Genomic DNA, 144,179 nt, shown 5'->3' with positions numbered 1-144,179 from the left:
GCATACTATAATAGGCTTGCCCGTACTATAATAGTCTTTTTATGAATAAATTTGAAATTTGTTGCATAATTTGGATAATTTTACAATGATCCTATATTCCCAGCGTAAGCTCCTCGCTTATCGAGCAATTCGCTTAACAACGTAGTCGTCGAAATGGAACTCGGTTGTAAAGTGAGGAGTACCTGTACAGCTCTCTGGCAATGTGAATATATTCATTTAAATTATGAAAGCTATTTTCTGAAAGTAGAGTATGTTGTGAGGGATGCAACACAAAATTTTGGTATGAAATAGCCTTTTAGATGAATATCTTTTTGATAGAAAATAAACACTTTGATAAATTTATCAAAGAAATTTCTTTAGATACTAATTAAAAAGCATTTTTTGTACTTCAAATTTCATTAATAGTAAAAATACAAGGTCAGAATCACTGGAGTCAAAAGAATTTTACAGATTCCAAGTTTGCTCTAAAACATCCAATTCCACAACACAACACCCAATTAGACCAAAAATATCCATGAAATCAATATGAACAACTTTGAAATAATATATTGCTTTTAGTCCTTAATACTATTTAATAATTATTCTAAATCAACAAGACATATATATATGTGTGTGTCTTGTTGATTTAGAATAATAATTAAATGAAAACTTACTATTTTTAATAAGAAAGTTCTTCATTATTTAATATTGGGATATTTAGTTTTCTACTTGGTTTTATTTTAATTTAATGCTATGATCTGAGAATTTGTGCAAATCATAATTTGATGAACAGACTCTTTCATTCTACATCCAATATCTATTCATTTCATGAATCCATAATGATACATAATATAAACAAAGGTTATAATAATGCACTGTGACATCAGTTAAAATACATTATTATTCATTCTATGCTTGTTTTTTAAGCTTTAAAATATCTAATGATTGTATATGAATTTAATTCAGCAACAAACTCCAGTCTTAATCATTCTGAATAATAACTAAACTAGCATATTAAAAGTTCTTTTGATTTTTCAAATTTATCTTTAGTAAAATATATTTACAATTGACTTTTAAATTTACTCTAGAATCGCACAGAAAAAGAGTGGATATTAACACTACTGAGTGAAGGACTTCGTACAAGTCTGGACTTTCATATATGTGAAAAGAGATACATACTTCCCATATTATTAACTTTTTATAATTCACCTGTTTGTAGTCAGGATAACAAGGTAAGTATTAACATTATCAATGAAAAAATTGTATAGTTAGAAACTAATAAAATTCAATAGGCTTTCTTAGCAGAATAATTTTATATCTTGAAAACAGTTAGGTTGATAGATAAAGATTTGTGATGATGATAACGTACAGTACTTAATGGAAGAGAATTATTCAAATTATTATAGTTAGAGATGGAAATTGCTTGTTTCTTTGGAACAAGGAGGAAGACTTATTCTTTGGCAAATTCCAATATCAGCCCACTAATTATGGCCTCTTGCAACAACTGGAGATGGAAATTGCTTACTGCATGCTGCTTCACTTGATAATTTTAATAATGAAGAATGAAAACTATATTGTCTGAACTATAGCTTAACCTGGATTAGCAAGATATCTTTTAGAAGATCATAAGTGGGATTTACAAACAGCATTATCTGCTTATTATGTTTTAAAAGGAATCATACCATCACCACCACATTCATTAAATTATAATAATGTATTTCCTTCATCTTCTGAATCTTACATCTTAATAATTATTTTATGTTAATTAAGCTATACAGCAAAACAAAAATAGAAACTTTGCTCTTTGTTTTATCTACCATCATAGCTTTGGATAACACAGAAAAATACTGAGTTCAGAGAACTGCAAGCATAAATTTGACATTATCAGAACACATCATAAAAGCCACTTTAGTATTAAAGCTCCTTTAAGAAAGCTTATTAAATTTTGTTTCTATTAATACATTTTCATATTTTTAAATTTTTTTCAGAAATATTTACAGTATGATAATATATTGTTTCAATTTTAGCTTTTAATTCTCGACATTTTAATAAGAGCAGTAAAAATTCCATCAGTATCAAAAACTTTATATAAACAATATGGCCTTTTGACATGGATTACTAATATATTGTATAACAGGTGAGGTGCTATTTGTTTATTTTATTTATTTAAGCAATTAAAATTCCAATAAAAATATATTCTTTATAGAAAACCAATAAAAGAAGAAATAACAAAATTTAAAATATTGACAAATATTATGCAAGAGAGTACAAGAGAGAAAAATGTAGAAAATAACTCCATTGAATGTGCACATAAATAAAATTCTGTAGATATGTAAATAAATTAAATCAGAAATAATTTTAATAAAAGTTGTGAATTTTTCTTAAATATGTAATATTCAATGGGATTAGAAATAAGAGAATAATACAAGTTTTCTTCATTCATAATTGCTCAATTAGCTGTTAATTTTGGATGTGACAAATCCTTATTGTTGAAAATTTCTTTTAATTTCTCAGACATATTGACAGTGTTATTGTGAGATTTGTTTATAATTTAGCATAGTTTTAAATTAGTTCAAATTACAATTGTAAATCCATAATGAAAACATTAAATAGTAGACATATTTCTTAATGGTAGAGTGATAGGATTGTTTTTATGACTAGTTATCAGAGAGCTGATTTCATAATCAATTACATTCAAAATGTAAAATGCTCACATAGAAGACAACTTTAGTATTTATTTTGGTGTATCAATTATGAATTGACCTGTGACTTTTTTTATTGAGATTTAATGTCCTACAAAAATAATCATACATTAAGGCATTATGAAAAACTACCATTCAGATATTAAACTAATAATTCTACTTTAAATGATGTCAGTTAAAAGTTATAATTAAGAAATCATTTTGAGATTTTATGAATTTTCAAAATAAAATACTACTATAAGAATTACATAAAAGAATTTATATAGAATTTGTACATACTGTGTAATATTTTGAAATAATATAATTCCTGGTAATGCTGTTGATGCAAAAAGAATTCACTATAAAACGAGCAATTATTATGACATCGTCACACTGCTGGGCTATAATTTTTAATCATTTATTCAATTTAAAATATATGCTCTCCACCTCAAATTAGTACTGTAGTTTCTTGCTCCTGTACATCATACTTTTCCATTAGATAGACGAGTTAGCAATAGAGTTGTACTAGTCCAGGGGTGGCAAACCTGTGGCACGTAAGAGAAATCATCTGGCACATAATGTATCATATGATTTCTGTCCTTTTCAATCATCCTTTCTGTTTATCACCTGATCATCCTTTTTTCAGTCAGATTTCTTACATTTATTCAAATTAAAGTGTATTCGTTTAATTTCTTTAAATATCATTATTCGAAGTCTAAGACTTTGGCACGCATTAACATCTTTAAAGCTAAGTATGCTTACAATATGGCATGTGGACTCAAAAAGGTTCGCCATCCCTGTACTAGTCCTTTCAGGGGAAATTTTTGAATTGAAATAATGTGACTTCCAGTTGGCATTGAAAGTTCATATACAGTAAATCAGGATATGCCCCTAAGCTTGTCTTGAATTTCATTTATCTAACACCATTCTCAAGATTAAGGAAAGACAGACAGAAGGACTACAGTGGGAATTTATAGGTTTAAATTTTTTCAAATTGCACTCCAATTACTTCATGAGAATAAAACATATTTATAACACTTACTAATAGCATCTTTTTAAATGCATTCGCTAATTTTAGGAACAATTACTGTTGTTTAAATTATAATTGTAATTATATTTTACTTAAGATTAATCTGCACCTTTATTAGGAAAATTATCAAATATAATAATTTAGATTAATCAAAACCTCACAAAGCTGTGAGAATCAAGAATCAAATATAAATTTTTAAAATGAAATCATAAGTGGGGGATATTTCATCTGAAATTTAACATCAGTAATCTATTCCTGAAAATCAGATATTCTGTAAGAAAACATTAACTACGAGCCAATTTTCCACTGTTTTAATTAAGAAAAATTATAATACAATATAACGTCAACTCAAAACTATCAACTAATTTCTGAAAAACATAACACCTATACATAGGATGTAAAATACTTAATATATCTCTCTCTGATCACCAGACAGTTAATATTAGTTGTTAACTAATAGTTTGATTGTATGTAATCATGTATACATGTAGTGTTTACATTAATGCAAGAAAATTGTACATTTACGACGTGGCATGCCAAACAAAACAATAAAGAGATTAGAAACATTTCAGATAAATTTACAATAAAAACATGGAATAAATTACAACACATTCTTAACAAATCCTGGTGATGATTGTACCAGCAATGTTTGTGTCAATAGTCTACAGTCGTGTATATTGTTCTACAGTATTACATTCTTTAGTTTAGTTATTTGGTCAATTCTTAATGCGAGTTATTTCAAAATTAAACTTATTACATTTTCAGTTGTAACATGCATTAATGTAAATGGTTTTGTGAAATTATAGAATTTTCATCATCAGCTATTCCCATTTTTCACATTGGTATGTAGATCAATGAGTCTAAAATTTTATTTCATAAATTCATTCACATGTAAGAAAAATTCTTAAAACAATTTTCAAGTGCCAATATTTTTTTAATTTGGAAATAAAGCAAATTTTAAAAAATTTAATACATTATATAAACTGTATAATTTGTATGTAAAGTTTTTAAGGAAAAACTAAAAAAAATATCAAATTTTAAAACACTACACATATGCCACCTTATAAAATGCAGCTGTGTTTATTCAGTACGAACGTTTTCGGTCATGTTAAACGACCTTCTTCAGGAAAATATCCAAAAAAGAAAAAGAAAAAAGAAAAAATCGAACACATCAAAAATTTGCAAAAGCGAACAAACTTTCGGCTTGCACCATAGTTTATGTTTGTACTTTACTTTTAATGTCTCCAAGGAGCATATTATTTTTCATTGTCTGTTATTTATCTTTATTTTTATTTTTATCTTATTCTCATGTAATGTGTTATTTAATACGCATCAATGTAGAGATGGCGCATGCAATTCTCTTTAGAATATTTTTAAAAACGTTCCAAAGTTTGTTCGCTTTTGCAAATTTTCGATGTGTTCGATTTTTTCTTTTTTCTTTTTTGGATATTTTCCTGAAGAAGGTCGTTTAACATGACCGAAAACGTTTGTACCGAATAAACACGGCTGCATTTTATAAGGTGGCATATGTGTAGTGTTTTAATACGATATGTAGTCTACGACGAGTTATATCAAATTTTAGTTTAGTTTAAATATTTTTGTACTTTTACATGTTTACAAAATGTTATATTGGACAAATTTATAAGTAAAAAGATCTTTGTGAAGATTAAGATCGTATTCCACATTGTTTGACATTAATGATACAACAGTATAGGGTAAAATGCTGAAATAATGTTATAAAAAAAAAATTCTTTACCACGAAAAATTCTTTAATTCATACTGTAACTAAATAATGACAAAGTTTTGCAAATTATATCTTTTCTTTTTATATAGGCAGAAAATTCTTGTGAAGGTGTATAATTTATTATATTAAATAAGACCAAAACATAAATACAAATAAATTAATAAAACAGCAGTATATTTTGCCATTAAATTATAAAAGAACAAATGCATCATAGCCAAATATTTCACAAACATTTCACAGTTTTTGACATAAAACAATGATTTCACTATGCAAATCAACAATTAGTTTCAAAACAGTTACCTAATATTATCTAAATTAAATAAAATTCATCTTAGTTTATCACTTTTCCTGTTGTACAGCACAATTTTTTTTTTATCACAAAATTTTTTCCGACAATTCATTTTGTAACATAGCATAACAAATGGGAAAAATCCCATCCTGGTAACACATTAATATTGGATTGATATGACTACATTATAATACAATTATAGTTATTTTCTTACCTCTCACATGCAAAAGTGCTTATAACTATCACAATATACTAAGATTAGCACCTACAAATTAACAAATATCTTAGGAATATATAAACATTCCTTAAGTTACTAGTACATTATATAGTGCGCAGATAAAATTATAAATAATTTATGATTATATTTAAAAAATTAAATTCTTATTAGAAAACAAATTTCTTTCGAATATAATTCAAAAAATATTATAATACTTTATCTAACAGCTCTTCATTTTGATTTAAAAGATTAGTCTATCAACCTTTTCAAGCACATTACAGCTTTACAATCTAATTACTACTTTAACATGTTTATATATATAATTTTTTTCACTTTATAAATATTTTGCTGCAAATATTCTTCGTTAAATGAAAATGTTTACTTCATTTCAAGAATCGAAAAATAAAATTGCAAATTTGATTTTTTGATATTTTAATTTTGATTAAAAGTATCCCAATTTATATGTATACGATTATCGTCGTTCGACAAATAGACATATTATGGTAAATCTTAAAATCAGGATAGCAAAAGTATATTTTGCAAGTGTTAAAATTAGACTATAAATTAATTATAATTAAAAAAAATTGGAAACTGTCTGTAAACTCTTACCTTAATCTGATTCACAACTAAACAACAACCATATTAACTTTTATACATGTTTTTTAAATGAAAGAAAAATTTTCGATAAAGCATTAGCTTGAAATAATTCAATTATACAATAGCATCCCAACTTGAAAACTGATTTAATTTGAAAATTATAATTTCTTATGAATTATGTTAGAACATTGTCTTCAATGCTAGAAAGTAATAGCATTGTGTATCGAATTTGTAAAATGGCACTATCTTTAATGTTATCAGTAACAAAAATCATCTTTCTGGGTCATCCAGTCCATAAAATGATTTCTGTTACCAATAGCTTTATATTGAATTTTCAGAACAATGGAGAACCTTTTTCAAAAAGCTAAAAACTTACATCTCAAAAACACTGGTGTAAAAATCAAAACTTCAATGATTAAACTAGCATTTGTAAATTTATACTTAGACCGGATGGCTATTGCCTCTATTACCTTGGCTGCTGGGTACCCGGACAGCCAAATTCAAGTTCGGACACTGTCCCCAATATATTGAGTCTCGTCTCTGCCACTCAGCTGCCCTCGTGGGTTTGGCTGAACTCATGATGAATATGATTGAAAAAGGGCCTTTATTGTGTTCCAGGATGGAGAATAAAAAATGAAAAAACAATCAAATTTAAAAAAAAACTACATCTTTATCACAATAGAATTCTATTCTTTAGAATGTAGATAAATGCAAGTTTAAATCACTGTTAACGGAATGACATGTTTCAATGTAAAAAATTTCGTGTTTGTTAAAACTGCTTGCCATTGATTTTCAAATGTTTTCCACAATTTAAGATATTTTCAATCTTTCCACTCTGTGGACACTAAGAATGTTTTTTTAATCATATCTATTACTGCTTCAACAGGCTTACAATGGTAACAGAATGACAAGGGACAAGGTCTGACATATTTGAGACAGATGACCCACGAAAAATTCTTGGGGAGTTGCTCACTCAGATTCGATCCAGGTACTCCAGAGTGATAGGCTGATATTAACTCATTTGGTCATCCAGTCACCTATATTTTTAACCCATGAAAAGCATTAAGAATCATTAAAAAATAAATCATAATTTATTTTTCATTTAAATTTTAAATTTCTCTTAAGTTAAATGATTTCATTGAATATCTAAATCAAAAACAAAGCATTTTCATCTGATTTTGCTACATTTTAACAGAAGTTCAATTGATAAACAATGGATTTACATATTTTCCAAACGACTCTAATATCAAGTGAATTTTTGCTGGGATGCTACTGAACTGAATATTATAAATCATAAAATCAATAACAAGCATCAAGATTTTTATATTATTAACAAATATTTTCTTAAATGTAATTGAAAAGAATATAAAATTCCCATTAATAATTAATGATATAATTAGATATTTTTCTAAAAGTACTTAAATAAATTCAATTTTTATAGAATTTGTCATTGCATTTATTATTTTTACATTAATTTATAATAATAATAATCGCATTTCAAATTATTTTTTAATACATATTTTTAATGATATGTAATATTTCAAATTTCATTTAGAATGAATTTTCAATAATTACAGACTTTTTAGTGTACATATTATCTCAGATTTAGTCTCTCTCTTTAAATTAATACAGTATCATAAAAACCAAAAACTATATGTAATCAAAATTTCTATAAATATAAGTTATACTTCAGTTTAAAACTGCTTATCTCAGATTCTGAATTAGCAATTTTAAGTTAAAATTATGTAAGTTGCAGTGCATAAGTAGACTTTTTAAGCATGAAAAATCTCTGATGTATGATCGATAGAAATACTACATATCTCATCCTCATTTTAATTCGAGCCTATCATATGAGTACCTTGCCTGTTTAATACAGCTGGATTAATAAGCAAATAACAACCCATTTCATTTGAAACAGGCTATTGGCTTATTTATCCAGCTACATTAAAGATGCATCACCAGGTAACGTATGCTAAGTTTTAGGTCAACCTTTAGGACAAGAATTTGAGCTAAAAATTGAGATAAACTTATATGCTAAGCCGTCTTATACACTGAAATTTACAGTAATTTGAAGAATATTTCAAACTCTTAAACATATTTAAACAAACTTATCGAATTTCTTCAATTCTAAGATGCATAATTTTAACTTATTTTAATGTCTGAAATCAAGACGTATCTCAAATTCAACATCGGAACAAATTTTCTAGCTCGACAACTAAAAAGGTAAAGTTGTAGTGTTTGTAATTAATTACCTGCACACAAGAGAACTTAGTCATATCTATTCATCCTGTTTTCACTTACGTGCATTGGTAACATTACATTGTGCAAATTCAACTAAAATTTATATTACTTACCAGTTAAAATGTCTTAATTGTGTAATTTCAGTTTAAAACCAATGGTGCATCTAAGAATGAAGAAATACAGCATATAAAAAAATATCAATCACTTATTTATATACTTAATCTCAAATGTCGTGCAAATATTTATCACATATATATTAAAATTACCAATTAACTAATCTAATTGTCAATTAAGACAATATAAAATGTATCGATTTGAATTCTAATTTGATTATCACAACAATTACAGATAGAAAAAATCTAATATGACAAAAACTATTCTTAAAAATTCATATCGTTTTAATGAAAAGGTATTGTTAAAATGATCATTTTTCACATTTAACATTAATACAATAATTCAATAATTGGCACAAATGATGACGACAAAGAGCATTCCTAAGATAAAGAAATCATTATTTAGCACACGAGTTTTCTTTTGACGTGGAATTTTTTTTTATCACTATCAAAATGTCTCACTTTCTCCTTTAAATGAACAAGATTGAACTTGAAATTTGTAATTATTTCTGGCAGATTATTGGAATTTAGTCTTTTGTTTAAGAAATTATTTAAATTTATATATTTAAAAAAATAATAATAATAATTTACCATCAACTCTTAAAATTCAAAATGTACTGCTCAAAATATTAGGAAATATTGCAATATTGGATTTATTTTGTAGTGAAATCGCTGCCTATCTGATTTCAAATGTTTTATGATCTATGCCAGTAATTCTCAACATTTTTGAGCAAGTGTTGCATCAAAGATGTTTTTATATGCATAAATGTAAAGTGGCATTTAAGATCTGCATTTTTTATATTAAAAAAATATATAATTATTATTAAAAAGTAGAGAAACAATTAACATTTATTATTATTTTTTGAAATTTTGTGACATATCTATAAGTTTGTAGCACACTAATTTCTATGACAGCAAATTGAGAACCACTGATCTACGCTATCTACATGTGAAGTTATTTATAAATAATTTCTACACAATGTTTTCCCATATTAAATGCACTATTATAAAATGCTCCATAAGCCAATTTGTCATTAGATCACATGTCTAAATTTAATAAACTGCTTATAGTACATTTAATATTGTTTATTTTTCTTAATCATTTCTTCTGATAATTAGTTATACTTACAGTAAATCACCAATTATGCTACAATAATATGCATATATTGGAATATTTCTTAATTATTTTGAGTAAGCAAAGCAGTAAATATATAACTATGTTCATAAATTTAAATTTTACCATCAGATCATTAAATAATTTTGGGAAAAGAAGGGAGTGAAATAAGTATTAATATAATGACAGTGAATGTTAAGACAGTGCTTTCAGTTTGTGGTTTCAAGCATAGATTATTTGCTTGTGTTTGTCAAATTTTAATGGGAGTTGTTGGTTGAGTGTTCTATAGTTTATGAAATTGCACTTAGTCAAAATTAAAATTAAACTAAAACTAAACTTCTTGTAAACATGAATAGTTTTCTAATAAATTTAAGGAAGATTATACAAAGGTTCCTCAAGTTATGCAAATGGTCATTCCATAATCACTACATATGTCAGATTTCCCACTCTTAACCTAATTTAGCCTATCTTAGAGCATCCTTATATAGAGCTTAATGTCTGTTGTGAATACAAATAATGTTGAACTGAAAAGATGCAGCAGCCTATGTTGTCTGGCTACACAAACATGAACATAATTTACCTTGCTTGCTTTAGGAAGTGCTTTCCATAAATTCTGTGTATGCTGAAGATCTTTACATAAGTGCAGATTTATGCAAGTCATATTTACATAAGTAGGCCTGTCCATATAATGTTTTAATAAAAATTTTCGGAAATGTAATTATTTAGATGATTGGATAGAGAAATAAAAGCAGCTCTCTAATAAATCATGATCAAATTTATATATTATTGCTTAATTGTTTCTTATTCCAAATATAATGAAGATTAATGTTATTTCCACATGCAGTCTTTCAAATCTTATAAAGAAGCAACTTGTGAGTGGACCTAGGTGAACTACTTGCATATCACTTGTTTATGAAAATCCTATCAATGTGCAGTAATACTTTCAGGGAATCTGAATACCAAATGTGGACATTGCATGTGCAATAGAAGTTTAAGAAGTGCATTAAGACGTTGAAAAAGTAGAGAGAGATTATTTTGAATTGCTCTCTTATGCAATGGAAACCACACTATCAACTTTATTCATTTTCTTGATAAAATTATTTGAAAATGTGTCTACTCTTTCTCAAACACCATATATAAAATTTCACAATACAATATACATTCAAATTTAGGAATATAATTTTAGAATTATAAAATAGATGAGCTATAAAAGGAAATATAATTTTTGTAGCTTATCAGTTTTACCTATGACATTTCTTGAAATATAAAAGAGGTTAAACTTGAATGCTAGCTATAGGTATGCATCGCTTAACATTGTTTGACTTAATGATAGACTGCATATACAATAAAGATCCAATAAGCTTATAATGGAGCTGAAAAATTTGTAGCTTGCCTTTAACCTTTTTTCTGTTTAGATACATAAATACTTGTCATTGTGTTACACATAGCATAGATTAATTTGTATTTGGAAATTTATATTAACAAAACAATAATAGTAAAATTAAAAATGTTTATAAAATCAAAAAAACATTTTCAAAATAATTTTACGTAACTTATTATTATAACATAACATTATTATTACTAATTTGACACAAATTAATATATAATGAACAATAACTAATCCATTACTCATATATAACTTAAAATATTGCATGATTTAAGTTTTTTAAGAGAAAAAGTTAAAGCTTTATTATAAATGTAAGTAGATTTTCAACCATATTTTATCATGTATAATTGTGTACTTCAATATTTTAGAAAGTAAGCAGATCGAGGTTGGATTTGGGCTTGTTGCTCCCAAGCTATAATATATAATTTCCTCTACTAATAATAAATTTAAAAGCATGAGGTTTTAAACTAAAGGTGTTATGACAACCTAAGCTTGTTTAAATTGTGTGTAAATCCTGTCTTACTGCAAGTGTCTTTGTTTAATCTAAAAGTGTAACTGTAGAACTTTACAAGTTAAACAATGTTAAAAATTTATTTATGCAAGACGTAACAATAATTAACTTATGCTTAACATTTATTAATTTACCTAAAAATATAAATTATTATTTAGAAATGTGCTAACCCATACTTTAATTAGAAAAATCTGAGTGGAATGGAACCAACTTATACATAGCCATGTAAAGATATTGCCAGTTTTCGGAACTTAACACCATTTTTCAATAATGTTAGTGCAGGATACAGAAGAGAAATTTTCAAGTTTGTGTGTGAATCTTGTGATTTTATGGGAAAAAATACTTATTGTTAATTATATTTATCATTAAAAATAAATTAATTGTTTAAATGATGTTATTTTTATGTCCAAATATTTAGCTTTAATTCCATCTCCACAAGAATTTCAAAATTTAAACTAACTAACTAACTGTATTTTTGGAGACATCTATTAATAATTCTATCTCTTTATTGTCCAAGTACTTTCAAGCCTATTAAGCTCATTTTCAAGTGCCTTTTTCCTCACCTTAACTTTTATTTTTTGAACATGTATTCAAGGAATTCTAATGTAAGCATTTTCTGATTTCTTTTCTGTTCTATCATCCATTTTTTTTAAAAATTGGTCAGATAAAGTAAGTCTCTTTGCATTATGTGGATTATAGAGCCCAAGTTTTTACAGATCTTTGGGGAAAGCAACTGGAATGATCACACTTAAAAGAAATTCCATCCAGTTTGATGTCCTCCGGAATGAAAAGGAAAGGCAAAATGTGATGTAGATGTCAGGAGCATATATAATACCAACGGCAGAAATAAGCATATTTTACTGGAGGACCAAAGGGAGGACTCCAAGAACACCAGGACTGTTCAAAGGGTAGAATGACAACAGCATCAGTAGAAACAACTGCAGATAAAGAAAAAGAAGTTATTTGAAAGGAGGTGCAATTATTGGATGAAATAAGGGAAAGGATGAACACTGCAACAGCTGCAGACAGTTCTCCTTCCAAATAATTTCTTTAGTGTAATTATGGATTTAAGAAAAGTCAGGGTTTGGAGGTGATGACCATAACACTACTGATTTATGAGAATTTTTAAAGCATTTTAAATGTATATTGGCAATAAAGAGACTGAATTATATTTACCAATTTTTTAAAGTATTTTTAAATCCAGAAAATGGATTAATTAGAAAAATTTGATATTATTCTTAATAATAATAATCTTCTATAATAAATTATTAATCTTAATAATTTATCATAGAAATATATACAAATTTGTTTAGACTTAAAAATAAAAACACTGACTGAAACAGTAATTCTAATTTTTTTAAAGATATTTTGAGAAATATATCTGGATATTTGCTATTTAAAAGCAGATTAAAGTCAAGTAAATATATGTTTTCTGAAGTATATATAATAATCTAATATAGTTTAGTATTTAATAATAATGATGCATCTATTGTGGAACTGAATTTGAATGTATAAAAGAATGTTATCTAAGAACAATCAGCCGTAAACCAAATAGAGTCAATGATTTTGTAAGATCAAGAGTGAGAGATAACAATAGTTGCTTGCAATAGATAAGAATGAATCATGTAAGACCATAAAATAGTCTAAAAATATATGCACAATGAAGTATTGAAATAATTGATGTTATACAATAAATGAATGTTAACATCTAAATGTGTACCAAATTATTTATCTTTTATATTGAGAATCAACGCTATGTATGGTACAATAGATTTCAATTAGTTACATTGCCATTTCTAGAAAAAGAATAATAAAAGTACACTGAGCATTCCGCATTTGGAAAAGATCATTATCAAATATAAAATCAACAAAAAACGTTACTAAAAATAACTAATTTCAGCCTAAACAGTAAATTATATTATTAAAATAAATATACAGTAAAAAAATATGAAACTACTCAGCTAAACCCCAAAATTAATCTGAGAGAAGAATTTCATTGTTAATAAATCAAAGACAGGCATTCATATTGTTGCTATCAATTTTCATATTAAAACTTCAATGACTTCAATGACCTTTGTAAATTAATTCATACAAATTATGTACAATCATAAATATTTCAATTAGTAAATACAAGATCACTTAACATAATCCAAACAAATACATATATTCCTTCATTTTTAAATATTAGTTTTAAGAATCTTTATGAATGGAAACCATATTTAATAATTCTTCCTTAACCATTAACAAAACAATCTTAACATCAATACTAGAGTAAAAAAGTCAATGCAATAAAAATTTGAACATAGTCATTGTCCAGAGAAACTTTAAAGTGCATTATCTATCGGAAAAGAATCAGTTGCCGTAACCAAGTAGTCTAAAAGTATAAGGATTTGTATTTTGGTTACCAAAATACAAATCCTTATACTTTTAGACTTCACTTGTCAAGAATCAACAACAACAGAATACTTTTTATTCTGTTCCATCATAATATGACAAGAATTGATGTTTCATTAAAGTTTATATTCATTGCACTGTTAGAAAATTGCTAGAGGTATTCATGATATAAAACTGATTATTATTAGACAACTGACTAATAATGCCACCATCAGCAATTTAATATGGAATCTATGAATCAGTGGATTTATTATCATAATAATGAGAACAGATTTTATGTTGATACTTATAGGTGCTTAAGATGTAGTGAATTCAGTAAAACTGCAGTGAATGATGACAAATATATTTCTAATAGATAAATGACCAAAAAGTTAAAATTAACGTGGATGAATGAAATGGACAAAAAATCAAAATATTCAGATAATGGTATATGTGATTAAAACTTTGCAACAATTACTATCATGATTATTATTAATAATGGATAAATTTAAAAAGTTATATTACATCCTATATATTCTAATACAGTATACCATCTAGAATATTTTTCCTTAGCATTTTCATTTTAATATATTCCAATTACAAAAAACTTAAACAAACACCTTATTCCAATTATTAATTTCTTCTGTAAACCCAAAATAACTATACTTAATGTTTCTGTTGTCAAACAGAAGCATTAAGTACATTTACATTTTAATTACATTTATCAATTTGAAGTATTCACAACTGATTGACTGAAAGCATTATTTGTTAGCAAAGATATTTATCAGTGGCGTGTTATGAATAGCCTAAGTTATTCATAACATAGAAGATAATTTCAAACTCTGGAAACAGTGTACTAACCTTATTGAAAATTATTCAAGAAATAAAAATGTATATGACAGTTATTTTTGAATAATTCTTATATTTAAAAAATGCTGTAAGAAATAAAAGAATTAATATGATAATCAAGAAAAAGTTAGAAATAATTCATTATTAAAGAAAGAGTTAAGAATTGAATGTTTCATCTACTTAAAAGCTATGGTTTGTTTTACTTAACATATGTAGTTTTCTTCACTGTTAATAGTAAATATAAAGTTTTTCTGTGAATTCAGAAATATAGAATAAATATATCAATCATATCTTTCACATAAAATAAACATTAAATTCTTTACTCCATTACATTTTTGTGCCTTTATAAAAATACTGTTGATGATTATTTCATTAATAATTTATTTATTACATTATAAAAAGTATAAAACATTAATTTTTTTGTTTAGTTTAACTCCAGTATAAAACTAATGTAAATTAAATTTTAATTATTTAGATCCTACAGAAAAAAACTGAACAATTCCAAAATAACAAATTTGGATACAAATTTTAAATAAAGAAGTTCAATTAATCAAAATCATACATGAAAATCATGTATCATTTTTACTAATAAAGATAAAAGTAAATTAAACATAACAATGAAACAATCAATTATTAGAGTAAAAGTAGTATACACAGAGTGATTCAAAAGGTCTTAGACAAACTTTAAAGGTAGCAGGAATACAAAAACAAACCATTTTTATTTAGGAACATTTAACTGAAAACACAAGCTGCATGTTCTAATAAACATGTTGTATACTTTAAATGTATTCCTTTCTGCATGATTCTTCCTGTACTTCTAGCAACTCTGGGGTGGCACTTGCTGCTATATTTTTCTATGTAAAAATTGTTTGTTTTTGTATTCCTGACCTACTTTTAAAGTTTTTCTATCTTTGAATTATCCTGTATACCAATACATTCATACAATGAATACACACATTAATAAAAAATTAAAGTGATAAAGTTTCTAACAATTCACTATCTATGGCAGTGAGGAAGTTAGATTCATTTCTGCATCTATAAATCTGGCCAAGTCTGCATGATTAGTGTTTCATTTGTTCTTGATTTTTTTATAACAGCAGCTTATTTCAAATGGATCTCTATATTATCTAAATGCAGAAAGAACATTAATGTCATTGCATACTGTTTTTAACCTAACACTGCTTTTAAGTTTTTCACTTCTAAATATAATCAAGTATTATATATAGTCAATTTATATAAGTGTAAATCTTCATTCTGCATTGGAGTTTTATATCACAAATTGCAAATTTAAATGCCAAACCTTTATCAGTTATAATTAAAGAATAAAATTGTTGTATATAAACATATTTCTGTTTCATTTTCTTATTTTATTGATTATGGGATGACTAGACAATATTTCTTATACTTCATTCACTCTTTAATATTCCTATTTATTTTATTAATAAACCTTTCTTTCTTTAAATATTTAAAGCTAATGATAAAGATTCGGCATGTAAATTTGTTTATAAATTATTCAATTCTTTACCATAAAATATGAAGACAGATATATAACATTAGTTTGTATTTAAACAGAATTTCACTTCTTGAAATTTCATTCTAAATTATTATAACATTAAAGATAATTAAATAAATCATATTGTAAGTACTGGCATATTTAAAATTAATAAATTTAATTACCATTATTGACAATTTTCATTCATAAACATAAGAATTTAATTTAGAAATAAAGATTTTAATTTTTTTCTAAATTAACTTTTCTCATGAAAATACTCTACTATATCCTGCTTTTTAACATTAATTATTAGTACTTTCATTAAATTCTGTTCAAGTTACATCATAAAATTAATTTGTCACTTAATCATATATCTATTAAACACACAACTTTTAAATTAATTACATTAGTTTAAACAGAAAATTAATACTACTGGTTCATAGTCATATGCTGGATAATGTACGGTACCTAATATAAAATATCTTGAATCTTTAAATTAATATAGGAAAATTCCAAATAAAATTTTATAATATAATTCACTAAAATATAACCCCCCACACAATTTTAAAACAAATTATAATATTCTTTTTAACAGGAAAAAAATTTGAAAGACTATTTCAATTAAATTAGTATTGATGATAAATAAAAACAATCTAATCTTACAATTTAATTTTATACATATAAAATGTATAAGTAATTTAACAAAGAAACAATAATTAATTTTTAATTAAGTTCAATTATTCTATGCTTCATTATGGAGCAAAAAATTAAACATAGACAGTTAAAGTTTCTCCCCATTATTTAGTAAAATCTAATGTATGAAAGTTCCAATTATCTTAAGATATAATGTGCAGAAAAATAAATATATTTTACAAAATAAAAACAATCTTTTGAAATTAATTATTATGTAACTTTTTAAAATTTCATGAATTCATATCTTAAATTTAAATATAAAAAATATTAAAAAATTTAAAAAGGCAAATTATGTAAAACTTATGAATATTCATGGTAGATCCAGTCTGGATTCCATCTTGAATTTTCCTATTAATCTATAATTTTTTTGTTCAATTAAATCATATTTATTCATATTTACAATATAGATGAAAAATGTAATTGCACACGATTTTTATGATATTACATTTTTTTATGGTGTAATAAAGCTATAGCTCTGTTATAAGAAGTTCATGTATATATTAGATATTTATATTAATTTGATGATAATCATAGCAAAAATATATCTAGCATAAACAAAAACATGATCTTCTTCTCTAATCTAATTCAGGAAATGACATAAAATCTTTGATATTCTTTTTTCTTTTACTTATTTAATTTCATGCCTTTTGTGAAGCTGAATTTTCAATAACAATTTTTTAAATTTTAAATTACATATTAATATTATATATTTAATACAATTTCCTGTAACAAAGCTATAATTTTATTACACAATAAAAAAATTTGACATGTACTATATTAATTCAATAATTTTTACCAATTGTTGTGGTAAAGTATGAATATTTTTGAAATGCTAATGTCATAAATATAGAATGTACTCTGCTTTTCAAGCATTAAAATATAACAAAGTATATCAGATAACAAAAAAAAAAAAACCTGAAAAATAGAGTGCATTTGTTGTTTAATAAATTTATGTGAAGAAGAAAAATTTTCTTCATAACTCTGAATGTCATAATAAAATGTTTATATAAATCAAATAAACTTTGTCTTCTTTACATATATATATTATAATTTTATATCGATTTATTTTAGCATTTGTTTTTTTAAATATACATAAATTAAATAAATGAATTATTATGATGAAAATTTTAAAAACTTAACTTCAAAACATATAAACAAACAATGCAAAACAAAATAAAAACAGTTGAAAATTATATAATGAAATAATAAATTAAACTTAAATTACTTATCAATAATATAAAAATTTCAAATTGATTAAAAGACTAGTTATGACAGGGATATTTTTATAAACCATTGTAATACATTCAGTGGCTTTATCTTGAATTTGCAATAAATACTATTAAAATATTCACAGAATATTTTGAAAGCAACAATTATGCATAAAAATTGCATAATAAAAACAGTTTGCACATTTAACAAAAATATTTACAATCAATTAAAAACAATTTCTAAAATGTACAATATTTTCTAAAAATTTTACTTTGGTTTTTTACATAATTATCATAGAATAAATAATTTAATGTATTAAATTTGACTTCAATTTATGGTCATTTCAAAAATTAGAAAAATTTAAATTTTATACTTTTTAATTACTTGTCATATTTTTTTTTATCCTTCAGATGAAGAAAACTTATGTTTGTCATAACTTGTGACTACTTCATAATATATTTTGGTAACAAGATCGTAAAAATTGTATATATGCATATATAACACACTTTTAATAATTTCAATTAACAATTATTAAGTCTTGGTTTTTTCTCGGTCAAAAAGGAGAAATTCGGTAAGTTTTTATGCCAAAATAGCCCAACAATAAATATTCAATATATATTACAATTTCATAAATTAAAATATATCAAATTTTTGTTACCAATTTAAACATATAACATTTTGAAAAAATTACTATGATTTATAAATACAAGAAAATCAAATCAGCTTGCACTAGTCTTTGAGTTAACGGTAATATTTTTATCAATGCCATAGTTTAATTCCAATCTTTTTTCTGATTCTCTAGAAAAAGAAAATAATATTTAAGTATAACAATTATTAAAAATTTTTTTAAATTATTTTGTATCTATCAATTAATATCTTTAAATTCTAAAATAAAAAAAAAATAAAGATGTTAATCTTCAATTAAAACAATAACATCATTCATTTAGATTAAGTTACAATTCTGTTTTTCTTATAACTTATTACAGTAATTCAAATGTTCTAGTAAATAATATATATATATATCATCATCATTATACAAAAAATAAATAATATATAAAAATTACAAGCATTACATTATAGAAATGTCTTACAGAATAACATTAGTTAAAAAAAATATTACGACTCTCTTAATAAAATAAGTTTTGTATAAAAATATTCAGTTCAAGCAGAAAATAATAAATTAACTAACTTTTTATAACTTATTTTTTCTCAATAATGTAAAGTTTTTTTTATTTGGGATATAAAAGCACTCTCTCTTGTTTTCAAAGAGCATCAAGAACTAAGAGAAAGAAAAATTATAGACTTAAGCTCATAACTGTTGTCTTTTCTAAAATTAGAGATATTCACAATGAAAAGCTTTTCTCATTTTTAGAGGAATGCAGTTATACAAAAACTGAGAACCATGAACACTTACAATGATTTCAAGTAAGAAAGTACCAATACCTATGACAAAAATGAAAATGTTAATAACTAAATGATTACATAAACATATTGCAAAAGTAAAAGAAAATTTATCTTATCTTTACTAGAATTAAATATAGCACTAAAGTTGATGAACAATTGATGTTTATATAGTCATTTGCAAATTAATAATGAAAATTTAATCTTAAATGATGATGTAAAATATATTAGATATTTAGATTAAAAAAATACATGTATGTATATCCAACATTTGTATTTAGAAATATGTGAAAACAAGTCTTAAACTTTTCAAGACTGTCAACAAAAAACATTGCAATTCCCACCCATCTCATCTTTATTGGATCATTTTATTAGTTGAAATTTTTCTTTTTGGAAAATTTCTTTGCACTATTTCTTTAAATTACAAATATGATACAAGTTGCTTTGTTGATTTTGACAATTGGAAAGTATTCAATGACTTAATGGAAAAGCTTTTCACCCTTGTCACAGAACCTACACTAACAAAAAACACCATCAAGAAAAGCATCATCTTTTACAAATTCTAAGCAGTAAAAGCCAATACAATAAGAATAGTTGCTCATCTTGATATACTTATTATTAATTGGAAAATATGAGAGAAAAAAGTTAATTTCCTTTTTTAAATATAAAAGACAGTAAGCAAAAACCACATAGTAATTCATAACATAAAATAGTAGTTGAAGACAAGTGTATATATATAATTATAGTATGTGCTATATGCATTGTATGACCTGACCTATAAAAATGTTTTTTTATACTTTGTTCAATGAAAAATATGCCTCTTTATATGCTGTATCTTATAGATTATCCTAATCTATAACATCAAACATTCTAGTCCAACTATTCAAATAGAATGGCAAGATTCTGTTTTTTTTTTCCAGCCAATTACTATTCAGAAAATACTATGCAAAAATTTTACTATTGTCTTCTAACTTGAAAATTATTTTCAATATTTTAAATTGTATATGAATGTTACTTTAATTAATAAAGAATTGATTTTTACACTAGAGAGTTTAAAAATTAAAGCTAATAAATGAAAATATTAAGAATTATAGTAACAGTAGTCATACTTTGTTCCTATTTGGAAGAAAAATGTGAAAAATAATGATGCTGTGTGTTAAATCATAGCATAAATATTAATCAATCAATCAGCAAAACTATTTTATCATTTGTTATTAAAAATGTAAAAAAAAATCAATGCATTTATAACCTTTTAGCATGACATGTTTTTTAGATTACATGTCTTAATTGTCAACTAGACTGAGTAACCATTCATCAAATCCATTAAAAGCTCATTTCTTGTTAAACAAGATAAAAGTTGTTTTATTTTGGAAGAAGTTATGAAAACCCAATGAAGAAAGTATCTTAATTTGCTACTAAACCACAATAAAAATGAACAATTTCCTATACTACACTTCAGTCTTCCTTATTCAACTAACACTTAAGATATGAATCATCCAGCAAAGAAATGAATCATCTCATCTATCTTTTTATTTCTCATCTATTATCTCTCTATTTTATTTGTGTCTTTAATCAAAGTTGAAATTTTTACAATAATAAACTTTAATTCTGTAAACATTAAAATAATACAACACTTGATTTTGATAATCAACTTATTTTATTATTGTTTTAAATAGTTTATAATTATTATTATATCACATTAGTTTTTTGAGAAAGTACACATGAAATTATAAATATTTATACTAATAATTTCATGAATACTTTAACAATGTAATAATTCATTTTAAAAAATTACTTACTTTGCTGATACAGAACAAAGTATTATATCTTGATGTGAAACTTGCATGTGACGAATAAGAGTTGCTTCTTTAGCAAATTTCTTTTGGCAGTGACCACAGGTAAGTGGTTTAATTAAAAAGTGGATTGATCTAAGATGACGATTAAGATCACCTAACAAAAGTAAAAATATTAACTTGTAAACTTAGTATGTACAGTACATGTAAACTTGTATATACTACTACTATAATTCTGTAAACTTTATTTTGAACTAAATCTTGCTTAGTTCTAATGTTTTCTTGAGCATGCCAGATTAGCTAGATTTATAAAAATTTGAATAAAAACACACTGATTGCATTAACAGTTTTTTTATTTTTGCTAGTGCTTTCAACAAACTTATGTTCATTATCTTCAGGTGAATGAAATTTTAAATAGAACTTGTTCTATTTTAAATTCATCTTTGTTTTATCAATGTGGAATTAAAGAGACTTGCTATTTTGTCCAAAAAAACAAAAATGCCTAAGGGAAAGCTAAGTGTCAAATTGGTCAGGTAAATTCTAGATCTAAAAGAATAACAAAAATCGAGATCTCTGAAAGCCATAAAGTCCAATTTGAGCATTGAGTAAGAATGGCTTTGTCAAGGGCTGCAGAGATAGCACCACAACACCAATCATCAAAACAATATTAAGGTATCTATTACTAAAGGAAAACAACAAGGACATGTTTTAAAAGACAATAATATGTTTATTCAGAATATAGTGTATAAAGAAATTTTATAAAGAAAGATTTTATTACTATTTTAATACAAAGGCCTAAATCTGTTTGTGTATGTGTGTGAATTCTCTATAACTCCTATTTTTGTCCAACCCAGGTGAAATTTTGTTTTGTTGCTCTTTGTTACAAAATATAGTATAAACTACATAATTTGTACAAATATTAGCAACTACAGTAGAGCATCGATTATCCGACTTAATTGGAGACTGAGGTTGGTCAGATAACTGAAAAGTTGGATAACCGAAAAGTATGGAAAAATACATTATTAGTATAGTATATTAGGCCTGGTTTAAATACTAGCCTCCCTTTCATGGTCGAGCCAGTGCTGCCAGCTAAAACATGCAAAAATTTAACAAAAATAATATTAAAGTAACCAAGACATAACCAAATATTGTAGCGCCACATCACTAGCGGACATTTGAATTTGCCGACTAGAACGTGGTCGGTTAATTGGGGGTCGGATAATCAATGCTCTACTGTATTCTTGAATTTCTTGAAATCTCTATCTTCTCAATTCTTCAATCTCTACTTTCTCATAAAAAATATTCTGTCATGCTTGACAGGAAAATTTCTAGTAATGGCTATAATAATTAAATTTTAACTTCAAAACCTTTGGGAACAACATGTATCCCATATTTGTATCAAACCTTACTACAAGCTAAGTTGATCCAAATAAAGATCCAAAAACTGAAGCATACTGGAACAGTTCTATATGCTGCCTCTCTAAACAACAAAATGTGATCAACACACAATGTGAAATATCTATTGTATGTGTAAATATGGTTGATCAAGTCTATAGACTTTTCTTGCTGTAGCAAAATACTTGGATGCTTCCCCATACCTTAAATGTAACTTATATTTTTCTATGCCGAGCTGTCAATGGCTGCTAGCTTGATTATATTTTATTATTTTCAAATTTTACTAATTTTTACATATATTATTATGCTTAAATTTTATTTTAATTTATTTATTTGTTTTATTAATTACATCTATCATAATTTATTTATCATATGTAAATATACACAAATTTTAAATGTTCAAAATCTTCAGGAACACCATGTGTATCCTGCATTTGTTTCAAACATTACTACTAGCTAAATTTGATCCAAAAACATTTCTCTGTTAATTATTGTTTGGCTTATTTAAATAGCTATTTTTATTCTCTTAACTATCAAAACAGTACCAAGCCTTACAGGAATTTGAATTATAAAGAAACATATTTTCAAATATTAAAATTTCAGGAAAGAACATTAATAAAAAAACACATATCCTAATTATTATTTATTTTTAATTATTGATATGTTTTAACAATTATAAAACCCAAAGTTTAACTAAATGAAAAAAATTTTGCAGAAAGTTATCAGTTAAATATTTAATCTAAATTTACCTTTTTGACAAAATCCCTTTGTACAATAAGGACAAGAAAATGGCTTTTCTTTATTATGAAAACGCTGATGAGTAATTAAATCACTATGACGTAAATAGCCTTTTCCACACAATGAGCAACGATGAGGTTCTGTTCCACTATGAATATGCATATGTCTTGTTAAATCACATCGCTGAATAAAATTCTTACCGCAAACTTCACAGTTAAACCTTTGGTCATCCTAAATTATTTCAAATATAAATCATAAAAGTTATTTTTTATGTAAACAAAATACTAATGTTGTAATAATTATTTTGTTGGTTTACATAACAATTATATTCATAATATTATAAAGCACTCAGCAAATCATTATAGATATACGTACTTAACACCTTACTCTTGCCGAGAAAAAATATATTTATTTGCAACAAACAAACAAACGTTTTCAGCCTGCTTCACAGGCCATCTTCAGGCTTGGAATACATTTGAAATTAAAATTCCATCCATGGAATACAAAAATTCAAATTCAAAATTAAATAAGGTACAATCAAAATAAAATATTGAATAACTAACATAAAGCAAAAAATAACAAAAAATATATAAAAATGTAACAAATGAATACGTAAGCATTAATAAATGCAAATTTCTAAGACATACAATAAAACCATTATATTGATTGGTTAGAGCCCTTATTAAACTTCTTAACCATAAACTTCCATGCAGAGGGAAGACTTTCTGCATCCCTCGCATTAAGACAGCCTTCTTGTAATCTACTTCTAAAAATCTGCAACTTTTCCGCTGTCAAGGAAAAGTTGCAGATTTTTAGAAGTAGATTACAAGAAGGCTGTCTTAATGCGAGGGACGCAGAAAGTCTTCCCTCTGCATGGAAGTTTATGGTTAAGAAGTTTAATAAGGGCTCTAACCAATCAATATAATGGTTTTATTGTATGTCTTAGAAATTTGCATTTATTAATGCTTACGTATTCATTTGTTACATTTTTATATATTTTTTGTTATTTTTTGCTTTATGTTAGTTATTCAATATTTTATTTTGATTGTACCTTATTTAATTTTGAATTTGAATTTTTGTATTCCATGGATGGAATTTTAATTTCAAATGTATTCCAAGCCTGAAGATGGCCTGTGAAGCAGGCTGAAAACGTTTGTTTGTTTGTTGCAAATAAATATATTTTTTCTCGGCAAGAGTAAGGTGTTAAGTACGTATATCAACAATTATATTCAATGGAATTTCTTAGTTTAAGCTGCGCGATAACGTAAAAATTTATGATGAAGAATAAAGATCAAATATGTTCCAGATTCTCATTATTTAATATAGATAATTCACATATGCAAAAATCAATCATTTTTTTACCAGTATATTAGTAAAAAATACATTAAAACAGTGAAAGTAGTTTAAATTTCAATGTTCTTGATCTCTTTAATAGCTCATTTTTAGGAAAACAAAAAGAATAATATTAAATAAATGTTGAAATCATTAATCATAAATGGAACAAGAAAAATAAAAATGTAAACACAAATATGATAATTATACTAATAAAATGCAAAATAAAATATATAAATTAAAAATTAAATATAAATAAATAAAATGTAACCCCACAATATACCAGCTGTTAAGGGAGAATAAAAATAAGATTGCACAAATAAAGAACAGCAGTCTATTTAGTACCCACTAAGAATAATTTTACAAAAGTGAATACCACTTCTGTAAAACTTGTTCCTTTCCAGCAGTGGCAAATATGTGTACTCATAATTCCTTAAATTACAGACATGAGTGTATTTTCTATAAAGAATCAACAATTAAAATCAAGAATTGTTTAACTTAATTACATTACATTGCTTTGTTTTTAATGATTTTATTGATAAAACCAGTAAAAATAGCTAATATCTAAATTGTATCAATAAAACAATTTAAAAAGCTATCAAATTTTCACAATAACTATAGAATCAATTTTAATTGAAAGTTCCATTTTTGTGTAAAAATTTTTATCATATTTTAAGATTAAATTTTTTAACCATAATACTAGTGATCTAAAAACAAAACCTAAAATTATAAGACTTTCAATATTTGTGCAACCACATGACATATCTTTTGTATCTTATACTTTTTTGGTTTTTTTATCACATTAAAATGCATCATCTGATATATCATAATTGATAATTTTTTAAAAAAATAACCCAACATATCATCTATGCCACACTTGCTACATCCATTAAATGTGAATAATTTATGGAAATAAATTGTTTTATTAGAGTAAATAAAAATAAAGCAGAACTTTTTATCCAATTTGTTAAGATGTTTGAGCGTTTTTTCTTTTCTTAGGGAATTTTCTGTTTTGTCTGAAAAATCCAGAAATGTCTTAAAATCACTCATTTCTATTTTATTACAGAAAACATTACAAGGCTTAAAAATTACAAAAAAATTAAATTGTGCCATAAAAATAGCATTTTATAGAATCAAAAAAACATTTATTTAATTAAAATATTTTTGTCTTTTCATTCTCAATTAACAAACATATAGTCAATTAATCCTAAAAATCATCTTATAAAAACAAAATTAAATCTTCAGAATCAAGTTAAGAGATTTAAGAAACACATATTGTACATCTAATTTATAAGAACAGCTTCATAATTATATTTCTAATGATTGAGTTTTCATAACAGCATACACTGAATCATTTCATCTATATATACAGTGGAAACTAGATTACCTGAACTTGATGGAATCAGGAGTCATTTGGATAAATCAAATTTCAGATAATCTAGAATATGATACCCTGGGATGCTACAGTTTGTTTTTTAGGTACTTTTTTTGTTTTTTGGGTACATCATGAACTGTGCATTCAAAGTTTCGTGAACTGCAAATAATGTAATGCATTTACTGTATTTAAAAGTAAATTAATTTACTCAAAATTAATAAATCAAAATCAGGGGATGCTACAGTTCAATTCAAAAACGTGATGGAAAACGTTAGAAAATAATAAATTTGGCTGCTCATTTACAAGGTGTTTGTTTTACAGTTCAATTCAACTTCCATTTCATCCTAATTTTATTTAAGAAGTTTCTTTCAACAAAATTTGTTTAGAATAGAAATTTCTACTATTGCTTTGAATGTACCTCCTACTTCTAGAAGCTTACAAAAGAAACGAAAAGCCTACAGAGAAAACAACAGGTAAAAAATAAAAAAATTATTTTTTTTGAATAAGAATTCCTCCTTTGCAAAAATTAGCACATCAGTATAATAGTCCTATTAATATGATAAGTCCTTAGTTGACAATAATATAATAAATAGTATAAGGACATAAAGGCAATTGAATTAATAGCCTATAAAAGAAAGTTTGGAAGTACAGTAGCTGAGTGAGTGAGTGAGTGAGTGTATGAAATGGTCTGTTTATTATGTAATGTAACTGTTTATTCAGACAGCTGCTTTTTATGGTATTTATTTTTTAAACATTTAATCAGTAACTTTACAAAAATATATAACTATTTAAGCAATTCTTATGTGTTGATATTAACTGATAGGAAACCATATTAAAAGATTACTTGATTTCTAAACCAGGAAATGCATTGTCCGTCTGAAGTGAATCTATAAATTTAATAAATATTCTGTATCTTACTTCTTTTACTTTCTAGATCTTTGCTTAATGCATTTCATTTATGATAAAATTAATTAAGTTATATAAAACTGACTTAATAAAATTAGTACAAATATATAATTAATCGTAAGATTAAAGATGATGATAATACATCAGAATTGCTCAAATAAGAAAGCATGATACCTTTGTAGGAACTGTATGGATTTTCTTATGACGTGTATAATTGCCAAGACGATTAAATGTAGCACTGCAAAGTTCACATTTAAATGGTCGAACATTTTCAATATTTGGTGAAACAACTTCTGCAAGCAAAGTTGTATTCTCAGAAGTACCAGATTCATCTGTATTACCTATACCAAATTTAGAATATGATTTCAAAATAATGAAAAATTTAATTTTATATAAAATTATTTCAAAATAATTTATTAAATTAAAGCATTCTTATTCCTTTTCAAATAAAAAATAACATTTACATAACAATAAAAAATAAAAATTGAGTTTTAGTTTCTACAATTACACAATTTTTATATAAAGAAATATGATGAATGCCAAGTTAATGTTTTCAATTGTTTATTATTATGTAAATATGATCATGATTATGTGATGGCAGTTCCAACATTAATCTTACAAGAAAAGCCTGTTAGAATTAAGGCTACTTCATCATTTTAGAAATTTTATTTGTCAATTTTTAGTTTAAAATTTACATAATTTTTATATAAAAAAATTATTAAACTATATTACAAATCAAATCAAACATTATAATTCTCTAAGAACCCTATTATTTGTGCACTCAAAGCTTCTTTTCCTAACAATTTTGTATTTCTTAAATCACACAATTTGATAAATTTAGGACTTATACAAGAATGTATCTAAAAGAGTACAGAAAAATTAGTCACATAGAATTGTCATTGCAGAATGCATTTTGGGTCAAGACCCCGCTTCAGCTGCTGACAATATTTTAAAAACACTGGTCATGAGTAAATTCACAAAGAAAATTATTAATTTTCCTTCTGACTTTCTCTTTTAGATACATTCCTGTATAATAAGTCTCAAATTTATAAAATTCTGTGATTTAAGAAGTACCTATTACTTATTATTATTATATAATTAAACTTTCTGCACTTTTTAAATTAAAATTTAAATATGTAATAATGAGAAAATGCCATAAAAATACATATTGTCAAGAATTTAAATTTCAAATACTTTTTCATAGCATCAAGAAAATATTAAATGTACTTTTGTACAGGCAGTCCCCAACTTTTGTATGTGATGTTTTCTTAAATATGTGTGCAAAAGTAGAATGTATGAAAGTCAAACAATAGAATGACATATTATAATGGCAATTCTGTTCCTAGAGAGCTCAAAATAAAAACTATAAAATCTCATATTAAAATAGAAAAGTTCACTTTTTTTATAGTAAATACATCACAATGAAGAAGATATTACTTAAAACATTAAAACTATAGTTTAAACAGAAATCAGACAAAAATTAATTTCTATAAATAATTTTGCTGTTACTGAAACTAAGCACCACCAAATGATAATACAAAATATTTGTTTGTCAGCTAAAAATATATAGAAGTCAGAACTTAACATAAAAAAGTGATTTCAAGATATGAAAGTATTATGTGCAAGTGTGAGTTGTCCAAAACTCAAACATCCAGAAGTCAAAGACTATTTATATCATGTAAATGTCAGAAAACATTTGTGATATAATGGCATTTAATAATCAAAACCTATTTATTATTTTCATTTTTATATTCAATGTATGTATATTAATTTTGTTACTCTTAATTACTTATTGTACTGTATTATTTTACGTTATTAACAAAAAAAAAAATACTATAATAATAATCTAATTTCAATAACAAATTAATCAATTATTATTATATTTTCTATTAGATTATACCAAGTTCTTAAAATTATTAATTTCTATTAAATCTAAAATTGAGTTTTGAAGAAAATCCAACAGTTACATTACACAGAAGAAGAATATAGAATTATACTTCCATTGCAAAAATATTTTTTGGAAAAAAACACACTTAAAGATATATTGTCTTCTGGTATTTGAATATAATAATTACTTATAATTTTATATATGTTTCGAATTTGTAATGTAATTGAACATGGTATCATATGTTAATTTCAAAATCATTCTGTAAAAATTGACTAGGTATTCTTAATATGAATATAGCCCAAAAAATAAACATTTGTCATCAAAACTAAAGAAATAAAAAGATTTTATTTTCTATATAATTATAACAACTACAGTAAAGAGTCGTAAATCGGCACCCTGGTAATCGGAATGGCCGGTAATCGGTACGATTTTCAGTCGGACTGTGTCGTGCTGAATCGAACGTTTTTGATACTAAATTTACTTCTAAAGTATAATTTTCATGTTTTTATATTCTTCAATATATTTATTTTGTTTGTACAAAATAAAGAAATAATTTTTAACGATACGATAGCCTCGATTATTATTATAAAAATTTTTGTTAGGCTTAAATTCGACGAAAATTCAACACGAAGCAACATGCAACGGAGAAAAATTCAACACAAAGCGACACGCAACGGAGAAAAGTTTGAACATCGGACAGGTTAATATATTTTTTCGTACATAGACTGTAATCAGAACAAATCCCTAATCTGAACAACCCCAGTCCCCAATTGATTCCGATTTTCGGTTCTCTACTGTAATATATTTAAATCATTTAAAACACAATAATTCACCATTTAATGTAACTCCTGCTTGAGATTCTTCTTGAAACACAGGATCAACACTAACACATTTCATACTTCCATCTTCTTGCAAAACCTAAATAAGAAAATTGACAAATATATATATATATATATATGTATATGTATATGTACATATTAAATTATTCAAATAAGATCTTTAAAAATTTATATTTTGAGATAATACAATTTTTCTTTCAAATTAAGAAGCTCATTTTCTGGATATAAACAATAGACTGACCAGTAATAAAGTGGAAATGGCAAATAAATGTACTGCCAACTCTATTCCAGTGGCATCCAATAATCTGTCTCCTTACAAATTGGCAGCATTTAGATCATTCATGCATTGCTCAAATATTATCAATACTAATAAAGAATTAGAATACATTAGAGATGTAGCCTGAATGCATGGATTTAGCAAAAAAACTTGTTCTGATTCTAATAAATAATGTCCAGATTATTATTCATATATAAATATCTAGCAGAGAAAAAAAGCTTATAGACAAACACATGAAAAAAAAAGTAAGTCAAAGTAGATTTTCTTCTGCTCTATTGTCTACATATAAACAGATAACAGGATACACTAAAACTAGATTAATATTTAGATGCAACCTACCATCTTTAGATTGCTATCAAACTTTAGTATTAGATAAATAAAGATCAATCTAATACCTGTCTTATAGGGGCACCAAGGATATATCCTTGGTGTCCCTATAAGACAGCAGATTTAATAGAAATCTCACATAGCTGGGTCTACCAATAGAGCTCAGTTGTGTAGGATCACTGAGCACAAGTATGACTTTTCTAACTACAAACTATCAACAGCACTAGCCCAATATGCAATGAGCCCAGGGTATCAGTAAACTGGGAGGAAGCAAAATTAATTAAATCAAGTTTTAACATGCAAAATCTCACAAAACTAGAAGCTTGGGAATCTTTAAGACCACAATCAAGGGAAATTATACAAACAGCAAGGATGCCAAAGCTATATCAACAGTTTGAAAATTGCTTGTGGATAACCCATTAAGCAACATTACATAAATGGAAAAAAATATATAAAAATGGCACATTTTACATTTAGCTATGCTGACTATTAGAACTATTTTAAAAATTTTTATAAATATTATTATAAAATTTTTTACCGTATTTATTTCATATGAATTTAATATATAAATTTTTGAGGAATTGATAACAAGAATCTTTGTAACCAATATTTTAATTTCAAAATATGAAGTAAGTTATAGTAATGATGTAAAAGAATATATTTAAAACATTCTGGAACATAAAATTTTCAGCTTGCTCTTTATTTTCTTTGATGTAAGCCTGAAGTGGGTCCTAAATGGAGCCAAAAACATTTGCTTAGGGTATAATTTGGTATACAAGAATAACTTTAACCGCACAACACCAGAATGGAAATAAAACTTACGACTCACGAACCAATTACCCAGTGTGAATAACAATTTAAGTGACAAACGTTTTTGTCACCCCTTCTGGGCACTCCTTCAGGTCAATTCTTATTTCAACTAAGCTGGCTGTTGATATTTGAAAATAAATCAAATGATACGGATTTCGAATATGGTATGTGCATGCATTCTCCATATTCGAAATCCATATCACTCGATTTATTTTTGAATATCAACAGCCAGCCTAGTTGAAATAAGAATTGACCTGAAGAAGTGCCCAGAAGGGGTAATGAAAACGTTCGTCACTTAAATTGTTATTCACACTGGGTAATTGGTTCGTGAGTCGTAAGTTTTATACAAGAATAACTGTCATACAGCTGGAAAAGTAAGGTTGTCTGTAAGTCATCTTGTTAATAATTCCAGCTTCAGTAGAACTTAGTGATACATAATAAAGTCCAAAACTTTTCAGCCTGACTTGTTTTGTGCATGCACAGAAAAACATGAATGGTGGTGATGCAAGTTTAATATTTGCATTTTTATATTCTTGTTTCCAAGTGTCAGATAAAGTGGCTAAACATTACCTGTATGCAGTATGTCAAGTTTTGAATATCATGCAGTGATAAAGTTCTTGACAAAAGATCAGATGCCATAAGAAATTCACAAATTGCTTCATAATATATACAGAGATGCCTTTCATCATATTTGATGGTAAAACAATGACCAAAACTTTTTAACTTGGAAGAGAATCTCTCAATGATGACCCATGCAGCGGATGCCTGGCCACAGAGATCACTGAAAAAAGCATCACACTTGTCAAGGATGAAGTGCTTTCCAATCAATGATTGAAGACAAAAAAATTTTTTGCAAGATTAAACTTGTTGAAAACAACAGTTCTTCCAATTTTTTATGAACATTTGTTAATGAATAAAATTGGTGTACATTGAGTGACAAAAATTCTTTCCACAATTCAGAAATAAAAGCAGATCAACTGTGCTCAACAGTTTTTGGAGCTCTGCAAAGAGAGCAATGAAGTTCCGCAGTCCATCATCACCAGGGATGAGACTGCAGTTCTATACTATGAACCTCCTCCAAAAGAGAATCGATAGAATGGTACCATGCATGGGAATCTCCTTCAAAGAAGCCAAAAGTGTTGCAGTCAACAAAGAAGGTTATGGAAACAATTTTCTGGGATCACAACAGCATTTTGTTGATCAAGTTTAAGGAGAGAAATTAAACAGTGAATGCTAAATATTATGCCAACCTGATGGTAAAACTCTGGGATGTCATAAAAGAGAAAAAGAGAGGTAAACTTTCAAAAGGTGTGCAGCTTCTGTATGACAATTTACCCATTCACACTGCATTTTGGATGAAAGCTGCCGTTAATGAATACAGCTTCATCAAACATTCTCATCCACCGTACAGTTCTAACCTGGCTCTGAGTGACTACTAATTGTTCTCAAAATTGAAAACTAATCATGGATGAAAATTTAACAGCCAATGAAGAGGTCAAAGCAGCCATTATGAACATTTTAAGGGCAAACACAAAATTACTTTTCTAATGGTATAAATTTGAAATTTATACAATTATGAAAAATGTATTGCAATAAAAGGAAGCTATATTGAAAAATAATATACATCGCTTATTTATTTGACATTTCTTTTTTACTCAGGCTGAGAACTTTTGGATCTTACAATGTATGTACATCTAATGCCATTTGTTCTGTCAAACCTACTGGTAATCTGTTGACCTCATTTTTCGTTTCTTAAAAATTTTTGCTTTCTTACTTCTTTTAGTTAATTAGTTAAGCTGTTAATCTAAGGATTAACAGCTTAACTACTAATTAACGTAAAGAAGTTAAGCATTGTGTTAAAAGTTATTTTTTGCTTTTTTTGTTGTTTAATGCCATATTAAATATTAAGAATTTTATATTTTAATTATCTTTACTGTGAAATATGTTTAACTTATTTTGTTGTTCTATATCAAAAATGTTGATTCTTAGGTTTTGAATAATCTTGTAATTAGAATGTTTAGAAATCATTTTTATTCAAACAGCAGCTGTTTTATGTTTTTTATGTTAGATTCTCAATGTTAGGATTTGTCAATGAAATATAACAGTCTCAAAAAAATTTTATCATGCAATCAAAAAATAAACAGACTCCACAAAAATGATCAATATTGTATCTTATTGATGACATAAAACGCAGTCACCTATTAATTTGATAATTCAACTTTAATGTTTTTGTTATTAACATTGTTTAAATATAAATTAAATAAAATTTACATAAAAGCATTGTTAATAACAAAAGCAGTAAAGTCGAATTATGAAATATGAAGTTAAATTTTTTTTGTTGAGTATTTGATAATGGAAGAATGTAACTATTTATAACTACCTGTTTATATTTTATTACTAGTGTGAGGACCGAATTAAGCCAGTCCGATTTTAAAATTTCATTGTTTCAAATCCCCTCGGGAGATAGCGATCAAGATTCAAAGGATGTGCAGTCTTCCGCCGGCAAACTCACTTCCCTCCTCCCCGGATCTAACCTCTGAGTCAAGGAACTCGACTCATCCCCTCCGTCGCGATTGGTGATCGCAGCGGATGAGACCGGGAGTATAAAAAAGGGGGAGAATGCCGAGAACGGGGTCGCTGAAGGTCCGCACAAGACACCCGACCCGTAGGATCCGTCCCGAGAAGCGAGGGCCGAGACACGAAGTCACCGAAGCCCGCTGCCGACGAGCCGCCGATCGATCCTCCTGCTTACCTCCACGACCGGAGAACTGAGAAGATTAATCCTACGATTACAGCTAATCCTACAACTAATCTTAGGACGAGGTATGATTAGGACGAGGTATCCCCCCTAAATTTGTAAACTCTCTCCCTCGCGGTTAGGAACGGAACGCGTTAGAGCTTTTGTATCTGTTTACCGTCTAAATAAATCGCTATTTGTTTTCCTCATGGTTCCGTTACTTCGAATATTGCCGTTTTCCTATCGACGACCCCACACACTTCCTCCACTCGACCTGACAATCAATTATCCGATCCCGACAAATCGGGATATCATACAAATTTAGCCATCCTTGACAGTGGGGTGGGTCTTACCGACCTGAACGCCGACAAGAAGGAGGTACGACACCGTCCTACCACCTGGCGTTCCCACACTAATGTTATTTTAGAATAGATCATTTTACTGGAAATTAAAGGTTTAGCAGTGATATTTACATGTACAAGTAATTAGTCTAGAAGTTTGTTTTGAATAGATAATTGTTTTATTCTAAACTCACATTTATGGAAGAAGATTAAATTAGAAATCTTTTTTCTTCCAATAAGAGACATAAGTTTTGTAGCAGACAATGCTACAAAACTTACACCTTTAAGAAACTGAATAATTTAACACACATTAAAACAAGCTTATATCTGAAAATATGATTAAAGCTAAAATGATTATTCTGAAAAAAATTTAATTTGTTAATATATGTGAATATATTAATAATTTTGATATATTATTCTATTATAAAGTTAAAACATATTTCTTTACCTGGAATTTTATGGATGGTGATGCTTGTGGTAAAAGGGTAATATTTCCTAAAACAACTGATTCTACTGGCATAATAGATATAACACCAACGTCAACAGCTGTCAATGGAATATTTGTTACATTTGAATCTTCTAAATTTGCTTTTGATTCATTCTTCTCTAAGTCTGCGGGTTTCTCTATCTCCGTAGCATAACTTGATGAAACAATAGGAATTGATGATATTGATGAATTAGAAATAGCATTAATAGCAGACTTTGTCACACTCTCTTCAGATGTAGAAGTGCATTCTGTTTTTCTTTCAATATTCATAAAATCATCAGTTGTACAACAATTTTTATTATTTTCATCATCACAATGTATATTATTATTTTCCAATACCACTTCACAGTTCTTTAATAATTTTACTGTTTTACCAGAATTTGGTTCTTGAAGCAAATTGTTACTTTTCCTGTGTGTATCTGAACATGTACTATTCTCTTCATTTTGGTTTTTTAAAGATGTTACAAATATGTCATCTACTATTTCTGAAGTTTCAGAGAATATTGAAACTTTAGGAACAATAACATCTAACAATATTCTATCTTGTAAATGACTTTCATTATCCAAACTGATTTCTTTTGCGTTATCAGATAATAATGGTGAATTACAAAATCCATCTAAATCAATATCAACATTATTTTTTTCTAAATTTAATTGTGAAAAGTTTATTTCTTTTTGAGACGACGAAATTTCATTTGTATTATAATCAGTAATATTCAGGAATTCAGTTGGACTGATATTTTTCAATATATGAGATGCAGATAACAACTGATCATTTTGTGATGGCATTTCTTCACTATCTAACACTGTCATCTGATCCACAATTAACGATTTTTGATTAATATAATTATCATTTGTTTCATTTTCACATTCAACTGGAGTTGTGGTTTTATCATTTATTTTAGCAGCGCTTTTATCATTTACTTTGTCTGTATTTTCAGAATTAATAGATTCATTACCATCATTAGATTGTGATGATACAATATACTGAATTCCATTCCTCAACTGAGGTAAAAATTCACTATGTAAATTATGAACAACAATAATGGGATGAAATGACAAGTTATTTGCTGAAACACAGATGTTTTTATTATCTGATTGGGTTGGCAATATAGGAGTTTGTGCTTCAATCATTAGCGTACAATCATTTTCTACATTTTTTTCGTACATATCCATTATTCTTTTTCGTTTATTTATTTACCTATTTAATAACAGCATACAAGCCATCGTCTTCCTCAAACTTACATTATTGGCATTGTATATAAATCTGAAAATAAAAATAATATCCTGAAAAAAAATCATAAAATTTTATTATATAACTATAATAGATTATAATAGTTCTATAAAATTTTCTGAATTAAATTATTAGATCAACAAGAATGAAATAAACTAAATGATAAAACAATTATAGAACTACAGATATATTTTAAGAATATATATAAATTTTTATTTTCAAAAATAATGCTACTCTTGATACATTAAGGAACTTTTGGCACATCTTAAAAATATAAGACTTCTTAAGGTTGATGTACAAAAGTGGCAAAATTAAGATGACAATCAGTATCTACAATCAGTATCAACAACCAATTCTACCAATTGTCTCTTTTGATCTTGACAATAAACAGAGCTGATTGTGTAAGCCTGTTCTTAACATTCATTATCATCTTAATTTTTCACCCATGTGTATCAGCCTTTAACATTATTATATAAATTAACCTAAGCAACCTAATGAAGCAAATTTCAAAATCTTTAAAACAGATAATTCTCTTATGTTTATAAATTGAAAATTATAAAATACCATAAAATGAAACAAATATTTTCTATTTTTTTTCTGACAATTAATTAAATTCTTATAAAGGCAACAGCTATAACAGTATCATTTTATGGTAAAACAGCATTTTATAATACAGTTTTATTACTTTGATATAATTTTTTATTTTGAAAGTTTCAGAATAATTGTTATCAATTATAAGAATTAGTAAATAATATGTCATTTACAAAACTTCATAAATATTTTTTATGTTTTTAATTGCTATTTTAGTAATTTATTATACTAATATACTAATATTTATCATAAATATTTTTTTTTTAAATGGTAAATCAAGTGAAAAATGAAGGGGTGATTCTGGTGGAATTTCTTGAACCTGGACAAACCATTAATGCTGCTAGATATGTCATGATACTTCATAAATTCTGTTGTGTATTGCTTCATGATAAATGCTAATAAATGCTGATAAATGTCCTGAGATTATCCTCCTGCAGCACAACAATGCTAAGGCCCCACACTGCTCATTACATCCTAGAGGAAATTCAGAAAATATGGAAGTTCTTCCACATCCTGCCTTACAGCCCTGATTTGGCACCCTACGATTATAATCTTTTTGGTACTGTGAAGGAGAACATACAAGCAAAACACTACAAAATGGTAGAGGACATAAAAAAAAGCAGTGTATCAGTTTTTTGCAGTGCTGGAACAGATCTCTATCATAAGGGAATTTTCAAGCTCTTACAACAGTTGGAAAAAATGTATCCAAAAAAAAAAATGGAGACTGTGGAAAAATAAAGAAAAGTCTGAAAAATAATGTGATGTATTTGTTTTTCCAAAAATAAATAAATCCAGTTTATAAAAAATTATTATTTATGACTTTCAGTATGACCCTCATATATAAAATACACAACTGTTTGCATTCAAAATCATATTTCAATTTGTTTTTAAAAAACACTAAAAACATTAATTAAAACTTTCAGTTTGAATCTTCTTCACGCATTAAATCAAACACAGACCTATGAAAAGGGTCAAAAACATTAAATAAATTATAGTGTTGATGAAAAAGTATTTAAGGTATTGTTCAAGCTTAATTAGTTTCAGCTTATATAGAAGTGTTTTTTTACATTCTACTTGTATTCATAAACCTGATGTTTAAATAAAATTAAAGTCTTTTTTAAGACATAATAATCATTATGTTATAAACAAATATCTAAAAATAAAAGATAACAGTTGCTTAAAAATATATTTTCATGTATTTCACAAATGCATTTTACACAAGGATCAAAATGACCCTTTGTGGTCATTCTAGATAAGTAATTTCCTTGAAACTTACTAATATAAAATAAAAATTTCAAAATACTTACTGAACAATAGATCATAAATAATTACATAGTGTACACATAAATTTAAAATAATTTGATTTATTTTTCTATTTAATATATGAACATAAAAATAAATAATAATTAATCAATATAATTTTATATAAGATTTTTCATTTAAATACATATTAATCATACTTTCTATAATATAATGCTTTACTTATAAATAAAGTATGTCCATAAAAAAGCTGATTGAATAATAATTATTATTATATATTAAAATGTCTGAGAAAGTAAGTAAAAACATAGAAAGCGAATCATAGAGTTAATTGATATAAATTGTAACTTAGAAATAATACAAAATTGTACAGCCATATTTATTATTGTTCCGCTTTTCTATGATTTCCCCCCTTGTAACGGGAATTTCCCATAATACGCTAATAAAGATTAATAATAATAATAATAATAATAATAATTAATATTCACAATATAAAATGACAGATTAATAATAAAAAGCATTTAAAATATCCAGATATAAATATTACTAAATATTTCTTTATTTTTTAATATAGCAATTCATTTTCATACACACACATTTTAATGTATCACAAATGCTTTTTTCTTTTTGCTCCGTAGACAATAATAGGTCTTTTTCCCATATCCCTTTCGTGGATTCATATAGACTCACAATGTGGTGGCCAAATACTGAGGGAGAAATCTGACGATCACTAATATTTACAGGTGCATTGATTACTTGTGGTAAGTTTGAAGACATGTTAACATTTCCAACTCAGTTAACAATGCCAATTTCAGGTCTGGGCAGATATGAAAGGAATGTTCCTCTATTCATGACTGCTCATGCCTAAAGATTGTCAGTCAACCAGGTTAAAAAAATTAGCTTTTCTCCCATCTTATCCACTGTTAAAGGTTTATTGTCACTTCATTAAGTAAGGAAATGAATATGGCTTGGCAGCACAACTTCCTAAATCAATTTATTAACATCAAATAAAATATTTTTCTTAATTACAAAATTTTCATTTTAATAATTTAAAAACTTTTTAATTTTATATGGATAGAAAAAAATTAAACATTTTGAATTTTAAACTATTAAGACTGGTATATTAGAATGCTCATAAATGTTTTAAAATGTAATTAATAAATTATAGTTTAAAACCTGAACTAACATTCTTGTAAACATAAATTATTTTAAAAATCATTTATAGTAAATATTTTGATTTTATAATTATTTTATGTAATCAAGATAAATCATTCTATATTTTATATACACAGTATAATAATAATCTTAAGACAAAATATTTTATGTGATAGCTATTAGAAATAAAGAATCAATAATGTTGAAAATGAAACCTTCTTAGGTTTTCATTTATATCAAATTTATGACATTTTTTGGTATTGTTTAAATGTTCTAACAATTTGCAATATAATTATATTTTTTCAATTCTAAAAATATTATAAAGCAATATTTTTAAAATATCGACATTAACTAGAATAAATAAAAATCAGAATAAGCAAACTTGTTTATGAAATATTTGCTGTAGATCTACGGCATAGAAATTAAAGAAAGGGAAGTGAACAATTCAAACATTTGAAATGAAACACTAAGTAAAATAATGTCTTTAAATATTAACTGAATATTTATTATAAAAATATATAATTTATATAAATATTTTCAGCAGTCAACAATTGCATTCATTGCAATTAATACCTGACTAAATATTTACATTGAAAAATAAATAAATAAAAGCAAAATACGAAAGTAATTCCAAAAGTAAGATCTCCTAATTTTTTAAATACAAAGAAATGTTTATACAAAAATGAAGTTCATATCATTTTAAAGCTTAAATGTTTAAATGTTTTAAAGCTAAACTTTAAAACATTTATCTATTTTTCTACATAATCACCATTTTGGTCAATGCATTTTTGTATGCGCTGCAGCAATTTTTGTATGCCCATGTCATACCAGCTCACCGCCATGTTGTGTTAAACCGATTGAAATTCATTGCCAATTGACGGAAGTGTGTGGCGAGTCGTGCATAGATGTCAAAAACATCTTCAAGTGGTATAGGGAGTTTGCAGCTGATCGTATTCATGACGAAGAAAGAAGTGGGAGACAGTCTATTTCTGATGAGACAGCTGCAAAGTTCAGCAAACCATGCGTGAAGATCAGCAAATCACTCTTGATAATCTCTGCATTTTGGTTATTGGGCTTTCCCCAAGCACAATTCATAGGATTTTAATGGAAAAGTTGCAATATTGGAAGGTGTGCGCAAGATGGGATTTGCAACGTGGTGGTGAGCAGGTATGACACGGGCATACAAAACCTGCTACAGCACCTACAAAAATGCATTGATCGAAATGGCGATTATGTAGAGAGATAGTTAAATGTTCAAGCTTTAAAATGATATGAACTTTATTTTTATATAAACATTTCTTTGTATTTAAAAAAAAATAGACCTTACTTTTGGGATTACCCTCGTATTTCAAAAATATTTTTATCTTTTTACTCTCACTCAAGATATTTTTCAAATCACTTCTGTTTATAACATTATGAAAAAAAATTATTTCTTTCATTTTATAACAGATTACCAAATTTAATTTTGTCTATGCAAATAATATTGTCAAGTGTTATATAATTATCAATAATCATCATCTTTCCACCAGAAAATTATTGTTCAAATTATTCCCTATTAAAAATGAAAGTACATTTATAAAAATACTACTACTAAAGTAGAATTAGGAAAAATTTTGAATATTCTATTTTATTCAAACAAAATATAAAACAAAATTACAAACATACAGTTTGAAATTAATCATTTTTAAATATATATTAAAAATTTTTACAAAAATTAACTTTTAAATTGTGTAATAAAATTTTAGGCACAAAAATAATTAAGATTATAAAACAGGTGATAACATGTTATATAATTTTAATGAGCAAATATGTTTATTCTAAAGCAGGGGTCCTCAAAGTGGTTGATATGGCTTTTTCTGGAGTCAAAAATCAGTAGGGGGTTAATGAAAATGATTCATTAAAAATTATCAGTTCAATGGATTGTATATATAACAGTGGCATGCCGTAACATTTAATGATAGGAAAGCTCTGTTTCCATAAAAAATTTTAAACAAATACTGGAAATGACAAAAATAAACAGTTTATTTTAATTCTAAAAAAATAATTGACATGAAACAAAGATTTAAGAACTTGTTTTTATTATTTTTTATAAACTAACTCTATTCAGTAATTGTTTCTGCAAAGTTGTTAATTCATAAAAATTGCTCATCATTGATTCCATCAGAGAATTTAAAAGCTCTTTTTTTTATTGAAAGCAATGCTAGTGATGACAATCTTTCCTCTGATTGAGTGTTCCTTGTAAATGTATGAATTTGCTTCATGGTTGAAAAACTGCACTCAACAGACGCACCGATAGATGGTACCATAAAAAGTAATGATATTAAATCATATAATTCTTTTAGTACATCTTTGTTCAGATCGTCATTAATTATAATATTTTTTATGTCTAAGAGTGACTTGACAATATAGTCTGGACAAGAATATAAATATTGCGATTCACTACATAATTTTGATAAATCAAAAAATTCTCCATAAAATTTGTCTAATTTAAAGAATTAAAACTTGCTTTGGAAAATTGTTTATCATAACATTTAAAATTATTAACATCTGAGTGATAAAAATTCTAAAGATTTTATCTGAAAATCTGTCAATATAATTAAAAGAAAATTGTAATTATAGCTTTGTAAAGAAATGTACATAAAAATAACATAGAACATTGAATATTCTTTACTTTTTTAAATCTTAAAACAATGCACTTAGTCAAATAGCTCTCTACAAGTGACTAATGGATAGAATCATTGTAAACATTATACAATATTTTGGTATGTAGCATCCACCAGCTAAACCACCAGAGTTTAGTGCTCTGTAAAGTGCATGCACAAATGCATGTAATCTGATGCTTTACACAATTCAGATATTTTTGCCGTGGAAACTGTCTGATATTTGACAATACAGTGCTTTCATTGGAAATATGCATGTACATATTTGTATTCAAATATACAATAGCAAGGTTTCACTGTAAAGAAATTTGTAATAAGATACATAATGCAATTATGATAAAATATTAATTTTAATTAATTCAAAGTACGTTAAAATACGAAAATAATCGTACAATACGTATTTATATTTTTGAAAAAAAAATGGAAGGCGGCACTTCCACAGCTTTCACGGATGGCACACAGATACATGTAACAGTTCAGAATGGCGTAAATTTGCCCACTAAGTATATACAGTATTTACTATGAAGACAGATTAATAAATCTGGTGAGATTTATTTATTATTATTAACTATATTAGCAAAAGAAGAGGGAAGTGGAAAAAAGTCAAGGAATCTTCAAAGGGGCCAAAAGTCAAAGAAGTTTGGAGACTCCTGTTCTAAACTTTATACTACATTCAACATTTCACAGTTCACTCTAGAAATTTTTTAAAGTTCCAACCACAACAAATGGTTCCAATTAAACCGAAAATCTTATCAACTCCTCTCAATTTAAAAATTTAATGACCCATCCAAAATTAATTTTTGCAAATTTCTAATATACAAAACTAACAAATTTATATTAAATTAAGCCAAATACAACTTTTTAAATGAAATCTTAAAGATGGAAACAATCAATCATAATATAATCGTTTAAAATAAATAAATAATCCTGTAAATCTAGAAGTTATTGGAAAAAAATATCATATTCAATATTAAGTCATTTCAAATATTTATATTATACAATATATATATTAACAGAAATAACATATATTTTCATTTTAAATCATTATTTCCAGCCATTCGGCTGTATATACAGATCGATTTCAGAGAATGTCTTAGCATATACATTATTTAACTTCTTTCAAAAACAGAAATCTAAAAATTTATTTTAAATTCAACAGAAGAGAAAATATTTAAAATATTTGACGAAAAAAACATTATTTCTATCCGCAAAACTGCAGCTTACATCTTTTATAAAAATTTTCCTACATCTTTAGCCATTATCTAATCGGTTTCTAACAAACCGACGATGAAACTGGTTTTAGGATAGCGAAATATTGTTTGATAAAATATATTCGCTTCCTTGGAAATGACCGTATTTACTCTTTCGTAATGAATACCGGATTAGGAGTGATAAAACCTTTTCAAACGAACCGGTATTACCTGCGAAGACCTTACTTCCTCCGCGGATTTACAGGAAGATCATTGAGCACCTACAAACACTACGCTGCTGCCCTCTGTATTATTTCGCGTTTGTAAAATGAGGAATAATATACAGTATTTTATCTTTTAATTGAATGAAATCGTGAAGTTCAATTTATAAAATATATAATATAAAATATAATTTGATATAAAAAATAAAAGAGCAAAAAATATTTTTGATAAAATTTTTTTTAAAAAAAACTCAGCCCTGTGAGCATTTAGAGGGCGTTTTTTTTAACGAGTTCATTATGGGTAGTGATGGACACAATCGATGTATTGATGTTAAATTGATGATTGATGTATAGTTTATTATAAAATAAAGAAGAAACATTGTATTAAAAATTATTAAAGTTAGCGTTTTAAAATTGTTACTAACACCCTCCTTTCAAAATATCACATTAATACAAGCGCGACATTTGTATATATATATTTTTTTAATATGTGAGAGTAAATATAACATTAAATACACAATAGGAGCTCGCAACAGAATTAATTTTGTAAATCAAATGTTTTTTGTAAACAATTTATCATTTTATTTTCGGTAATAATATTTTATTATTAGACTATGAATGTAGTACGGTACGTTACGATTCGTATGGATTTTACTGATGTAGCGTATTAGTTATTAGCGAGATTGCGGCCAACGTTCACGTTTTAGAGATGAAAACTTCGGCCGCAACCTCGCTATTGACACATATGGATGGATGGAGGCAGAGCCAGAGATTTGCATGAAATTTTTCAGTGATGAATCGTAACTGATTGAATACGCGGCCAGCACAGGGATTTTAAAACAAACTGGTTAACTCGATTTTATGATACAGTATTTTCATAAACTCGCCGGAATTATGATTTATATAAAATAATTAACGTTCATCTATGGAATAAACTAATCAGAATTTTTTTATAAATCGTATGTACGATTAACAATAAACGTCGCGTTGTGTGGTTCAGACAGCTTGTGTGATCTAGATCAGCGGTCGCCAACCGGTGGTCCCTGAGAAAATTTTGGTGGTCCGTGGAGAAATTCAGACATCGATCAACTCAACGTTACGCGAAGTATTACGACAAAAATGCAAAATGCTTGGTTGTTTTTTTTTCACTCAATAGTTTTAAATTCGAACAAAAAACAACTCTAAACACGAAATGACTGTTATCAATAAATATTAGCTAATGTCAATAAATCAATAAATAATGTGAGTACGATTGTTGTCCTTCGTGGAAAAGATTCAAGAATCCATAAACTTATTTCGAAGCAGCAACAAACTTCACACTTATTTATTGAAATTAAACAAATGGATTTCGTATTGATAAAGTAAAATAAAATGGAACGTTTGTGATCATTGTATAGATATTTGCATTGGCGTAGCCAGGGTTTTGTTATGTGGGGCCTAGTAAAGGCCAGCCTGACACAAAATAGAATTATTTCAAATTATTGTTCATTAAAATGAAATTTCCATAGGAATCGACAATAACTTAACACATATAATATGAAACTTCCTTTAATTAATCATACGTTCTCGTAACATTAATATCAAACTCTGTGAAGTCCCAAAAACGGGTTAACATTAATTATTTATATTAGAAGATTGTTAAAACGAATGTAGAAAATCATCCATTGTTACAGGGGACAAAAACCGATCAAAGATCGGATTAGACGCGTTAGTCATTTGAAACCGCGACGCATGAAAAAAAGGAGAAAGATGTCGAAAGGCAAAAAGGGCCTAATGTAAAATAAAATGTAATAATTGTAATGATTAATAATTGTAGACGAACGTCCTCCAGCAGAGCTGGACCTTTGATAAGTCGCTCCTGTACGAAATTTAGATCATCAAAATTTGAAAAAAGGGAAAGGTTTTCAATAAAAAAGAAACATCATATCAAAGCATTAAATTTCAAAAATATCCCAGACTAGACAACAATGGGGAAAATATGAGCGCAAGTTTCAAAGTTCCATCAATTCTTTCCATCCTGAGTAAACGGAGGGTGTCAAGTAGATTCGTCGAGGCGGCTCTTTCTCGTGACTCGAACAGGGGTCGTTTTTCGCTTGGAGACAAGCGAGGGACCAATCGAGAAGCGAGAAAGGAGGGACGTAGAGCCAATCAACATGAACAATACGAAAAAGGGAGATCGAGATTATCGCCGAGCGAGGGAGAAGAGAAGTCTTTTCCCTTCTATGCGCAGAGAGGCCGGACAAAAACTGTGAATCCGCTTACGGCTAATACGCGCACAAAGACAATTTATTTTTCCTGCATCATGCCGATCTGCTAATTAGTGCCACTAAGGACAGACCACCAGTGACCAGAGACGAACATCTCCACCCGTTGCTGTCCCGGGGCCTACAGTAGAAGACGTCAGGAAAACGCCGGCGTGACTGAGACTTTTCGAAAAATTTTATCGTTAGAGAAGAAGTCTGTACTAGGTGTAAGTTCCTTTACGTCTAAATAAACGACTTTTTGTGAGACACTTGTTGTCTGTGTCACCTCCCTCACACCCACACGCGAACGACCCTAGACCATCCTGTCGCGGGATTAACGATTCCCTTCTAAAGGTCGGCGAACTTACAACTCTAGCAATGCGTTAAACAGAAATTAACCAATGAATTATTTTTTTACCGTTCTATAATATAGTTCACCGTCATAGCCACACGGTTAGCAATTGACCTTTTTTTTCTTCTTCTTCTTCTTAGGCGTCAGAAATTCTCACCTTTCACATTCTGAGGATATAAGGCAGTATTGCGAATCCATGCGATCAATTATTAGAAGTTAAGTAGCTAATATTGAGACATTAATCGCAGGCTGCATAAATTCATTAAGCGGGCCGTATGTTCACCATGCCTGATCTAGACTCAGTGGGTAGACTACACTTAATTAAATTAGCTTCAGCTTTCTATTTCTTTTTGCAAATAGGCTCAACACTTTTTCGGCTGTAATTTTCTAGGGAGGGGCACCAGGTTAACTGGGTGGGGCGCCGTGCCCACCCATGCCCCTTCCTGGCTACGTCCATAGATATTTGTATCATTAAAAAATTTATGATAGTGGTCGATGGAATTCGAAATTGTAAGTTTAGTGGTTCGTGAGGTCAGAAAGTTTGGAAACCGCTGACCTAGATAACTGACTACTATTCTACTATTCGAACCGGCTTAGAAACGTAGAAAGTTTTTTTTTATTTAATTGCCGATGGATTTTTCGGACCAGCAGACGTAATAAATAAATGGATTATTGATAAATTAATTTAAGAAAACACTTATAGTGCGATTCTAGGTAAAAACTTTAAACATACAACAATCTTAATTAGAGAGTGGTACATTTATGATAAAAAAAATAAGAAACAGATCGATTCTAGGCGCAAATTATCGCAATTTGAAAAATCCTTATTAAATTATGAAACTGGTAATACAATAATTGATCAAGAAACTACTGTTTTAAACTTTATTATTTATTAAAATAATAAACTAAGCATATTAACATAATTTTAAATATTATGTGAGACCGGACCTCACATAATATTTAAAAGAGACTGGAGACGGGTTGTCGAACTAGAGTCAATAGACCGGTGACTTATTTTCGTAAACAGAAGCAGGACCGTGCAGAAACGGGCTGTGGTGCGATTTAATTGTCACATTCCCGGTCTGAAAATAATTATAAATTTTTATTACAACTTTTCATTTAAAAAAATTAAAGTATCTAATTTTTCTGGTTTAATTCTACTTCTCCTTTCATTCATTATCTGACCAGCTTTCTAAAGTGTTTTCTCTGCTGGGACCGAAGAGCTATCTCGTTTAAAACTGATTGTAAAATCGGAAAAAAAATAGTTCGTCAAATAATTACTGCACAAAGCAAATATTTACATAAGTTCAATACCGTTTATTTTTTCTATAAGTTCAATACCGTTTTTAGGGGAATTTTGTGATAAGTTTACTGTTTGAGTTTACTGACACCCTCTACTTTACTGTTAAGCTACGTAATTATAATAGGACAAGCAAACTAGACGCTTATTGAGTTGCAATCAGAAAATTCCGCCTGTCTTTTCCTTATCTCGAGAACGGAGTTAGATAGATGAAAGACGAGATCAGATACGGAAATTTAGAGGCAGCAGGAGACCCCGACTATGTGCCAAGTATGTACGAACTTCCGATGCAAACTGGAAGTCGCGTTATTTCAATTGAAAAATTTTTCCCTTAAAGCAGTTAGATAGATGACTCTATTGTTAAAGGTAAAGTATGACGTACAGGGGCAAGCCACTACTGATTTGGTTTGGAGATTTTAAATTAAATAAATGAAAAAGTTAACATTCCGACGTTGTGACGAATAAAAAAATTGCTAGTGGGATTTTTAGATTGTTTATTATTTATAATATTACACATATATTAAGTCTTATTAAGTTAGTAAAATTGACTGATATTGTCAATTTTTAATGAACTTTTTCCCCCATCGATCCTGTCGATGTAATATCGAACGCTTTAAGAAAACCTGGTTTAAAGTGGAATGTGATGGGAAGAAGGACAAAAAGCGATATTCGAGGCGCGAATTGGGTACGAATATGCATAAGTGATGCTGTGCAGGCGATTTGTCTCGGGCAGCGGCCATACCACGCTGAAAATACCGGTTCTCGTCCGATCACCGAAGTCAAGGAGCGTCGGGCCCGCTCAGTACTTGGGGCGGAGACGACCTGGGAATACCGGGTGCTGCTGTCACTATTCTTTTACTTTCATTCTTCGACCTATCTCTTTTTCTTTCGTCTAATAAAATTTATCACTTGGTGCAGTAATTTTTCTTTAATACATTATGTCAAGCAAACATTTCTTTTCTGTAACCTTTAGCTTCCTGTACATTGTTTTAAAACTTCTCGGTAAGTATCAATTAAAAAAATGTTCTTTTACACGTAATAAACGCGTTTAAATGCGTTTATTACGTGTAAAAGAACATACTTCGGCTATCATCAAAATCAAGCAATAGCCTATTATATATGAGGGAATAGTGATTGAGATAAAAATAGAGAGAACCAGAATTGACAACAGTCTTGCAACCGTCTTGATAGAACGATAATCTTCTTCGTAACGTATTTTGTCCTTTCATCGTAACGTCATTCGTTCTTTTTTTCTTTCGTGCCTTCACCAACTGTCGTCTTTCCCACTTTTCCCCTTTGTCGTTCTCGTCTCCCCCGCAACCCCCGTAAATCTTAACGGTTTAGGAATGTTACTCGTCTAAACCCCACATATATATTTTTTTATTTACTAAAAATACACAAGTCATTAAATGTGAAATAATAAAGTGGGTTCAGAATTAAATAGAATTTGTATATAGTTGCTGGATACTAAGCATATAGGAGGGAGAGCGACGGTAATACTGTCATGGCGAAAATTTTGGTTTGCAGTAAATTTCAGGCCGCAATCTTTTAATAAACTCTTTTTTATTTACAATGTTTAAATGGTATCTGTAAGTTACACAAAATTATAACTTTTGTAAACGATAGTAGCCTAAACTTAATTTAAAATCGGGCATAACTTTACAGCGCTTATGGAAACCGTTTAATTTACAAACGTTTACGATTTACTTTATAAGGTTTTGCTAAGCTACGAACTTCCGAAATCCCTATAGTTTGTAGTTTCAAACCCGAGGCAGCTACGACCAACAATTCCGAGGGCGCTGGGCGTCACGACGGCCACCCACAATATGCTGTTAGTGTAATCGCTACAAAAAAGTTTAATTTGCATAAATTTGAGCTTTTGTTATTCTGAACAACAACATTCGTTCGGATTAATTTTATTTTAAGAAGCGATAAAAGCTAGGGATAGGACCCCGCCAAGTTTGATTTATCCACCCGCAAGTTTCGCCAGCACCTCACTGATAACGAGAAAGGCTTAAGTTTAAAATATGACCTCTCTAGAGCCAGCGGTGTTCTTTCTCTAGGAGCATTTGCACCGCCAAATGAATAAGAAAGAGAAAAGTTACAGCTTTTATGGAGATCTTTGCACTTTTCAACTGGTTATATTTCGGCAATCCCTTTACAGAAAAACCCGAAATTTTGCACGCTACCTAAGAAAACAAGTATCTTTCGAACGAGATATTCACATTTACTACAGACGTTTAATAGAGGGAGAGATCGGCAATTTTGATTCGTGTATCAGTGAATTTTCCACTTGGCGCTGTGTGACTGCGATACTGCAGAACGGCCTTTTTGCTTTGGAATTCACTAATTCGGCGTTGTAAAAGCGGGAGAGCAGTTTTGTTGGTGAATTCCCGATATTTTCCAATTCATTGCAAAACTATGCTACTCATTTTAATTACTTTATCGCCCGTTTCTATATTAAAAATAGTCACGTTATTGTAAACCTAAACGATGACAAGGATGGAAATAAATGTTGATAAAAGTAGAAACGTTTTAATGAATCTAAAAGTGTGCAATTTTAATATTTATTTTGATAAATAGCCAATCTTTAAAATTAAATTTCATATTAAAATTTATTAAATATGAAAGTTTATATACACTTCAGACAATTCGATTTACAAATTGAATTGTTGAAGTAATTATAATTCTGGTTCGGACTACAATGACAGTCGAACACCGGTTTAAATACAGTGTGAATGTCCGTACAATATAAGTTGTTTTGTCCATTCATAGACAATTAACAGAGTCTTTGAGCTGGTAAAAACATTGCTTTATGTTTTGGTTGTCACTTTGCAGATCATCAGACTTTAATCTAATCGAAGTAAGTTGTACAACCAGTGCAGAAATGTCTGTCCGTCAATTGAAAAGGAAGAACCCCAATCAGGGATGAAATGTCAAGTCCAGTAAATTAAGTCGTAGCCGGGTGAAACGTCATTTCCGGGTGACAAAGTCGTATTCGGGTGGCAGAGTCATATCCGGTGAAAAGTGGAACGTGGATGGAAGTGATTTCGGAAGAGAGAAGATTCACTTTATGCAGCAGAAGAAGAGCCTTTTCCACCAAGGTTTCTTCTGCTCGACGGATGTTTCCACGACCACTTTGGACTCCCCTCGACACTCCACCATCCATTCTGCAACTTCCGGGTATCGCAGTCCCAGGTAGTCCACCACAGTCGAGGCGCTATCGTCGGGAGTAATGACGACCACCCGTTTGACGCACTCTCCGCTCTCCTCGACATCTTTCGGGAGCACCCGAATCACCGGAAACGGAACGAAAGACGACGAAGAGCCTTCCTCCTCTTCCTCACCATCTGCCGAGGTGCGCCACTTCTTTAATTGCTTGAAATTTTCCATTCTGCAAAAGAAAGAAACGACTATTATGAAAATACAACTCGTATCCGTTTTGTTAATTTAATTTTATGTAAATTGTAAGATTTCTAATGGAAAAAATAATTTTAAAAATATCGTCTTAATTATAACGAAAAGTCACAAATGAATATTATAATAAAATCTCTGTTAAATATAGTAATTTTAACTTTCAAACGATTTTTAATGTTCGCTATAGAAATCAGTTTCTACAAATTGTACAGTTCTGTTCATTGCCTAACACAAAACATTTGTGAAAATTTAGACGAATAATCTCGAATTATTCTGTTTAATTAAAGTTCACACTATAACAGTGCAAATATCATATGGGGTATGATGCCTATATAAACTATAGCGCGCTAATACCAGTGTAATGTATTTATTAATTTAGATTCCATTGGATTTGGGCTTAACGAAGAGTGAAAATGAATGGAAAGACCCCGTCCGTCGTCTCTGTCAAGACCGATCAATTGTTATGGAAATAGAGATTCGTCGGAAAATCATTGGCACTAATTGTGATATTTGGCTTAACAATGTTCAAAAAATACGTAAAATTGGAAACATCGTAGTCTGTACTTACCGATAAAATCGACGCAAACGAAACAAAATTGAGAAAAACACTCGATACGAGAAAATTTTGACCGCACGAACTAAAAATCCAACCGTTCGCATTAACAATCAACGACCGCTCGCAACAATAAAACTCTGACAATTTGTTAGTACACAGAGTTTTATTGTTGCGTTGCCACGAAAGTTAATATTAAGATTTTGGCCAAATTGCGTGATTTTCCCTGCATATACTCGTACATTGATGTTAACGTCAATATGTACGCAAAAAACTAATATTCTCGTATAAAGATAAATAGAAATTTCGATTTTATCATGTCCCTTACAAGCGGAAAAACAATAAACTTCAAGTATAGAAACCCCAATTTTGTCTACCTTTGTAATTTAGTTAAGCAGCTGGAGAGCGCTTTAAAGTTTAGAGTATAGCGGTGTGAATTTCATATGAGATATAATGTGTATATAAACCATAGCGAAAATTAACAATTTAATGTATTTATTTATTTCCATTTTGCTTTAAGAGCTCTAACAATTCGATTAAATCTGGGCTAAACAAATATTAACAATAAAGAAAGTGAAAAGTATCTCCTAAAATAAGTGAAAAGATCCATTCGTCGTCTCTGTGACGAAACCGATCAATTGTTATCTAAGTGGATCTTTGTCGAAAAATCATCGCCAATAATTGTGATATTCGGCTTAACAATGTTCAAAAATATTTAAATTTAGAAAGTTCGTAGTCTGAACTTACCAATACAATAACTGCAAATGATGCAAAACTCAGAAAAACGCTTGAAATCAATTACTTTAAATCTCGCTCACTGAAAATTCGGCCGCTCTCATCAACAATAAACAACCGCTCGCAACAAATCGTTAGAGTTTTATTGTTTCATCGCCTCGAAATTTAATGTAAAACGTTTGGATTTTTGACCGAATTTCGTGATTTTTCTGCCTGAAGAGACGGATTATCGCGGATCATTCCTTGCATATACATTCACGTTAACAGTAATATGTATTCGAAAATGTAATATTCTCGTGTTTCGCGTCTATATAAAGACGAATAAAAATTTCGATTTTATGATGATCCTTCGAATAAAAAAAAAAAAAAAAAAAAAAAAAGACTTCAAGTCTAGTAACCTCCTTTTATCTATCATATTGTGATTTACTTGAGTGGTTCTCTATATAGTCTATTAATAAGATTGAACCTTTGTTAAATTGAGGTGTCTGAATATTACAGATTAAAGCTCATACATGATAAGGACTACGGAGCGAGTTACGTTCTGAAATATACGAAAGATCAAGACATCTATTAAGTGACTAAACATCCCTCTTGAGAACGATTTATTTTTGCATTTATGACGAATTAGAAACTTCATTCTAGATGTGTCAAACTATGCGTTAGACTTTGTTTTCTGTTAAAAAGTCGGTAAAACTAACTGGAAACACCTTAAAATTGAAACTATGAAGTAGATGCAGTTTAAGTATTTTTTAATTTTCGGATTTGTTTAATTAATTAAAATAAAATCATATAAGAATTTTTATTCTAATTTAATATAAGTTTATAAATTTTAAGTTTTTTGAAAATATTTTTCTTATATATTACTGTAAGGCCGCCGACTTCCAGGGGAAAACAGTTAATCACGCGTCAGGAAAACCTAGGGTCGAAATCGCATGTGGGTGGTTGCGGTAGGAGACAAAGATGACAAGTGTCTTACCCAAAACTGTTTATTCTAACTACTAAGTTAACTTACATATTATTGAGGTACAACACGATGTAGATCGTTAGGGCAATGCAGGTATGGTGACGTTGGGAACGTTTTGGGCTTCCTAGGTCGTTTTCGGAGAGACAGTCTTCTTGTGGCGCTGATGAATGAAGGGATGTGGTCCCGTTGTAGAGGAGGAGGAGTTCTGTCGGCCTCTGTAGACGGCAACCCGTTTTCCGGGATCTTCGGACAGTCTTGACTGGTGCAGACTCGACTGGAGAGGAACCGCCTGTCTGGAGGAGAACCTCCGCACTTCTTCCAAGAATGTCCGAAGGAGGATCGATCCTTGACCTTGCGACTCGGGAGTTTTATAAGATTTCCCCCCCCGAATCTCACCCTTTTGATTGGTTCTGTTCCTCCTCTCCCTCACCCCTATTGGTCATTTCTTTGTTTTTATGCGAAACCCGAGACCGATCTGAGTCGGGAGAGTTCCGAGAGGTGTTGACGGAGTCTTTGAAGTTCGTGCTCGTATTTTCCGCCGTTATGGCTCTTTCTCTGACGTTTTGTCCTCAAGCGGTCTGCCAGACGTTTCTGTGGCCATTTACCCCCATTTGTTTCCCGTTTCTGACACTCGTCCGCGAGCACCTGGACAAAGCTCCCTCTCTTTCGGTTGACATCCCCTCGGTCGTTCGTCATCGTGTCGCGTTTGTTCTAAGATAAGTTTTAGGAAAGTTTCTTTCGTGTCTGGTTTACATCACCAACACTTGTTCCTGACACGAGTTGACTCTCGAAATTTTCCGACTTTAGAACTTTATAATTATTCATCATTTTTACGCGTTTTTGCGACCCTTACATTACTTCAAAATTTTTTATTTCTGTAGAAGTATGACAGAACCGACTGAATCAGTCGATTTTAAGAAAAACAATCAAATCGGTTTTTTACAACCAATTGTGCCCAACACTGATTATGAGTTTTGCCGCCCATCAGTGATCAAGCGGTTCCGTTCCCTGAAAACTGGAAATCCGGTCGTGGGTGGCCACGTGGAGTTTTCCCGTGTTTTCTTCACGTCTGTAACGCCTAAATAGGGGCCAGTTACCATTAAAAGACCTCACGGAAGGCATTTCCCCGTTACGACCATCAAACGCATACAACTACTATTACATGACAGTTACGTCACAATTTACCACAGAGCGATATAGCCGAGAAGCTCATGCCCAACTAGCTACTACAAAATAAGAGAAGAAGAGAAGACTGGTTTTGCCAGGCCCACAATGGGGCGGCCGGGTGGTGAGAGATAGGGTGATATATTCAGAACGGATTACTCCCGAAAAATTGCTGGGGTATTTTTAAACATGTTTTTAGAGCCCGGATTTGATCTCCGGCCTCTAAAATGGTAGGCTGCCACTTTAAACGCTCGGCAATCCGTCGATAAAAATCGGTATAGCTTATATGAATTTTTGTTTTTTTTTTCATTTTTGACTTTCCACTGTAGACTTTATTTTTTAAAAAAAACCCTTCTATTTACAAATATAAGTTTGATAAATGACTTCAATAGATCGCCACGATCGGTCCAATATCAGAGTAGCCCCATTGCGCTGTTGAGGAGAAATTGTGAAATACGCCTGCCACTCTGAAAGATTCAGATTAAAACTCAGGCACTTCAGGACGACAGGCTTTATATAACAAACATTTTATTATAAAAATGGCCAAATTTATTTATTGCCGTATTTCTTTTATTTTAAGAAGGACATTTCTTCACATTTTGACGTTTCGGCAATTAAGACATATTAGATTTGTGTAAAATATTTTTGTTGCATGACATAGTTTTGGCGATCTTTTTTTCCCCCCTTTTACTATTTTGTGTGCAGTCTTGTTATTCGTAATAAAACCTTAAATTGCACTAATTTTATTCTCTCTCTTTATATCAATAACAAGATGCATCTTACATCAATGGCATCGTGTACAGGACTATCAATCTGCGAATTTTTCCCTGGTCTGGAGAAAACTTAAGGGCTTATAATAGGATCAGTTCCTACGCTCTACAAATTAATTTTATTTTTTACTAACAAAAAATTTAAAGTACGCTTTACAATCGACGCCATCTTAAAATATAAAAATAACAAATAAAATAAATTCTTAAGAAATAATGTGAAAATTTATATAAAAGAACGGGGGGAAAAATTTGTATCTGTGATAGAAAACGCTAATATCGCAATACATTTTGCCGATAGATCGATTTGTAATTATTTTTTAAAATTGGCTCTTGATCTGGCAACACTTCTTATCGGTTAGAAAGCGGGAAAAAATAGATTGTGATTTGTAAACACGAAGTATTATTCCGTATTTTTCGAAGGTATTGAACTATTTATAATACTCGTAATACATTTAAACGATATTGAAACTATATTTCATAGCAAAGGTGAAGTAACGATTCTTGGAATTTAAGTATTTTAAAGAAATTTCGATGTTAAGTATCAACTGTCAAATAATTTACTTGAAGTAACTTTTAGGTCATTTATCTATAAATGTATATATATATTTATATGTACGAAGGGTAGAAATGTAGCGGTTGGGGCTTTGTTAGAGCTGTGGTCCATGCCTAAAGGAGTAAAAAGTCAAAGGAACCGACGTGCACTGCAAAATATAGCCTCCTGATATTAGCTTATCAAACTGATTCAAGATTAATTCATACCTTATTTTATACAATTTATTTTATAAATGTCTACTAGGACATATCTTATTATCAGGACTTATTGTACTGGTGTTTTGTTTCTATAAATGGAGGAAAACTTATTCAGAAAAAACAGACTTTATTGTTCACCTGGTATTTCGCCTGTACACACTATTTGTGTTTTCGGACCTCGAGGTCCCTCTTTGGCAGGTTTACAATAACATGATACTAAAAACAAAATTTATAACAATTACAACAATACATTAAAAAAATTCCCTATAATAATATATAGCCTACATTTTAGATTGACTTACAGTTTCCTTTTGGTTAATTACATTGAGATGTAAATAAATAAACAGAAGGATTCCCATCAAAAAACATTTATTCCTGTAAGAAGGTAATTCAAAACATCCTTTTATAAAAATTACAACGTGAAAAAAGGATTTAAAAATGCTTTTTACTCACTTATTTATTGTTTGCTGTTGCATGCACTATTACCATTTCTGCTTATCATACTCACTTTATAAACCCCTCAGTCTATTCTTCTGTTATCGATAATACTGTTCCATGATGGGTGGTTTCTCTATACAAGTTATTATTGATTCTGTTGTTTTGTCTTTTTATGTAAATATGTTTGTATAATTGTCTTTTAAAATTATTTCTTTCCTTTTTGTTTATTTTTATTGTATTTAAATCTATTTCACATCCTTGTTTATTACAGTGTTCTGCTACTGCCGAATTTGCATAATTTCCTTTGATATGTTCCTTTATACGTATTTTTAATTTTCTTTTTGTCTCTCTATACATTCTTCTTTGCCCACAACTGCAATCAAATGAATATACTACCTCTTTTTCTTCTGTTATTTCCAGTTTTTTATTAGTTCCATAATTTAAATATTTTTTGGTTGAGTCGATTTTTTTGGTATTAAATTTATTTTATTAACTAATACAGTGTTTTCTTAACTCTTTCGAATAATTTTGGGATATACGTTAATTTTACAAAATTTTTTTCTTTTATCATATTGTTTTTTTCCTTTATATGTCAATAACTATCTTCTGTATCCATTTATCTAGTAGTATCTTCGGTAATCATTTAATATGAACATTTTAACTATTTGTTTTATTTCTGATTTTTGATTTTCTAATTTACTTGTTCTATTTTGTATTTTATTTATATACATTTTAAATATATTAAATTTCATATTTATTGGCACATTTGACTTATAGTTAAGAACCTTAGGTATCTGCATAGGCTTGACATATTTTTTTATATACTAATTTATCTTCTTTTCTTTTCTGTGTAAATAATTAATACTATTTTGTTTTTCTGTTTCTAATTCAAACTGGATATTTGCTTTAATTCAGTTTGCTTGTTCCAATCTTAACCTCTTATTTGTTTTTCTATTGTCAAATATAATATATTTGGCAGTACTATGGTACTATGAGATAAAGTAAGGTCCTTATTCCATGGATCATATATACAAGTTGCATATTTCATCGTCAATTACATTCACAGACAGTTGTTGTTAGTGAACCTGATACTAAATTGTTGCAAAATTTCAATATTGCAAAAAGTTTCTTATTGACTATACAAAATGATAGAAAAATTTTAGAACTGGAATTTGATATCTCTGGAATAGATCATTGGGTTATTGTTACTTAATATTACCCTAGGTATTGAAGATGGTGGTGCTTCCAGTCGCCATCTTGTTTGCGCACGCACATGTACAAACCGGTGCTTACAAGATAAGAAAGGCTATTGCATTCCAAACTTTTCGCTTCAAAAAGAGGGTCGTTTAGTGTTGCTAAATTTTGTCGCTAGATGGTGTCTTTACACCCCTATTCAGAGAGACGAACGCATACCCAGTTGTTTTATTGGCTTCAAAACTTTATGTAAACTTTTTAATCACATTATATTTATTAACCCAGACTGAATCTAATGAATATATATATATATATAATATAGTCTATATGTTTATCTTTTATGCACTTACATGGTATGTTATGAGAATTTAGTAAAAGTCTATTAAAAAAAATAATTTGTGTGGAAATGTCTTTCCATAAATATTTATAAAATTATTGTTTATTAGTAGTAATTCTTTTTTCATGCATTCTAAATCCTAAGATATGATTTCTTAATTATTGATTTTTAATTGAGATAAATTTTTTTAGATTATTTCACTACTGAAGAAATTCATAGTTACTCTTATTTTTCTACAGATCATAAGCTTTTATGTGATATGACATGTAACTGAAACCAAATATTACATCATGTAATAAGATTTTTTTTTTCTATTTAAAATCAAATGTAAGATAGTTGAAAATTTTTATAAATTTATAAAAAAAAATATAAAACAAAAATATGACAAATACAGTTAAAGAAATTTATAAATTTTGTTTTTAGAAAGATTAGATGATATGATCATAGGCAATGCGTCTTTCAAATCAATACACAAAAACATGTTTAAAATACTCCTCTTTTCTATCTTTATGTCAGCAATATTTAAAAAAAAAAAAAAAATACAAAATATGATTTTATCAATTAATCATTTATAAGAAAGCATTTGTGATTTAAAACTAATTAGTGCTATGCCTTCTGCTTTTTCAATTTAATCATGCCACAATATTATGATAATATATCATATGATTCTTAGAATAATATTTTAAAAATTAAATAAATATTATACAGAACAAATAAACCAGGCGAAAGGAGGATATATCCTGCTTATCCATATCTTTTCAAGTTATTCTGAGTATGAGAAATCGCTTTTTTAACAAAATGACTTAAATAAGCTGATTTATGTGGGAAGGAATGAAGGAATAATCTTTAAAATTTATATCCTGAACTTATTAAAGAAGAAAGAATGTCAAGGATAAGTCAATATACGTGATATCATCCATTTGTTTGTAATAAATTAACTCTGTATCTTCTGTTTCACTTATATTTTTTAAATTCGACAATAATAAAACAAAAAGAAGACAAAGTACCACGCCCCTATTCACTTTCCAACCGTGGTATATTTACACCCATTGCGTTCCGTCACGTGATTCAGAACATGCTCCTAGCAACCAAGGACTATATACTACATAATTAATATAGTCCTTGTAGACAAGACATTTCACTTTACAGAGATTAAATATAAAAAACGGGAGCACCAGATGACAGGTACAATATTGTTTCATAAAGTAACTTTCTCAAGGGAGTAATATTTCCTTTCATTTGTGTTATCCATAAACGAGTGGGTTGCAAATGCATTTAGTACGTAATCCCGTTGCACATTTTCTCTCGCATAAATCAGAATAAACATATGCGAGAGTTATTCGTAAGCAACAACATATATGAGGGACTAAGAAGCTTTTTCTACCCGTTGCAACGCTCAGGCTTTAGGGGTGTAACAGAACCCTGCCAGCCACCATGAGAAACTGTTTTGTCCCCTGTGCATTCTCGAAATGCGATAGCCTCTCTTATCTCGTAAGCAACGGTGCAAACAAGATAGCAACCGTCGAGATTAACCAATACGCACCTAGATTTAAACTTTTTTTAAACAAACATTTTTAAAACGTAAATTTGCTACTTACTTTTTCCCGAGACTTTGGTTTCATTTCCTTACTTTTGATCAAAGACGAAAAATAAAAATTTCATCATTCTACCTCAAATCCAAAATTTCATCATTCTACCTCAAATCGAATTATGAGATTGGATACATCAGTGATTTGAACAGAATTTGCCTGGAATGTATGTAAAAGTTTAAGCCTCTAAGGAACTCAGCCTTACGATTCACATCTCTTGCCTTTTCAGCAGCGAGAGGCAGCTTCTCCATAGAGGGTTGCGCTTGCAATCCACGCCCACCTTGCCTTCCATATGTCGGTCACATTGTCTCATGGCGTTGTAATTCACGATTACATATCCTTGGTTATGACACATTTAACACATATAACACAATTACACACATTTAACACATTTAGCATGCATTTAACACATTTAGACAACATTTAACATGGAAATTACCATTGGCCATATTTTCCTACTTGTTAACTTTAAAAAATTAGAGAAAATTGTACAAACTTTAAAAAAACACATAAACCTATATAACACTCAACAACATGCACCATCTGTTTAACCAATAACCGAAATCAAAATTCACATTATTTCTCATGTTTTCAGAACGGAAAATTTTGATGAAAATTTGCAAAAAAAAAACCATCAGTACAAACAGTGCCATCTACATTTCATTTCTAAACATGCTTGCCATCGAGATTACCGGAAGTGCCACCATCTTTGATACCTAGGGTAACATTAACTGATCATTGTATCAAGAAAAAAAGTCTGCACATCTGCAGACCCAACCCTGTCTACCAACCCTTAATTTATTAAAATCTGCTGAGAAATTTAGAAGGAGTTCAGCTAATAAAAAACTTCATGTAATGTATATATATGTATATAATTTTAAATACTGTTTCATTATAATGTCTCTAAAATTAAGGAATTTAAATTCTAAACAATACAGCTCGAACCTCATGCCAAATATCACATAAAAAGAAAGTAAAAACACACTGAGTGCAGTGTTGACGGGTTTTTATTTTTGCTAGCTTTTTCAATGAACTTATATTTATTATCTTCAGGCAAACAAAAATTTTAAAAATAGAACACAATATTCTAATGTAAATGGAACAAAGAAATTAATAAAATATAGTATTTCTTTCAGAAATAATGAAGAAATATTTGAACAGTGCTACCAAAACTTCCAGTATTCAAAAACCAAAAAGAGATGATGATTATTCAGTATCAAGATGTTCTTCTATTCCTCGTCTTCGAACATCAGGCAGCATGGGCGTAATAAGTAATATTCCCATTAGTGTAATAAAACAAAGGTAAAAATACTTCAATGTATTGTGTTTAATTTAAAAAAATCTAACTTAACTGTAGTGTTTTTAAAATAAATATGTAATAAATAGCAATAGTATGTTGATAAATTAATAGATATATTAATTAATATGTTAATATATACTTATTGGTATGTGACTATTCAGATGTATTAACAATCTCTCATCAAGATGTGAACTATTTTTTAAATGTAGAATAATGTACATTAATTTATTTTCATAATAGAGATAGTGTTGTATGAAAACCATAGCTCAGAATTTCTATATTTAATAAGTATTTAACATGTATATTCAATGTGAAATATAGTTAATTTATACTTTTTTTAAATTATACATTATATAAAATATAATGAATAGTGTTTATAATATGCTGTTGAACATTTTCACTCTATTGAGAAGTCAGTAGTCAGCTTCTGGTATAAATTATTTTAAATATCAACATCTTAAACTGAATAGTTGAATAGTTTTTTTTTTTTTTTTTTAAAATGGGCAGCTAAGTAGCCTAAAAAGAAAGGTCTGGCTGTCTGATTCATTCTGGAACACTAAAAGAAAATAAAAATTGGCGATCGTTTGATTTTTAGAGTGACTGTGTCCTTTTAATTGTATAAAAAAATATTTATTCATCCGATGGAAATGAAAGAGTTATATATTAAAGTCAAATAATTGCTGGTTTACTTCAGGCTATATTACTACTACTATTAATAATTAAATACAAAGTAATTTGGCACTAGAGGTAGACATTAGGTGCCATCTCTTGATAAATTTAATAATTATGATTACGTTAATATTTTTAAAAATTTAGAAGGTTCTGGAAGAAAAGAATCAGCCTGAAGTGGGATTCAAACTCCGACTCTAGCTTGCCATGCAGATGTGTTGCCAGTTATGCTGTCCAGACCGCTGTCTGATCTTCATCTCCAGAACTATTAATTTAGATATGCACCATGCTGGAATAAAGTGATAGCTATGTAAGGGCCATGGAGGGTGTTACAGGCCAGGGTGATGAAATAATTCCCAGTCAATGCCATGAGTAACTTGATGTTTCATTTGTATTGCATTGTATTGCATTTTCTGATAAAAATGAGTTTCCAAAAATGTCTATAACATAAAAATATCAAATATTCTAAAATGTGTAGCACAGTGAGGTAGTTTTTTAGTAACATTTACAATAAGTCTATGATGAAAATTATAATTATATTAAAATATATTATTAATTATACAAATGCAACTTTATTTGTAAAAAGTATGTTTTCATTAAAAATGGATACAAGCAATCAGGATGTAAAATTTGCAATGCTTGCTTATAGAAAATGTTAATTCTCAAGAATATTATTGAACACTTACATTTGAATAATGTTTGAAACCTCATCTTATTAGTATAAGTATTCTATTTAAATTGGCTATTAAGTATTCTATTATTGGCTAATCTAACACTAAATTGGCATAGATAAAGAATATGTTAATAGCAGATTAAATGAGTGATTTTCATCCTTCTTTGATACTGACAGACTAATTATAAAATCCCTAACAAAAGTCATATAAGAAGAAAAGAATGAGTATCATTTAAGCATAAGCAAAAGAATTTTACTGAAAAAGAATAACCATAATCATGTCTGTCAAAAGAGCATGTGAATAGAAAAGTGACAAATAGATGAGAAACATAAGATTAAATTGGTCATTGGGCACAATCAGAAGAGCTTCTAGTTGATTACTTTGCAATAAAATGAATATCTTCTAATTGAGTTTTTGAATACTATGTGAATAATAGTAATTTATCTTTTTTCAAAATTTTTTCATCTATTATTATATTTATTGGTCAAAAATGAGAAATTATTTTATCCACTATAAATGGTCACAAATGATTAGTAATTTTTTAAATATTTTATATGCAATTAGCAAATAAAATTGTTAGCTGAAACAATTTATTGCACTTAATGTGATCTCCAGTAGTTTTTAATTTTTTTTGAGTTTTATTATTACAGTAGGAACTTGATAATTTGTCACATCCAGGATGGGGGGTGATGAATTATAGAAAATTCTAGGAAGAATAATTAAAACAAATACTTCTGTATTTAAAATGTGTTTTTAGTTTTAATTAACACAATACATAACTTTTATATCCTATTTTTTACAAAATCTTTTGGATAACATTTTATCAAAGTTAAGAATATAATTTAAAAATTACCTTACATACTTTAAATCTTGACAGAATGTTAAAAAATTGTTCTTTTGTCTTTATATATGTGTGCATATTACATTTTTAAAAACTGCATGAATTTTTTAGATTATTTTTTTCATCACTTTGTGATTGCTAAGTTGTGCACATGCCACATTGTGATTAAGTTCAGAATTTCTAAAATATGACTTGGATTAACTATTAACTGGTGTGAATACGATTAACATTTGAGTGATGAACGTTTTTGTAACCCCTTCTCGGCTCTTCTTTGGGCTTTTTTTTAATTCAAAACAGGCTGGCAGTTAACCTTTGACTATAAAATCGAATGGTGAGAGATTTCAAATACCATATGTGCATGCATTCCCCATACAATGTTTAAATAAGATCAAACGATAGGATGATTTGAATGCAGAGAACCTTTGTGCATGTGTTTCCCTTTAAATATGATTGAAAATTAAATATTGTTGTCTAGAATTTCTGCCTCATTTTGCTGTTTGTATCATTCAATGCATTTTGATAACTGTTTCTCAACTTCTTTGTAATTAAAATGTTGAGAATTAGTTGTCATCTTTGTCATCATCATCATTATTTGCTTCTTCGTTGTTTATGTCCTTGTTAGTTACTTGCTCTATTATTTCATTGTTGAAAATTTCATACCCCAAATCTGAGCTATCCACATACAGCCAGTCATTTACATCACCCTGTTATATTTGAAAAGTATTGTTACACATTCAAGAAATATCATTCAGCAGTTGTTTGTTTTCATGATTGTTACTTCTGATGACCAAATTTTATTGCACTTTGAGACAGTCTCAATGTTTCTTTTGAACATTATTTCTTGCTTTGGCAATGTTGAAAATTGCATGTTCAATAGTGTATTGTTTCCAAAATTGTCCAAATTTGTACATGTATCAGAAGAAATAAAATGTTGAACAAATATATTTTAGTAGCAATGCTTCAAATTTTCAATTACTCCCTGATCCATTGACTGAATCAGAGAGGTTGTGTTGGGAGAAGAAAGACACATTTTATATCTTTTTCAACTTCTAAATAATTCAATGGATGTGCTGGAGCATTGTTCATAATTAAAAGCACTTTTTCTGGTACATTTTTACTTATCTGGTTGTTATACCATGTATATAACAGGGAAAGTATAGTGATCAGTCAAAAAATGACCCTACCAAGATTTTTACATTTTTGGACTCAAGAGCTTGAAATGTTGAGAAATGCAAAAAAAATTCAGGGGTTTTTTCTGTATGTATGGGTGTGTGTGGGGGGGACATGATTTTGTTTACCCTCTTTGAAGCTTTATAACTCTTGTGCTTTTTGTCGAAAATTTCTGAAACTTTCTAAGGAGGTTTATTAGGGCTTTTAGGGGATTGATGCTTTTAAATTTTGGTGATTTAAAGGTTGAGGGGTGAGGAGATAAAGGGGTGTGTCATATCTTGAATAGGGTCAGAGTTAATGACGATTTTACTCATTATTAGCATTCACAATTTTTTATAAAACCCATTTCTTCCCTCAAAATTAAACTTTTTGCCATTTTTTAATAATTAAAAATATAAAAAGCTTTTAAATAAAATATAACAGATGGTGCCACCAAATGTTTCTGGAAAAGTTAAACAACTTATTGCTGGATTTTTAGATTTAAGATACAGTTTCACCTGAACTACAAAAACATTACAAAACCAGGTTGTAAAAATTTCTTGATCCCTCCTTGCATTTTTTAAACATAATAGTCAACAGGCAATAATTTTTGATTAAAATTTTTTAGAGCTCTTGGTTTTTTAGCTTTCCCAATCACTATTAATGGAAGTTTATGATTTCCATTTGCATTTGAACAAACCATAATAGTCAGTCTTTCTTTCCTCATTTTATATCTTGGAGCCAAAGTTTCTGAACTAGGCACTAAAGTTTTTGTTTGTAGAGCTTCTCAGTACAGACCACTTTTATCACAGTTATATACTTGTTCTCTGCTTAAGTCTAAATTTGAAATCTGAGAGATCAAGATTTTCAATAACTTTTAACACATTCATTATCAGCAGTCCTAACTTCTCCTTGAATAGACAGCTGCCAAATTCTGTGTCACTGTTTAAATTTCCAGTGTCTCTATGCTTGCCTTAAATTCAGGATTTTGTTTATTTTTGTATTTATCTCTAGTCCTCTTTGGATTAAAATGGACCACTCAGAGGAATGCCTAAACATTGTTGTTTATACGAACCATAAATATATAGCTTCATGTAAATCTGTGTTTGCCACTAGAGTAAATCTAATATGTTTACTTACATCACCATTGGAAAATTCCATTCTTGACAGGAATTTTGTAAATTTTAGTTTGCTGGCTCTTTCTGTTTTTCTAAGCCCCTTCAGAATTTTGAATTTCAATGGTAGATCAATAGATTGGTAATTACATGATCTTTTTTAAGTCATTACAGGAAATATACTCCACTTTTAATTTATCCAAAAACAGTATGTAAAACGAGAATCAAAACTTGGAACGATAAACACAATGAAAACATATGTACGCATTGCTAAATATAGCAGCTGACCAGAACTGGCTATTACATACTATGTATGAAATATGAGTCAGCATCTAAAAATAACACCTTTTCAAGGTGATGAATTATTGGGTTTCTACCATAATTAAAAAATAATATCTTAAAACTTTGGCTGTAGGATGTGTCTTATACATGAGAGCAAATTATCCATGAAATAGTCAACATTCCTTTACAACTTTCACTTTTATGTCTTATGCATGAGGAAGACCTATATACTAGGTTTTAGTTAATTGGATTAATATTTAATAATAATAATAATAAATTGGATTAATATTTATCAAAGAATTTAAAAAAATATACTCTCTATGGTTTTTTTATTGGATAATAATAAAAGAAATGATTTAAATTAAATTTTACAGACCTTCAGCACAGTCAACATTTTCTTCTAATTATTCATCAAAATTACGCCAACTTGTACAGCGTGTTAGTGTTACAGAGAAACGTTCTGTGAAAGATGTAAGACCTTTATCAGAAAAGTGGTATATGCAGAAATGTATTCAGCAAGTGCAAGAGGTAAGTTTACTAAGTTTGAAAAATTTCAGAAAGTTTATATTTGTACATTTGTATTTCAGTATCTGAACCCTCTGTATTTGAATTCCCATTACAATAAATGATGCTCTTTAGTACTCCATTATAACATCTGAATTAAAGAATCCTGATATTACAAATTTATTTCAAGCTTATTTATGAAAAATTTGAAAATTGCACTAATAAAAATGGAAATTAGGGGTAGTTCTGTTTCTGATATCTGTCTGTTTTATTCAATGTCATTTTGTCTGTGTTCCATTTTGGTTATGTATTTTTATTACAAAATTTCAGTGCTATCTTATGAGCTTATTCTTAACAGTTCATTATATAGGGTCATTATCTCATTTATCTACTTTATTGTTGTTCTTTTATATAGTAATATGAAAAACATTTTTCTTGCCATCTACTACATGTTAAAGAAAACATGATTATTATAGAATTCTTAATACGGTAGAACTTTGTTATTTCAGTATCAGATAATTCAACGTATCACGTTATTAGAGGTCATGTTTAGTCCCCAGCTAAGAGAATAGGATTTTGCATGCAGTTTAGTTGAGATAATTAGAAATACTTGTGCAATGAAATTTGAAGTCATTATCTGGTCTGATGACCCACAAAAATATCATTTAATCTTCTATCATATTATGTGTTTATATGAAAGTTTCCATGCCAAAGTGGCAGTTTCAGTTTTGGTTTTACCAATTATACATTGATTTGTTGGACATTCATTCAAGGTCATTCAGACATCATACACATTACCAATGAAGAGAGAACTTTTTTATTTTTATAGAAGAAATCTGTTTGGCATTTAATTATTTTGGCCATTTTTCACAAAAATCTATTTTGGTAATTCCAAAATTCATTAAATACATGTGTGTATTTAGGATAGAATGCATACATATAGCTTTAGCCATTAGTAGAGCATGTTTTCGTCAGATTAAATGATTTTTGTAATCTCAAACTCAAGATGGTGAATTCTTCATAGAACTAGTCATTGATCCTCTAGACAAAATTTGTGGTAATTTGTTTTGAAGCACTTAAGCTTCTTTTGTACATTATTTTCAGGTCTTGCTTTGAATGTAATTTGGTTACATTTAAGTAAGTAACCAAATTACATTATGTTGTTTTTAGTAAGTACACGCCAACTGACAGTTTTTCAAAATAGTTTAAATTATTAGAGGGCCAGACGTTCTGGTCTCCAATTTGATCAAAACTTGGAAAATCAGTTTTTAGAAACATTTGAGAAGTGAGTCTTAATTATTTTGACAAGGAGCTATTTTGTGTTTAAGGCTACATTGTTCAAATTGGAGACCTCAATATCTGGCCCTCTCCTTGTAAGTAATAACTCATAATATTAATGCATTTGTAAGTGAACAGGTGAAATTATATAAGATAATGTCATAATTTTATTTGAGAATTACAAAAAACTTTGATTCGAGAAATGTTTGGATAATTTAAAGTTTTTTTTTTTGGTCCCTTGAATTTCAAAATAATGAGGTTTTATTGTAAAGGGTTGTTAGGAATTTTTTTACAGACTCTTTACAAACTTATTTGTTGAATTACTGCTTATAAAGATAGCCTTCAATGACTGCATTAAATGCTCTTTAGTAAGATAATTGGAGTTAAATCATGGATTGATAGATATATTAAAGTATTTGTGTTATTTGAGGAAATTAGTTGAGAATATTCAGATGGATTGACATCAGGTTAGCATTTTAACTTAAAAAATAATGAAAACCTTTTAATATTAAGATTGTTTTCAGAAACACATTAAATTTATAGTGGGATATGTTGTTTTTGTCAATTTATTTAATAAAAATATAGCAAATCCTCACTTAACATTATAACATTGTTGAGGAAAGATACATTTGTAATTATTTACAATTATTTCTGTTGAATTTTCTTTATAAATAGTAAAATTGATTCTATGAAATGGGAAATAAATGCTGGAGCTTGCAAACATGATCCAATAAGAATAATATTAAATGAATTATTTTTCTTAAAATCTGGTTATTATAGTCTGTATTTGTTATACTTTCACTTTTTTTTCGAATAACATGAACTTATAATCACATTAACAACATGTAAAACATCATTTAATGTCAAAATAAATAAATGTGCCTTGTTTGCATTTACCATTTTAAATTTATATAGTGCACTCTTTAGTTCATAGGAATAACTAATTGTTTGTTTTTGAATTGCATATTGGAGATACTCCTTATAATTTTCCCTCTGTGAACATTTTTTCTCTACCCATTTCTAGAGTGAGGATTTAGCTTTCCTCCACATACCATTCACCACCACCACCACCACCACCACCACAGACAGCCATCACTCACTGATTCTCAAAATTGGGTAAATAATTATCTTACTTCTATTTAAAATTTATTTTGTATACTAGCACTTTCTATATATTAACAGGACTTATTATACTGGAAATTATGGATGCAGATATTTAGTCTTACAGATCAAAAATAATGTTCTTTATTTAGTTCACCTGTACAGGTGAACTAAATAAAGAACATTACTACTAGAAGAACTATATAGAAAGTACTAGTATAGAAAATAAATTTTAAATAGAGTTAAAAAGGACAAAAAGGCATAATAATTAATTATCTTATCTGTTTTCATTAATCTTTCTTAAATATGATAAGTGTAATTAACATTTATTTTAATCTTTCATATTAGAGAAGTGTTGGGTTTTTATTTAGAAATTTAGTGATGTTTTTGTAACAAGAAATATACCAAATGAACTTAACTCTTGCTTATGTCATTTGGCCTATAGGAGAATTGGACATATGGACACACAGGAATAGTGAATGCTCACAGGACATATGCAACAACATTCTCAATAACATTCACCTGTGGAGTATTAAGCATAGGCAATCCATTAACACAGACAAATGCAAAAGCATGATAATTGGTAGGAACATGCCACTCATCAGGAAGCTTACCCTTTGAATAGGTGCTCACAGAATAAAGCAAACAACAGAAATTAAATATTTAGGTGTTATTCTTGGTGAGGGACTTAACTTCATACCTCACATCAAATACATCACAGACAAAGCTAAAAAGATGGTCAATGCCCTCATTAGTATCGCTAGGAACACATGGGGTCTTGGCCCTATTACTACTGAGCTTATTTACAGGGCTGCAATTCAGCCAGCACTCTTCTATACCATACAGGTCTTAAGGCCACGTGGCTGCCAAAGTCCATAGCTAAAAAACTGTTATTTATTCAAAGGATTGCAGCTCTCTGCATTTGTAAGGCTTATAGGACTGCACCCACTAATGCCCTTTTGGTAATGTCAGGATTAACCCCTATCAACTTAGAAATGAAATGCATTATTTGGCAGAAAAATCTCGTCACCTTACCCTGGTGAGATCATAGTGACTTGGATGTCGATAAAATGATTAGAGTAGGTAAGATTTTCCCCAGTTTGACCTTGATCGATGATATCAAAAAATTCAGCACCGACAAAAATATCCTCCTGAATTACGATTACCACCCTCCCATCAGCTTGCCCCTGACATTTACTTCGAAGATCCAGGTGATCATCCCACATTTAGGATTTACACTGATGGTTCCAAGATGGGTGGCAGTGTGGATGCCACTTTTGTCCAACTTAGGCCGCGAGCTTCACAACACTTGCTTCCGTCTAGGTATGCACTGCTCAATAACACAGGTGGAAACTAGCTATTTATATGAGCTTAATTCACAAAAGACACTATTTACACTATCGCATTTACTCTGACAGTAGGGTAGCTTTACACAGTGGTGATATTCAGTGGGTTCGCACAGGTTCGGCCGAACCCGTTGTTAAAATTTTCAGTTTTCCAAACAGGTTCGCCCGAACCCAGTTTTTAAAATTTTCAGTTTCCCGAACCTTGTTAAACACGCGGAACATTTCTGGGTTTGTTTTTTTTTTTTTTTTTAAATATATTAAAATATGCGTATTATACTCTGTAATACTACTAAACTAGAGCCTTATACCCCGTTCGCACCGAGCATTTCAATCTAGATTGTGAGCAAGGTCGGGACTATGTCTTGGTGCGATCTCTCTCTCGATCATTTCAATCTCGACCAAAACGAGGTTTAATCGCGATCGATTCAAGAGAGTTCTTGAAAGTAGATCCAGTCATAAGAGAGATCCCGGAATGCCACGCGCGCGAGATAATACAAGATGGCTGTGGAACACGTGTCGGGTTATGGACAGCGAAAGAAAAAGGATGATGTATCTCGAGAGATGATGACATCTGTCTATAACCAGGAGTACCATTTTGCGGTGAAGAATTTCACTGCCAAAAAAAAAAAAAAAAAGGTTGACAGCAATAAAATACTATTGTTACCTGGTCTTCACCCAGGGCTCGTTAAGTTCCAAATACGCCACTGATTGTTAGATATATCGCAAGAAAAGGTATTGTATTTATTTTTAGCTAAAACTTCCATTTCGTTTGTCGATGATTGTCAGGGAAAATTTTCTGCTAGCGAACCCCTTGTTAAATATTTCGAATATCACCACTGGCTTTACACAGGATTGCAAAGTCTGATAGCCACTTAAAACTCATTTTTCTCATACACCACTTTCTCAGACACTTAGACAACAACATTAGAATAGATTTCCAATGGGTCCCGGGTCATGCGGGGGGGTTGTCAGCAACAAGACCGCTGACCATCTTGGCAAACAAGCTGCAAAAGTCTTCAGTCACTAGTACTTTCAGTTACATTTCTACCTTGTACATCAACAATCACATCAAGAAGCAAATCATTCTCTGGCAAGACAGCTGGGATCATGACACCACTGGTAGGCTCAACTACACTTTCATCCCCAAGGTTGACACTGCTACGACTTTTTGTCACTTATACCCTAGTTACACCCTCACTCAGCTACTTACAGGACATGTCAACTTTAAGCAATACTTGCATAGATTTAACCTTGGGGACAATCCACAATGCAATTGTGGTATTCAGAAGGACCAAACACCACTTCACTTAGTTTTTCGCTGCAATAGGTACAATTACATTAGGGATAGTTTAATGCGAGCTGCTATTTTTGAAGAGTACAACTGGCCTTGCAATCCACACTAACTCATTCATATGTGTACAATGTTCCATCATCTACTTGCATTGAGAGCACACTCCAGGGGCATGGATGGCAATTAGCTTTTCCTTACTTTATTTCAACTATCTGTATATGCTGCCTTTGAACTTTGTATTTTAATTCTTATTTTCTGTCTTCTTTTTCAGTCTAAATTTGGTTAGTCATAGTTGGATTAGGGACTCTTAGCTTGGTTTCTGGTTAGGTTATGATAGATTTGGTTAAATTAGATTAGGATTTGTTAGCTTTAGTCATCTGGTTAGGTTCATCCTAGGTTATGGTAGGTTAGTGAATAAGTTAATGTTTAATTTTTTTTAAACGTTAACTTAAATAAATAAATAAATAAAATTTGGGGTCTTGCTCATTTGTCTCTGTCAGTCCATTCATCCCGTCTAGTTTATCATTGTGTTCATTTGCTTTTTGCACTGTCTGTCTAGCTGTTAAGTAGTATTAAGATTTGCGATTGCATTCAGTTTTATTAGTATTAAGTAGATATAAGTCTTCCTACTAACAGCCACTTGGCACTAACTTCTACACTTAGCTATTTGTGGCGGCACTCAATTATTGGTGTTCACTACACTCAGGTTTTCTTTTTGACCTTTTGGGGGACTACAGTCTTGCAGCCTACAAACTGCATGCCAATATCATAAAGGGTACTGTAGCCATATGTATGCCATTCAGAGGGATCCTACCTCTCTCTACTGTCTATCGCCTCTCCCTCTTTTCTGACGGCTAAACATCTCGTGTATGACCGATGTCTTTATTGTAGGTATGTATGGTAGAATTCATTTCATTATGTCATTCACTTAACATTGCAATTTATAAGAACCTATCAATGACATTGATGATATGCTGTATTTATAAATAAAAAATATTTTTATATGTTATAAAATAATTTTGTGTTATATTTATTTTTGTAAAGTTAAATACATTGACATTTCTTTCAACTTTATCAAAATCTGAGAAAAGAATGAAAATAAATTACTACCTCCTCTAACTGGATGTCTTCAAATTGAATACACTCAAAAAATCAAAAATCCAGCAGTTTATAACCTTAACTTTCACTTCAAAAATAAAAACAAACATTTTTGGTGTTCACTACACTTTTGGTGTTCACTACATTTTAAAACAACCATCTTTTTTTTAAAAAAAACCTTTAGAGGGTTGTTTTAAAATGACCAAAAATGTCTGTTTTATTTTTAAAGTGAAATTTATTTTTAAAGTTTAAAGTTTAAGGTTATAAATTTTTGGATTTTTTGAATGTATTCAATTTAGAAATAAATTATTATAAGTGCATGTTTTTTATTAGAAGAAAATCAAAAAATACATTTATAATAACTTTCTAATTTCTGTTTTTTGAAAGATATTTTAAAATAATATTTCAGTCATATTTTTCTTTACAATTCGTATGTAGCAAATTTGCAAATATCTTTGTTTTGGATAGCATTTAAAAAATGTTGCAGAATATTTCTTTCAGGTATTTATTTACTATTTATCTGTTTTCACTAATACAAGTTCTAAAATTTCCAAAGTAAAAATTTTAATTTCATTATTTTTTGTTTTTAATATTTAGTTTATGACCTTACAGAAATTACTTACTGGTATGGTGGTATGAAATTACTTAGCTTAAATTACATTATTTTAAGAATTTTTTGTAAACAGATGTGAAATATTTCTCATTTCCACTTACTTTTGTGAAATTTAACCAGTTGATGCTGAATTTTTTTCAACATCTGATTTTACAGAGATTGACATTAGATTTTTTAAACACATGTTAATATCATGTGAAGTTTTTCCGAAATTGAATAGCAAAACTATGAAAACTAAAGCTTTGATTACATAAAATAATTTTTTAAATGAATAATTTACATTTTATATTTTTTCTAAATATTATTTCTAAATAAAATATTAATTAATTAAAACACATTCAATTTTTAAAATCTTCCAATTAATAACAAATTTAAATCATTTTTTTATATGACAAAATTTTTCTATGTTTAAATGTAGTATTTTAGAAGCCATATATATGTTATTTAATTATGTATCATATTTTATATTTTTCTAGTTTTTGATAGAGAAAAATTATTCTTTCCCACATGGTGCTAGAATTCTGTCCAATCCAACAACTAAATCCTTTTATCATATTTTTGAAGTAAGTGTTTTTCAGTTTTATGCTCTGTATTTTTTAATCATATATTACATCATATTAATCACATCATTTTTATAATTTTAATGTTTGCACAGAATTTACAATATTAATTAAGCATTTTTAATTTGAAAAGATAAATATTTTCATTATTTCATAAAAAAAATATCAAATTATTAAAATACATATCAAATTTGATATTAAGTATATCAAACATCAGGCTTACTTGGAGTCCAGGTGGCTCAACTAGAAAGTGCACCGCACAGCAAGCAGAGTTTGAGGGTTCAAACCCTGCCCTGGGCCAGTTCTTTTCTTCCAGATGATTCTAAAAGTATTTAATTAATTATTAAAATTATAATTATTAATTTAGGTAAGAGATGACACGTAACGTCTACCTCTAGTAACAAATTACTTAGTATTCAATCATTATTATAGCCCGATTATTTAAGGCAATTGTTTGGTTATGTATCTAAATCTGATATTAAAAATTAAATTTTTAGAAATAATGTATACTACTAAGAATCTTAAAGAATGCATCGTTTTGCCATAGCAACTTGTGAAGCAACAATATGAGTTCTAACCCGGAACTGGTTTTAGTGAAATTGTTTTATACCTACTATAGCATGGAAGAAGTAGAATAAAAAAAAAAAAAGAGGATATGTTTGACCATAAGACATGCTTGCATGGGGTTGTCAAAATAGTTAAACAGATAGACAACATTTTTCTTTATAGATTTATATCTATCATCTGAATATGCAGAGCTATAAGCATTAGGCTTTATAGCTGACAAAGATGTATTCTTTACTATTTTTAGAAGGAATGTTCTTAATTCTTGTTCCAATCATTTTTATATCTACTTTTAATGTCTTTTTTTCACTACTATTTATATCTATTTTTCAGTGTTACTTTGATAAATTGGAAATATTTTTCATATATTGCCAAAATTTCAAAAATTTTTATATCTACTGTATGTATGTGTGTGTATATAAACAAGTAAACATACATATAAAAAAAATCAATTTAAAATTTTCCTATTTTTTAATATTTGTGAAAATTATTTTTAAAAATCTTTTTAGTTTATGTATTGTTGGCTGGATCCAAGTTATACCACAACTGAAAAACCTGAAGAAATAATATATATTTTAAGATTGATCAATTATCCATTTATAAATAATATAAAGAGATCACAACTTTTAGTGGTAGGACCACAATCATGGCCTAATTTATTAGGAGTATTATCATGGAAGATACCTCTAATTCAGGTAATTTTAAAGTAATCTATATTTATATGTAAAATGAAATAATTTTTCCTTAAAAAAATTTTAATTTTTATATATAGCTATTTGTTGACACTTTATCTTTATAGTGTTTTATTTATGATACATATAATTTAATATAAAATATTATTATTGATTACATATTTGTGATAGTCGCTTATACATCATCATGTGATCGTCTTTTTTGTAACGTACTAAATATTACTGTTTTTAATGTATTCTAAAAGCAACTTATATGTAAAGCTTTACATGAATTTTTAAAATTGCAATATTCTATTACTTTTGATAGATAAAAACAGCAAACTTTTATTCAAATCAAAAGAAAATACTTTTACACTATAAAGTTAGTGTTAACAATAAGATTTTTGATTTTTTAACAATTATCAGTTCTAACTTACATAAGAAATTCATTTTACTTTTTTTGTAAAAAATTAAATTTTTATATATTTTCTCACTTGTAAACAGTGTAGTGTGAGAAATAAAAATATTTAGATAAAAATCTAAATTATGATAAACTTTATATAACTGAGGTTCATGCCCTTTAATACTTGTTGTCAAGTGACTAATTACACTTGGAAATTTCTGACACCAAAAGGATACACCTATCATTTGAGTTTTTGAGCATTTTGTGGATGGAAGTAATGTGGTCTTGTATACTAGACACTAGGGGTAAGAGGACAGAGAAGGAAATGACAAGATTCAGTTGGAGTCACTCAGCAGTTAACTACACTTAAAACATTTATTAGATGGCATGAAAGTTCATACAGTATAGTACACACTTAAGTAAGACATAGGGTTTCATTATGTCTTTTACTATTGTAGAGAGAGAGTTTAGAGTTTACAATAACTTATATTGAAACAATATTTCTTATGTTGGGAAGCACAAGGAATACTTCTTGATATTGAAAATAATAGTTCTTGAGGAGAAAGAGCTTCAGATTTAGATGGTCCATGTTGAACAGAACCTGAACCAAAATGCAGATGAAGCACACAAGCACAAATCTAACTGGGTAGAAAGGTGCACAAACATTAATCCTAATGAGTTGAAGAATGGGCAATGACTGACTAAAATTGGCCATCAGTAGTTGTATTCAAAGGTACAAATTTCTTAGATATAACTAATAGTCAAGGGAGGTGTCATTATTAACTCTGAGAATGCATCAGTTGACACTCTCTCAGATCAGAAAGTTGACATTTGGACATATCCTGGCTTCTAGTGAAATACCATCAGGGTTTCTCCTTTGTTTTGTTTGATTCTCAAATAATGTTATTATTTAAATTATTTATATTCTACCTTAATAAATTTCTTACATATTTCTTATTGATATTTAAATATACTTAAAACTAATCAAATAAGTTCATTAAAATCAGTTTATTAGAGAAAATATTAAAAATCTGTACAAAAATTAATTACTACATATTCAAAATTGTTAAGTACAAAAATAATATTAATTCAGAAATCTAATTTGGAAATATTTTCTTGAAATGATTTACTTTGAATAAAGTTTTCAAAATTATTTTTATAATAAAATAACAGATCATTTTTGTATTCTTTGCATCATTGTTGTGAATTTTATTTGTAATTTACTAAAACATAAATTATTTTCTTTATAGAATTCAAATTTCAGAATCTTACTTTGATTTGTTAATCTATTATTCTTCACATATTTATTATATGGCTGACTATTAGATTGACAAACAGTAATAGTCATAATTTTATCTGATCCCGCTCTGATCCTATCAGTAAAATTTTACAATCAGTCTCTCTGCTCTAAGAATTTCTGAGTTAGAATTCTGTAACGTAAATAAGTTTTAAAGTGCACTTTAACATAGAACCACCCCTGGTTCCATATTCTCATTTATCTTCTGTTTATTTTTAATTTTAATAATTTCCAAAATTTAAATCACACTAGAATTAATTTTCTTTAAACTATTTTAACATTTAAAAGTTTTAATACTAGGGATTTATCATATAAACTATTATTTTTGCTTCTTAATTTAAATTTCAATTATACATTGTTTTAATCTCATCTCTTGTGAGATTTATAACACTGCTCTACTGTATTTTTGAAACACATTTTATTGTTTGGAGACTATGTGAAAAAATAAAAAAGTGTGAAAAATAATGTGATGTATTTGTTTGTCCAAAAATTTTATTGTATCTTTAAAGAATATATTGTTAAATCAATTGATTAATCAAATGTTTAAAGTGAAACTTTTATTTAGACAAATAATTTTTAATTATAAGAAATATAGTTTTAATTCTGTTAGGTTTTAAATGGCATATTTTTGTTAATTACTGTAGTATGTGGAAAACTGTGATGTGAAAGCTTTTATGAATGATAATGAGTTTGAAGGAACTGAATTCTATTATGTAAGTTTTTTGTTTTTATTCATATTTATGAGAAAATTTATATTGTTTAAATTTTACATTATATTTTGTTTAAATTATAGACATTACATGAGACTATAGCCAGAAATTACAATTTGTTTACTACTTCAGGAGAAGCAAATTATGAAATATTTGATCAACTAGGTAAAATATTTTTAATATTAATATAAGAAATAAATGATGATAATTATTAAAAGTTATTATTGAATGGTCAAGTATATTGGATATTTCCCAAACTTTCTTCAATTCTATTATTTGTTATTTTTGTTGTAAAGTTTTTTTTTACAACAAAAATTTTGTATTAGAATAATTTTAATTAAGATAAATTTTAATTTGAATTATTCTAATTGTTTGTTTGCAAAATTCTGTGCGCTACATATTCTACATTGATCTTTTAGTTTATATTAAAAAATATGTTATATTAAAATGTAATGATGGCTTATCGTTTTTCACAAATAAAAAAGTTGACAATGTTTTTTCTATATATCAAAATTTTATGTAGAAAAAAACTGTCAATTTTCAGCAAAGAACATTTTTTAATGATATTTTGTGATAATTTAAAGATTTCAGTCGTAATGATTTATTATAAAACTCTCTTTCTCACTTTTTCTAGCGAATTTTAAATAAACTAATGTTTTCAGCTATCTTAAATAGCCTTCCTCATGTTAGTTCATTTAATTAAAATTTGCTAGAAAAAGTAAGAAGGGTGTTTTGTAATAATATATAAAAGTTTTAGCTTACAAATGCATAGAATTGTAATGATTTATATGATTTTGTGGTCTCCCTGGATACCATTATGCTGGTCATTTGGCAAAAATATGCTAATATTTAGAATTTTGAAATTATAATAAGATTGAAATTTATATGTATATGTTACCAGCCAAACCTGATTTCAGGCCAAACTAGTTTATTCTACACATGTCAGGATATACTAGTTTAGCCTAGGACAATCTAGTTTGGCCTAAATACTTTAGGCTTAACTAGTTTGACCTAGGCCAAGCTGATTTATGTACTACAAATAGGTGCCAGTGTAAAAAAAAATGATTTTGTGTAATTCGAAATGCCACCACAGTACACCCTGTGGTTAAAGTGTACCTGTACCTAGGTAACCCCAATGGCGGTGCCTCGGTTAGGTTAGGTTAACTACATTTTTAGTACATGTTTCCTTTTTTATCTTTTGTTCGAGAACTATCGTGAATCAATAACTAGTGACATTAAACAATGGGCGGCCTACCGGCAGCTTCCCTCCAGGAGGAGTCCATCGGGAACACGAACAGTCGGAAGCGTCGACATTGGGGTTACCTAGGTACACTTTAGCCCACCCGTAAAAATAAATAAAAGATTAAATATTTTATATGTTACACTAAGAAACACAAACAAGTTCATTTTTAATTTTAGTTTGACTTTAAAAGTTATTTTTATTATTTTGTTTGAATTTTTGAAAATATTTTCGAAAGTTAATTACCTTTAAAAGTGCATGGTTTAATTAAAAAAAATACAAACTGATAAGTACTGATTAGCTTATTTTTATTTTATAGTTTTGTACAAGTGTTGTGTCACTTCTAATCAATACCGTTTTTTATAATTAAGTAGACTATGTTTGAATAAATATTGTTCATCTAATTGATTTTATTTTAATCATTAATATACTTGAATAATAATTCTAAATCAGTTCGGCCTGGGACAAACTAACTTAAGCCTAAAGTATTTAGGCCAAACTAGATTGTCCTAGGCTAAATTAGTATATCCTGACAGGTGTAGGATAAACTAGTTTGGCCTGAAGTCGGGTTTGGCTGTTAACATATATAAATACAAGTCATTGTTTGCTTTTTCCTTATTTGTACCAGTATAATAGCTAAAATTTATTGAACTACTTTTTTCATATGCTTTCTGTTAAAAATATATATTTTGGAGTTTACTCTTTCTTTCTTTACTTGTTTTGCAAAATCTTTGCTTCTCTAAGACTAAAAATATTTATGAAAATATAATAAATATAAATATAATAAAATTTTGAAGATATAGTAAATATTTTCAAAATTTTATTATAATATGGAATTTGATAGCACTGTTGAAGAAGATTGAATAAGAACTCAAAATTTATATATATTAACAGGAAGGTAAAGTATAAAATGATTTTAATTGCTCCTAATAATGTTGGAATAAATTTGGCACCAAATAAATAGAATGACTAAATTTTATAGAAATTATGTAATTATTGCATTCTGTTTCTTTTATCTAGTAAATTTATGTTCCTTGCTTAAAATATTTAATGTTGAGAGAGAAATTTTATTAGAAATCATTGGATTTACAAATTAAATATTTTTTGTAATAACAGTTTTTTCGTTATGCTAGTTTAACTAATAAAAATCAAATTTAAAAATAACAATAGTAAAATGTATTGCTTTTTGAATGTATTCTCTTATATTTTATAGATTATTAATTAGATTTATTTTTTTAAAGACTAATTAATTATTATATTGGATATCTTAAATATAATAAGTAATGCATGATGAAATAATTGAAATATAAAAAAATTCTGGAAATTTCTTTTACTTGTATAAAAATTTAAATGAAGACTTTGATCATCTAAAAAATGAAAAAATGTTTCTTAAATATGTTTAATAACTAAATTTAACTTATGTTTTAGCTGAAAATTTGTTTGGAAACTTTGAGTCTTTAAATTTATTGATGCAAGGTAAAGAACAATTTGAAAATGAACTAAGGAGGTTGGAAGAAGAATTAGTAAGTAGAAAAAAATATACTTGACATTGTCTTTTTCTTAACTTAAAGTGAAGAGATGTAATTGTTGATATATTATAAAATTCTTACAATGAAAAAGTGCTAAAACTCACATGAAAAATTCTTTATACATTAATCCCTCTAATTTTAATCCAAGCTAAATCTTAATATGTTAGAAACATCAGAATGAATACACTAACCCCTAACCATTATTATTATTATTATTATGTTGGGTTAAGTGAGATATACTCGGTTAACACCGGTGGCTGTGTACTATGCCAAAGTCAAGGCATAATAACCAAAACAGAAATTAAAGAAGTGTATCAGTGTGTGTGTCTGTATTCAGAAATTTTCTCACAATATGACATGTATTCAATATAGTGGCCTTCTGTAGTGTGATGTATGTGTTTCTATTCAATTGTAATGTGCCCAGGCTTTTATGTAGTGTGTATGGTATGATACCTGTAGAGGAGAGAACAACAGGTATAATAAGCACCCTATCCATCCTCCACAGATGCCTTATTTCCTGGGCGAGTTCTGTGTACTTGCTAATTTTTTCAGTGCATGTGTTTTGTATATTGTGAGTGTTTAGAATAGATATGTCTATAATGTATGTGATTTTATTGTGTTTGTCAATGAGTGTGATGTCTGGTCTGTTGTGGTAAATTGTTTTATTTGTGATTATGGCTCTGTCGTAGTACATTTTGTGCGTGTTGTTTTCCAATACTGTCTGTGGAATGTATTTGTAGTATAGTTTGTGGATGTCTATTAATTTGTGTTTCTTTGCAAGCTCTTGGTGTATTATATTTGCTACTTGATTATGTCTGTGTAAATAATCTGTCTGTGCCAAGAGCTTGCAACCAGAGGTGATGTGTTGTATAGTTTCTGGCATGACGTGACATTTTTCTGCATGTGTCATTTGTGAGTGTTGCATCTTTGAGTATGTGTTTTCTGTAGTTTTTAGTATTTATGACCTGATTCTGCATGGCAATCATGAATCCTTCCATCTCCCCAAAGAGGCATCCCCGAGCTAACCAGCTGTTCAACGCAGTTTTGTCAACAAAATCCTGGGCTAGATCATAAGGATGCCTGCCATGGAGTGCCTTTCGAGTCCACGATTGCTTAATGGTGTCTATGCTTTTTATATGTTGTGTTGTGTCCATATGATGTGAATGTAAGTTTAATGGTGTGTTATTTGAGTCTGCTAGAGTTACTGCTTTATGTAATTGTGATGTTTCTTGTTTAATGTAGAAAAACTCTCGCAGTGACTGTATTTGTTTGTAGTGAAGGTTAACTATGTCAATCAGGCCACGTCCGCCATCTTTACGTGGAAGGGTTAATCTTTCTGTGGCGGATTTAGGATGATGTTGTATATGCTTAGCAAGTGTTGTTCTTGTTTTCCTTTGGAGTTGCTCAAGATCTGTGTGAATCCAATGTATAACTCCAAAAGAATATGTGAGTACTGGGATGACATATGTGTTTATTGCTTTAACTGTGTGTTTTGCATTTAACTGTGTTCTGAGAATAGCATTTAACCTACTTTGGTATTCTTTAATTAATCTTTGCTTTATTTATGTATGTTCTGTTAGTTTGGCCTGTTGGAATCCTAAATACTTGTAGAACTCGCCCTCTTCCATGGATTCAATAACGTCTCCATTTCGAAATGCAAAATCTTCTTTCTTCAGGATTCCTTTTTCTATGTGAAGTGTTTTGCATTTATCTAGGCCAAATTCCATTTGTATGTCCTTGGTGTATGAATGTGTGATTTGTAGGAGTTGATGAAGTTGTTTTTGTGTGGATGCATAAAGTTTTATGTCATCCATGTACATGAGATGTGACAGTGTAAACTGTGTTGTTTTTTCATGTCTGATATTGTAACCATATTGCGTGTTGTTTAATATGTTGGATAATGGGTTCAGGGCTAAGCAGAACCAAAGAGGACTCAAGGAATCTCCTTGAAAAATTCCTCGCCTAATAAAAATTTGCTTTGTTTGTATGGAAGTGTTACTAACCCTGAGATGTAGTGTTGTTCTTCCAGTGCTGCATAGTGTTTTGAAAGAATGCAATGAGTGATGGATGTATTTTGTACATGTGTAGAAGATGTAGCAGCCAACTGTGTGGAACACTGTCGAATGCTTCTCTGTAGTCTGTATATGCCATGTGTATGTTTCTGTGTTGTTTGTGTGCTTGCTGTAAAATGACTGAATCTATGAGTAACTGTTCTTTGCATCCCCTGTGATTTCTACGGCAACCTTTTTGTTGTTCCATTAGAACGTCGTGTTCTTCAATATGTTTGTATATTTTGTTTGCGATACAGGATGTCAATAATTTGTAGAGTGTTGGAAGACATGTAATTGGTCTGTATTGTGTGGGGTCTGTGGTATTGTTGTTTTTAGGTTTCATGTAGGTGATGCCCTGAATAAGAAAATTTGGCATGTCTTGTGGATTGATGATGATGTGTGTTAGGTGTTTAGCTAGTTCCTGGTGCAGTGATGTAAACTTTTTGTACCAGAAATTGTGAATGTTGTCTACACCAGGTGTCTTCCAGTTGTGTGTTCTGTTAACAGTGTATTGGAAATCATGTATGTTTATTTCAACACAGGGCATAGTTGGTATGTTGTGCAAGTTTCTGTTCTCCTCCTCGATCCAGCCTGCATCAGCATTGTGCGTGACAGCACTGGACCAAAGAGAAGACCAATATGTTGTGAGTTCTTCTTCTGTTGGTGTGCCACTGTGCTGTGTATCAGTGTTTGCTTTGTTATTAATTTGTCTGTAAAAGAGTTTTTCATTGTTTGTAAATAATTTATTTTGTTGTTTTCGTAGTGTACATGTTTTGTATCGTTTGAGTCTACGTGCTTTGGCAGCAAGTTTTTGTTTTAGTGTATCAATGTATTCTGTAATGCGTGTGTTGTGATGTTCATGTTTTGTGTGTGTTTTTATTTTCTTGAAAATGTTTTTGAGCTGTTTCCTTAATTTGGGTGTTATGTTGTTTTTAGTGTATTGTGTCAGCCTGCCTAATTGCTGTCTAATGTCATTTATTTGTGTTTCTATTCTTCTCTGCCAGGCGGGCTTGTGATAGAATTGGGTTTTCTGTGTATTTGTCTGTGATTGTACTTTCAGTCCATGGTGTGTCACTACTGTGACTGCCCCAGCATAAACTAATGTATGAATGTCTACGAGTGTAGAAATTGAATGAATGTAGTCTGGTAGTAAGTGAGTGTTTACATAATTTAGTGTTTTTCCTACTTCCTTTGACGTGTTGATTTTTGGTATTCGTGGTTGTTGTGTGGGATCTGTGCCTGTATATTTAGTGAGTGTTTCCTGAAATATAAGTGAGAGCGTATTAACTAAATCCATGTCTATGTTATCAGTGATGGATGAGGAAGTGTCTGTAGTATCGTTAGTGGTAATTGTTGTATGTGTGTTATTATTAATGCTTGTTACTGGATTATCCTGATATGTTACGTTATCTTCATTAATGTTAGATGTTTCTGTCTGTTGATGTATTTGATCAGCAACCTGTTGTTTGATAAGTTCAAGTGTTGTTTGTGGAATAAGGTTGTTGTGTATAATTGTTCTTTTTGATCAACAACCCTTTGTTCGGTGACAGTGAGATGAGGATACTTGTTGTGTGAATCTATGGTGTAGTTGTTGTCTATATGCAGGCCTCGGAGTCGCTCACTTTTCTCACTTGTACTCACTTTTCTGAAGTATCCTCACTTTTCTCACTTTTCAGGTCATTTTCTCACTTTTCTCACTTTTTTGGTCATTTTCACGTGCTTAATTAAGATGTGGGGCAAACCAAAAATAATTTTAAAGCCAAACGAATTGCCGAATTATCGGACTATCAGAATAGAATTTTTTAGAAGAAAATACGCGGCCCTGAGCAGACTCAAAATTGCAACTGCCCGCTCAGTGTCGTTAGGTTATAGAAAACAAAAATTTATTTAACGTATTTAAAAAAATCTTTTATGCACTTAAAAAATCCCTCTCATTACAAATTCAGAAGCCAGTGTTGAGTAAAGTTATGTACTCATGCCATATTTTCATTATTCGCCAAAATCTACCTTATCCGAATTGCATTTCCTTCTACAGAGTTTAAAAATAAGTATTCTAAGCATCCCTGCAGTTTTGGCTGTTTTCTAAGAAAATCACTAAAGTCCTTTTGCAGGGGAAAGCACATTACGCAGAGGGATTAATCTCTCAAGCTGACAACACTGCTGCCGCTTTTAAATTCAAAATATATAATTATTAAAATTAACACGAGATAGTAGCGTAACCTCCTACCACTAAAAAAGATTTCGTTTCTGACCATTTAGTTATCCTGGTTATAGCCCAATAATTTGGCAGATTATTTGGTTTTAATTAACAATCGGGTTATGGAGTTGTCGTTTACAAAAATATTTTTTTACTTGATTTATCTTTAAATAATTTCATAAACTTGAGTTTAATAAAATTACTTTAATGATTTCATAGCATATTGTTAACGTTAAATCACATCTACATCTTCCCATAAATGTATGTTTAAATTGACTACAAGTATAATTATTCCATATAGTAAGTGTTATTTTCATAAAATGTGTGATTACTTTGCTTGTGAAATATCCATTTTTTAATCTTCTCTTATGCCGATTATAATTGTGCATTAATTGAGAGACTAAAAAAGTAAACGAAAATGTAAATTCATATTTACATATAAAATTTACCAAATAAATTAAAATATTCGAAGTGTTGTAAAAAGTACAACACGTAATTGCTTGTGAGAAAGATTTTCACAGGCTTCCCAAAGGTTAACAACTTTGCAACGATGTTGGTTTTTATTCATCTGCAGGAAAAAGTTTTTTGTTATTTATGAAATCATTAATAAAATATTATTTTACTTATATTATTTGGAGTATATTTATTTCAGATTTATTATTTTATTTGGAAATCAATATTTACACATCTCGAAGCATTAAAAAATAAACAGTTTCTGATAATGATAAATATCCGAGAATAGCCAAATTAGTGAAATCAGCATCGAAAATCCCGTTCCCATGAATGAGAGGATCAATTTTATGCCGGGCACTTTCTCCTGATAGAGCATCAGTGTTGGAAAGAATGCTTAATTCACTTTTGATTGTTAAAGAGGGACTAAACATGTATGACCAAAGCCCACACCTTGTACCTATTGCAAAGGACGACTGAAATTAGCTTCCTCGGTGCATAGAAATTATCAAGAACGATTGGAAAATGAAAAGAAGTTAAAAGAATAAGAGAAACGGAAAAAAGAGCACAGAAATGTTTTGAAGAACAACAAAAGAAAGCTGTTCGTAACATGAAGATTATGGAACGGCAACTGAGTTTAAACCAGAAAAATGTAGAAGAAAATGAAATACATGCGACAGTCTAAGTTTTGTTAGAAGCAGCAAACAGAAAAACTGGAGAAGGCTATTAACAGCAAGAACATGAATGAAGAACAAGCAGCACGTGTGATGCTTATTAGTGTTAAGTGTTCAAAAGCAAGAGGAAGCGAAATAGAAGGAAGTTGATAACATGCAGAATAATCTTAATAAAAGAACATCATCTTTCATGACTGATTATTTACAGAAGCCAAAGACATTTCAAGTATTCATGGTTTACTGGAAATACAGAAGCCACTGGTTATCGGGAAACAGAAAAAAAAAACGCGATATAACCGAGTAATAAAAATTCTGGGCTTTTACTAAACAGATTATACATGCTATGGAATCTCTGTTCTTTCATCAGCAAGTGTTTCTGATATAAAATAAGCTTAGTTTTTCAATCCTGAATTTTATTCGTAGGTTATATCGAATTAATTGACGTTTACGTAAACATCGAAACCATGAACGCCCATTTAGCATTGTTTCTTTAACAATGACATTGAAAGACAAATACTGTCGATATAAAAACAAAACATCAATTGCGATTTTATTATACAGTACTATATAAATCGCTTATTAGAAATTCGTGTAGTTTATATTTTTCAATAAAAATTATAAATGCTGTAATTGAAAATTTAAAAAAAAATGAATATTGAATATATAATAGAACATCAAAACTTATAAAATTACAGAGTAAAAATTCTCTAAAAAGCAAAATGAAGTTACTACTGTATAAAAATTTTAGAAGTTTTCGTTCAGAATTAGAGAGATCTTTTCCTTACACGTTATGGGGTGAATTCGAAATTTCACACCTTTATGTGAATTGACGCAATACCGTTAATTCACATAAATGTATGAAATTTCGAATTCACAGAAACTTGTAAATGAGGAGACTGTACTTAAAACTAATAAATAAACAACTTTTATATCAAAAGGAAACAAATGACAATCGATCTATCCACCTGTTCTGCATATTTAGCTCTTTCTCGTATTTCGTTGCAAATAGAAATTCAGTGGTAATTGGTAATTTAAAATTAATTGACTCAAATGCTTTTAAAATTTGGGGGACCAAAAAAACGCGATATAACGAGTGGCTACTATATTACAGTATATACAGAAATTTTTAAAATGTGTTTAACCATAACAGAATAAAAAGAAATAACAATTTTTACTGCTGTTTTGCTGAGTTTTCCTTCTGTGTTTTCACTTTGTTTTGTCACTATTGCACTCACTTTTTATTCACTTTTTCTGTATTTCAACTCACTTTTCTCACTTTTTCAAAGGGGAAATAGCACTCCTAGGCCTGCTATATGCTGTCATGTTTGTTTTGAGTTTTGTGATCATGTAGTAAGTACAGATGATAAACTCGTTCATTTCTACTGTCCATTTCATCCGTTGGCGTGGTTTTCCAGCCTTTGTGGTCTGTGGATGCATTGCCACAGAAACACCAAGGCTGGGTTGGTTCCTCACATCTGTTGAGGGCATTGCAGTAGCCATGCTTGGGCCGGTACTGCTTTCACCACCGGTAACCAAGGGAGACTGTGGCCTATTTTTCAAATGTGAGCCTCTGCCTAACCCACAAACGCGGACCTTGTTAACCCGGGTGACGTTCGAGCCAGTATCACACTTTGATCTGGTTATTACCATAATAAATATCTCCACAGAATGTGGGTGTGGTCACTCTTAGCTTCATTTCTCCCCATAGACCTTACTGGCATGGGTGTCCCTACCAGGAGCTTATGCTCCAGCCTGCATTGCCCTATGGATCAGTAAAATTACTGGGCTCTCCCACCACGACCAGGTGGTGACCACGGGAGAGTTATTATTATTATTATTATTATTAATGTATTCAAAATGCTGACTCATCTCCTTAATTGATCCTTGAATCAATTATTACATAAGTAATTATTATCTATCAGATAATTTATGAAAAAATTAAAGTATCTGAATTTAAAAAATAGCATAAAAGTTTATTTACTGTATTATAATTTGTTATCTATTTAAAATTGCTACCTTTCATAGTTGAATATAAAATATTTATAGATAGATCTGGATTATGATGAGTGTTGTATATTCTTCATCAATCAGCATAATCCCTGAATTGCTTTATCTGTGAAAATTATTATATTCCAATATATCTTGTATATTTTCTTTCCTACAATTTCTTTTTCTTCCCTAAAATTTTATTTGTAATATTGTACTATGTCTATTTATTAAAAATCTAATTTAATAAGAATTATGCAATTCATAGATAATAGTGGAAAATGTGTAGGGCAAATGAAAGTAATCACATTTGATCAATGGTGTCCAACTTACAATTTGTGAACTAGATACAGCCTATAAATAATTTTTATATAGTCCATGAAGAACATAGACTATAATAGCATTTTTCAAATTAACACTAGTACACAAAATAAAATAATTTACAAATGAATTAATAATGATTACCCTGTAATTTGGAAAATTCCAAATAAATCATAAAAAGAATTAAATAGGCTTATCATATAATTTACCATTCAACACTAAATCAGTAAATTAACATAAACATTTTGAAATTAAAAAAAAAGTCACTAACGCCATGAATAACTATTTTTAGCATGGAGCAATATTTAATGGTTTTTTCAACATGCAAAAATGCAAAATTTCTTTACTACAATAATGATCAAGTAATTTTTTTTTCCTGAAAAAGTATTTAAGAAATGCACCAACTTTCTGTAACAGATAAATATTTTTAGTTTTTGACTGGTTTTTTATTATTATTAATTTTTTTATAACACAACCATATTTTTATAATGTTTTAAAATATATTCTGGCATTAATATGAGGGCTGTTTTTTTTTCAACCCCCAATGGTCCATAAAACAAAGACAAGGGTAAATAACAAAATGAATTTATTACCGAAAGTCAGGTACAAACATGGTTACTTTTCAATATAATCACCGTGAAGATTGAGGCATTTGTCATATCTGTGGATGAGTCTTGCAATCCCCTTTTCATAGAATGTTGCCGCCGGTGACTTGACATGGACCTTAACATTGTTTTGAAGATCGTCATTAGTCTTGAACCTCTGCCCTCTCAGCCACTTTTTCAGTTCAGGGAAGAGGTAGAAGTTATTTGGTGCTAAATAAGGGCTATATGCTGGGTGTTTAAAAGTTCCAATCTGGATGGAAGTCTTCACACTTTAAATGTGTGAAAATGTCTACCTCTTCCTGAACTGAAAAAGTGGCTAGGAGGGCAGAGGTTCGAGATGTTAAGGCCTATGTCAAGTCACTGGCAGCAACATTCTATGAAAAGGGGATTGCAAAACTCATCTACAGATATGACAAGTGCCGCAATCTTCACAGTGATTATATCAAAAAGTAAATGACATTCCAATTTCTCTTTTAAAATACAGTTTTGCTACATTTTAGCTAATTTCTTCAATTAATGTCTATAGGCTTACCTGAGATACTACTACATTTTATTGTAATGCTTTTGTAGCTATTGCTGTATTATTTTTTATATCACAAATTTTCCTGGGACTGCTATAATTTTCCCAAACCTCACAAATGACAATATGCAATCAGACATACTCTGCATCCCTGAAATACTGTATTCACCATTTTGAAATATAAGTTAGAATAGAATTCTGTATCAGAATGAAATTTTTATTCACCATGCAACAGTTATCAATTTAATGCTGACTTTTAGCTAAATCATAAAGCTTATTATTAATAGTAGCATATTAGCCTAAAAATAATAATACAGTAGGACCTTGCCATATTGTGGACTCATCACATGCAGTTTAAAGTTTATGCTGCAGAGACTGGGGGGAAATAATACATAAAATAAAATTTCTTAATTGTCTGCTAAATTTATGACATTTTTTAAGGTGCATGAGGTTTTGCAGCATCTTGCTCTGGGAAAGAATTAATATGGCACATACAGTCTTTGTCCTGAGTTTTTGTTTGTGACATTGTCGTGTGATATCAGTGCTTCTCTTAGTTTCATGTATGCTAATTATTTTTCAAATATGATTTCAAACTGTGATCTAGTAGCACTGATAAACCGAAGAGAAGTCACGGAGAGCAAAAAGTTAAAATTTTAGATGAGAAAAGAAAAAAATCTACTTTCAAAAATTTTTGAAGTTGTTTTATGAATTAAGTATCATGCTATTTATTGTTAATATAGGGTTTATTTGTTTTATTTATATTAAAAAAAATTGTGATAAGTATGTTAGTATAAGAAATACTTAATAATTAATGGAGTTCACTAATTTATATGAATTTTCACTTATGTAGAGGTCTTGGAACATATTTGTTGCATATGGTGAGACATATATAAAAATATACTTTATAAAAATGTAGCAATAACAATAAACTTTGAAAAATGCTTTTTTTTTTTTTAGTTGGTCTGCTACATTAGATGATCATTCATTTGATAGAAATACATTCTGGTATTAAATAAAGTGATTAGTAAACATAGATCATGATATAATGAGTAAGAGCATTTAACAGCTAGTTTGACTTTTTCAGATTATCTCATTAATGTAGAAAAATGTAATGGAAACTGAACAGATTTTACATCATAATTTGTTTGTTAATCTTATATATACACACATACATGCATCAATAATATAGGTCATTTTACACTAATCCATTATTGTTTCAGTTATGTTTTTAATCCTACAGTAGATGCATTATGTTATTTATAGTGAGTGAGCACATTGAATAAAATTGTCATAAATTTTCAAATTTTATTTTTTGATTAAAGAATTTTAATATTAAAATTTTATTTTAAATAAAGTTAAATTAGAATACTTTGAGAATGTTTGCTAATTATAAAATTAATATTTTTAAAATTTTGTTGCTATTTGGGAATGCAGAAATAAAATTAACTTCTGTTTTTGTTCATAATATGATTTTTAAATTACAAAATTCAAAATTACAAATACAAATTACAATTTTGTTCAAATTTCTTTCAATTGATGGTTGTATATAGATTTTAGATTTACAGTGATACCTCGGTTTTCATCGATAATTCGTCCGAAAACAATCATCGAAAACCGAGGCAGTTATTTCCATATGAATCAATGCAAATCCAATTAATTTACATGTTCTAGACAGTCCAAAATACATACCAAAAACACATTTTATAGAGAATTAATGTAGTGTTAAATACTAAAAGCAATAAGAAAGTAATATAAAAAAACAAATCTAAAGGAAAGCAATGGAATTGTTTGGCTAGATGCACAGGGTAATGTCTTGTCTTGTAGAAGCTAGTTGGACATGAGCCTCTAGCCTATATCACCCTGTGGCAAAGGGTGAACCCACGACTGAACTCCCAGTGTTCATTGAATGGAAACATTGGTCATTGGTGGGCCGTCGTGGGGTAATGCTCACAGAACGAGAAATAATGCCACACTGAGCCGGAAACGTGTGGATTGCACTTTGTTTTCGCAAAATTAGCAGCAAAGTCACTTGGGCATGGCGACGAAATCTGAGGCAATCAATGAAAACCGAGACAAGTTTTTCATGAAAAAAATAGACGATAACCAAAGTCAACAAAAACTGAGGTATTACTGTACTACTATATTTTCTTATAACTTAGCAACACTTGGATATTAATTTTTAACTTGTTGAAATATATAAGAAAAGAAAGTTATGAGTGGACATGTGGATTATATTTGTGATTTATTAAGATTTGGCTTTCGATATTTATGATTACTAACCAGATCTTGAATACTTGAAATACCCCTATAAATCAAAAGATATTGAAATTGTATATAACAAAAATATTACTAAATGAATAAGAAGTCTGAAAAATAAATAGCGTCTGTTTATCAAATTTTGAATTATAAGTTGGATTAAAAAGCAATACATTCTAGGTTTAATAGATGAAGCATTGATGTATTCTAAAAGAATTCCGTAAAGTTAGCAAATTTCTTACAGGTATATTTTAAATTGAATTGGGGTTTTATAACTTTATATAAACAGAACTTATTAATTTAATATGTTTGATATGTATTAGTAATGTACAGGGTCTGTTATTATAAGTAGATTGTTGTTAATTTTTGAATATTTTTAAACAAAGTTTCATGTACAAGATTTCAAACAACATATTTTATCATTTATGTTTTGAAAGTAACATTACTCAAGTGATCTTCATTCATGCTCAAACACTTTACATTTTCAAAGTTTGTCATACATAAAGCATTCTCAAGAATGTAATTGATTGCATGATGAATTTTTGTCGTATGAAAAATCTCCACAAAATATTGGAACTCTTAAGACAAAAATTCATCTTGCAATCAACAACATATCCAAGAACATATTGTGCCACTGTATGCATCATAAACTTTGAAAGTGCAAAGAGTGCCTGAGCATGAATGAAGATCACTTGAGTGATGTCATCTTCAAAACATAAATGGTAAACTATGTTGTTTGAAATCTTTTACATGAAAATTAAGTTTAAAATATTTAAAAGCTAATAACTGTTTGTTATAATTGCCTGTTTTCCTGCTGGACCCTGTAGTTTGTAATAATCAATCACATGAATGATATGTGATGCAATCACTAATACTATTCTAATTTTTATTATTAAAAGTTGTTATAATAGAGTGCTGTATATAATATAGATAAAGATGGAGATTGATGTGAAATTTTGTATGATATATCAATCTCAACTCCTAAAAATTTAATACTGTTATTAGTTTCCAGGAAATATCATATACTGATAAATGAATGAAACATTTTTTGTACTAATCAATTTGTGGTTAAGCTATTTGGCATTTGAATAATTCAGTTTTAAAAATAATTGCCTGTTCTAATATAATCTGATGTAGGGAGTGAGCAGTGTATAGGCTATACTTGATATAATTTGAAAATGTTGTTATTGATATTATATATTTGTGTTTTATTAAATTTTTTAAGGAAAATATGCATGAATTATGTAATCTGAGAGACAGAACAAAGTCTGATATTATTTCTGTAAATAATTACATTGATGAAATGAATGATCATATCAGTCAAAAAGAAAAAGACATAGAAGAATTGGAACAAATTATAAAAAAAAAACGTAAGTAAAAATAAATTACTTTTGTGTAAATTTTTTTGATTATGGAACAGAATTTTTTATATGAAAATTACAATTATTGTTTGTAGAAGTAAATTTACTGAATTTCAGTTTTTATCCATAAAAAACATTTAATGACAATCTTTAAACACCGGTATAAAGTCCTATTAATAAGTAAAGTCCAAGTAGACAATTAACAATAATATTTAATGATTATTTTTATTTAGGATATTTATTACAGAAATATACAAAATTTATTACAGAATTATTTAATTATTTATTAATTTATTACAGAAATATCCTAAATATATTATGTTATTCTTAGCTCTTTTTCTAAAGCTATAATAGAGATTTAGCTATAAAATTCAAAAATATTTTACATTTTATTAATTTAGTCTATTTTTGACAAATAAGTATTTATATTATTTTTTTATGCAGTCTATTTTTAAGTGATTTTGAAATGACACGGTTGACAAAAGAAAACTAATCCTCTTTTTATGCAATCAATAATACTTTTACACATAAAAAAAGCACAGTTTATTTGAAAATTTTTAAATTTAACTTTTTGTTAAAATTGTGTTGTCATTAAAAAAGTTACTCTTTTTGTTGAAAGGCTGGTTTTAAAATTACACATTTCTAAATCAAAAGTTCATTTATCTTTTCTACAGTACAGTACTGTATCTACATCAGAGAATACTGTATGTTGATTTTGTTTCTTATGCTACCTTGTGTTTACTATATTTACATATAAATAATGTTAGAATAAAATAAGCTTGTGTTTCTTTTGTAAATTGCTTTTTTTTCATTTCATTAAAGTTATGGATCCTATTAAGCATTTTTCTGCAGGATGTATGTACTGTATATTTTTACGCAGCATTCTTTGGAACATGTCCGTCATGCAAAAAGATGATATGTGTATTATAGTTGTCTAAAAGTAAATATTTGAGAGTTTTTTTTGTGTGTAACATTAAAAAAATTTAAAATTTTTATTTTTATATCATTATTACTATCATGATTAATCATTGTCAATCCATTGCTATATGAAGGTCTTCTCTAATCTTTTTTATTTTTCTTTGTCCAATACTTTGGTTTTCCAATTTATGTCAGCTAGAAGTAACAACATAAAGAAAATAGCTGACATAAATTTATCATTTGAAGTGTTTATCTTGGGTGTTTGATTCTTCATGGGTATTAGTCTAGAATATTTGTATTTTATCTGTTGTCTTGTCTTTTAGCAATGTGTCCAGCCTATTGCCATTTTGAACGTTTGATCCTCTAATATTATATATTCGTTTGATTTCTTATTCAGGTGATTTGCTCTCTGTCTTCTCTTGTAATGCCCAACATGCATTTTTCCATATGTCTTTGTATTGTCTGCAGCCTCTATATTGTTTTGCTTGTTTGTCTCTATGTTTCTGCTCCATAGGTGAGTGCTTGTAGAACACATTGGTTGAATACTTTTTAGGCATAGTAGCAGGCTGCTTTTTAGAATTATGCTATTTTTGCCAAATGTACTCCATCTGACCCTAATTTTTCTGTTTATTTCATTCATGACATTGTTTTTCATAGTTGTTTCTTGTCCCAGGTAGACGTAATTTTATATTTCTTCAATCTCAATTTTGTTTGTCATAATCTTTTTCATAGTAAATTCATTAAACGTTACTTTCATGTTTTTCAGATTCATCTTCAATCCCACTTGAATTAGCCTTTAATCTCTTTTTATAATATATAGTACAAATATACTTTTTACACATACATAGTACATTATTTATTTGAAAGGCTTATCACATGTATATGCTTTCTATACCATTAGATTCTAAGGCTTTCACTACTACAGATGGAAAAACAGTTAAAAGCTTGTTTAAAATCTACAAAGTCAAAACAAAGTGGTAATTCATATTCTTTGTGCAATGAGTTCTCTGATCATTTGAATATGATCTATTTTTGTAAATCCACTTTGGAATCCTGCCTGTTTGTTAGTATTTTAGTAAAGACCTTTTATATATATATATATATATATATATTGATTGGACAAGCTGAAATATCTGTAATTTTATGTGTTCTCTCTTCCCCTTTTTGGAAAGGAGAACCATTAGATTCCATTGTTTCAGTCTTCTGGTACATCAGATTTCTTGAGGCACTGAGTGAAGAGAACTTCTAAGATTCTTCATATTTACCAGTTTCTTTAATAAGATCAACTGATATTCTGTCTTCTCCAGATGATTTTTTCCTTTTTTATCCATTTTGTAGCACTATACTTCATATTTCCTTGAGTTATTTGTTCTGTTTTGTCTATTCTTCTGTCATTACTTATCTTGCTTTTTGGGCTTTGTCCTTATTATATTTGTAGAGCATCTTTAACAATGCAAATAATTTTTTTGCTGTTCCTGGTAGTTCCATTTTTTTTTTTTAGAGTAAAAATTCCTTTTTTTTCAATACAGAGTTTTCATTTAGTTGTTCTCAAACTTTTGTTATTTACAAGTGCATTTGTTACAAGATCACAATTGAAATTCCTGATGTCCTCTGTGATGTGTTTCCTCACTGTTTTACATAGTTCAGCATATTCTACTTTTGATTTTAGATCACTTTTTTTTGCCTTGAATTCTCTGTTCTTCATCAATTCTCTTGTTTTTTCTGTTTTTGTTTTGGTTTCTCCAGTTATTTCTTTCAGCAACTTCTTGTAGGGTTCAGGTTAGTTTTCTGCTCATTGTGTAAATAGGTCTTCAGTACTACTAAAAATTTCAAAGTGGTTCTGTAGTTCTAATAGAAAATTATTTTGGTGTTCCTACACACTTGCCATATTAATGGACTTCCTTTTGATCTTAATAAGCTGTCTTTTTAATTTTTGTGTTCAACAGCAATTTGCATCTCACCATTTTGTGATTACTGCCTGTGTTGAAGTTATTGAAAACTTTGCAGTCATAGATTACAAATTTCTTGTTTGATATGATGTAGATGATTTCATTATTAGTTCCATTTGCACTTTTTCAAGTCTATTTCTTTGTGGTTTCTTCTTGAAGAAGGAATTCATAAAATACAGCTGTTTATACTCTATAAATTTGACAAGTATGCTTTCTCTTTCATATCTAGTGCCATGGTCACAGTTTCTTGTTTTTTTTCAATTCTTGCATTCAAATAACCTATGATTATCTTAAGATAATGATTTCCTTTCTGTTTCATTATTCCTACTTCCTCATAGAAATCTTCAATATCCTCATTAGAATAGCTAGTTGTTGGTGCATGAACTTAGATAATCTGTATTTTGTACAGTTTGACAATCAGGTAACTAATCTTGCTACTCTGTCTGATGAGCTGTCAAACTCAATAATATGACTTTTCCCATTTTCTTGTGAATAAGACAACCTATTCCACTAGTTTTACCATTATCTGTTTCCTCTAGTACAATACATATTCACTATTGAGTTCAATTTTTTTCTTCTCCTTTTCTTATCTCTGCTTATTCTCCTTATTATGCTCTTAAGATATGCCAGTTAATTCTCTCAGCTCCTGTAACCAAACTTCAGAAGATAAGGATTGTCATTGTAAATAGTCAAAGTCATCATTGTATAGCAGCCTGGCCTAACCCAGAGATTCTTAGCACCATAGAAGGAGTGTTCATTTGCCATGTACTAGACAAGGTTACTAATAGTCTATATCAAGTGATGGTGCAGATTGGACTTTGAGTCCTTGCTCCTAGTTGATTTTCTTTAAGTCCTTTATTAAGAGATCCTTTTTAGAAAGCCCATTATTGGTTCAGTCAGGTCCATAATGTTGTGGATGGGACCCAACGTATTCAGACAATCTCCACTTCTAGGGCTTTTATACCCATCCAGATTTGATCCCAGATCCCCAGAGTGGTAGGTTATCACCCTAACTGCTTGACCATCTGGCCATCAAATTTTTGTATTTGAGAATATCTGATATCTATCTAAATTATATATTAAAATTCCGTTTAATAATTTATAGTTATTAAACTAAATGATAATTTCAAATATTAAATTATTGAGATTTTTTAAAAATGAATTCTGGTTTATTTACAACTTATTTTTATATTTCAGTTTTCTCAAACTATTAAATAGAACTAATTTCATAAATTATTGAAGATTTCTGTGTTTAATTGAAATTATTTTGTACTGTTATTTTAACAACAGATTAATGATAAATAAAGTCTATGAATGTGTGACTAATACTTTTTAAATTAAACTATAATTTTTGATGAAAGTTCTTTTTATGGTTTATCTATGTGTGTATTTATACTGTATGACAGAGTTTTTTATAACAAAATTTTACTATTTATATATGCATGTAATTTGAAGAACTTTGTTAAGCCAACATAAATATATACAAATTTGTCTACTACATATAAAAATATTACAGCTTATTTACAATAAATGTAACTTTCTTACATAAAAATGAAAATTTTTGGGCTGCAATTTGAAAAAATTGTAGACTTATAAATTTCCTTATCCTTAATCTCAATAATGGAGTTAGTTAGATGAAAATTGAGATCAGATATGGAAAGCTTGGGCAGGAGGCCCTGATTAGCTATATACGAACTTCTAGATTGCACCAGAAGTCACGTTATTTCAATTAAAAAATCTTCCCTGAAAGCACGACTCTATTGTTGACAGTAAAAGTATGATGTATAGGGGCAAGAAACTACTAATTTGAGATGGAGAAAGTATATTATAAATTAAATATATGATTAAAAATTGCAGCCCAGCATTGTGAAAATGTCACAATAAAATAATTGCTCGTTTAATATATTATCAATTTTGTCAAAAAACAAATTTTATAAGTTTAGAATAAACTTTTCTTTAAGTATTATATATATACTTAAAATTTAATAGTTTTTGCTGACAATTTTAAATAAATTTTCAGCAAAAATTTTTTATACTTTCCAAATATTCATTCTCTACAAGACATTTTTGCCTAACTTATTTTAAATATTTTTTTCCTTATTTTGCATCATTTAGATTTAATCTGTTTGTGTTTTGATTAATATTGTTTTTTGGTATATTGTTGTTGTTATTATTATTTTTTTCATATTTTGCAATATTTATTTTTTTATTATGATAGAGTTAGAACATGATGAATTGAAACCTGAAGTTTCAAATTTGGAGAAAATATTTAATGATCAAGAAATAAGTACTCAGAGTGTTGAATATGTTAATGTTCAGAAATCTTATTTAATTAATAAGATTGACGAAAATAAAGTTCTTATGGAAAAAGCCAAAAAAGCACTTTGGGAAGAAGAAATGACAACAGCTAGTCAAATTCAAAAAGTAAAAAATATTATATTTTTGTTATTTAGAATATTTCAATGTTTGTTTAATTTTCAATTTGTTATGTTATATATTATTTTTTTAAAATTCATTCTATATCTTCACTTAATTAAAAGTTTGTTTATTTATTAAAAAAGATATAAAGTTTTGGTATTTACATTTTTCTAAACTTAATGAAATATTAAAGGAAAAATTTTAACAGTACAGCTATTGCACAATAGTGTTCATATATGTGGACTATATTTTGAGAAGTCTTCCTTTATTTTAGCTACTTTTATAATTAATTATGCCAAATGTATAAGAATAATATGCTAAACATATTATAATGCACTGACTATTTAATGATGGCAGTTTACAGAGTAATATACCAATTTTATATGGATTTTTATTTCTTTCGTTGTAATTAATAATTTAGTTGATTATTATTATGATAGTCAATGCTATCAGAAACATTCCTATTATTTTAACTCCTTTTGTATAGGTTTCTAACTATGATGTAAAGATCTTAATCAGGATATAGATCCTGATAAATTAATTTTCTGTTTAAGCTATTTTATTTTATTTTTAAATTATTAGCTTGGGTAAGTGATAGGATATCATCACTACAAAAATACAAATTCAATAGACAGATTATAAAAAAATTTTTTTTATAATTATTTCTTCAAGATTTATCTTAGCTGAAGAACACATCAAAAAATATAACTCTAGCTTTAATGTTATTGTTTGGTGTTTGGCCAAAGATTGAACTAACTTTGTATTAGTGTATTTGAGTTTTTCAATTTTCTTGAAAGACAGATTTACACACATGCATGCACATACAAGTGACTGACATTTAAGGATTATAACTATTTCTAATTCTACATGATTATAACAACTTTCACTACAACCAGGTCAAGAACTAAATATTGGCTGAAATGAAAGGAAAGGAAGGGAATTCAACAGGGTAAAAGATTACAGAAAATAATAAATATAGGTTTACACTGTATCAGACAAGAGATGCATTGCATTCCTTTTAACAAATATAATAAAAATATATAATAATTTCCACTAAAAATTTTTTACAATTTTTGGTAAAAAACAAACAAAAACTGAGCAAAACAATTCTTATTGTGAATTTTGTGAAATTAACATAAATAGGCATATGTATGACAATTATCCCCAGTTATTTATATTTTCAAAATCTATTTCTATAAGTACAGCAGAATCTCATTTTAACAGATTGCGGAATAAGAGATTTTTTCTCCAGGTTCCACCAAATCAGTGTAATTTTACCATAACTTTGATAATGGATTTTTCTAGCTCCATCTTTGGTAAACATTGTAATTTTTTAATCTTTAATAATTGGATGTTTCTGGATAATTGCATGCTGTGCAAACTATATGCATAATTATCACAGTTCTTACTGTTAACATTGTAGTTGCACATTAGTGCTTTCCTGTAACATGTTGATTAGTGGAGGAAAACTACTACTGGCTTAACACTTCCAGATATGCACACTGTGTGCAACAAAGGTTTGCTACACCTTTCTTGCAGACACATGTTTGGGAATATCATACCTTGAAATCATGCTTGTATAACAGTAACATTTTGTACTGATGATGTCACCAAAAGAAGCCCAGAAACGTCTTGTCATCACAGCATCATCAAAGCAAACCAAGATGGATGAGTTTTTTTTAATACATTGTGAAGTGCTAATGATCATATGTACTTTGTTACTTTTTGGCTTATAATGTATACAGTCTCTGTCTGCTTTGTTACAGCATAATGTGCGATCTTGTGATATACATGTTTATATAAAATGAAGGATAGAAATTTCAAGAGATTGAATAATTTCAATACAGATGTTTTTTTTACATAGAAGGTTTAAAAAACAAAAAAATTTTTTAGTAACAGATATTTTCCTGGGAGTGCAAGAAATCTGTTGTTTGTGATATAACAGATTTTTGACATTCTGAGCAATCTGTTAAAACAAGATTCTACTGTATTATTTTATTATAAGTAGAAGCATGCAGTTTCAATTTGATAAATCTTGTTTGAAGAATATGATGATTTTAGAATTTTAATTCTAAGGTTAAAGATTTTTTTTTTTCACATTTTCTATCTGAAAAGAGAAGGTACAAAATAATTGAAAGACTTTGGTATAATAGTTAAAGTCATAGATGATTCATAACATAACATAAAGTCTTTTTACATAATTCATCTTTAAAATCATTTTTTCTCTTTCTCATTGATTAAATATTGTAGCTCCATTAATAATGTCAATGTACGTACTTTGTGGTAGTATTTACAATGTGTGATTTGTGTAGATAGACTGAAACTGGATGAGTCCAAATAAAGACGACAAACTTTCATCTAGCAAGAAACTATTACAAATTGACATTTTCAACTGCTTCAATAAGCTGTTATCGGGTTTAAACTGAAAAATATATATATATATATTTTTTTCTTTAGTTCAAAACTGGTGATGATCCATCAATCAGTCAAAAATGTTAATTTGTAATAATTTCATGTTGGATTGAAGTTTGTTTTTTTAATTCTAAATTAAATATGGATACAGTGCATAATCTAGTTATATTATTTATGTAATAAAGCTACAAAAAATCTTCAATATTAATATAAATTTAACACACTAAAAACCTTTTTTATATCCCAGTACGAATACCTTTAAATAAAAACTAATGTTTTCAACCAAAAACTTGGTCTTTGTCAGGCTATTGACCAGTAAAAAATTGGAACAACGTGTTTAAAATTATTTTGAATTCCAAATTATTTAAAAATTGGAAACTAATTTTCTGCCGTACATGCTACTGAAGTGATAAAAATATTGTTACATCCTGACAAATAAATAATACAATGTATTTGCTGGTGTAGAAACGTTAGCAACATGCTAGTGTTGTTTACGCTTTTTCTCATAGCACCACCTCCACGCATACAAATATTGGCGGAATCTTTCGCATTAATACAGTTGCTGGCCAGGCAGGCTTTGTATATTTCCAACGCTTCAAGGTTGCAAAGGTGTTGAATCTGATCTGACATTTTTACCAATTTGGCTCTATGGAGGTCGGCTTGTATTTCAGGGTCTGTGGCATAGGCAGCTAGGACAGTGGTATTCCTTTGGTTAGCGATATCATACACATTGTCCTGTATTCTTTTGCTTAGTGAGCGCTTTGTGGAACCAATATATACTAGATCTTGCTGGAATCTGTGGTCTCTGAGAGGAACCATATAGACACCAGGTGCTCGACTTTCCTCTGTTCTGTCTTTGTCATTACATAACAGTCCATATATGGTGTTAGATCTCTTATATGTGATCTTTGTGCCTTTATGGTTAGCAATTTCTTTATAAATGGAACTTAGGTGTTGGTTGTATTGCACCACTGTACATGATGGTTGCTACTACGATTATGGGTGTCTACCTGTGTGCTATGTGTGTGGCATGCCGTTAGTAGGTTGGCGTACCTGCGCGATAAATTATGTACCGTGTTTCGCCCATGCCCGTGCTTTACCGCTATGTTTTCAATGCACTTTAATTCTGCCACAATATCCTCCCATCTAGTGTGGTGTGTGTACACCCTTCTAGTTAGCGAACGGAATGCAGAGATCTTGTAAGAAAAAGGGTCTGCAGAGTTTGATGGAATAAATACTGGTATGTAGCAAGGTTTGTAATGTATGCTGGTTTGCAATCTGTCTGCATCAAGACAAAAGTTGACATCTAGGAAATGTGCATTTGTGTCACTCTTCTGCTCCAGTTCGACAGTAAGGCCATATGTGTTGTTGTTCATGTATTCCATGAAATCATTTACGTTGGGCTCAGTCTTCCAAAGAATGCAGAAGTCATCTACCCACTTTTTATAAACTAGGATGTCGGTAGGAATAGAGGTAAGACCTTTTGCTCCAATTGTCGAACAACTAATTCACACAAGTCCCCCGAGATGGGGCTGCCCATAGGTACACCCTGTTTTTGTAAATACATAGAGTTGTTGAAGCGAAAGAATGAGGTATAGCATAAGAGGTGCATTAGCTCTAATATAATGCGCATCTGCCGCTCTGCAGCTTAGTAACAGATTCCTGAGTGCACAGAAGCATGGTTGTACTTTAATCAATGGGTATAGGGAGACAAAATCAAAGACAGTAATGCATGCAACATCTGTTGTCTTAACTTTGTCATAAATCCATGCGCTAACTAGAAGGGTGTACACACACCACACTAGATGGGAGGATATTGTGGCAGAATTAAAGTGCATTGAAAACATAGCGGTAAAGCACGGGCATGGGCGAAACACTGTACATAATTTATCGCACAGGTACGCCAAACTGCTAACGGCACGCCACACACATAGCACACAGGTAGACACCCATAATCGTAGTAGCAACCATCATGCACAGTGGTGCAATACAACCAACACCTAAGTTCCATTTATAAAGAAATTGCTAACCATAAAGGCACAAAGATCACATATAAGAGATCTAACACAATATATGGACTGTTACGTAATGACAAAGACAGAACAGAGGAAAGTCGAGCACCTGGTGTCTATATGGTTCCTCTCAGAGACCACAGATTCCAGCAAGATCTAGTATATATTGGTTCCACAAAGCGCTCACTAAGCAAAAGAATACAGGACAATGGGTAAGATATCGCCAACCAAAGAAATACCACTGTCCTAGCTGCCAAGCCACAGACCCTGAAATACAAGCCAACCTCCTACAGCCAAATTGGTAAAAATGTCAGATCAGGTTCAATACCTTTGCAACCTTGAAGCATTGGAAATATACAAAGCTGTCCTGGCCAGCAACTGTATTAATGCAAAAGATGCTGCCAATATTTTGTATGCGTGGAGGTGGTGCTATGAGAAAAAGCGTAAACAACACTAGCATGTTGCTAACGTTTCTACACCAGCAAATACATTGTATTATTTATTTGTCAGGATGTAACAATATTTTTATCACTTCAGTAGCATATACGGCGAAAATTAGTTTCCAATTTTTAAATAATTTGGAATTCAAAATAATTTTAAACACGTTGTTCCAATTTTATACTGGTCAATAGCCTGACAAAGACCAGGTTTTTAGTTGAAAACATTAGTTTTTATTTAAAGCTATTCATACTGGGATATAAAAAAGGTTTTTAGTGTGTTGATTTATCCTTTCCAGGGATTGTATGAGAAGTTGGTTTTAATATAAATTTATTTCAAATTTAAATTTGTTTAAAAATTTTTAATTTTTAAATATAAAAATATGCAGTGTTTATACAAAATATAAGAAACTAGATACAGATGCATTTAAAAATACACAATAACAATAACAAACTTTTCAGCTACTTCAAAAACGATATTTCGATTAATAGGGTAGATGTACCAGTTCTGGCCAGAAAACAAATTTAACTTAAAAATATAATCACCACATATTCAAATCTGTCCAATGAAACAAACTTTTATTGTTAACTGTTCACACAGTTAACAATAAAAGTTTGTTTCATTTGTGATTATATTTTTAAGTTAAATTTGATTTTCTGGCCAGAACTGGTACTATCAGCTACTTCATAAACGATATTTCGATTAATATAGTTAAATTGTTAATTTTTGTCATATTATTAATGTCAATTTAAAAATATGAGTTCAAGGTTTATAAAATTTAAAACATGTTACTTATGTAATAATGAATGATAAAAAAAATGAGCATATGTATATATAATTATATATTTTATTTATATTTAGGTCCAAAATAAATGTTCTGAATTTAACAAAGTATTTCAACAGTTCAGAATGGAAGTAAAAACTCATTACAGAGTGGAACTTCCAGAATTTGAATTTAATCCTTCTGCTAATTCACTGCAATATAATGTTTGGATTGAAAATATCAATCCAAAATTACTTGACAGTGAAACAAGGATAAAAAATATAACAGTTAAGAATGAAAATTTATGGTTAGAACAACAAAATTTGAAAAAAGAAGTAAGTTTTTAATACTTTAAAAGGTTTATTTATTTTTTATTTATTTCAATTATAAAAATAATTATTTTTATGATTTTATCATATAAGATATAATAATGTAATTCTCATACAATAATTATTATTGCCTTGTTCTTATTTCAATTCTTATTGTATTTGTCAACTTGGACGTAAATTATTAATAGGACTGTTTAACAGTCCTATTAATAATTTACGTCCAAGTCGGACAAATGTAATAATAATTTTCATACAGATTATTTTGTAATATGTCTAAATGCAGTTGAACTGTAGTGCACTTAGTTGTAATGTATAATACAAGAAATATAATAAATTTAAATCATTTAGTACTTCAATATCAAAAATACATTTTGGTTAGATAACTTCTTAGAACTTGTTTCATTAAATTCTGTTATAAAAGGAAAATGAATGCAATATATCAATTTTTTTTTTTATGTAACAAATTGAATATGTAATTATATATCTGATTTGATATTTTATTTTGTAATTGTATAGCTACAGTATACCCTCAATTTAATGGACTTCAGATTTAATGAACAAAAATTATTTCTGTTCTAAACTAATGACTTATAACCATGTGTTCGAATTTATTACACTACATAGTGTTTAAGCAACAAACATTTTTATTTGTGGGTAGATCACTTGATGAACATTATAATAATATTTGTCGGAACGAAATGACAACTAATACTTGACTTCATGCATTCCTTGTCAACATTATAATTCTAGAATGAGTTGTCCAATCTTGATGAAATTTTCTAGGATGACTCATCATCACTCAAGGATGAACTGACTGAAATTTCAACTTTCAGAAATGATTTATTTTTGTAGAACTGGAGATAGGGGTCAAAACAAAGATCGCGTTTTCTTCAGTATGGATCCGTTTTGACAGTTGAAATTTTAATCAGTTTATCCTTGAGTGATGATGAGTTGTCCTAGAAAATTTCATCAAGATTGGACAACTCATTCTAGAGTTATAATGTTGACAAGGAATGCATGAAGTCAAATGTTAGTCACTTCTTGCACGCATGTGTAGAAGCATCATCTAGTGGTCAGAAAATATGACAAGCATTAAAACGGTAATTTTGAAAGGTAAATGTTATCGCTAACTAGATACACAACAAATATAAAGAATCTTTATAGAATAATAAGTTTAAAAAAAGTTTTCTTTTTAAAATGTGGAGCAGCAGCGATCAATATTGATGGCTTTATGATCCATTCTACGATCTCCTTTGTCTTCCTATCGTTAGTACGAAATTTCGATCTTAAATGGAGAAGCTGCACAGAGATTCCAGACTGAGATGAAGTCGCTCAAATTCATCATCATCAATGAAATGTCAATGATTGGTGCAAGAATGCTTTACATGATGAGAGAAGATTGAGGGAGATAAACCCCGAGAAAGATGAGCCGTTTGGTGGATTCTTTATCTATTTGTTTGGTGATTTTTGTCAGCTTCCTCCTGTTAAAGATACTCCTCTCTACTTGAGTGTTTTTTATAATGTAATGTCCCAACAAGGTACTTGTTGGGACATTATAAAAATTATCCCAACAATGTCCCAACAAGGACCTTGTTGGGACATTGCATTACATTTGCATTGGATTCTTTTGAGAAGTTCATCGAAACTTAGTAATTCTCATAGACAAAATAGCGCAGATAGTTCTTTCACAGATGTCTTACAACATCTAGCTTTGGGTGATTTCTCTGATACAGATCTGAACATTCTGACGACAAGAAATCGAGCCTATTTATCCAGAGATGAACTTGATCAGTTCCAAACGGCAGTAGAGTTATATCCAACAAATGAGTAAGTTAAACAAAGCAACGAAGACTACTTGCAGTCAATTGGATGCCCTCTTGCTTATATAGCATCTGAAAACACTCCAGATATTGCCCTGCCTTTGTCCAAAGATGACTCAGCTCTTGGTCTCTCCAAGTATTTGAATCTCTCAGTTAATGCCAGAATCATGCTGAGAGTCAACTTATGGGTGTAAGGAGGTCTTGTCAATGGTTCAATAGGAATTATACGCTACATTATATATGCTCCTAATGCTTGTTCTCTAGCTCTTCCTCTGTTTATTTTAGTGGAATTCGATAGCTATCGGGGACCTTTCATCTATGGTAATCTGTTTCCAATAATCCCCATAACATGCTCTTTGAATGATGGCAGTATATTGTGATCTCGTAGACAGTTTCCCCTTACCTTAGCATATTCGATGACTATACATAAATCACAGGGATTAACTCTTCCAAAAATCAAAATAGATATAGGGAAAAAAAGAGACAGCTATTGGTCTTACCTATGTTACATTGAGTCGAGTGAAAAAAATAACTGACTCAGTATTTTTAAAGAGTTACAATAAAGATTGCTACGAGTCAACCTGTAAGTCCAAGGCCCATAGTGATAGACAGAATTTCATGAGACATTGGCATAGCAATTAATTAATGGCTTATTCTGACCTTATATTTGTACCTTTAAATGATCCAATAGAAATCAAATATATTGTTGAGAACAAATGATTCTTTGTTTCTTTTTTTCCTCATAATCTAGAAAATAAAGGTGTGAGCAGCTTTGTTCTGACAACACACTGATACAGCGTTACTTAACTAGTTTAATCATGTTTATATATCATAACAACATTTTAATGCATCCTGTACTTTATAAATTTGTTATTACATGTTTTTAAACACATTCAATTTAATGAACTTTTGGCAATAGCAAACATTTCTTTCCCTAATTATTCTATTAAATTGAGAGTCTACTGTATTTTATATAATTTATTGCTTCTGACAGACTGCCTTGAAGGCAGTTAACTCTTGTTGGTTCACTTTAACACTTGACTGGGAATGCTGTTTGTCTCTTTGACTTTGAACTGGCTGCTTTCAATTGAGTTGGGAATAGCTGGCAATATAAGAGCTGATTTGCTGGTATGAATCAGTTTGCTTCATACCTTTTTATTGGGCCCAAGTCAGTTGTTTGTATTTCTTTTAATACGTTTTATAGAGTTGTAAAAGATGACTAATTCTAGTCATTTAGAACAGTGAAGGAAAACTCCCAGTCTAAAGAGACATTTTGGCAGACATTGATGGACTCTGAACTTTAAATGTCAAGATCTGTCACCTGTACAGATATGCATGTGTGGCTCATGTAACAGATCTGAATTTTTCTCAAATTTCATTAACTGATTGCTCCGTTTCATCAGAAATTCCATTTAACAATGGAGGAAGAACTCACAGCAGTTCTAAAATGTTTGTGGTGAACTTTATCTTTTGTTTTTTTTTTTTTTCATCACACCGGATATAGGTTCTTGGAGTATGTTATTTAATACATCCCGGTGTTTTGTGGTGTTGTTTGTTAAAAATAGTTTTTTAAAGTACAGACCTAATGATAGTCATCTTAAATGATTTATTATGAAGTTTTCTGTAAGAGTATTTATAATTTTGAAAACTTTAAAGCTGCTTTTGAAATATTTTTATTTTATGTTATACATTATTTTAATATAATAAAATATTTATTTTTCATATATTATGTGAAGTTTTAGTACAGATATATTTTAGAGATGATATGATAAAATATATTATTGATATTTCCATTATTTTTTTTCAGTTGGCTATGCAAAATGCTGAATTGCATTTATCACTACAAGTTTTTGAAACGAAACTGGAACAACAACAAAAGTTACAGGATGCTAGAAGACAGGTATTTATCAAATAATAAACAATATTCTCAATTTTAAAAATTTTTTGCCAGAAAATGATTAAGTTTAAAATTAAAAATGAAGATCAAGTTTGTTGGAAAAACAGTTACATTTATTCACTTTCATTGCTCTGAAATACAACTTTTGACATCCGACATTTCTTTGTAGGCTCTCTGGCCACCAAAATTTTAAAAAATTTCTTTAAAAACAATGAAAAAACATCTGACTAAAAACAACACTTTAAAATCAGAGCTGAAACACTGTAGATGTTATCTTTCTTTTCCATCCATACCATACCATTCATCTATACTTGGTCTTCAATTTTAATTTTAAAAATGAACAATATATTGATTGAATTCAGCCAGATTTATAGTGAGAAATGGCCCTGACAGATTGCCTATGAAAAATTCTTGAAATTGCTTGCCTAGATTAGATTCCAGATTCCAGAGCAGTGGACTGACACTTTAACTGCCTTGGTTATTTCAGTTTTGATATTTAAATTATTGAATTGATTTAAAGATAAACTATTTCAAATTATCATTTATATTTATTATACAATTATATACTTTGTTTGGTTTGAATTTTTAATATTTTAAATTACCAGCTTTTTAAAATTACCTTTGAAAAGATGCATACACTTATATGTTGTGTATATTTTCTTTTCAAAACATGCAAAGAGGGTTACATATATATATATAATCTGTTTTGTTAAAATCTATGAATATAAATTCAATTTTGAGTATGCAATTAAGTTTTAAAATCAAGTTAAAATTTTCAAAAAAAATTTCGAACAAAACCATTTTTAATGATATCTGACTTATGAATATCTTTAATTGAAAATACAATATACATTTAATATTTATATGTGAATAATCACTATATAATTTTGTGGATCATTTTGATTTATTTACTTTTTATTCAGATATTACTATTTTAATATGATTTACTTGATATAATATATTATATTAATGTACTGTACCATGTTTCTTATTAGCATAATTAATATTTTCTTATTCTTATTAGCATTCTTATTAGCGTAATTAAATTAGACTGATTAATTATGCTAATTAATCACTCTAATTTAAGTATACCAATTCAAATTCTCAATCAGTAAAGAAATGATAATTTATAAATTTATTATTACTATCGTTATAGTTATATAATGGCAAACTATTAATAAAAAAATGGCCTTACTTTTGAGCTAACATTATAATTACATTAAAATGAAGATTACCAAATGAAGAAGACTACACATAATATAATTATGTCAATGGAAGCAGATGCTTAAAAATATTAATAAATCTTTTATATTGATATTTTAATAAAGATGAATATTTTTTCAATTTGAAGATGTTGCATATCTTCAAACTGAGAAAAGTAAAACACTTCTAACGAGTGATAAATACAGTTTTGGAAAATATGTAAGCTTCTATTTTCAGTTTAAAAATTTTCTAAACTCTATTATATCATTATCACATATTTATATCAAAACATAAATTAATATTTTAAAATACTATTTATCAGATACGGTTAAACTGTGTTAAAGAGATTTAAAATATTCGCACTTTGTATTAATGAGACTTATATTAACTTTCATCCAAGCGTGTCAGGTTTCGGGATGTCACTTGGCATGATGTATCCACTGGTACATAAAGCAAATTAATACAATTTTTATATTTTTGTTTTTTATATATATGCTTGATTATGATTATATCTTCGATTTTTTTTTATATCTACTATCTAAAAGTATAAAATACTTGTGAGTTTAAAAAACTGACGGATTTTTATTTATATTTTCTGTATTTTGATCTGTAAATGCAAAAAACTAAACTTATCAAATACCATCTCACTATAAATAATTTCAACATTTACTTATTCACATCAGGGTAGTTAAATTTTACAGGATTGTATTATTTTTTAACTTCAGGGTAGTAAAGCCGAATAGTTTATACAACAATAGTGGAAACTCTCATGAATTAGCATGTACCATAGTAACAACAGCACAAACTAGTGACATCTGGTGGTTTGTGTAGAACACTAACACTGCAAAAGTCTGACAAAACTTGCAAAAATGCCACAAAATAAATATTTTATCATCTTTTTGTCTTTATTTTATTATCTTAAAACATGAATTATAATTCTATTTAGTAGGAGATGTGATGGATAGTGATTTAAAGGAAGGAATAGTCTGTTACAAAAGTATAGGAACACCACAAATTTTTTTTTTTTCAAAATTTATTTAAATTTTTGAAAAACAGTTTTATATGTTTTAAAACAATTACAAAAATATCATTTTCAAGCTTTTTATTTTTAAACAATAATATAATAGAAGTTATCACAGTTTTTCAGTTTTTACTTGTTACAAAAGTATAGGTACACTTTCTAAAATTACATAATAATAATTTTTAAATATATTTTAAACACTTTTAATATTTGGTTTCACCCCCTTTGGCTACAGTTACTTGTAAAATTCTGTTAGGCATGGAGTTTATTAACGTTTTTAATTGTTCATCCTTAATTTCATCCCATGCATCTATTCTTGCAATTTTCAATTGATTTACAGATTCATATTGTTTCTCATTTTGATAAACAATGGTTACTAAAATTCCCTATAAATATTCAATGGGATTTAAATCTGGACTATGTGAAAGCCAGTCAATTACATCAACATTTTCTTTTTTAAACCAATTTTTTGTTGACATTGAGGCATGAATGGGAACATTATCTTGTTGAAACTACCATTTATGACAGGGGTGGCCAATGTTTTGCGATACCATGTGCCAATTTTTTTGACAGACAAGTTCAGATGCGCCATATAACTCAAACACTTTTTATGCCGTCTTACATTCATTGTTAGGGGTTGGTAAATAGAGATAAGAATAAATCTGCTTCGCTTAGAGGAGCAAAAGGAATAACTTAATCACGCAGTTAAATTAATTAATTTATGCCAGTTTATTGAAGCACTAATTTACAATACTCAGCAATGATATCCTGTATGAGAGGGTGATTGCTTCATGATGGTGCTATGGCTGCCAGAGTCTCATTTGGTGAAGATTACTCTGCACCACATTTGTTGGCACTGAGAACGAGATTAGCTTGGAACTTGGATCTGTCTGTTCTTTCTGCTTGCTAGAAGGAGTCCTGGTCCCGGCATATGTTTAATAACCTGTTTAATATATAATAGAAGTATGTTTATGGATATAATTAACTTTTTAAAATGATTTAATTATTGTATGTAAAACAATATCTATTACAGCACATACACATTACTCACCATTAATGAAACTTTTGAGCCTGTTTGGATTTCGCTAGTTTTTTAATGTTTAGTGTTAAATTTGTTACTGAGAGCAGCAGAGAATTCTTCAAATTTGAATCAGTTATTTGCGATCTTGTTTTACTTTTAATCAATTTCATTGATGAAAATGCTTGTTCGCATCTGAATGTCATTCCAAAGCGACATATATAATTTTTTCCAAATTTTCTTAGCTCTGGAAAATGTTCACATGGTAATGATTGCCAGAAATTAATTATGTCAGATGCATTTTGATCTGGAAAAAGCTCATCAAATTTGCTTTTTAAGAATGAATTTGTTTTTAAATCAATCAGTTCCATTTGTATGTTACTAGGCATCTGCATTATGTTTTGTTCACTAAGTGAAAATGGGTTTATAAAAGTGAGAATGCAGTTTTTTTTCTTTAGCAAAATCATGAAAACGATTTTCAAATGTCCCTTGCAATATCTTAATTTTTTCAATACATTTGATCAAATTGCTATTATTCTTAGCACATTCACTCTTTTAAGCATGGAAATTGACTCAAATCTTCATTTTCTAACTGAGAGATGAACAGTTTTAATTTCATTTCAAATGTTCTGATGCTATTTACTAAGCTAGGAAATAATTTATTCTTGCTTTGTAGTTTTAAATTTAAATCATTCTGGTGGCTAGTAATATCAACTAAAAATGCCAAATCAAATAGCCAGTTGTTGAACCCAAAAGGGTTCTTTCATCAGGTAATTCATTTTCCTGTTCTAAAAAATTAGAAACAGCATTTTCAATTTCCAAAATCTACTCAAAACCTGCCCTCTAGATAGCCAGTGCACTTCACAATGAAGGTTAAGATCACCATATTCCAAATCTAACAATTCACAATATTCTTCGAATTCTCGTCTGTTTAATGCTCTTGCTCTAATTTTATTCACGCATTTAATAACCGGTAACATAACATGTTGCATATTTAAAGTTTTGGCACACAGTCTCTCTTGGTGTATAATGCAATGATATTTTAGTATAGGACTATTTGAAACATTTTCAAGCAAAGTTACAGTGCCATTGACTTTACCTATCATTGATGGTGCTCCATCAGTACACACACTAATGAGTTTGCTACAATCTAATTTTAGATTTTCTAGGCATGATTTTACTTTTTCAAATATGTCTGATCCTCTTGTTTTACCATGCAATGACTCCAGACTGGCGAGTTCTTCAAAGACCTTAAAATTATCATCAATTCCTCTTATAAAAATGTTTAACTGTGCAACATCAGATATGTGTGTTGATTCATCCAAAGCTAGAGAAAAGAAAGTACAAGAATGGACAAGGTCTTCCAATTGCTGGGATACATCTTGAGAGAGTTCCTCAATATGTCTCAAACTGTCTGCGTTGATATACAATGGTAAAAGAGTTGAGAGGGCTGTCCTTCTTTCAATTAACTTTATTATCAAGATGGCGTGCAAATATTTGAAGACAAGGCTTAACAATTTCTTCTCCATCAGAAAAAGGTTTCTTTTTTTTCGCCAATGCTAAAGCAATTTCATATGATGCTTCTGTCATTGCTGAGTCTTCACAACTTACTTTAGCAGATATATTTTGTCTTCTTCTGATTTCTTCCTTTTTCTTACTCACATATTCTTTTTGCAACTCAGATCCAAGAACAAACTTCATTTTTTTTCTGTGTTTTCTAGTGTCTATTAAGATCATGTCTTCTATTATGTGAAAAAGTACTTTCACAAACAATGCAAAACGGTTTTCCTGATGAATTTGCTATAAATAATAACTCATTTTCCCACTGTTCATTAAATTCACGCCTACTATCATTTCCTGTGCTTTTTTTAGTCATTTTATTTTGCACTGTAATGGATAAAAGGAATTTTAGAAAACATAGAAAAGTATAGTACAAAACTCTAAAAAAATGTTGAAATAGAACAAACACTTACATACATCGTGTCACACAAAATAAAAAAAAAAAAACACAACCACACAAAACGCTCTCGCAAAAACTCTGTTTCCAAACTGGACACCACCAGGGCTCACTCAGAACTAGTGTTGCCAAATGTTTTTAGTGTTTGTAAACAAAAATTTTTTTAAAGTAGCCAATCCCTAAAAAATTCTTTTAATAACCCAAGATTTGACTATAAAATTTAAAAAAAAACCATTCATGATTTTCCGGCAATAACTTTAATCACAATAAATGTTTTTGGCCATTACATGCCTGTAAACTGATAGGCAATAAAGATTGTAAGACTCAAAATACATGCATACACTGTAATTTACTATGTGGAGAACACTCATTTTATCTGCAAAGTAGATTGTAACGAATTGTGCAACAAATGAACTTGCCAAGACAGACTATAAAAAATTAATTTTTCTATGTAATATTCTTAATCGCATAGAAGCTAAATCTAGCAATGTTGTGGCGCTTCAGTCAGTTCTGACTGAAGCGCCACTTGGAATCGTCCAATGCGCCACGTTTTGGCCACCCCCTGATTTATGACTTCCAATTAATGCACCAAATGTAATCATATTTTTTGTCAACAAATACTAAACCAGTTTTACTCCCATCCATCCCATTTAACTCTGAAACCACCCCAAATCATTACATACCGAGCCCCTTGTTGCAGCTTATTTTAACTCTGCTTTCTCTTCTTAAATCATGCTAATAATATGAAAACCCATCAGGGCCATCTAATTTAAATTTCTTCTCATCACTAAACATTATTTTTTGCCATTCTTCAGTCCATCTCATCTTGTCTTTAGCCCAGTTTAAATGCATTGATTTGTGTTTAACAGTTAAAGGTGGTTTCAACTTCATTTTTAAATATTTTACATTGTCATTGTTTTGTAAAGTTCTCCAAACAGTTGCATGAGATACATCTACTGGTAATTCAGCAGCAGCTTGCCTTGTTGACATGTTTTTATTAGTTATAAGCTTCAAAACTTGTCTCTCATTCCTGGATGTTAAACATTTAGGCTGTCCTGACTTTCTTTTTTTGCCCATAATTTTTACTTTGTTGGAATACATATTGAATAGCATTCATAGATCTATTTACAGCAGCAGCAATTTGCTTCAGAGATTTGTCTGAACCACTCAAATAATAAATTTTATGTATTTCTTGTTCCTGAAGTGCAGTTCCATGTGGCATTGTTGGAAATGTTTATATAACATTCAATAAAACATTTAGAAAAGCCACCATGACAGTTAAAAATGATGACATTTCACCTTAGTCATGATAATTTTAATTATTATTATGATAAATTAATTTTTAAGAGACTTTTAAGTGGTGTACCTATACTTTTGCAACACATCAAAAAATGAATATTTGTGAAAAAAAATTTACACTTCTTTATGAAATGTAAAAAACCTGATAAAATAATTAAAATAATGATAAAAAATAATAATATTTTCAGTAATAATTTCAAAATAAATTTTGAAAAAACAAAATTTATAGTGTTCCTATACTTTTGTAACAGACTGTAATAGCAATAAAACAAATCAAATGCAATAAGAGTCAGATTTTTTAAATTAAAATCTGAGGTTTTAATTTTTAGTTATTTAAATAAAATGTTTTTACATTCAATTAAAACACATTGAACACAAATCTATCATGTATATCAAAATGCATTATTTTCTGGGCAGCTGTTGCTGCTGTTTCTACATCAAGTGACATTTTTCTACATTTGAAGGTTTTACTTTTCTTTTCTTGGGGCTGCTTCTCATCATGCTCTGTTTGGCATTATAAATTAATAGTGAGGGTACTGCACCAGGCCAGATCCTGTAACATATGAAAAACAAGTTTTTAGTCAAGTGCAATGGTAGGAAACTAAATAAAATCTGTGTGGACAATTAGCGATAAGTTCAAATATTAGATTGTAAACTTTAATTTGGTGAGATGAAGAAAAAAATAGGTAAAGAACACCATTAAATTATATTAAGTGAACAAATAATATACAATTTTACATACTCTTGGCTTAAAAGAGATTTTTGTTTCTAAAATCTTTTTCACTAAAATGGTCAGAATACAACATAATTTCTATTTAAATATTCTGGCTTCTTTTGGTTTCAAAATCTCATCTAAATCGATCCTTCTGCTCTTAATAACCCACTGAGTGTATCTGAAAATCAATATAAATACAAATGTTGAATGATACAATAATTTAAAGGAGGAATGCTGATATAAATGAAAACAATTAAATTGCTTATTAATTTACTTACACTTGTTTGTTTTAAGGGAATGTGTAGAACGACTTTCAATCACTTTTAATTAAAACAGCCATACATAGTGCAAATAACACCTCTACCGGCCATTCTAATTATTGTGAGATATAATAAGTTCAAAAGTTTATGTTAATATCCAAAAACGTCTTCTTATACATGCAGTACAAATGGAGTGAAGTGTAGTTATCTCCTCGAACCACTAGATGGTGGGCAGAAGCTTGTTGCCAGTTTCCAGCCAAAGTTTTCACTATTGTCATATAAACTATTTGGTAAAGCTTTGTTTATTTTCTCCAGTGAAAGTAATAGACTCTGTCAGTCCCTCACTGTGAACAACAAACTGCTAATTGTTTTATTACTTTGTTTTCAAAAACTTCCTTCTCTGTCAGTTGTGGATCAAATGACTAACAAATTGTTTTCTTGCACTCGGGGGAATTTTTTTTTTAATATTTAACAAGTAGTATTGCTAGTAATGAGGTTTATAATTTTATTTTTAATAATTAAAAAAATATTGATAAAATTATCAAATAAATGTTTAGGTGACAATTACTAAATGGTATTGCTACATAATTAACATATATTTTAATTGTTGCAAAATTGGAAGTATTAAATTTCTTATCTGATTGTGAGATAGTGGGACAATAACACCAAAACAAGAAAATCGTGTTGTACAAAAATAGCTGCAATGACTTATTTGAAATGAATTGGGGTTGGTCCTGTCATTGAAAACAGGAGAAAAAGTTTGAATATGTAGTATTGTAGTAAAGGTTAAATATTCTACATTGTCATTTTTTATTGAATTGCATAACAATCACAAGAGTGCAGCACTCTCATGCTGTGAGAGAATTTATTGCGGTTGGTAGTAAGATATTGTTTTTTATAAAATTTTTTTAAAAACTTCATAACTTCAAAACCACTGTCAGAATTGCTTCAACACATATCAGTTGAGGATTACTATAAAGCTTACAGTTCAGCTGTTGTTTATTTTTGAGAAATTCAATATTAAAAAAAAAACCATGTATCTGCTGGATACATGACAAAGTAAGAGTTAAGTGAACTTTACAAAAAATCAACAACCACACCATAAAATGACAAAACCCAAATTTTCATTCATTTATTTCACTATGTTTTATCTTATTTGGATATGTTTAAAAATAAATAAATAAATTTGTCAGTTGCTCTGAATTAAGGGTGCCTGTACATGGGGGTATTAGGAGCATGGGTCTCTCTTTGTCTGTGTTGTCCTTTTCCTGATTCCTAAGAGATCCCAAATTCATTATCAACAAACAGAAAATTTATGACTTCTAACCTGTTCTGCAAATATAAAATAACCTAATGAATGATATTTGTCATTTTCCATGCAACTTCATCGTATGTTAACCAAAACTTGGCCTTGAAAACAAGGAACATTCCTTGTTTTCAAGACCAAGTTAGCCCCAATTGCAGACAGTGCCACCTTGTCGGAGTGCTGATCCAACATTGAATCATAGTTTCAAAGTTTCCTGCATAATGTATGATACCTTATTTTATATCTTGTGTCCCCTTTTTTCATAGTATGTGGATGTTGCTGTTCTGAACATATACTATAATGTCTTGGAAGAAAGAATCAATGCTTATTTTTGATAACAGTTAGAGTTGGTACATGACAGTTAAAGTTACTAGATTTAACATGCTGACCTAGCAGCCAAGTTGAATACACAAAATTTTACAAATTGAAAAATAACTTATTCATTTGGATTTTAATGGAAGCTGTTTTTAATATTAAAATTGCAAACTAATATGTTGGTATTCAATATTATAATTCATTTCTTTTATTATTTTACTAAAGCAATTAAAAATAAGAACTATTTCATAAAACTGGAGATTTTTAATTTATAATCTTTCTATCTTACTAACTTCCATTTCCAATGCATATGTTGACTGTCTTAATTAATCATTTGGCATTGAAACTATAACAGTAATTTTTTGAGTTGGAGTGAATGTTATTAGTGTGGTATATATTTTCATTGCCAACAATGATGTGTTGTAGCCAATGTTAGTTGAAAAATATGCCATTAATCATGATTCAAGTTATGTTGCCACTTTGGCTTGTGTGACTTTGGGGTAGTAGGAAACAATGGGCTCTGTATTAAGTGACATAATATAATTGTTATTTAATTTGTGAGATCACAACATGCTTTTTATTACATATTAACTGAACTCTTTAACATTGAAATGCCTATCCTCATCCATGGAACCACAGATCTACTTTGCATTAATGCTGATTTGTAGAAAGTAATAATGGGAGTTTCAAGTTTCGTTATGTATATACACACTGTGTGTGTGTGTGTGTGTGTGTCGTGTCCCTTATTTTTCGAATATATTTTTTTTCTAACACATAGGGCCTAGTTTTGTTTATTTTACCCTTAAATACTCCCACAATAAATTTCAGCTCATTTTGATCACTAGAACCCGTGCTGACTTGCATAGAATCATTTCCATACATATGGTGCTAGAGAAGTGGCACGTATTCGCTTTGTTTTGTAACACAGTTTGTCGGGCTACTAACACATACAGTTTTTTTTCCCGAAGATGTCAGTGGAATTACGAAGCACTAAAAAACATATTTTCTTAGTCGGAGAGATAAACCACCAAATCACGGGTGCAAAATTACCATCAAATCGGCAAGTACTTGCAGTTTTGCTTTTTAACATTTGCGAAGTTAAACTGTGAGTGGAAGCATAAATCTTGTAATACGCGAGTGTATCATATTTTGGGAAAAAGCTAGAATACCTAAAAAATCTATACCTAACTGTGTCAAGAAACTGGTGGATATTTATCAGGTATGGAGACTCTCTATATGTGATAAAGATTCACCAATTTCTTGACACAGTTAGATATAGATTTTTTAGGTATTCTAGCCTTTTCCCAAAATATGATACACTCGCGTATTACAAGATTTTATGCTTTCACTCACAATTTAACTTCGCAAATGTTAAAAAACAAAACTGCGAGTACTTGCAGATTTGATGGTAATTTTGCACCCGTGATTTGGTGGTTTATCTCTCCGACTAAGAAAATATGTTTTTTTAGTGCTTCGTAATTCCACTGACATCTTCGAAAAAAAAAAAACTGTATGTGTTAGTAGCCCGACAAATTGTGTTAGAATGGCAAACAAAGCGAATATGTGCCACTTCTCTAACACCATATGTATGGAAGTGATTCGATGCAAGTCGGCACGGGTCCTAGTGATCAAAATGAGCTGAAATTTCGTGCGGGAGTATTTAAGGGTAAAATAAGCAAAACTAAGCCCTATGCGTTAGAAAAAAAAATTATTCAAAAAATAAGGGACACCCTAATGTATATATATATATATATATATATATAATTATTTCTTATTTTTAAATTACTAATTTATGTCTCTAGAATTGATCTAAAAAATTTCAAAAACGGTATGAAAACAGAATAAAATTGATATTGAATAGCAAATTCATAGTTATACTTTCAGCAGCAAACATTTCCAGTATAAATTATAATGTACTGTACATAGGCTGTTTTTTTTTTTCAAGCTCCGATGGTCCATAAAAAAAAGACAAGTGTAAATAACAAAATGATTTATTACCAAAAGTTAGGTACAAACATGGTTACTTTTCAACATAATCACCGTGAAGATTGAAGCATTTGTCATATCTGTAGATGAGCTTCTCCATCCCCTTGTCATAGAATGTTGCCACTAGTGAATTGAGATGGCCTCAACAACATTGTTTTGAAGATTGTCATTAGTCTCAAACCTCTGCCCTGCTAGCCAAGTTTTCAGTTCAGGAAAGAGGTGGAAGTCTTCACCACCTTTAAACCCAGCATATAGCTCCAATTTAGCACCGAGTGACTTCCACCTTTTTCCTGAACAGGAAAGGTGGCTAGGAGGGCAGAGGTTCAAGACTAATGACAATCTTCAAAACAACATTAGGGCCCATCTCGAGTCATTGGCAGCAACATTCTATGACAAGGGGATGGAAAAGCTTGTCCACAGATATGACAAATTCTTCAATCTTCATGGTGATTATGTTGAAAAGTAACTATGTTTGTACCCAACTTTTGGTAATAAATTCATTTTGTTATTTACACTTGTTATTTACACTTATGGACCATTGGAACTAGAAAAAAATTGCCCCCTAGTCATTAATTTATTTAAAACCTATAAAATAATTTTTATTGCCACAATTTGTAATCAATCATATGTGAATGACTAATCACATTAGGATAATTCCTAATTCTGCTTGATACCACATAATTAGCTATTTTTTTGAAAGCTATTCTATTGGTTATATAGTTGGGCAGTTTTTTAATCATCATTAGTAACTGAAATGAAATTACTATTATGAAGTTAAATTTTACTTGATAATTACTAGTTACTTCATGTAGAAAAATTTTTATTGACAAATTTTTATTTATCAAATTTATATTTTAGATAACCAGACATTCCCAACAGAGTAATAATAAAGTACAGTAGACCCCCCTATCACACGGGTTCTTATAACACGGATTCGTATAACACAGCAAAAAATTGTGATCGTATTCATATAACATGCTAAAAGAGACGACTTGTATAACACAGTAAAACGTCATTGCCAACTCATGTCGTGACAGGATTGGTCGAATCTGGACCAATAGCGAATATTGTGCAAACTGTTGAGTTTAAATGAGCACTGGACCTACTAAAACACATTTATTATTCAACAGCATAAAAATTATATTTTTATTAATCATGTCGCCAAAGTTATTTTTCTGCGAAAAATTCGCTGATCAGGAAACATGCGTCCGCCATTCGATGAGCCACTCTGCGACGAAAACAAGCTTAAGCAATGGCGTCATTGAACGGTGCACGCTCGGTAAGTAATCTTACAATTTTTTGTTTATAACATAATTTATATGGATTATTCCCAAAAAATTATACGTGATTTGGAAATGTTGAATCAAATTAGTCTATAATCGATTAATTTTATGGAAGAAAACCTTTCAAACAGTCGTAGCTTCTAAACTGCACACATGCCTGGCTGTGATTGGCTCATGTATTTAAGTGACTTGTACAACTCGGATTCATATAACACAGAACGTATCTACCATGTTGTAGAGGGGTCTACTGTACAGACAGATCTCTATTTATGGAAATATGACTTTCATAAATCCACACTTATGTAAAAAAATCTCCAGCATACACAGAATTTAAGGATAGCACTTATGCAAAGCAAACAAAGTAAATTATGTGCAAGTTTGTGCAGTCAGACAACATAGGCTGCTGCATCTTTCCAGTTCAACATTATGTAATTTTGTTATGTTTGTGTTTGCAATAAAGATATGGGCTGTGTAAGGGTACTCTGAGATAGGCTAGGCTACAAGTTAAAAATGTGAATTATGTATTGAGTTACAGAATAATCTATTTGCATAATTAGAGGACTGTCTGAATAAAATTTTAATATTTTATTTTAGATTAAAGTGATAAAGCATAATATTATGTAACAATAATGATAATAATTACAGAAAATAATTGTATGTTTTTTAATTTAAGGAAATGGAAAATGAAAGTAGTAGTTTACTTTTACGCTATGAAGATTTGAATGATAAAGTAGTTAAACTAAGGCAGCGCAATTCACAAGAACAGCAAAAACTTCGTGAGGAAATTCGGACATTAGAAAAACAGTAAGAATTTCTTTATCATTAAAGACTATATTTCAACAATTTTTATGTATAATATCAGATTATATTTAGTTAGTTTAGGAAAATTTCAAGAATAACTAGAATAATTTAAGTACAATCATAATTTTAATCATAAATCATAATAGAGATTTTGGGATTCACAATAGTCGTAAAAGTTTTTTGAGAGTTTTAAATACAGGGTCTGTACAGACTTGGAAAGTCAGGGAATAGGATTTTTGGCAGAAAAAGTCAGGGAATTTGCAAATATTGCGTAATCGTCTGTCATTCTTGCTTCTTTTTGATCTGAACATGTTTTTAAATTTGGTTCAGTATAGGGAGGTCTACAAAAACTGTAGTAACACAACAGATGGCAAGATTTGTTGTGCTTACATCTCATAAACTATAAATGATAATCTAACGATTTAAATTTTGTTGAATAGGAGGTTTACATTTGTATTTAAAATTGTAGGTAGTGGGGGTGTGCAGCTGTGTGAAGGAGGGGTAGCAGTTGCATGTGAACACCAAAAATAGTGATGTGATGTGGTGTTTGGGCAGCAAAACTATGGACGGCGAAGAGATAGGATGTTGAAATTTGTGTCAAATTTGTATAGAACGACAGACTCTACAATATTATTTAGCAATAATAACCAATAAAATAGAATTTGTAAAGTTATAAGCTGATAACGGTGTGGGTTGAAGAAAATTTTCATAATGTTGAAGGAATTGCAAAGGAAATACATGTTTCTTACATTTCTGTTTGTATCATTGGGAAGAAAAATTGAAAAGAAATCAGAAAAGCCCAAAATAACTAATGCCAAATGATTCAGCTTATATAGAGAGCGTAATAAAACCGAGTGTGTCAACTTTGAGCGTGACATCAACTTGCGTCAACTTGAATATTTCGAGCCACCCAAACTGATAGATATTGACTTGGAATGTGATAACCAGCAAGACTTTATTCCTTTACATCTTATCCTTCCTGAAATAACACAAAGTTGGATCCATTCCTTAAACAATTGTGATTGTGTTCTGTAGGCAACCCTCCCATTTTTTTGTCTGTGTAACATTTGATTAACTCATTGCAGTCAGTTGATGCTGTGGGGAGGTAAAAACTATCAGTTGGCTTAACAATATTGTGTACAGGACATCTCATGCAATTTATATATTTTTATTCATTATATTCTCTGCTGCTGGCCACATACAGTATATGGAGATAATAATCCTGCCAATTTTGACGGATTGATGATCTGTAATATGTCTTCTCTCAAACTGCAAATTTTTTACTTCAAATGGCCCACAGAATTTCAGAAGTATACCAAAATATCACTATAGAGTTAGTCTTGTTTTCAAAAACACCATTGACAATGACATGCTTTTCTGTCAAAACTCTGCCACTCCCATTATAAGTTTCTGGGAGAGGTGGGATATGTAACAACCTCGAATGTATCTGTGCTGGACCAAAAATAACACGTGATTAGCAATTTTTTCTGTTTAAATTATTTTTACTTCCTTGCCTCCTCACTTTAAGAAAATTCAATTTTGCAACGCGACATGAGTCTTTATCGTATTTAAATAAAATTTACGAATTAATTTAAATTAAATCATGAATTTTTTTGTGTGACAGAAATGATGTAGCTAATTATGTAATTGATTTTATGCCAAGTTTTTCATTTTTTGTAAGTGAATAAAGTGTGTCTTAATAAAAGAAAAATTATATAATTGTGTCAAAATGGGCTTAAATAGACTTGGCCGAATATTACATAATGGAAAGGAGAAATGCAGAGACATTAATAAGTCAGGGAATAATATCATAATTGGTAATGGAAAGTCAGGGAATCGCAGTTGGAATTACCTGTATGGACCCTGTATGTTCCAAAACCATAGTTGCCAAAACATAAGCTCAATGGGCAATAGGACAACGTGTACTTTATCCATGCCTTCTGAAATATGAGGTCTGACTGTATTGTTTATTATTTTAACAAATTAAGTAAAAATTTTAAAAATTTTGGCTGACGGTATTTACAGTTTATAAAAATATGAAATGTCACAAACATACAAAAGAAAAGTCTTTTGTATTCGTTTTCTCTCTTCTGTCATTTCAACCAACAACAATTCAAAAACAATTTTCACTCATGGAGGCTATGCCCCTGCAATAAAATGCAAAGTGGAAACAGCATTCTCTGGTCATTTTGCTAAAATTCTAATACAATACAATTAAGTAAACATTAAAAAAATATATTTTAACACAGTTTATTACAATCAATAAAAGAAATTACTTTGCTCAGCCTTCTTCACTTTGCTTCTTCTCTCACCAACTGTCTATCCATCAACAATAAATTTTATCTGAACTATTAAGTATTTTAAGTTTGTCATATAGGTAGTTTGAAAAAAATAGTATTTAATACAAATTATAAATGTAAATAATTAATCAAGGATGATTACTCATATCATAATTTAATTTGTACACTCAAATCTGTTTTTGTGCGGTCTTTTTTTGTGCAATTTTTTATGTGCGCAATGTGTTTTGTGCAATTATTTTTGTGCAGTATACCAATTTGATTGAAATTCATACTGCACACAAAAAATCGCACAAAAACAGGTTTGAGTGTGTAATATCAATAAAAATTTAATATTTGTTCAGTGTTTAAAGTTTTTATAGTAAAACATAAAATTTATATATTATCTATTATTATTATCTATAAATTTATTAATAAACAAAAATAATATTTATTAAATCTAAAATAAACTTTTAGAAATTATTAGGTTTTATTTTTCATTTACATAATTAGAAAAATGTAATGATAAGTATTTATTTTATTTACAAACAGCAACTTATTTTCAAAAATAAATATCTGCTTAATAGGAAATTAAATTTTAAAATTAAACTTTATGTAAAATGTACTAGAGAATAATATGTAATTCTGAATTTTTGAAAATTGAAATAATTTTATTTAAAACTTATTAGATTTTATAAAATTTAAATTTCAGGAAAGAAAAAATAATTGAAAGTAACAAGAATGATGAAGCAGAAGCATCACAAGCTTTGATGGAACTTATGCAGAAGATGAAGGAATATATGAAAAAATTAAAGGTTGTAATTTTTCCAGTTAATTTATGAAATCATAAAAAGTGTTTCATTACATTTTTTTCATTATTGAAAGTAATTACAAATAAGTGTGTAATTACATTCAATAATGAAATGAAAGAAAATATTTATAGATATTTACTTCCATGGGTAGAAAAATTTTATTAATTTATTTTATAGAAATGTTGAAAATTCCAAAACATAAAAAATATGATTCTATTCAAAACAAAGTGACAATTTTTAAAATATTTTATGAATTTTATATTATTGCATGCACTGTTCCAGGAATAATTTTCTATAATTTAAAAGCTGTATACAGTGGAACCTCACTTAACGAGCATAATTCGTTCCAGAATTGTACTTGTAAAGTGAAACAATTTTTCTCACATAAATTAATGTAAAATACAATAATGCATTCCATGCTGAAAAAAATACTCAAATATTTTATGTGCAATGTTTATTCAAAGAAAATTATACAATATACATTGTTAAGGAGCATGAATCATCATCGTCTAGTGCAGAATGAACCAACCTAAAATGCAAATTTGATTTGCAGAAAAGATAAAAGTCACAGATAATATGTCTGATAAACATGCTAAATGATATGCCAAATGCTTGGGCTATGTAAACTCTATAATTAAATATTAGAAATTAATTAATTTGATTAGAAGTAGATAGTTAAGCTTCCATCTTGTATTTAATGTAATAATTATAAATAATTAATTTTTAGTGGTAATGTACATTAATTTTTAATGTAGACATTTCTAAAATTTAATTTGGAATTGGTCATTAAATTTAATACAAGATGACAGCATAACTGCCTACCTCTAGTCAAATTAATTAATTTTTAATATTTAATTATAGCCTTTACATAGCCCAAGAATTTGGCATATCGTTTGGCATTATATAACAGGCTATGGTTGTTGATGTTCATAAGTAATATGTGTGAACACAAATTGGGAAGAATGTGTGATCACAAGTAACACTAAGATGCTAGTGGAACGAGTGCTAAACACAGACTGATGGAGCATGCACACAATCCAGGACTTCCCCATTCCTGGTCACTCATTATGTGAAACATCACTTGTTAAGTGAGTCATTTTTTTAACAATTTGTTTTGCTTGTTATTCGAAACACTCATTATGCAAGGTGCTCGTTAAGTGAGGTTTTACTGTATTTATAATATGATAAGCTAAATTATTAGATTTTGCTTATTTTTATTGTTTTAAATTTTTTGTTTTTTTCAATAATAATAATAAACACCATTAAGCAATTGTGGGCTTGAAAGGTGCTACATGGCAGGCATTCAAATGACCTGGGTGGGATTTTGTTGACAAAACTGTGTTAAACTGCTGGTTAGCTTGGGGATGCCTTTTTGGGGAGATGGAAGGGTTCATGATTGCCATACAGGATCAAGTCATAAATACTAAAAACTACAGAAAACACATACTGAAAGATACAATACTCACAAATGACACATGCAGAAAATGTCACAGCATGCCAGAAACTATACAACACATCACCTCTGGTTGCAAGCTCTTGGCACAGACAGATTATCTACACAGACATAATCAATTAGCGAATATAATATGCCAAGAGCTTGCAAAGAAACACAAGTTATTAGACATCCACGAGCCATACTACAAGTACATTCCACAGACAGTATTGGAAAACAACACACACAAAATGTACTACAACAGAGCCATAATCACAGATAAAACAATTTACCACAACAGACCAGACATCACACTCATTGGCAAACACAATAAAATTACATACATTATAGACATATCTATTCCAAACACTCACAATATACAAGACACATGCACTGAAAAAATCATCAAGTACACAGAACTCACCCAGGAAATAAGGCATCTGTGGAGGATGGATAAGGTGCTTATTGTACCTGTCATTCTCTTCTCTACAGGTGTCATACCATACACACACTACACAGAAGCCTAGGCACATTACAATTGAATAGAAAGAACATACATCACACTACAGAAGGCCACTATATTGAATACATGTCATATTGTTAGAAAATTCCTGAATAGAGACACACTTATTTAATTTTTGTCTTCGTTGCTGTGCCTTGACTCTGGTTTGGCATTGTACAGAGCAACAGGTATGAACTGAGTATAACTCACTAAATCCAACATAATAATAATAAATTATCTGCATTATATAAATAGTAATAAGTCATCATTATTTATACTATGCAAGAATAGTTTTTTATTTTAAAAGTTACATCATACAGCATTTATGCTATTTATGCTTTACTTGCAAAGTATTTGATATTTGACTGAAAAATTTAATCAACAAATTTAGAAACATTGTAATACTATCTTAATAATTATTTATTTTTATTAATAATAATAACATACTATGTTAATATTGAGTAGCAAGTTTTATTTTATGATGGCTATGACAGAGTTTTTGGAAATGTTACATAATAAATACTAATTGCAAAACGAGAGTGCTTATTAGACTTTCCCATACTTGCACCACAGTTTATGGACCAGATGGCTGACTACCATAATAACTAAGACCAATTACCATAGATTCTATGGTAATTGGTCTTAGGATCATAGCACCCTCACTGATAACAGGCAGAAATAGGCTATTCTATTAAATGCATTTGCTCAATTCTAAATTATAATTCTATTAATTAAACATTCTACTTGTAGAATTAATTGTATTAATTTTTGAACATAAATAAGTCTTCAAATTCAATAGTATTAAACTGATGCATTTTAAAAAATCTGATAACTAATTGTATTTTTCTAAATAATTCACAATTTTATTATTTTTTTATACAATGTAATAATTTTGATTTTGTATTGGTCAATAGTAAAACAAGGAAAACAGTATTTGAATTACAAAGGTTATACAAACATAAGTACGAGTCCTTATTTCTTTATTTTCTTCCCTTTATTCCAATCAGGAACCACCATGCAACTTGCAACTTGAAGTCAAAAAAACTTCTAAAATTAACGAACAAAACACTATTAGACGACATACAACACAATTAAAATGATCTTCGGCGCCGACCTGTCTTTATAGGCTACGGCGTCTACCAAGCATTAAAAACTGTACTTATGTTTGTATAACCTTTGTAATTCAAATTTGAATTTAACTTTAATTCCCGAGTTTTGTACAAAAATATGTAAAATTTTTTTGAGACTACTCGAATCTGCCAGAGGGCCTGCAACTAAAAGCAATTATATAACACGGATACTATTGTGGAAGACTAACAGTTTTTAATGCTTGGTAGACGCCGTAGCCTATAAAGACAGGTCGGCGCCGAAGATCATTTTTAATTGTGTTGTATGTCGTCTAATAGTGTTTTGTTCGTTAATTTTAGAAGTTTTTTTGACTTCAAGTTGCAAGTTGCATGGTGGTTCCTGATTAGAATAAAGGGAAGAAAATAAAGAAATAAGGACTCGTACTTATGTTTGTATAACCTTTGTAATTCAAATTTGAATTTAACTTTAATTCCCGAGTTTTGTACGAAAAAAAGAAGGAAAACAGTATCTTTAATTAATTTGAAAATCATATATAAGGGAGGTATCAGTTTCTGTTAATAGACTATAAGTAGAAGTTATAGCTAATACAAATGATATTGACTTTAATTTTTTAAAAGTATGCATCTTTAATTTATCTATTTTCTATTATCACTTCCAATTCCTATTATAAATGATCAAAATGTCAATTATAATTATGTAATTTAATTTTATCAAACCTTGAAATCCTAAATATATGCTTTAATTGTGAATAATAAAAGTTTATTTCTAAAATCAAGACTGCAGATTTCAAGTTAGTCAATATCATTTGTATTAACAATATTTTCTACTTAAATCATACTAACAGAAAATATGTACTTACCTTATATTTATTTATTTATTAATCATAAAAATAAAGACAAAGGATTTGTGTCTAGTCAAATATAATTGTCTGAGGACCATTCTCACTGAACAAACTCTTCAAACAAGCAAATAGTTCTTCCAGTTACTTGTGAGGGTGCTACTAACACTTTTAAAGAATTGCATATCTGGTCCATAATCTGTACATATTACAGTCTACATGACAGTTACTAAGTAGAGATAATATACTTTCAGATCTGTAACTTTATTTTTGAAATGAAATTTTTTGCTGGCATGAATAAAACTTAATTATGAAGTTAGAGTTAATGGAAGTTAGTTGCTTATCTTGCTGGCTTTAGCAAGGCAATTAAATAACTTGTTAGCAAAATATATGTTGTTTGTTTATATAATGATGTATTTTAGGAAATATTTTATTTAAATATTAATATAATTGACATCTCTAAATTACTATATTTTAAAACATCACATTCAGGTCCAACAATATGTCAATAAATGAACCACAGTTAATGTGATTCACAACATCCTAATGTCAAAGAATGAAATGAAATATGCCAAAAACTAGTAAACTTTAATAAATAATTTTGTATTACATGTACTGTACATTAAATCTTACAAGTAAACTTGTAAAGTAAAAAACAAATATTTTAAATAATCCCTTAAATACTCTTGATTATTAGCAGTGTTTTATTTTAAAGATAGTAAAATACAAAACAAAAGCAGATATGATTACAAAAATTATTCTGTTTTAAATCATAACATCAATAAATGTAATTCACTCATAGTGTAAATGTATGCTTAAATAATTATTTAATTATTATTTATTTCATTAATTATAATTAATAAAATAAATTTAAAGAAATCAGGAGACACTTTCAGCATTGACAGAAAATATTTCAGACACTACTAAAAATGAAATATTTCTACTTATTTAAATATTATTCAATATAATTTTCTTATAAATTGCTTGTTATACATAAATACAATATTCATTTAATGAAAATTAGTAAAACAAATGTCCTGTAGAAAAGCAATAAGCTGTGATATTACAGAAATAATTGTAAACTTTCATGAAGAGTGAAAGTTTTTGTATCAAATTGCTGCAGAACTAAAAATCGGCAAAGCAAGTTTATTTTATAAAAAGTACAAGGAAACTGGAAGCATTGATCTAGGACAGTCAAAAATCGTAGCAGCTTTCAATCTCAGTTCTTATGCAAAATTATCAAAGAAAGCTGGCTAGCATTACTTACAGAATTTGTGATTGAATAGAATGAAGCCACTAGTAAACAAGTTATTAAAGAGACTTCACTACAAGTTGTGTTTATCAACAAAAACAAGATATATTGTGCTGATGAAAAAAAGGATTGCAGGAAATGAATTTTGACTAAGAGAAAAGTAAGAAGAGCTTGAGATATTTGTGCAAGTGAATAATTCAAAAAAAAAATACATAAAAGTCAACATTTTCAATAGAAAATTCAAAGAAGTTTTATTTAGAAAGTATGACATGTTTTTGTCAGTCACATTTTAAAAATATTTGATGGAAAATGCAAACCATCCATGCCTAATGCTCATATGAAAGCTTGACTGTATTTCATGATTGGGTTAAATGTAAAAAGTTGTTAATTCTGTTACATAAGATGGTTAAACTGATAATGAATTTATTAGCATCAGAAATATTTTTGTCTAATAACATATTTCGTTTAGCTGTTAACATATTTAGTTAGTAGAAATAAGAATTTTTAGTGTAAGAAATTTTTAGATTTTCACAATTCCAATATAAGATTAACTTTCTTCAAAAAATAAATAAATATAATTAACAATGCAATGTAAATTAAAGACTTCTTATTTTCTGGCAAAATTTATTTTTTAAGAATGTTTACATTAAAGTAATTAAGATTATTTATTTAACAATGATTAACTGATAAGGCAAGATTAGGACTTGATCATTAGAATAATTTGGGCTTGGTTGTCTATGTGCATTTACTATTAACAGTTATTATTTCAATATCATATACTTTTAGTAATTTAATGTAACTTTTACATATTTTTTGTCATAAACATGTCACAAATTCTGTAAGTAATGCTAGCTAGTTTTCTTTGATGTTTTTGCATAAAAACTTGAGATTGGAAGATGCTACAATTTTTTATTGTCCAGGATCAATGCTTCCAGGATCCTTGCACTTTTTATAATATGTGCAATTTTCTATAATACTTTTTGGAGCTGTTAAAGATTGCATACCTTCAATCATTGTAAGCAGTGGAGGTTAACTTTTGGTTTAAAGAGCAGAGTAAGACTTTTTTGCCTAGCCTGCCCAGAGAGCAGAAATTATGTTTGCTTATTGGTTGGCATTGTGATTGGTTTTGGTCAGTTTTGTAAACATCTGACTGAAACTCTCTTCCTCATCATCTTATCACTTTTGCGGATCTGCTGGCGAGACTCCTCTGCGTCTCATTTGTGAATGTGCAGCTCTCTGCTCAGGTAGACTCATTTGTATTCCACTTTGTTGAGCCTGGTGAAGTTCCTCAGCTTCTCTTCAGAAGTATGCGGTTGTTTTTTTTAGAGAGATCAGACTTTTGAAGTAATCTTCAGTGGGGGGTGCACTATTGCCCTTTTAGGTCAAAGTGCACATAGTCAACTGTCCCCTACTTATACAGGCTACATTATTCCAGAGAAAATAAAATTATATATTATCTAAGGAAATAAACTTCTCTTTGAAGACGTTATATTCTTTTTCTAAATGGATAAACAAGTGCAATTCTAATACATTGTATTTAATGATCATTTATCATTAAAAACAGATTCCTGAGTACAGATTAAATTAAATAGGGGTCAGTGAATTTCTGTATTAAATAAACAAAAACATAAAAATAAAAATCCATTTATATAATAATATTTATTAAATATTACAAGACTTAAGTTACATTTAATTATTAATAACTTAATACAAAATACCAACAATACTCAAAATATGAGATAGATTGTTAAATTTAATTAATGTGATAAATTGTTTATTATGAAAATTTTATATTTATTAAGTTGAAAATTTTTGTTTCAGACTATGGAAGTAAAAACTATTCAGAAATATGAAGATGCACAGAAGAAGACTATTCAGTTTTTTGCTGACATTATGTAAATTATGAAATTTCTGCTGAAATTAGTAAAAAATTTTTATTCTTATTCTTTTATTAAGAGCTCAACATTTAATATTGTTGATTTATTAATACTTTCTCTACAATACTACAATATATATATATAAAACTACAATATATATATACAATACTACAATATATATATATATAATATATATATTGTAGTAGAGAAAGTATTAATAAATGAATAAATATGTATGATTATTATTAAACATAAATAATTATTATTTACTTAATAATATTTTTGATAAACAGTGCAAAAATATTTATACATTTCATTTTGATTATAAGCATTGTATACCAAAATTTAAGTCGAGAAAGAAGGTATCTGTAGAAATGAGTCTGTTCATTTCTGGAAAATAATAATTATTTGAAAAATAAATATTTATTCTGATTAATAAATTAAACTTTTATGCTTCTTCTCTATTACTGAAGCATAACTCATTTATTTGTGTTAGTGCTGTGTTTGCTTTGCTGGATTTATTTTCTCATTTATACAATTTTAACCGATCAGAACATAAATAGATCCCAAGCATCATATGATGGAAGTTTTTTAAAATCGCTAGAAGCATTTCTCAGAATGTAAAATTAAATGTTAAGATGAATAGAAGCTTAAGAGGTATATGTGGATAATGATTAAACTTGACTAAATAAGTGATAAAAACTAGTAAAAATAAAAACAAAATATAATTTTCTGCCATAACGACTTTATTGTTATCAGCAAAGAAAATGGCTGGTTCAAAGAACATTATTCTTGAAAAAAGGTGGTCTGCTTTGCATTTGAATTGATGATAAAGTGTAATTATACACACCACCGAATTCATCATTGTGAAAAAGAAGAAACAGTTTTAGATATTTACCGAAAAATGGCAAATATGTTATAAAAATTAGTTGTCTGCCAACTGTTGGGAGTAGTTTCGAAAAGTTTAAATGCTGTTTTATTACGAAATTCACAGTAGACACACGCTCCTTTTTTGAAACAATAGTATTTTCCTTAACATTTATAATCCTTTTTGGACAATATTTCATTTGAAACATTTTTAAAATGAGAAATATCTGAAATATTCCCACTTTTTAAGTGAACTTTTTAACATTTAGGTATTTAATACATTGAGTTTATCTCTGTAAAATTAAACCAACCACACCATTTTAGTTATACAATATGATAATACCAAAATCAATCTGTTCTAAGTTTTATAAAAAATTGTAAATGATGATAACGAGTAAAATCTTTACAAAGTCTGATCTTACTCGAGATATGACGCATGATCTCCTCTATATCCCTATTTCATTGACCTTTAACCATTATTCCTCCAATACCCGAACCTCCCTACAAAATTTGGGAATTTTTGACAAAAAGCATGGGAGTTAACCTTTAAAGAGGGTAAACAAAATTGTGCTCCCCACATGCACACAAATATCCATGTATAAAGAAAGAAAAAAAAAATCACATTTCTAGTTGTTTCACGCCCCGAGTCAAAAAATATAATCTTGGAAGGATCACTTTTTGACCGTTTACCATAATTTTCCTCTATTTTATATAACAGCCGGAAAAGTAAAAACTGGAGTAAAACAGGCTAAACTTTTATTAGACCACAGTAAAAGTGGGTATCAAAAAGTTTACCTGTTTTCTTTAAATTTTCAAATAAAAAATAATGTCTGCAGTCAACCTGAGAAAATCAAATTCACACTTCATTTATCAATAGGTATTTATAGATATTGCTAGGGTCTACGGTTCAATAAAGATTAAACTGTCAATTTGTTTTTCAGTATTAAGAAATACACGTTCCGCGTTATCTTATTTAAAAGTTTACTTTTTTTTTAATATCTTCCGGAATGTTCTACTCTGGAGTGTTCATCTCAGAGAATCAACCATTCAGAAGTCAGTAACAGTTATCGTGCATCTGGTGACACTAAACAGGAGCCAGTTTTCCATAAAAGAGCTCCCGGAAGGCATTTCCTATGCGTCGCGTTTCCATAATGGAATAAAACCGAATATACATCCTGTAAGACCATCATCTTGTTGAGTAAAAGAACGGAAACGGATCTCAAACTGGGAGTCATGGGAATTTCAAGATTGCCTAAACCTGGGGGCATCCAGGAGAGTTGAAAACTTAATCCTGATTCTTCTGGTTTGTGACACGCATGTTGCATGTAATCATGCAGACGGTTGTCAGCAAACAACAAATAACTAATAAAAATAAAATTTTATGGTTTTTGGAATTTGCTGATTACCATTAAATTGTGGCCTTCCTATTTTTATTTACGGCATTCTTAAGCGGTCCGTTAGGAATAGGGTTTCTCATTTCCCGGTCTTTTGCTTGTCCAGGGATTCCGGGAAAAAAGTGAACTCTTTTCCGGGATATAATTTGTTATTTCTAAGATATAAAATAAATCTAAAATCGAATGATATAATTATTTTTCATTTTTAAGTAACTTAATACGTCCTGCAACATTCAAAATAATAATAATAATAATAATAATGCTGTGTAAAATATTTATAAAAAATTACTTTTGAATTACGTAGAAATTTTCACAAATAGAAAAAATTTATTAAAGTTTGTTGGAAACTGCTTACAACAAAAATGTCTTTGAATTGAGCTGAAAATTTAAAGAATAAAATGAACTTAGATCAAACTTCTAACTTAGAAGGTAATTTTCGTTTTTTAAATAAAACATGATACAGAATATTATTGTAAATTTTTATAATATAATTTTAAAAAGCAAATATGGTCAATACTCCGATCACTCAATTTGATTCTTATTCTTATGCAGTTATCGAAGCTACTGGATATGGTTAAAAATTAAGACAGCATAAGCACAATTATTTAAGATATTTCAGTTTCTGACAAGTAAAGAATTTTCAGAGTCCTGTCACAAATAGGCTACATAGTGAGGTTGAGGCCGAAGTTTTCAATGCGAAAACGTGTACGTCGGACGTTCGGCGCCGCTTTCCTGTAAGCTTAGAAGTTTGACAAAGTCAGTGGAATCATGCTCGACATTCCAAACGCCATTGTCAAACTTCTGGGCTTACAGGAAAGCGGCGCCGAACGTCCGACGTACACGTTTTCGCATTGAAAACTTCGGCCTCAACCTCGCTGTTGATTATTGACAATCTGTGACATGCCATAATAAGCAAAAATTTAAAAAACTAATAAACGGGCTTAAAATACAAATAAATACAAATGTATTCTGACAGTTTATGGGTTAATAATTATACTTTCTATTTGCAAAATTTCTTGAACTTAAACATTCACTTTTTTCTAAAAAGTGAATGTTTAAGAAATTTGCGGAATTAAAAAAACAGCCTGGATCCCGTTGGAGAAACCCTAGTTAGGAAGAATGGGAACAGGGAGAAAGACCTCCCTGTTCCCATCCTTCGTACGCTGGGTGCTTCATATTGGCTGTATCAAAATCTGGTCACTTTAATTCATTGCGTCTTCCTGGTTCCTCAGTATGATTTACTATTAGTTAGTGCTACCACACTTCGTGGTTAAGACCAATTCCATCATTTTCTGGGACGATTTTTACTTAAATATCTACTCAGCAGTTGCAACAGAATAAAAAATTGAAGAGATAAATTCTGCTAAATGCCTGACTAATTATTTCTTTTTAACTTCTTTATATATCAAATAAGGGTATCGTTGACCGTGCAATGTATCGATGTGTTTCGTACAGAATCAAGCTGGATATCATTATCGTGGTTCGTTACAGTTATTTTCGAGGTTAAAGTACTACTAAAAACTCATTATTCCACTTGAAACAACAGAAATGCGTGCGTGCATTACGCGTAACAATCATTAACACTTAAAGTGTCGAATAGAACAGAATTTAATTATAATTTTCAAAGCATTTTAAATTACTTTAATTTATATAACACCCCTTTTTCTTAATAATTACAATATTTCCGGTCGAATAGAAGTATCGAACTACGTTTTCCTGGTGGAATTTTGCCTCGTTCTTTATTCTTGCCCGAGTAATTTTATAACATTTTTCAAACTAAGTGTGATACAGAAAGAACTTTTTAAACTGCAACATCACATTCACTGATTCATATAATCGCCGACATGAAGGGTTCGAATAAAAGCAGACTTCCTTTAAAAAATGAAGTAAATAGTTCAATAGAAAGGTTCGTTAATGGAACAAGGCAAGTAACACTTGGACGACATGCCTCCCCGAAAAACTTTCTACGGGAAACTGGCCCTTATTTAGGTGTTAGAAATTCAAAGAAAACCCGGAAAACTCCATATTGCCATTCATTGAAGCGGCGATATTGCTAGGGTCTGTATATATAAACACATACATACTTATATACACATAATTCGCATACATACAGACACATATACAATGTATATATTTCTTTCAAACCTCATTTATTTGGTTAATGGTTTAGTTACTAGAATAATAATTTTAAAAATAAAAACTTTCTCAAATAACAGATAAGTTTATTTAACACTCGAAAAAAATACAATTACACCATTTTAATATTTTCTTAATACCATTTTATGGATTTATTGGTAAGTGATTTTTATTTAATTACCATTTAAAAATAAAATTTGAATAATTTATTTTTAGCATAAAACACAAACTAAACTATCTTCTTTTTAATCGTAGAATATCTTATATAAGAATTATAAAATAAATAAATAAATAAAAATAAATAGGATAAGTAAACAAGAAAAATATATTCTAATTCATCTTTGGAAGAGTCACATTCTTGTTTATTAATGAGTCGCCAATAGATCCAAATGGTAAATGAAGCCATTAACATCATTTGCAACGTTTGAATAGCAGTAATGAACATGGCCACAAAGGTGGGAATCCGAATATTCATGGCTTTCACGGCGAAATATAAATACATGAATGAATGTACAAGGCCATTAATAACACCAGCCACTATTCCAATGCTAACTTCGCGATACGAAATAAACCAAACTAGAACTAGAGTGACAACGTGGTGATACCAATGGAGAAACATTAACCTCCTTTTTCTTAAAATAATTAGTAAAGTATCACCTAATTCTAAAATTTTTGAAAATAAAAATAATAAAGCCCAAAATGTAAATCTCGGTATATTCTGAACAAATAATTTATCGCATAAAATAAAAATGAAATTGAAATTTCGATATTCGTACATTAGAATCGGTGCTACTCTTATTGTAAAACAAATGCTGAACAATGCTAGAATTCCGTTCCAGATAATGTTTATCCGTCTGAGATCGAATGCGGAACGGGATTTCATGAATTGCCGTAGAAAATAGATGACGATCAAATAAATAGCAGATATGTGAAATGTATAACTCCAATATCTTTTTACGAAACGTTTCGCAAATTCCGTTGTAAATAATGCTTCAAATTGAAACGAATACGGAAGCGTTTCATTAAGGTGGTGTTGTTTCATCTTCTACAAATTTCCTAAGAAATAAAAAAGAACTATGTAGGCCTATACATTCGAACGTCCAATAGTGTTACCTCCCAACAACGGCGGTATGCGTTACAGTTTTGTACTTAACCCCGCTAAAATGTAGTTTTTAAACAAATTAGTTATTTTAAAATATATATATATATATTGATTAATTAAAATTAAAATATACCTATTCGATGCGGTCTAGAGAGAGAAATTAGCAGTCCATACGCAATCAAATCTGGAGTGGTGACATTTCAGAACATAAAATGAAAATGAACAAAACTCACCACTATGGCACTTTTGGCACTGCAAGCAACAATCGTTTTATTTGTACAAGACACAGAAACCTTAGCGATGCAGCGTATACTGTTAAATGTGATCCTCCATTCTGAAGTTGGTAAGTAGTGTGTCGGTCCGTGGTAAGTTGGTAAGTACCGTCGGACCGATCGTAATTGATCCTCTGTGATGCTTAACACATGATACAGTCTTTCAAGGCTGTTAAATTTACAACAATTCAATCCAATAACAAAAATTCATAAAAAATGGCCGTTGTTAGGAGGTCAATAATTCTAAGAAATTACAAAATTGTCAACTTACCTTTCGCCAATGTTTGAAGACTTTTTATGCGGAATGTATGTGTTTTATATATTTTTTTAATAAAAATAAAAATAACTACTTGCAATTTGAACAGTTTTGTATATACTCGTATCTTTATTTCTTTTGAGTAAATCCAAACAAATGCTTCGATTTAAATTTGTTTTTGACATGATCAATGTCAATCAATCACTATTGGTCATGCAGAGGTTGATAATCGTCTTTTGGGACCAATCATTTAGATTTTTAAGATGTTAAAAATAGATTGACACAAAGTATTTTACGCTCTAATGAAATTCACAGCTTAAAAAAGGAAAAACGAGAAAAAATAAAAGAAAGAAAGAAAGGTATGCCAAATTTCTACATGAGTAAGTTTATCACACTTATATTTATATATGTGTAAATTTCACATACAGTTGATTCTGTCTTGGCAGGATTTTATCCAAAAAGAATCCTTCGACAGATCCTCGTAGGATTTTATCCAATATAATTCTGTCTGGTGGGATTCTACGATAACTCCATATACAAAAAGCTGGCAATGTTGCTGGAGTTTCCTGGTATTCTTTATTTGTTTTGTCCCTAATAATTGCTATAGTTACTTTTCAGATTGGTCGGTAGATATTAAGGGGATGCGGCTATATCTCTCTAACCAATGGTCCGATTTTCATGAAAATTTCTAGAAACATTTTCATCCAATACACAAACTTCCCTGCAAAATTTCAGAAATTTTAGACAAAAGGCATAGGAGTTATTAAGCTTTCAAAATAGGTTAAAAAAAAGCATGCTCCCAAACACAGATACACAGCTTTTTTGCATTTCTCGACGTTTTAAGGTTCCTGAGTCCAAAACTGTAAAAATCTTGAAGGAGGGTCATATTTTGACCGATCGCCATACTTTCCCTCTGTTATATAACAGTTGGGAAAATAAAAATAGTAAGGAACAACAAATTGTTCATTACATTGGGTGTTCACTGTATCAACATTCCGCTGTAGTTTTTATCTGATATCCACGTAAGAGTTTTCATTATCTTTACAAATAAAATAATTTATATTTAGTAGTAAATACTTTAATTTTTCAAAAAATTTTATGTCAGCACTCAGTAATAAAGGTTTTTACTCGAATTTTGTTCTAAAATTCTTAACACAACGGGCTTATTGAGTCGATATCATTATAATGTAGCTTCACGCCACATCTGTTATTTTCGGATGCTTTCATTGTTTTAAAAACAAAGCTTACAGAGAGAACATTAATCTTTCTTTCGAATAACTTGTCACACCGCGCTTATTACTTTAATAATAACGCCATCTTAATATGCTTCCTCCGATGTGGGCCAGGCCGAATGGGGGAAGACCCTTTTTGTGTTCACAGGGAGGAAAAGTCAAAGAATAGAATAAAGTTTGTATAAAATACTCTTAAAGTTTCCCCGAATTAAAGAATTTTATCCCTTGTAATAATTTCTTACAATCTAAAACTGTAAAATAAAATATCGTAAAGATCGGCGTTTACAATACATCGGCACATATCGTCGATTCTATTAGTATCAGTGATATGAAGCGTAAACACCAGTCCATATTTAATATTTGCATTTATATAATGTATACGGTGAAGCATGAACCCGTGACCAATAAAATAGTGGGTCGCGGATTTATGCCTCATCAACGAGCTGGCTTACACGGAAAAAACTATAAAAGTAAAATATTAAATTTTTGTTTGTATTTTGATATATTTTTAAGGAAAATGTTAGCAATAATTTAATGATTTTCGCATCGCTGTACTGATAAAGAAAAAGAGTATTCGATTTTATTTTGGTTTCTTCACTTCAATTTTGCTTTTCCGGCTGTTATATATAACAGAAGGAAAGTATGGCGATGGGTCAAAAAATGACCCTTTCCCAGATTTTTACATTTTTGGACTCAGGAGACACTGAAACATTGAGCAAAGCAAAGAAATTTGGGTTTTTTTTCTGTATGTATGATGTTAGTGAGTGTGTATGTGTGTGTATGGGAGCGCGATTATGTTTATCCTCTTTGAAACTTAATAACTTCTGTCTTTTTTGTCGAAAATGTCTGAAATTTTGGTTTGCAGGGAGGTTTGTATATTATGAGTATTGATGCTATTAAATTTTGGTGGTTAAAAGTCGAACGGGTGGGAAGATAAAGGGTGGTCGTGTGTCATATCTCGAGTATGGTCGGAATTAATGACGATTTTACTCGTTATTAGCATTTACATTTTTTTTATAAAACCCATTCCTACCCCCTCAAAATTAAGCTTTTTGCCATTTTATAATAATTAAAAATATAAAAAGTTTTCAATAAAATATAACAGATGGTGCCATCAAGCGTTGCCGGGAAGTTCTGGATCTTTTAGGTGCTGTGAGGCGTAACATTTTGGTAATTATTACTAAACAAAGAATTTGTTACACTTGCCGATTCAACTTAAATTAAAAATTAACATTAAAATCATATTTTCATGAGTTATTCATTTTAAATTGCGTGATCCTTATCGAAAAATAGGTATAAAAAATGTTTCGCAACGTTAGATTCGAGTTAAACGCTTTGATCCATTGAAGTTATTCTAGTATATCAAATGTAATTGTATTACGTAAATATATCATTTTTTACATAAAATTATTAACATCGCTTCTATCATCATCTACACTTTTTCACTCTACAATAAAAAATATTACAGAATGTAAAAGAAAATAATTATCGATTAATTGTTTTAGACACAATAAATATGCGTCTTTTCATGCGGGAAATAGTAAAAAAATAAATTAACGGATTGGGTAATTAATTTCATTAGATATTTTTAGAAAAGTAATTGTTTTAATATAAATGGTAAGTTCAGGAACACTTATTGGGCCGAAGTTGACGGCAGATAACAGATGAAACAATAAGTTCTAATAATGGAATTGTGTATAATATAGGACACGTAGATGATGTCCTGCAAATAAAACATGCCAATATGAAAGTTAATAAGGCAAATAAGTAACTTATAATAAAAATCTATATAATGTAAAGTGAGGGAAGGTGGGAGAATAGACGAGAGTTTGTTTTCTCAAGTTTTGAAATAGCATCAGTTCTCTTATTAGACAATGAATAGTGAAGAAGAACAAACACGTTGTTAAATTTGTTTCGAAATCTGCACACTTTTATGCATTTTAGAAAGGAGATACTTTGACAGCTGAAGTTGAAGTTTGACAGTTGATGACAGTCGAAGTTAAGATCATAGCCGTGTCATATAATAAATTTTATATTGTTTCGTCATGTTTATACCCAAAAGTCAAAATGTATCCTCTTCGCCTTCCCTATTTAGAAGAGATGACTTTCTTGATACTTGATTTCTTATTTGTGTAAAAATACTTTAAAATTTTATCATAAAAATTCGAGATCGTGAAAACCTTAGGGGCAGGAGGCCCCGATTAACTATATATAAATATAGTTAATTAATTACAAATCATAATAACAAGTGGAGAATAAAGGAATATTTTCGTATTTAATAACGCATAAAAGAAAAATAATGTGGCCATCGTATAACTGACCGATAGAGGAGTTAGATGACCAGCATGACTCGATTGTTATCAAGAGAAGTATGATGTACGGGGGAAAGACACCGCTGAAGTGCAGACCAGATAAGGAAAGCTTAGGGCCGTAGATCCCGATTAATTATATACGAACTTCCGATCTGAACCAGAAGTCACGTGATTTTTTAAATTAAAATATAATTAAAAACTGTAGTTCGGCATTTGTGACGATGTCACTAATAGACTGATGAATTTAGAATATAGAATACTCTGGAATACTCTATCAGTGGCGGATTCAAGGGGAGAGTTACGGGAGGGGACTTAACCCTCCTATAGACCAAAAAGAAAAAAAAAAAGAAATTCAAATTTATCTTTTCGAACTTCAAAGTATTAATTAATTATTTAATTAATAAACACTTTGAAATTATTTAAATATTTTTAATCTTTGAATTAGATACTTTTTGATCCGATACTACCCTGAAAGAGATATTCTTCCAAGGTATTATATTCTAAAATTAAGTTAATTTCTTTTTATGCTTAAATTTAACACGAGATGGTGGCTTCACCGCCTATCTCTTAAAGTCAACATATAACAGAAACGACACTTTAACTCTAAAGGATGCCATTTTCTTCTGATCAAGGCTCATAGCTTGGCTGCAATTTGAAAAAATTGTAGACCTATAAATTCCCATTTTTGTCTGTCCTTCCTTAATCTCGAAAATGAAGTTAGATGAAAATCAGGATCAGATACCGGAAGGTTAAAAAAAGAAAGCCCGATTAACTGTATACGAACTTCCGGTTTGCACCGGAAGTCACGTTATTTTAATTCAAAAATTTTCCCCTGAAAGCAGTTAATAGATGACCGACACGACTCTGTTGTTAAAGGAAAAGTATGATGTACAGGGGCAAGCCACTACTAATTTGAGGTGGAAAGTATATTTTAATATGTGATCTAAAAGTCGTTATTATTGTTAAATATAGACATAAAATTATACAATAAATAATTTAATTTCATTACAATAAAAGTGTTTATTTTTTACAATATAATATTTTTGTGCTACAATAATTATTCGCAATAACAATAATGTGATATAATATCTTCATAATAAATATTCTAAATTGTTACTTTCATGCATAGCCTATAATTAATATACTCGTAATTATATAATTTTCAAATATAATTATATTTAGAAAAGTGCACCTTAATTAACTGATTAATGTATTAAGTATTGACGACCGGATGGCCGAGGCTCTTGGAAAACCGGGTTCGAATCCGGATGAGCCGAATCTCAATGGATGCAAGGCCAGGTCACAATGGATCCACCACCCGGGTGCATCCATTGTGAGCCTAGACGTAATCACTAGAAAAGCAGCAGCTATAATCATTGCTTCCGATATTTCACTGAAACACAAATGAATATGCAGCAACGGGAGGACATATGCGTGCGTATTAATAGAAATATATTCGCAAAACGACCCGAGCGCATAATTTATATTTAGAGCATACACATACATGTGGAGCATGTACAAATGTATGCGTGCTTTTTCATCTGTACGCACTTAAGATGAATAAATATGAAAATTTGGCATTAAATAGCGATTTACGTGTATCAAAGTATTGGGCCTACGTACCATATTCAAACGTTCGTAAATTTTCAGCTACATAAAGTTAATAACTATATAAACTTTTTATATATTTTAATAAAAAAATTGCGAATAAAATTGTAAACGTTTTCCAATCGATATAAGTTCTTGGCTTCGTTAATTCATTTAAATTCAATGGTAAATTCTACTCGTACATGGTGTAATTAAGTTGATTCATCTATGTTCAATTCAGTTGCGAAGATTCCCTTTCTACATGAATTCCAAAATTCACATTACACGATGCATTGATTTATTCCTGCTAATTATTTTTCATTCAAAAATATTTATTTTTATATTTAAGCAACGCGAATTTACGCTTTCTTTATTTTATGTGTAAAAGGCTTTATGTAAGAATCATAAAATAAGTAACTAAATAAAATTAGATATGATAAATAAATGAGCAAAATATATTCCAATGCATCTTTGGGAGAATCACACTGATGCTTATTAACTGTACGCCAATAAATCCAAATGGTAAAAACAGCCATTAACATCATCTGTAATGTTTGAATAGCAGTTAAGAACATGGCAATAATTATGGGGATCCGAATATCCATTGCTTTTACAGTAAAATAAAGATACATGAACGAGTGCACGACTGCATTAATAACACCCGCTATTATGCCAATACTAACTTCCCTATATGAAAGGAACGAAACGAGGATCAGGGTGGCCACGTGATGATACCAATGCAGAAACAGCAATCTTCGTTTCCTCAAGATAATCAAAAGAGTATCTCCTAGTTCTAAAACTTTTGAAAATAAGAACAAAGAGCCCCAGAAGGCAAATCTAGGAACATTTTGAACAAAATATTTGTCGCACAAAACAAAAACAATGCCGAAATTTCTCAATTCGTATACGATTACTGGTACAACTCTCATTGTACTAACAATGCTGAAAGCTGCAAGGATCCCGTTCCATACAATATTCATACGTTTCAGATCAAAGGCAGGACGTGACTTCATGTAATGCTGAAGGGAGAATATGACTATCAAATATATAATGGATATATAAAATGTATAATGCCAATATTTTCTTAAGAATTCTCTGGTAACATTTAAATCGATGAAAGATTCAAATCGATAAGAAGTTGGTATCTTTTCGGTGATATTATAACTTCTCATCTTCGTCAAATTTCCTTGAAAAAAACAAATGAAAATATTATAATTTCAAATAAAATATTTTAATGTATATCTATATATATTTAACTACATTTTCTAATATTTTCGTAAACAATATATTTTCAACGCTTTTTATAAGGATCATGTTTACGTTTGTGTTACAAAATTCATATAATACTTCGAATGAAATGTATATACACGTTATGGCTAATGTCCGAGCACCGGATAAAGCTAGGATTAACCGGCTAATGCTAACTTTATTCAAGTCTTTTGACCCGAGCGAGTAACAATCTTGCAATTTTGGATTGCATCCATACAAAGCACGCTTTATTCAAGAGACAAAAGGATAACGGATGGATGAAACAAGAATAAAACTTAAAATTCTCGCTTTATCCATCCCATTTTAGATAAAACAAAGAAAAAATTTAGGGTTACAGTTTAGCCGAATAATCTACAATCTTTCCAATACAGGTTGGATGGATAAAGAAAGAGTTTTCTTTTTCAAAATCAATAGAATTTATCATTTCTCTATGCAATAAAAAATAAAATAAACAAAAATAAATGTTGCCAATTGTTTCACCAAAATATCATCAGGTTTAGCTTTAAAAATCCTACCTTTAAAGCTAAAAATTGTATATTTAGGTTTAAAGTAACAAAACGAAATACTTTATATAATACCCACATCTACAGAGATGTTAAATGTGCTGTAAACACGTGTGCTAACAACAGTTTCGCCAGCCTTTCCTGACTTCCATATTTATGTTAACTTTACTCGACAACGGTGCGAGTTATCAAAAATTATCTTAAAATAAACGTTATTTAGATTTTCACGTACTTTCCGATGTCACCAGAAAACCTCATAAGCCGGGGGTCACATACACTCACTAACATTTGGACATTATAGTTCCTTTCCCCTTTGTTCGGCCATTGTTAATCTGATCCTCTTACATTTAGTCATGCCCAAGTTATGGAACTGGTTCACTGTATTTGTAAAACCCGTGTAATAACCTGTTATAGTTAATATTGTGACACGAAGTTTTAGTACGTGTTGCACGCTACTATCGCGCTAATAATTAACAATTTGTCCGTTCCCTTATCTCCGATAACCAAAAAGTAATACATTTATCGGAATGTAACATATAAAATGGCGTGGCGATAAGTGATTTAGCATTGTTTTCGTTATGGTTATGGTTATGGTATTAATTTCCGATATAGTTGTGACTAATCGATAAAATCCATGCTTTCATTCAATGTGACAATTATTATTTTTTTATAAAAATATATTTCACCTCACAATAAATAATGTACTGTACTTTTCTTACAGTAAAAGTTTACTAAACATAAAAAGTTAGTTCCATCACTCTTATAATTCTTTTATTATGTTCTAACTTTTTGTAATTGTTAAAGGTGTCTCCAGCTACAGATTAGCATAGAAAAGCTGATGCAAGAGCTGCCAAAATTTAAATATGGGCTGATCGAAATTCATTCACTTTACTCTACCAGTATATAATTGTCGATGTTTGACGTTCGACTATACATGTAGAACTTCGAACAGCGACAATTTTCTCAGGAACATTTCTTTTTAAAATGTATACAAAATAACTACCAAGTGACAAACACCTCCGAACAACGGCCATTTTCTGTTCCCGTCAGTGGCCGTTATTTAGAGGTTTGACTGTATATGCCTAGAAAAATTAAAAATTCTTTAGTCCTGGC

General features: G+C 29.2%; 3 protein-coding genes and 1 pseudogene across 4 annotated transcripts in view; 3 read left to right on the top strand and 1 right to left on the bottom strand.

The window, feature by feature from the left end:
* The window catches only part of LOC136979839 (nucleolar pre-ribosomal-associated protein 1), a 23,862-nt gene extending 21,533 nt beyond the window's left edge, over window positions 1-2,329 (top strand). The window contains exons 13-15 of the mRNA XM_067275864.1: window positions 1,068-1,211; window positions 2,007-2,116; window positions 2,186-2,329. Coding sequence (XP_067131965.1) covers window positions 1,068-1,211; window positions 2,007-2,116; window positions 2,186-2,297 — 366 coding nt within the window. The 3' untranslated portion in view covers window positions 2,298-2,329. The remainder of the gene's footprint in view (window positions 1-1,067; window positions 1,212-2,006; window positions 2,117-2,185) is intronic.
* A 16,279-nt stretch (window positions 2,330-18,608) lies between these two features.
* On the bottom strand, window positions 18,609-43,554 carry LOC136979864 (uncharacterized). Of its 2 annotated transcripts, none has more exons than XM_067275885.1 (7): window positions 43,487-43,554; window positions 35,127-36,432; window positions 30,181-30,265; window positions 27,634-27,800; window positions 23,858-24,077; window positions 21,720-21,870; window positions 18,609-19,317 (listed from the first exon to the last, which is right to left on the bottom strand). In XM_067275885.1, exons 2-7 carry the CDS (start codon window positions 36,339-36,341, stop codon window positions 19,239-19,241), a joined length of 1,917 nt encoding a protein of 638 aa, XP_067131986.1. In that variant the 5' UTR covers window positions 36,342-36,432; window positions 43,487-43,554; the 3' UTR covers window positions 18,609-19,238. The 2 variants fall into 2 exon arrangements, with proteins under 2 accessions (XP_067131986.1, XP_067131985.1); XM_067275884.1 differs by having other exon boundaries at window positions 43,290-43,525.
* A 4,545-nt stretch (window positions 43,555-48,099) lies between these two features.
* LOC136979943 (5S ribosomal RNA) lies at window positions 48,100-48,218 on the top strand (annotated as a pseudogene).
* A 7,151-nt stretch (window positions 48,219-55,369) lies between these two features.
* Window positions 55,370-130,252, top strand: LOC136979886 (kinetochore protein NDC80 homolog). The gene is made up of 15 exons (XM_067275911.1): window positions 55,370-55,394; window positions 60,407-60,584; window positions 65,687-65,840; window positions 73,020-73,106; window positions 74,177-74,362; window positions 76,683-76,751; window positions 76,832-76,913; window positions 79,417-79,511; window positions 91,803-91,947; window positions 97,024-97,229; window positions 102,947-103,183; window positions 106,805-106,897; window positions 119,931-120,061; window positions 123,047-123,149; window positions 130,081-130,252. Exons 2-15 carry the CDS (start codon window positions 60,424-60,426, stop codon window positions 130,156-130,158), a joined length of 1,827 nt encoding a protein of 608 aa, XP_067132012.1. The 5' UTR covers window positions 55,370-55,394; window positions 60,407-60,423; the 3' UTR covers window positions 130,159-130,252.
* Window positions 130,253-144,179: the final 13,927 nt, after the last annotated feature.

Source organism: Centruroides vittatus, unplaced genomic scaffold, assembly GCF_030686945.1.
Source record: "Centruroides vittatus isolate TY-2023 unplaced genomic scaffold, ASM3068694v2 contig_651, whole genome shotgun sequence".
In the NCBI taxonomy this organism is placed as follows: Eukaryota; Metazoa; Arthropoda; class Arachnida; order Scorpiones; family Buthidae; genus Centruroides; species Centruroides vittatus.
This window is presented reverse-complemented; position numbering and strand designations above follow the sequence as displayed.

Bases quoted from the DNA above. Each gene is read 5' to 3' on its own strand.
- LOC136979864 (XM_067275885.1), bottom strand. From the start codon at position 36,341: ATGGATATGTACGAAAAAAATGTAGAAAATGATTGTACGCTAATGATT. The intron at 30,266-35,126 runs GTAAAGAAATAT...TTTCTTATTTAG, and splicing joins CACCATCCATAAAATTCCAG to GTTTTGCAAGAAGATGGAAG. The intron at 21,871-23,857 runs GTAAATTTAGAT...TACTTTTGTTAG, and splicing joins AAAGGGATTTTGTCAAAAAG to GTGATCTTAATCGTCATCTT.
- LOC136979886 (XM_067275911.1), top strand. From the start codon at position 60,424: ATGAAGAAATATTTGAACAGTGCTACCAAAACTTCCAGTATTCAAAAA. The intron at 120,062-123,046 runs GTAAGAATTTCT...TTTAAATTTCAG, and splicing joins ATTCGGACATTAGAAAAACA to GAAAGAAAAAATAATTGAAA. The intron at 123,150-130,080 runs GTTGTAATTTTT...TTTTTGTTTCAG, and splicing joins AATATATGAAAAAATTAAAG to ACTATGGAAGTAAAAACTAT.